Source organism: Lissotriton vulgaris, chromosome 12 (genome assembly GCF_964263255.1).
Source record: "Lissotriton vulgaris chromosome 12, aLisVul1.2, whole genome shotgun sequence".
Lineage (NCBI taxonomy): Eukaryota > Metazoa > Chordata > Amphibia > Caudata > Salamandridae > Lissotriton > Lissotriton vulgaris.
The window spans coordinates 810854130-810978097 of NC_141700.1; the positions used below are offsets into that span (position 1 = coordinate 810854130).

General features: G+C 45.4%; 2 protein-coding genes across 3 annotated transcripts; both read left to right on the forward strand.

The window, feature by feature from the left end:
• The first annotated feature begins 34235 nt into the window (after positions 1-34235).
• LOC147678848 (uncharacterized) lies at positions 34236-78127 on the forward strand. Of its 2 annotated transcripts, none has more exons than XM_086946277.1 (2): positions 34236-34395; positions 70330-78127. In XM_086946277.1, exon 2 carries the CDS (start codon positions 70982-70984, stop codon positions 72197-72199), a length of 1218 nt encoding a protein of 405 aa, XP_086802403.1. In that variant the 5' UTR covers positions 34236-34395; positions 70330-70981; the 3' UTR covers positions 72200-78127. The 2 variants fall into 2 exon arrangements, with proteins under 2 accessions (XP_086802403.1, XP_086802402.1); XM_086946276.1 differs by having other exon boundaries at positions 70333-78127.
• Positions 78128-96198: 18071 nt separating this feature from the next.
• On the forward strand, positions 96199-121595 carry LOC147678849 (uncharacterized). The gene is made up of 2 exons (XM_086946270.1): positions 96199-96354; positions 115957-121595. Exon 2 carries the CDS (start codon positions 117094-117096, stop codon positions 118798-118800), a length of 1707 nt encoding a protein of 568 aa, XP_086802396.1. The 5' UTR covers positions 96199-96354; positions 115957-117093; the 3' UTR covers positions 118801-121595.
• Positions 121596-123968: the final 2373 nt, after the last annotated feature.

The following is a 123968-nucleotide window of genomic DNA, read 5'->3' on the forward strand; positions in this document are numbered from 1 at the left end:
TAATGGATAAAGATGTCACTGGGGAGGTCGCTCTGCCCGTGATAATTCCGACCCAGCAGGGCCCAGGACTCTAAAGGAAGATGTAGATATAGCGTGTGGGGAAATGCATTGTACTGTAAACTGCGGAGCGTGGTCTACGCAGTAGGAGGATCTATGCCATCACGTGGATAAGGACTTCTTTTTTAATTTTTTTATATAGATATTCCTCCAAAAAAAAAAACGTTGAGATGAGAGAGTCTGATTGATTTAGTCAGACTCACTGTAAGCCGGACGTGGTGTAAAGAAGAGCAGGTAACTCTAGGTGCAGAGGGCGTTTGCTAATTAGGCAGAGACAGGTACGTCTAACATTTGAGAGATGGGTATTGATGTGCTGTCACGCCTTCCAGCATTCGGAGAGCACACAGACACGCGAGGCCAATCCAAGATGGCCGCGCGACACTGCGCAGTTGCGAGGGGATCGGGCAGGAAACTAAAGCCTGACCTCCCCGCTACTCTGAGCTTCGCGCTCTAGTTTCTCGTTGCCCTTGCAGCGTGTCACTTCCGCCTCGCCAATCTTCGTCTCTCTCACCTTGTTTCCTGTAGTGGACCTTGAAACAGGAATTACCTCGTAGCATTGTTCTGCTGCATTCTTTGTTGCTTAGCTATCTATTTTCGCTAAGCCTGAAGCACAGTTTTGCTTCCCAGAGTCTCGTTTACAGAGGCTTTCTCTCGGTGTTCCGCCTGTTCCTCTTTGCGGAAAAGTCCGAGTTTTGCCCTTTTGTTTGGTTTCCCTAAATAGGCCCCCCCAGTGCCGGCTGTCTTCTCTCCGATTTCTTGGGGGGCATCTAATCTAGACTCTTGCGGATCCGCCTTTTGGCCAGGCTACGGTCCCGTCAAACGGCCGGCCTTGCGGGGTTTGGATTTTGGTGCCTACTGGTGGATTGTGGGAGTTGTGGTCCACCTGGCGGCGCATTTCCCCTTTTTTGTTCCTTTACCATATTGTGTTTTCTGAATTTTCCTGGATGCTGGCATACGTCACAGTGCAGGGGAAAGAAGACCTGGTAAAGCGCTTGTAGGGCACTATTATCATTTAGCATTTCCTCTGTAAGGATTCTGTCGGTTCTCATGCATGTGTTCACCTTTCTTTCAGACACACTCTATCTGTGACCTTATACGTTCTCCTATTCTGCCACGCAGTTCAGCCCGTTACTTTTTCAGGGGTAAGACAGGTGTAGATCTCTATTATTATGCAGTGGTGATTACAATACCCCGTAGATACATGCTTTATGTCACAACAGGCATTCCGTGGTACCTAGACACATCGAATGTTTAGAAAAGTGTGGTATCGTGTTATGTGTTGTGCGCGTGTGTGTCTCGTGTGTATGGCGCGTGTATGTGTATGCATGCGCGTGTGTGTATGTTCTCGTGTGGAATGCGTGGAATGTATGTCAGGGAGAATGCTGTGGGAGGGAGTCGGTTACTGGAAGGGAAGGTGGAGGTTGTGCCTTCATGTCGCTGTATTGCCTTCTACCTACTTATTAATAAAGAAGACTTGAAGAACCCTATCTGCCTACAAGACTACTTACTTACAATAAAAAGCAGATTGACCCATTACATTCCAGGTCACACCTTGTATGAACCAGGTAATAGACATTCTAGGTAGACAAAATAATGAATGCTTGTTGATTGTTGTTGTACTAATTAACCATTCCTTTTAGCGCCAGCTTCCACCGGAGAGGGAGATCCGTCCAAGAAGTCCAGTGTCTCTTCCCTTCTTTCCTTGTTTTGTTCCCTCCTTTCCCTCCATATCACCATATCACCATTGTGTTCTAGTGTTTGATAGACGCAATAGGTGTAGGGGGGACGGGTTGGGCTAGACTTCGGTTCCTGACACTCCTGCGGAAACTGCTCTTGGATCCTCACATTTGCCGAGAGTACTGCCATTCTGTGTTCATTCGGAACACAGAACCACGATCTGATGAGGACGCACCCGTCTCTCTCGAATAAGGGGCATGTTCTATGGCCAGATAGTAGAATTGGGGCCTCCCACCGAAGTACTTCCATAGACCAGATGAGTGCCACAGACAATCACATATAGCAACAAACAGATGTGCCACAGAACAGACACTGCCCCAATCACCTATAGCAGCATACAGATGTGGTATAGACCAGAAGACTGCCACAGACAATCACATATAGAAGCAAACAGATGTGGTATAAACCAGAGGACTGCCACAATTACCTACAGCAGCAAACAGATGTGCTCAAGGGGGTTTGCAGCCAAGTTATAATGACCACAACAGCAATTCATCTCAACCAATTTGCCCCCTTGATGAAAACAAATGACTTCCACACTTTGGCACTACAACTAATGATAATATACATTTCAGTTCAATTTGCCCAGAAAAAGTGGATGACAAAATAATGCCAAAAAAGACTGCTGGCAGCTCTGGTCCATTATGGATGACATGGGACGGGGAAACACGGGTATCCCTGTTAGGATAGATGCATCAGGACACCACAGCAAAGGTCCAGTAAGGGCCCAAAGCTGAAGGTACAGAGCAATTCAAATCGGAGAGAGGGATGGGCCAGGGGTGCACAGGGATGTACAGAGGTGCACAGTGATGTACAGAGGTGCACAGTGATGTACCAGGGATGTACAGGGGTGCACAGGGATATACCAGGGATGCACCAGGGATGTACCAGGGATGTACAGGGGTGCACCAGGGATGTACCAGGGATGCACCAGGGGTGCACAGGGGTGTACAGGGGTGCACAGGGATATACCAGGGATGCACCAGGGATGTACCAGGGATGTACAGGGGTGCACCGTGATGTACCAGGAATGTACAGGGGTGCACAGGGATGTACCAGGGATGCACAAAGGATGCACCAGGGGTGCCTAGGGATGTTCCAGGGATGTACAGGGGTGCACAGTGATGAAACAGGGATATACAGGAGTGCACAGGGATGTACCAGGGATGCACCAGGTGTCATGATTCACTCCCTGTGCTCTCGTACCCACCTCCAAGGGGCCGTATAGTGGGACTTTCCAGTCTTCTAATATGCTTCCAGACCCTCCCCTGCATGAATATCCTGACTTCCAGCCATCCATTCCCAATCCATGCCGGGTTTTGTGAAAGCCAGCCTGCTTATACTTGAAGCCAGCCTACTCATGCCTGAAACTCCAATACCCAGAATTCCCTGCTCACTGCTTTGTCTCCACCCCTGCAGGCCAAGGATGGGTGGAGGAATTCAGCTCACCTATGGCTGCTAGCCTGCTCACACCTCATGCATATGAATACTGTGAGCTCTTTAACCCCTTGCATGCTTGTGACGGAACCGTTCCGTCACAAGCCTCGGGTGAGCTGTGCTTGTGACGGAACGGTTCCGTTAGGGCCCGCTCGCCGCGCCTGCACGGCGTGAATTCCGCGCCTGCGCTGATGAAATAATGAGCGGGCGGGTTCGTGACGGAATCGTTCCGTCACAAGCACAGCTCACCCGCGAGCCGTGACGGAGCGGTTCCGTCACAAGCACGGATCCACCGCGCGGCCGCCTCGCCCCCTTAGCGCTGTGGCGGAATAGCCGCCGCAGCGAAGGGGTTAAAGCCCCAGCTCCCCTCAGGCCTGGGTTGGTCATTGTAGCTGTTTATCGGTGAGACTGATCCTTGTTTCAAGTTCTCCTGAGCTTTTGCTATTCTTGTTTCCTGAGATTTAGTTATGCCTTGCTCCTGACCTGCTGCTGTTTTCCTTGTTCCTTGTTCCTGAATTAGCACTGCCTGCAGTGCTACCTTGTTTCCTGAGTTCCTGAGCTATAGTTATTCTTTGTTCCTGGGCTTAGCTATTTCTTGTTCCTGATTTGCACTGCTTGCAGTGCTCTCTTGACTCCTTGTTTCCTGAGCTGTAGCTATGTCCTGTTTCCTTGAACCAGTATTGCCTGCAGTGCTACCTTGTCTCCTAAGCTCTAGTAATTTTCCTTTTCCTGAACTATCACTGCCTGCAGTGCTACCTTGTTTCCTGAGCTATAGGTATTCTTTGTTCCTGTTCCTGGGCTTCAGCTGTTTTCTTGTTCCTGATTTGCACTGCTTGCAGTGCTCTCATGACTCTTGAGCTGTAGCTATGTCCTGTTTCCTTGAACCAGTACTGCCTGCAGTGCTACCTTGACTCCGTGAAGCTTTAGTAACTCCCTGTTCCTGAACCAGCACTCTCTGCAGTGCTACCTAGACTCCTGAGGGTTAGCTCACTTCTTGTTCCTGCCCCAGCACTGCCTTCTATGCTGCTTTATTTTCTTGATTCCTTAACCTGCACTATTCTAGTATACCCGTGTAGCCTCCCCTTCTGTATATTCCTTTCCAGTCCCTGCCTTTCTTCCTAATTCCTTGGTTCCAGTTCCTAGTTTGCTGTCTTTCTATTCTGCTGTCTTACTTCTGTTACCTTGAATCTTTGTTACTTGCTTTCTGCCAAGTGTGCCCTGTCATTTGCTTCCTTTCCTGTTAAGCACTCCTCCTTGTCTATTGTGCTTGTGTTTCGTTCTACCCCCTTGCTGTTACTGCCTTGCGTGTTCCTGTTTGATCGCCAGGATCAGTGGGCGCAGCTTACTACCTAGGTGGTGTTTCTTGTTCACTGTGAGTATTGTCTTTGAGTTACACTTATAACATCACCATCGGTGTAAGCTCCACAGACCCTGCCTTTGCATGCATATCCTACATGTGGGTATTTGCAGTCAGTGTCTGTAACAGCAATTGCGGGTAAGAAACTTGCTGAGCTTCAGTCTTCCCGCGTGGAGCTCCTGAGTGCTTTACCCCACACCCCCCTTTATTGTTAATGTTGTTTCATATATATGTCTTGCACATTCGTCCTGGGTGTAGTTATTCTGAATGCTACATTGCTTTGCTAGTGCCCTTCCTTTCTAAGTCTTACCCATCTTGTTCACTTGTACAGGATTCCCCTTTGGATCCTTCTTTCTCCTCTGACTCCCTGTATGATCCTGGGCAGCGCTGTAGTCCTCTTCCTGTGTAAGTTCTCTACCCAGTGCCCAGTCCTTGCCCAAGTCCCTGGCTGTGTTCATCACATAGTCCCGGACAGTCCCTGACACCAGGGATGCACCCGGGGTGCACGGGGATGTACCAGGGATGGACAGGGGTGCACAGGGATATACCAGGGATGGACAGGGGTGCACAGGGATGTACCAGGGATGTACAGGGGTGCACAGGGATGCACCAGGGATGCATCAGGGGTGAACAGGGATGTACCAGGGATGTACATGGGTGCATAGGGATGCATCAGGGATGCACCAGGGGTGCACAGGGATGTACCAGGGGTGCACAGGGATGTAACAGGAATGTACAGGGGTGTACAGAGATGCACCAAGGATGCACCTGCCGTCCCTGGGATGCACCAGGGATGCACCAGGGATGCACCAGGGATGTACAGGTGTGCACAGTGATCAATCCATCAATCAGGTGTTTATTAACCATGACTACTCACCCGTAAGGGTTTCAAGGTGCTGGGGTGTGGGGGGTACCAGGGATGCACCAGGGATGCCCCAGGGGTGCACAGGGATGCACCAGAGAGGCACCAGGGATGTACAGGAATGCCCCCGGATGTACCAAGGATGTACAGGGGTGCAGATGGATGTACAGGGGTGAACAGGGATGTACAGGGGTGCACCAGGGGTGCATCAGGGTTGCACAGGGATGTACCAGGGATGTACGGGGGTACACAGGGATCTACAGGGGTACACAGGGATCTACAGGGTTACACAGGGATGTACCAGGGAGCCACCAGGGATGTCCCAGGGTTGCACAGGGATGTACCAGGGATGCACAGGAATGCACCGGGATGTACCAAGGATGCACCAGGGATGCACAGGGGTGCACATGGATGTTCCAGGGGTGCACAGGGATGTACAGGGGTGCACATGGATGTACCAGGGATGCACCAGGGGTGCACAGGGATGTACCAGGCATGCACCAGGAATGCACCAGGGGTTCCCCCGGGGTGCACAGGGATGCACAGGGGTTCACAGGGAGGTACCAGGGGGGGCAAAGGGCTGTACCAGGGGTGCACAGGGATGTGCCAGGGGTGCACAGGAATGTACCAGGGATATGCACCAGGGGTGCACATGGCTACACCAGGGATGTACCAGGGATGCACCAGGGATGCACAGGGATATACCAGGGATGTACAGGGGTGCACAGTGATGTACCAGGGATGCACCAGGGATGTACCAGGGATGTACAGGGGTGCACAGAGATGTACCAGGGATGCACCAGGGATGTCCCAGGGGTGCAGCGGAACGTACCAGGGGTGTACTGGGATGCACAGGGATGTACCAGGGATATGCACAGGGATGTATCAGGGATGTACCAGGGATGCACGGGGGTGTAGCAGGGGTGAACAGGGATGGTCCAGGGATATGCACAGGAATGCACCAGGGATATACACAAGGTAGCCACCAGGGATGCCCATGTATACACCAGGGATGTACCAGAGAGGCACAGGGATACACCAGGGCTGTCACAGGGATGCACCAGGGATGTACTAGGGATGCACATGATGCACCATGGGTGCACAGGGGTGCACCAGGAAGGGACCAGTAATGCAGCAGGGAGGCACAGGGACACACAGGGATACACCAGAGAGGCATATGGGTGCACCACGATGCACAGAGATGCATACTTGCAGTCTTTCTCGTTATTCTGTACACAAATGATTTAGAGAAACATCTAGAGACAAATGAAAGGATGCACCACAGCTGGCCAAACGCCCAACTTCCATCCTGTTATATGTGGATAACGAGATCCTATTATCCAGAGGCAGTATTACACAGTGCGTCTGTTTTGCTCTCCCCGGGGCACTTTGGTAAGACAGCAGTTGCCACAGACAGTTGTGCAGCCCCTTCTGGAATGGCGAGAATGCTGGTGCACATGTAGCACCAGCACTATCTTTAGAGAATCCCTTTGCCTGTGCACCAGCGCCGTATTATGGATGTGGGTGCAGAGGTAAAGAAGCTGTTAGGAGGCACACTGAAAGCGCGCCACAAAAAGGTGATGCACTGTCAGTGTACCCCCCCCTGGTGGCAGCCCTCCGGATGGCGTCAGGTGAGTCCTATCGGCCACCCCAGACATCCCCCTGCAGGCGGGTGGATCCACTGACTGCACCCGCCTGCAAGGGGATTTCTCTCCCCTCTTTAAAATTCAGGGAGGTGCCGTCTGCAGGCGGGTGGCGTCTGCAGGCAGGTGCCGTCTGCACTGTGAAACACCGAGCAGCTGCTTCAAAGACGCTCCGTATTTCGCTTGAATGAGCTGCCATAAGGCAGCACAAGTTCACGGCTGCCCTGGGGGCCGCGCATTCAATCTAAAAGGGCACACGTTGCCTGTTTGTGCATTACGCAACTGTTTGAAGGTGAATCATGGCGCAAACAGGGAAAGTGCACCGCATATCTAACACAGCTCTAGGAATGCAAACAGGCTTCAATCTACCACAATCATTCACCATGATATGTGGTCCCAAATATGCAAAAAACTACCCAACTTCACTGGCGAACCTATAGTGGGGCGGGGGGAGTTGGGTTGAAGACCTTCACTATTTTGGGGCAACATATGCCTCATCTCACGTGGGGGCATTTAAACAGGGTAAGGCAACAGCAATCCTCAGATCCACCCAGGCCATGAAGAGGTTTGCACCAAACTTGTATCACCAACTAATGAAGGAAATGTTAACAACTTATAAGAGTAAATGTATATCTGAGGCTCTCTATGCAGGGGCCTCTCAGACAACCTATCCCTGCGGAAGGTTGAGAATCTGGCAGTCCCGCATGGTTCCTCTAGGTATGTCCTTATATGGAGGATCTATTTAAAACACATCCACTATTATTGTGGATTTCAATATGGACCCAACAAGAGGCCGGTAATACAGGAATGTATTTCCTTGGACAATATATGATCTATTCCCTGGCTTTTAGCACATTAGTAATCTCAGAATTATTTACTGATCCTGGCTGCATTGACGTTTCGCTAAGAAGAAAGTGAAGCACTTGTTTTTGACAGATTCTGCGAATGTTAGACGCATGCAAGAGTCCTAACCCCTGGCTTATCACCCACATGGCATTGTTGGCATCGCCAGGAGTGCAGTCTTACCTTCTCAACACATAGCAATAGGGAGCACTAAATGCCCCCACCCAAGAGTAGTCAACCCCTGCTGCCAGCCATGACTTACCTCTTCCTCCTCCATCCTCGCAGAGTTACCTCTAAAATCAAAGACCCACTTGAAGACTTGGCATCACGTCATCCTGAACACAAGGTCTCCAAAGGACCCAGCCAGGCTTCTCTTTTCATTCTTTAGTCTTACAGCCTGCTGAGAAGGCTTCTAGAACCCACAGACATAACAAAGGACAACAGGTCATGCTGGCATCTTATTGGTTGTTAGGGGTACTATGTTTTGTTTCCCATTGGCTAGCTGTCTCAAAGCCTCATGGGATTTGTAGTTCATTTATTGTCTTGACTGCTGTTATTGAAATTGATGCAATATTAAAGAAGCATAATAGGAGCCTCCAGTCTTGCAATAAAATCAGGGTTTAGAACAAACAAACCTAATAAAGCAGGGTTGCCATGCATCAGGGTTCTAGAATGGACAACCACAAAGCAGGGCTGGGTTAGAACAGCATAATAGAACCGACCGACATAAAGCAGGGCTGTGATGCATCACTGTTCTAGAACAGGCAAACTACATGCATCAGGGTTCTAGAACTGTCAATCCCAAAACAGCGCTGGGATGAAATATGTTTCCAGGACTGTCAGGCTGCACAGAGCAGAACTGTGGTGCATCCGCACTCTAGAACTGACAGGCAAACAAAGCAGGACTACAAGGCATCAGACTACACAGACAAGGGTGCTGCATGGGTTAGAAGGGATCAGCACAGGCAACCACAGAGGACAGATATCAAATTAAATTACTGTCTTTTAATTCTGTTTTATGACCCAGGATACTGTACGTTGGTCTGAAAACAATAGTCTCCCTTATTTTATTCCTTCTTCTAAAGTGATATAAATAAAAGCGACCTGCTCTTCTAAATATAACATGAGAACACCCTTTTATTCGATATGGCAATCTAATGACACACATGAAGACAGTCCAGTAGATGCTGAGAAAGCTTTTTGTTGGAGCAATATCATTAACCAGGATTACAGAATTGATAAAAATATAAGACAAGTTAGCACTTAAACACAATTATCATCTTGTACTGTAAATAAAGGGATAAGAATGTAAGCATATAAGAAGCAGTAGAACAATTAACCAATTAGAAATATATAATATACATTTTGGAAAAGGATCTACTTAAAGCATAAAGATAGGAAATAAAAGAGGAAGAGGAAAAGCAATGACTACAAAACACATAAAATGCATGAATTAAACATGCAGTAAAAAGTGGATCTTATAAAATATACCATAATAAAGACAAGATGACATTAATAATAGATAAATTGAACTATGCAGAATAAATACCTTATGAACGATTGTAGGAATACATTTGATTAACTTATTCACAGTGGTTTCATAAATTCTTCAATAATTATGACTAATGGTTTGCTATGAAAACAATAACTTTTTTAAATGTTCTTAAAGTTAACCACATCTTTTCTCTTTTGAGAGCTAAAGTAGCAGGAGTTATATATGCTCTATCAAATCGATGATTAAAACAAACTGCATACCACCAAGCTTTATAGGTAACACCCATAGCATTTTTCCAATGTGAGGTAATTTGATTAAATGCCATTGCAAGGAAAAGACCTATCAACTTAGGTGGGTGAGGAAGATAATGTGAATTAGGTAAAATGTTACCTAAAATACATTAGATATAGAGTAAGGGATATTCACATTGAAAATCAAAGAAATGTGTTTCCAAACGAGCAACTACATTATGTGTATAGGTGGAATGTAAATAACAAGCACTGGCGTTGCCAATAGGTCTCGCAGTAGGAAAGTTGGAGCTATTGGTTTTGTAAATGACAAAGCCCTTTATGTTTTTAAAATGAAAACAAAAATAAAAGGCATTGTTATTTGCAATTGTAATAGCTCCAACTTTCCTACTGCGAGACCTATTGGCAACGCCAGTGCTTGTTTTATTTATGTGTTGGTTTTGAAAATAGCGAAATTAATAGCTTTGTCATTTACAATGCCAATAGTTTTAACTTTTGCAAACGTGACACCTATATCATTTGTAATGCAATATGCGTTGTATTTACATGACTTAGATGTATTAATATTACAAATAACAATGGGTTTTATTTTTTATAATACTTAATACTTAAATAAAATGTATTGTAATTTATAATAGCAATAGCTTAAACTTTTGTAAATAACTTTTGGGAAGATTATGTTCAGTGTATTTTATTGTGATGAAAATCCAAGAACAGAAGTGAAATATTAACATCTTTTTGTGACATTTGTAATAAAGTTTGAAACATTGAGAGAACATATTAGAACCAGTTGTTGAATGGTTGCACAGAGTGATGCTGTGGCCTTCAGTGGTGCTGAGTGATGCTGTGGGCTTCAGTGGTGCTGAGTGATGCTGTGGCAATCAGTGGTGAGTGCTGAGGTGTTGAGTGGTGCTGTGGTGTTGAGTGGTGCTGTGGTGTTGAGTGGTGCTGTGGCGTTAAGTGGTGCTGAGGCGTTGAGGGGTGCTGTGGAATTCAGTGGTGCTGAGTGGTGCTGTGGTGTTGAGGGGTGCTGTGGTGTTGAGGGGTGCTGTGGTGTTGAGGGGTGTTGTAGTGTTGAGGGGTGTTGTAGTATTGAGGGGTGCTGTGGTGTCGAGTGGTGCTGTCGCGTCGAGTGGTGCTGTTGCATTGAGTGGTGCTGTGCCGTTGAGTGGTGCTGTGCCGTTGAGTGGTGCTGTGCCGTTGAGTGGTGCTGTGGCATTGAGTGGTGCTGTGGCATTGAGTGGTGCTGTGGCATTGAGTGGTGCTGTGGCATTGAGTGGTGCTGTGGCATTGTGGGGTGCTGTGACATTCAGTGGCGCTGTGACATTCAGTGGCGCTGAGTGATTCTGTGGCACTGAGTGGTGCTGTGGCGTTGAGTGTTGCTGTGGTGTTGAATGGTGCTGTGGTGTTGAGTGGTGCTGTGGTGTTGAGTGGTGCTGTGGTGTTGAGTGGTGCTGTGGTGTTGAGTGGTGCTGTGGTGTTGAGTGGTGCTGTGGTGTTGAGTGGTGCTGTGGTGTTGAGTGGTGCTGTTTTGTTGAGCGGTGCTGTTTTGTTGAGGGGTGCTGTGGTGTTGAGTGGTGCTGTGGTGTTGAGTGGTGCTGTGGTGTTGAGTGGTGCTGTGGTGTTGAGTGGTGCTGTGGTGTTGAGGGGTGCTGTTGTGTTGAGGGGTGCTGTGGTGTTGAGGGGTGCTGTTGTGTTGAGGGGTGCTGTGGTGTTGAGTGGTGCTGTGGTGTTGAGTGGTGCTGTGGTGTTGAGTGGTGCTGTGGTGTTGAGTGGTGCTGTGGTGTTGAGTGGCGCTGTGGTGTTGAGTGGCGCTCTGGTGTTGAGTGGTGCTGTTGTGTTGAGGGGTGCTGTGGTATTGAGTGGTGCTGTGGTGTGAGGAGAGGTAATACGGGGGCAAAATGGAAGGCTTTGGGAGTAAATGGAAAGGGAGAGTGGCGAGTAGAGGAGATGTTTCAATAAAAGACACATATCCTTGCAATACACTCGAAAACGTGTTAGTCAGAAAAAAGCAGCACCACTGCATGCCCTTGAAGAGTGTAGGTGATACTTGTTGCTAGATTTTCACATTTAGTTGGAGAAATCATAAGATCCTTGAGTCAATGTTGATAAGAAATGCATGCCATATTAATGTGTGTGCAATGTGCTCAACCACAAAGCCTCTCCGGTATCATAGCAATAATTGATTCCCCATTATGTGAAATGCCAAAGTAATAAATAATGTAATATCTGTGCAAAGAAATCACAAACTGTTCATTGTTTGACGGGATTCACTCTTGCAGTGGTAATGATGGTGCATTGGAAATGCCGTTGCAGTTTCATGTTAAACTGGTATTTATGTCAAAGTAAAACAGCATAAAACAAGAACAGAGGTGAAATATTAACATCTTTTTGTGACATTTTTAAATAAAGCTGTGGCAGTAATTGCTTGTGCATATTACTAAAGCATTCGCCAGGCCCCTACAGTATGAGAGGAGAGATGGTGGATACATTTTGCTTCTGTTTAGCTCTTGGTTTTCTCGTTACTGGGTATTAGTGTGAAGTTTACGTGCTCAGATTATGCTGAAAAATGCTTGAACTGAATAACGCGGCGATTTAATTAACACTGAATCCCGGCGCGCACGAATCAACCAAACAGTGTGATCCTCTGCAAAACGCAGTAACTCTCTGTAGGCCCCCTTGTTTGCCAAAATATTGATTGCTTAGAAACGAGCTACCCATATTGCAGCTGTGAGACACACTGGACGCTTACGTTTTTTTAAGAGAAGTCCCAGTTTTAATGTAAACCACTTTTTAAAACAAACCGATATCAATTCAATATTTACCATGTAAAACCTTCTCTTTAAAAAATAAATGGATCTGTAACCTAACGTGAAAAGCAGCAGGTATCATCCGAGTGATGACATCCAAGGGGACAAAGAAGGGAAATCTGCAGGCGACGGGCCGGCCCCAATGTAAGAGAAGGAGGGGGAAGCCTGCTGCCGGCAGCTCCTTTGCCTGAAGGTGGGAAGTGCAGGGCTGGTCGAGGTCGCACAAGCATGGGAGGCCCCCGGGTGACCAGTGATGAAAGAGAGTCTGCCCCCGGGGCAGAGCAGGACTTCGGCAGCGGCCCAGCTGGGAGGAGGCTATGTGTTTTACACAACAGGTTGCAAGCAGGCTACATCTCAAATGGGGGCGGGAGAGCCTTGGGCGGGAATGCGAGTGAGGGGAGGCGGATTCGGAGGAAAGCCGGATGGGGGCGGGAGACTGGTGGGGGGGGGGGCGCCATTTAACTTTGAATTACTGTCCCAGTCGAGATAAGCCCCACTGCAGAGGATGTTTCCTGTAAGCCTTCCTCTCTTTTAGCGATGGACGTGATGGAAATAAGAAGATAATACCATGCTCTCAGGGCGGAACTGAAGTGCTGGCGGGCAGAAAGGACGGCCATGCGAGGTGGGAGGAGATTGAGGCGTCCGCAGCTCTAAATTAAATTAAATAAAAAAAGCCCAGGCTCGGCAGTGCAGCATGGCTGTGATTGCGTGGAGAGAGAGGGGAGGTGCTGGTGTGGGAGGGGGAGGCTGTGATTGCGTGGAGAGAGAGGGGAGGTGCTGGTGTGGGAGGGGGGAGGTGCTGGTGTGGGAGGGGGAGGCTGTGATTGCGTGGAAAGAGAGGGGAGGTGCTGGTGTGGGAGGGGGGAGTTGCTGGTGTGGGAGGAGTGCGCGTGCATGTACACGGGCACTGCATGAAAACCGCGGGGCTGAAAGCCCTTTGGTTTGAAGATGTTTTCGCCGACATGAATTCTCGCTACGCTCGATGCGCTTGCGCGCATCGATAGGTCGCGAGACCTAAAAAAGGCATTAAATCTCTGTGTTGAGCCCCACACGACCATCACTTATCGTGAGATAGAGGAGTTATTAACAGTCTATTATACCAAGTTGAGTTCTTGTGAGGTGTTAGCATCTTTAGAAGCTTCATGTATTTCATTCTGTATCCTTTTCCAACATACTATAGACCTATCAAACTGTAAGTCCTCTAATTTCAATAGTAGATTTTAGTCTACCCGCAGAGGGGCAAAGGAGAAGTTGGAATATCAAGGCTGCTTTGGAATGAGTTTTTTACAACAAAATGGTCTTGTTATCTAAAGGACATATTATATTCCCATTTTTTAATTGTGAAATAAAGTCCAAGTTCACTTGGACTAATAAATTATATTTATGCGTGTAGGAATTCAAAGCATTAAAAAGAGATTAGGTCGCAGAAAAGTGTTTAATTTCATTATTAATGAATAACTGTGTGATTAAATTAACACGTTTGTCTTGTTAAGACTTCCAATAAGTTACTTTCTTTTTTTAATTTAGTAGGTTTATTATACTAGAAAGAAGATTTCATGAAATTTGTTTTGCATACATGTTTGAGGAATATAGGCGTTTTTAAAAGTTTGTAGGTGTGTGAACTAGTAAGAATAGTAAGGTGCATTCTTTTGGATGCAAATTATAGAAATTCTTCAAAAGAAAAAGGTGAAATGAATCAATCTTCAATAGTAGGCCATAATGATTTAGGGGAGTCATCATCAAAAGTGATCAATTGATCATTTTGTTTAAGACAAGAAGCTTCATGAAATTTCTGAAAATTGGGAAAGTTTACACCACCTTGTTGTTTACTTAATTTTGTATGGGAGAGAGCTAATGTAGAGGGTCTTTTATGCCATAACAATGTAGCAAGACAGATGCTATAGGTATAAAAAAGGTAGTTGGAATTTGCATAGGTATCATGGAAATCGAGTACATTGCTTTAGGTGAAAGCATCTTTTTAATAGAACTTAGCCTACCTTACCAGGATAAAAATAAAGTATTCCATTTGAAACATAAAGTCTCAAATGTCTTCACTATGTCCATACATTTTATGTTAATGGTATCCTCAATTAAATTTGCGAACCATAGCCCCAAAAAGTTAATCTTAATAAAATTCCAAGTAAATTCCAAACTTTTGAAATCTTCCTTTGTAAAGAATTTCTTACGTGGTAATATTTTCAGATTTATCTGAATTTACTTTATAACCCAAAATGTTGAAAACACTTGACCATCTGCTTGGAAAGCAGGAATAGATTTACTTAACATTGAGAGGAAAAGGACACCGTCATCTTAGTATACTGATAGCTTTAATTCGGATTTATTTTTACAAAATCATGAAAATCAGTATTTTGTCTAACTTTGGGAATAGAGGGTTCTATAGTGAGAATAAATAAGAGCGGGAAAAACTCTGTCTCACTCCTTTTTGTAACAAAAAATAATCTGATAAAACACCATTTGGGAAAATTGCTGCTTTGGGGATGAATATAATAATGTAATGAAGTTTAATTAATACTTTAGGTCCAAGTCCAAACCATTTCAAGGGTTCAAATGTAAATTGCCAGCCAATGCAATCAAACGCTTTCTCAGCATCTACACAATGGCTGCTAATCCATGAGATAACTGTGATGCTTAACTCGTGATATTTAAAAAGCATCTAGAATTATCAGGAGACAATCCTCCTGTGATAAGTTCAGCTTGTCCTAAACCAATCAGTTCATGAAGGATCATTTTTGCACTGAGTGCTAAAATCTTGGCAAATATCTTATGGTCCACATTATCCAAAGAAACAGGTAGATCATTTTTAGATAATCTCAAATCCAGATACTCTTTAGGGATTAAGCAAATGATTGCCTCTCGGGAAGTAACAAATGCAGATTTAGATTCAGCAAAAGTGTTTAAGTTCAAGGAGCCAAGGAAAGAGAAGTGCAGAAAAATGCAAGTAGATTCAGAAGTAAATCCATCTGGTGTAGGTGTTTTGCCAGTTTTTAACTGCTTTTATAATCTCTTTATGAGAATTATAATCTCCCAGTTGGGAAAAATGTACAGTATCTAAATTAGGTTTCAGAACAGAATCTATGCTAATCGTTAATTTGTGATGGTAGTGGAGTACGCTTAGAAGTATACACAAAGGTATAAAATTTGACACATTTTTGGTAAATATCTTTGTTTCTGGAAACAATTTGGTTATCCGCTTTTTGAATGGAGTCAATTTATTCCATTACTTTCTGACTTATTAATAGCTAGCCAACAGCTTCCCTGTTTAATTTTGTCCACCATAATAGCTAGCATTTCGTTGTAATAAAAAAGATGGAGCTTGCTCAGAAGATAACTTTTTCTTAATGAGACCCAAAACAGCAATATAAATATCAAATCATAATGGTTATCCATCGTAATATAAATGTAAATCGCATTTCACACAGTATAAATCCTTCATTTTTACCAACCATTCACCTACTGAGGGGATCAGCTGTTCGCCACCTTTGTAGGAATAAAGATCTGGCACTGCTATTGCCACATATAATAATTATATACATTTGGGAGCTAATCGAATAGCAAGAGCATATCCCAGAACCACCAGCCATACACTAGGAGCTAAACTTATTTGGCAAATCCTCTCACGATACTCAAATATCTTTCCAGAATTTTTGAATCGGGATACATGAGCTGATCACATGTGACCAATATGCAACAACTCAGTGAATAACATTGAAAACAGTGCCCAGACCAGCCAACGTTCACCTCTGCTCAAAATTGTGGGGTTCGATGTAGAAGCCACGTATTGTAGAATAACATTCTATGCCAAATGGCACCTCTCAAAACCTTAAAATTCAATACACTAACTTCATCCCACATCTTCTTCATTACTTCTAACCCTTCGTACTGTCCACACTTTTCCATAGCTTTTTGGCAGAGATCAGAAATCTTCATGGAGGCAAGCATTATTTTCCATTCTCCCGGCCATTTACAGTCAGGGGCTTCCAATAATGCTGTTAAAACTCTTTGACTTCCCCAAACCTGCTCACAATCCAGATTATTAAATATGCTAGCCAAAATTTTAAAGGAGCCCAGGAGCAAAAAGTAACCTTGAACTAATTCACTGACCTCCATCAAATCTTTCCACCTTCCACCAGTCCAGACGCTCACTCCCATTTTCTAACTATATCAAGGTCCAATCCTATGCCAGAGACCCCAACTGATTCTGATAAGGGTGTAACAGCATTAATATAGGGGATAGCATAGCCCCTATACAGGTCCTTACGTTTCTGAAGAAACAACCATAAACTTTTGTGGTGGAATTTTTTAGGTGGGTTTGTTAACCTTATAGTTAGGGGGAGCAAGTTCCACTGTGTAAACATAGCTTGTACTTTTGCGTATAAAGGAGTGCAGTTAAGATCATACAAATCTTCAATCTTTGAAGAATATCAAACACCCAGATACCTCTTCAGCCGGTCATTTGCGCAGGAAACTATATCTGAGAGTAATCCATCCGAGTTACAGCTATAATCACAGTTTTCTATTAATTTTATAACCGCCTAACTTCTTGTATATTGAAAAAATCTCAAACACTTTCTCCGGGAAGCATTTATTGGAGTCGCGATTTAACATATCATCAGCGTATAATTTTATATTCCCCATCTGCACAATGGGGGGCAAATATCGCCCCTCTCCCAGATCACAATTGCCAATGGCTCTATAAAAAAAGCAAACAAAATCAAAACATAAGTTTTGAAGTTTAGCTTTGCTTTAATTCATTCATTGAGTGATACAGGGGATTTGGAATAAAGAATAGTATTTATATTCCAGTTTATTAAACTCCTTCAATAGGAAGATGGATTGTTTATCAAATTTCTTCTATTTATGCTTAACATATTCTATATTAAAACCTCTCACCTATGTATTAAACATATCCCATATCAATGGAAAGAATTCAGTAACAAAATCCTTGAATTGGGTATTAAAGGAACAATCTAAAAGGAGGGTGTTATTAAACCTCCATGTTCTTGCGTGTGATTGAAATGGAATTAAATATAAATCAGTGTTAATGGGTGCATTGTCAGAGATAAGAACATAACCTATTTCTGCATACACAAGGTTCGGTCTGAGACAAAGGTTTGCTTGTAAAGATATAAGAACGCATTACAAGTTTTGCAGTGCGGCAGTCCGGCCACTGCCACACTGTGGCACCGCCTGCCAGATTCAGAGTGTGACAGTCAGACCGCCACAGGACTGTTGCAACCACCAAGGATCTGTGATCCGGCAGCGGTGGCGCACCGGTCAGAGGCAGCAATATGCTGGTGGTGCAGCTGCGGTACCTCCAATTATAGTAGAAGTTGCCTCACTTCCATCCTTTCCATGGCGGTGAGCCCGCCATGGACAGTGGTGGTGAGGCAACTCAGGGGGTCCTTAATGGGCCCTCTGCTGCCTCTGGGCCTGTGGGTGCATGCAAGGAGTACATGGTGTGCCCCTTGGTATTACACCCCCAAGTTCCTGCACAGGCAGAAATGCACGACATGGTGCATTCCTGCCTGTTCAGAAACGTGCTGCGGCAGTCCCTTTCTAAGGCTCTCCTTTGAGCCTTAGATAGGCCCCGCTGTGCGACCACCGAAGCACCATCTGCCCGACCTGGATTCCAGTCGGAATCTGGCAAGTGGTCTTACTACGGTTTGGGCGGTCCTCCACGGGAGGACCGCTAAACTCAAAATGAGGCATATAGACAATTCTGGATTGTATGCGGTGTGTTGGTGAATAGCAAATGCATTCTCTAGTGGATTGTCAGGGGGTCCCTTGCTCGGCTCAGACTGAGATGCCTGATTCTACGTCTTACCTACAGGCGGATTACTACGGGCCCTTTAAGGACAGCCCGTGCTATCTGGATGATCACCTCGCCTTTGGACCACCTGACTTTGTGGGCCTATCCGGTGCGACCTCGCACCATTTGAGGGTGGATCCGGAAGACGCCGGGTCTCGGTTGGCAGACTCGTGGGAAGCAGAGGTTCAACGCCAGGAGAAGAAGAACGCGAGCCGGAACAGAGAAGCCGAGACCAAGACGACCGAAACGGAAGACGGGACCAAGGCGGCGGAGCTCTTCACGCGAACCGACACAGCGGGCGGAGAAGGCACCAGGACGGAACCGGACGCGAGGCAGAGACTGTCAAAGGAAACGCCAGGAGGCCAACGATACCGCGTATCGCCCAGCCACGCAAAGGAGGACGCGTGGCTTACCCAGGTGCGTGCTCGTTTGGGTTCGATATTTCGGGTTAAGAAGGGCGGGACCGAGTAGGGAGACGGGAAGGGAGGTCTGTCACCGCAGCTCTTGAGTACCATTCACGGGAGACCTGACACCGTAACTCTCGAGCACTGTTCACGGGTATCCACAATTGCTGGTGGTGGTTCTGACTATCCCCCTCACTCCCCTTCCCCTGTCTAGTGAAAAGCGTGACCAGTACCTAAAAGCCACATTGTTTTCTTTTGTGTTTCCCTACATGACCTGGTACGCTCGGACCTCCGCCCCAAGACCTGACGCTGAAGACACCAAGGAAGGATCCTGGACCCTCATTGTGTTTATTGATAACCCGAACATTTGTGTTGTAACTCAATAGAAAGGAGTTAAAACGTCCCCCTTCAGTGTTGGCTCCTTCCATTCTTGTGACCCAAAGGTGACATGGATGGATTACAGGATCTCCTTCTATCAGTTAAAGACCTTTGAAAAATAGCAGACCAGAAAGTCATTTGCATTTTGATACAATATCTACCCCTAATTAAGTACTCCCCACTAAGGATCCGCATTTGGGTGGTTGTGAGAAAAAGGACGCCCGTCTTACCTTTAGGGATCCCTCCTGGAACGAACCTTCCGTGATTCCGCGACAACCCAATGCATCCTGGGACTTGAAGGAATCACGCGCACATCAATCATTGTTCCCATATACCGTTTCTCCACAGCGAGGCAACCCGGAAGTAGAGGGAGAGGAACCAGGAAGTGGTGGTGAGAGACCAATGAAAACTGGAGGAAACAGGAAGGAGTCGTCTTTTTTGACCAACGAGGGAGAGGAAGGACAAGTAAAGAAATGGGACGCTGGAAAACCGAAGAAAACCTGAGGAGGCAACGCGGGATTGCAGAAGAATGCGGGACCTGAAGCCGGTCAGGAAGACGACGAGGAGTCGGAGGAACGGTGGACCGAGGATTGGTGGTGTCCGCCGGAGGAGGCTGGAGAGCGGCCGCAACTCAGGAGAGTTGCGGCGGAGCCGGTGAGTGGTGCCGCCTCCGGGGACTTGGAAGGTGTTAGTGGGAGGTGGGAGGTGCGTTAAGGGGAGGCGGGTGGAATGCAAAAGGGTAGGATAGGAATATCTTGCTCCGTTACGCATTTTAAATACCTAGCCTGTTGCACGTTTAAATGCTGGCCCAGCTGCGATTGAAGTGCCATTGAAGTACATTGTCTTGCTGCATTTTGATATGCCTGCACGTTGATATTGAAGCGTTAACTGAGATACACAACTTATTATTTTTTATATTCCACCCCCCTCCTTTTTGGTCACATTTTCGGCAATATCCAATCACCGCATATTAATAGAGACGGTGGTTTCTTTCTTTATCGTTTCCACCTATTTCCCGAGCACATTCTTTCCAATTGTCTTTACCCTCACCTCCGGTGCTGTGACTGGTAGAGGTTTAAGCGCAATACTTAAAACAGAGTGATTGACGGCTCCCTTTCTATCTCTCCTTCTATGAGCCTCCGGGGAGACCCCACCAAGACCGAAGAGGAGCCGGGACCATCTTCTACTTTCAGCTCTCCAACAAGTAGTTCTGAAGAAGAACAAGAAGAGAGGCACTCTGTACCAGTGAATACCCCAATTACTGCCTATAAACCACATTCTTTTGGACCCTATTTACAGCCTCCTCGCCAGTTTATCAAGCCTGCGCTCCCACAGTGATAAAATAATTCCAAAAGGAAGTATTGACCATTGTAGGACCATGCACATTAAAAATGGTAAGTGGGATCTGGTTGCTTAGTAGCCCAACTGCAATCCACCCTACCTCTGTATCTGTAGATTTTGATAAAACCTTAACATTCAATTTATTGTCGATAAGGATTATGGCATCATTTTCCCTTTGTAAAGCTGGGGATACAAATGCATGACTTACCCAACATCTTTAGCGTTAACGCTTCTAACTCAGATACATGGGTCTTTTGCAAGAGAGCAATGTCAACATGTAATCTAGCCAAATGTGAAAGAACTCTTCGACTCTTTATCAGGTTTTCTAAACCCTTAACAGGATATTGCTCAGAGTTAGGTAAATAAATGGGAAAATAAGATGAACCTATGCTTTCTCTAACATGAGAAATGTAATATGGAATATATATGATAATCCCAAACTAAGAAATAAATATATGCCTACAGAATTTGTGAATTAAAATAGAAATACAACAGAGGATAGAAAAGAGAAAACAGGGAGAGGACAAAAAAGACAAATAACATTCAGAAAAAGATAGTACAAGTCATAGAAATGACGACTGAAAGACATACCTATCCAGGAATCTCTGCGGGGTCAAGGGGAATAGGGGAAACATAGGACAGAGACGAACACAAAGCCACTCCAGATGGCCGCAACACCTTGAATACATGATAATGTGAAGAGAGTAGCTACAAAGAAAATAAAAAAGACCATCAAGTCACAACAAATGTGAAAAAAATCATAAGTACAAATTTAACAAAAGTAAAACATATTATAACAATGCTGTTTCCATTAATTCTTCTCTACAGTTATGTAGAAATTTCTTGGGTTTGAGGGATCATCATACGTTACTGTTTTATTCTTCTAAGGTAACTTAAATCAACACCGATGAATCGGACCAAATCTAGCATTTGTAGCTCTTATTTGTGCTCGAAGACCCAGAAATAGTTTCCTTCTGCTCCAACTAGTCACATTCTGAGAAAAATAAAGTTTATGAGTTGACCATGTAATCTGTTTCTTTATTTTAACTGCATTAAGCACTTTGATATGGTCAGACTGTTCCACAAACAGGTTGATGACAATTCTAGGTTTAGAAACAGACGTTGGGTCTAGTGTATGAGCCCTTAGTACGTTCAAGGTCTTAGAAGGAAGCAAATTCAGAACATTTGGAATAAATATTTTAAAAATTGTGATGGGATCAGAACCTTTCACATTTGTTGGTGATCCATAAACTCTCAGATTGTGCATGTGATTTCTATTTTTGAGACCTTCAGTTTGCCTTTTAAAGTCATTGACTTCCATTTGCAATGTGTCTATTTAAATAGCAGTATCCTGAATGCAAATAATTCTCTGTTTAACTCTTAAACTCTTTTGTTCATAAAAGATCATTTGTCTTCAAAACTTTGTAAATGTTAGTATCTTCCCTAAATGTTTTGAAAGCTTGTATTTCTTCCAGTATTAATTCCATTGAGATCGATGAAGATTTCACCGGTGGATCCTTTGAAGGTCTTTCATTTGTAGAGAAAGACACATTTTTATTTGACTTTGAGTTCTAGGGACGACCACAAGAGGCGATTTAGGGTTTTGAGATGGCATTATTAGATCTGTATTTTTAATTAAAGATATTTGTAAGGCACTGGGACACTTAAATGCAAAAGAGGCTGCTGTGTGAGCAGGTTTCCAACAATGTACCCTACCCATGCAGTCTTAAAAAAAAGGTCTTAAAAAATGGGAGTTTCATAAGTTACAGTAGTAGTACTTTGTGTGAAGATTCTCAGGTAAACAATTGTCAGAAACAATTCTAAGAAGTTAAAAGGCATTACTGAGCAGAATAAGGTCTGTGTTAGCCTTCTGTGTAAATTATAGATTAGAAGAGACAATATATAACAGCAACAGTATCTTAGTTGGGAAACAGAATCTAGTGCTGAAAGGAAATGTTGTTTCTCCCATAGTTGTATTTGAAGCAGAGAAGAAAATGGCAGTCTAAAACAAAGAGTAAAAGGCACTCAAACAAATTCTAAATAGCCTCAGAAATTGCTAGATATTAGGTGATAGGGCTGCCTAGTAAAAATATGAGAGAAAAAAAGTGTTTCTTCTATGATAGAGAAATGAAATGGGATAGCCAAAAACTAATGCCACACCAAAATATAAAATTGTGGTTGTGGGTTGTGAATGAATTGTGGCTGACGGAAATATACAATGGCATGCTGACGTGGGTGAAAAACGAGAAGACAGTTCACGAGATGAAGCTAGAGTATTAGTGAGTTCCTTCAGTTCCAAAATTTCACTCTGTTGCATGGAGAGATTCGTCAGTGGGCTAACGACACAGAGCATTAGAAATCTGCACCCATCACACTCAGTGTCTGACCCACGCCCCCCTGAGACAAGGTTGATTGGCCACATCTTTTTTTTCATCCTCCCTCGAGGTCAGCTTCAAAGACAGACTCATACAAAAACCTCTAATGGTTTTCCAAGTTCACCTGTGCCAGACACACGCAATGGATGGAGTTCCGAGTAATTCAGTACTCATGGGGGCACCCAACAAGCTTGCCCCGTCTCCCCTTCTTTTTCTTATCCAAAACTTCTCTTCCAGGAATACTGTTTGATTATCTTGTCTATTAGCAAGGTGACCTGGAATATTCAAAAATGTGGCTGTTTCTCAGGATGTTTAGTAAGTATCTCTAACACTGAACTTATATCCATACCAGGATTTCAGCAAACCCCTCCAAGTGGGCCCATCTGATGATAATGTATCCACGAGTCCAGAGTAGCAAGGACATGGAAGCAGTGGTGTTGAGAAACATCTGGCAGCTGATAGACCAGACCATAAGCGAGTTTGCATGCTTGACAGGGCTGCATCTGTCCATCGGGGGGACGAGCATACAATAAAAATGATGCTTAGCAACGAAATTTACCCACGGCTTCGAAAGCTCACATGCCAACCCTTCGTGAAATCCTTTTTGCAGTGAACAGAGCAGACGACGAAAGGATATATATATCCGAGGTTCTCAACGCCCTGCTTAAAGACTTCCATGCTACAGGTGGCTACGACCTCAGAGGGTCTTTGGCACCCGGCATGGAGTTATACTACAAAGCGCCACAGAACAAACATCCCAACTGGAAGAGAAAGTGAAACCAGGAGGCCCGAGCAGACAGAACCATCAAAGGGGCTTATTTACAAGCCCCTTGCGCCACTTTCGCGTCATTTTTCCCTGTTAAAAATGACGCAAAAGTGGCGCAAGGGGCTTGTAAATAAGCCCCAAAATGAGAGTGCTGTGGGCGGCCATCAGTGGTAAGTAATGGGCGGGGTCCAAGCTTCAAGCGCAGCGCCAGTGCCTTGCAGGTGAAGCCGACAAACGTGTAGAATGCATCATGTTTGCAATTTGTACCCAAACTGTCTTGGGGGAGAACCTCCCCAAACCCCGATTGAATTCATCAGGCTTGCACCCTCGTTCACTCACTGCCCACCGGAGGGACCTGCTCTGACAACATCTGCCAGGGCTGCTTTGGGCTCCCAAACCGGCCCTCTGAAGCCCCTCGGTGCTTCTGGTTGGTTCAGTATGGAGAGACCGCATCAGGTTTAGACACCCAGCATGGGGTAAGAATATGCAGGAGCAGTTCATTCAGTCATATATTGGCACATTTTATGAAACCAAAAATTCACAGGAAAATCTACATAAATAAAACAAATGTAAGCCTGTCCCAAATCTTCAAGGGACACAAATGGCAATCTAACTAGCTAAGAAGGCACCCCCCCTCCTCCTGCAAGGACATGAATGAAAGGGGTTGGAACTGCAGCGTCACGAGCGCATCATTTATGAGGAGAAGGACCAACCTCGCAGCTTCGATGCTGTTTGGAGCCCTGTGTGGCATCATTGACTCCATAACTTGTGTTATGGACTCTTTTATTCAATGAACAGACGCCAAGTGGTATTAACCGTGAACTCCTTTCACGGTCATCGCCTTTTCTCTTTTCTTGCTTCCCATAAAAAGCGAAGAGGGGTCATATTTAAGGTTGTCGAACGTACCACGGAAGCAGGTAGCTGAATGTTTGCTGTTGCTCTCACTTAAATTACTTTCTCCCATGAGTTTTCCCCTTTTATCCGTTCTCTTCTCCCTCTCTTTCAATGTTCTCTTTTGTTACTGTATTCGAAATATAGTAAAAACATGGTGCTTGAATTATTCTCAGAAAACCCAATAAACAATTATTAAACCAAATCGCCCACCCATTCGTCATGACCCACCAGAGGCAACGTTTTTTATTATACAGAAAAAACCACTGTGTTGAGATGTGTTTTAAGAATCGAGGAGCTGCCCATGATGGGGGAGTGATTCTAATCCACTGTTCCCCATTTTGGAATTTCTTAAGATTATTTTGGGCTTTTGTTTACGTACAGGTATTGGCACAGCAAACAGCTTACCTCTCACATTTAAATGGAGAGACCTCTTTCTTTTTGCCAATGCTTGTTGTACTTTGGCTTCGATTTTCCAGTTAGAACCAGCTACATTCAGTCACACTCTCTCATTGAGGATCTTAGGAAGGGTGCATGGTTCACAGATTCAGATGCAGCGGACAGGTCCGCGCGGACCAGGAAGCAGGAATCCGCCTGGTCTCGATGCGGAGAACATAACCAGCTACACTAAGGCCTCATTTATGGGGGTTTGGCGCAGGGCAGCAAATGCCTTTTCTGTGCTGCCCTACACAAAAGTGACAGGGCAGGAATGCACCGTATTTATCCAATACGGTGCATTCCTATCCTTTACCCCCAGTGCGGGCACCGTTTCAGCAGCCTAGCATCAATGCAGGCACCCGTGCACCATGGAGCAAGGGTGCCTGCGTTGAAAGAATGGTTCTTTTTTGTGCAGGAGGGGGCGCCTTCCTCCATAAACAATCCTGGGAGGCTTTTACCTCTTTCCATGTGTCCTGCAACATGCAGTGCACATGGAAATAGGAATGAATGGGGAGTAATAAAGGTATTTCTCCTTGTTACGCCTCATCGCAGAAGGCAGAAGGGTTGGGCGCATCCCCAGATTTTTATGTTTTTCTAAATCTGGGGAAAGATCAAAATCCATGGGTGTTAGGAACAACCACTGCCCATGGAACGCCTCCCGAGCACACAGTTATGCAAAGCAGCGATACGCGCGGCCTTGCCTTACTCCATATCTAGGAGGCCATGGAAAGCCTTGAGAGTGGCTTTGTGCCGCATCATAGATAGGATTTTAAAGTTTGTGCCGCCGGCGCATTACAAACAGTGGGGCTCCGGCAGTTCAAGGGGCCCTTTATAGTCAATGCTGCATCCAGGTCGAAAGCCTGCCTGTATCTCATCAAATGCATCATTGTACTCGTAACTGAGCTGGGAACCAAGCAACTCTCTAAGACATTGGCCAAGAAGGCAAAGTTACTACAGATCTACCACTGGATCTGTTTTTTAATCAGGGACTTTTCGTTGTGGTGGAGAGGAGTTACTCAGGTTGGACTAACAGGGAGCGACAGGCAGAGGTGCTAATTCCTTTCAGGGAGTCTTCGGGCGGCTTCCGAGAAATGAGAGAAGTCTTGGGTTTGGCACTTGTTTTAACGAGTTCTAGTGGAGAGACTGCTTCGAAGTTAGTCCAAATGGTTTTAGTTTTTAATATAGTGTTGGAAATGCCTTGTCTTTTCCTAGGGTTTGAGAGGGATACTCCAATCTTCAACACCTTCGCTAAAAAAGTAATATGGGGTAGATTTACAAGCCCCTTGCGCCTCTTTTACGCCACCGTTGCGTCACTTTTGTGACGCAACGGCGGCGCAAAAGATGCGCCTTGCTGCGGGGTATTTACGTGACGCATCTTTGAGATGCGTCATGTTGTAAAGCCCTGCGCCAGAAGTAGGCGTTCCTGCGCGGGGGGCGTTCCTGCGCAGGGGGTGGGGGTGGGCGTTCCGGCGCAGGAACGCCTCTTAAAAGTGGCTGAGTGAAATCTACGTGATTTCACTCAGTCACTTTGGGGCCCATGCTGCGTCAAAACCCTGCGCCTGCTTGAAGCAGGCATAAGGATTGATGCAGCATTGTAAGAATAGGGCCCCCCAGATCATTGCTGGAGCTGTGTCACGCTTGTACCACTAAACTCAGTACTTTTGGCAAAGCTACAAGCGTAGTCCATTTATAATACAGACGTGCACATGTTTGAGAAAACAGGACTTTGGTTCAACCATAGTACAGCATGACTACAGTAGAGCCCCCGATATATCCTAGAAAAGCCCACTACAATTGGTTTAAGGACTAACTTCTATGGGTCTGATCAAACTGGCAATGTCTTTTTATCCATCTTCCTTGCATGAATGTATGTTTCAGAAAACACAATTTTTTAAAATAAACACCGCACTTGCAATAGTAGCGCATGTCATTTCTTAATTCGGTAACTAGTGATGCTGCAACCCAATTTAGTATATCATCCACCCAGTAAGTGGTCAGTTTACCCCGCCAAACTAATCCTAGTTAATGGGTTGCAGACGAGTGGAGGGAAACGCGCTACATGGCAGAGAGTCGTTATTTTCACGCATACCTATACTAACATGCCTCCTTGCATAGCCATCCCAGCGCACCACAAAAGGCCTTTGCAGGCACCCAGACTTAATATTCCCCTCGACGGTGAGGGGGTGGGGCACTCTCGAGCGCAGAGATTACTTCAATGCGCTAATACTGACTGGCTGATTTCAGACATACAAAATGTCTTGCAAACCGTAAGCTCTAGCGGAAGCTTGAGATTTGATAGCTGGCAAGGCACGCACTAAAGTTGCATATTCGGAGTCTGTCACCACAACTTTACTGCAGGCACAGTAGGCCGCCATAACCACAACTTTATTGGCACGCACCCAGCACACCTGGATCACACCCCTGCTACAGACCTAGTTAGGGTCAGTCAGGCGGTTAAACCCTTTTTTTTTTTTACACAGGAAAGTGAGCAGCATTTATAATTCACAAAACTTAAAACAAACATGTGCAAGGGTCACTTAATGCGTGCGATGTGAATAAGCCTTATTATACCACCCAGAATATTCACACCAAGATATCCACGGTCCTTGCAAGAGGTACTATCTTTGAATCAAAGGCGCAAGCGGGTTCCTTCCAGGAGCATGGCACCACAGCTGTGAAAACGCAGGGTGAACACAATACATGCTTCCATAGCAGTAGAAAGTCTCCAGTCAAGATTTAAAGCCCCAGGGGGCACTCATAAGCCTGCTTGGGAAGCCCCCTAGCCTGCACTCGCGGTCTGAAATCCCCCAAAGAATGGACCCGTCGACGTGCTTCGCAAAAAGCCCACATAAAATAAACTGAATCCACTGAAAAGTAAACAGGCCACAGGGAAGAAAACTCAATATTTTCTATGCCGTGTTCACCCTGTGCACATAGATTTGTTTCATGTACAAAGTTTTTTAAAAGAGCGAACAAGCCCAAAACAGTGTCAGGGTACTGCACAAGATCATTTGTATCCTGTTAAGGCAGTGGCGTAACAAAACTTGGGGGGCGTGGCGGCTTGCTCCGGGCACCCAGTCCGGAGCGCTCAGGCCTGGGGTCTGAGAGTGCCAAAAGGGGTCCCCAGAGCACCGACACACTGCGGGGCTTTTGTAACGCCAATGTTAAGGAAAATAATTCTACTTCAAGAATAGCAAGATATTGTGAAAATAAACACAAGCAGAGGCTAATAAACTAGTCCCCGATATGAGAACAAGCGTAGAAGATAAAATCAAATACAAAGCGAGTGACGATATACATCAGTGGGGCGCTCTGGAGACAAGATGGCGAAACAATAGAATAAAATAAAAAAAGAAACAAGCTGCGCCAGAGAAATGAAAGGTGCGTCCGCCATTCTTGAAGATAAACGCAGTAATACAAGAAAAAAGTGCTTAGCGGCTAATTAAGAGACACTGTCTCCAGCCGCAAGTAAAAGATCCAATCCCTGGTAGGAGGGGCCAAAAGAGGACAGGGTGGCAACCAGCAGGGACAAAAAAAAACTCTGGTGCAATTATCACACTACGTTCTGCATAATCTGTGACATAAAATGGCGCGCACCATTCAAAAATGCAGGGGGAGCAGAGACACGACTTCTGGAACCGTATTGATTCCAAGAAGCCCTCGCATCGCGAGAGTAGCGCATGCACACTGCCAACGCCAGGCGAGACCTAAAAACATCTGTTCAATAAATGTAAACACTGACATAGGAATTTCAACAATGACCTGTTTAGATTTCAAATATTAGAGACAGGGAGATATCTGTAAAAGAACCCCAATGGTTATTGGGAGTGAATGAATGAATGAATGAATTACACATTTGTTACGCGCACAGCTACCCGTAGGCATCCCGGCGTCAATCAAATACTGGTTCAGCCCACAATACAGCATAGATGCAATGTGAAACAACCATCTGTCTTTAGGGGTTGGCCTGTTGTTTTTTATCTTCATACCACAGGTTAATCATTTGTTTACTGTTAGCTGCAGTGTCAGTTACGTTGATGACAGCATTTTACCTGTGTACAGTAACACTGGATGGGATTGGTTAGCTACTGTGTTTGCGTGCATCCCGCATAGTGAGCCATTTTTGTCATTTTGATGTGTGAATGTTTCACAGAAGATAGTTTAGTATTACGAATATTGTTATATCACTTATGAATTGCAACAAACTCACAAGTTCTCTTTTCACGCCACTGAACAGCGATGAGTGATTTTGTACGCAGTTGCTGCAGGAAGCATTGATCTGTTTTTGTGTGATTAAATGACACGATTATCACTAATTATTTCCATAGCGTCCGTTAGTAGCAGCATTCTTTCCTAATAGGGAAGCTCCCTGCTTCAGTTTTACATGTTACTTTACACCTTGTGGATTGCAGTCTGAGCGCATTGTCGGCAGTGGTTCCATTTCTCACTCCATGTTGTGTGTGTGTGACTTGTGCACCTCCACACTTGGTTCCGCGCACCATTGCAGGTTAAGTTTAACAAATGTGCTTCTATATCCCGGCCCACCTACTTCACTCTTCCACAAATATAAAAAGCGGGTACACTTTCACTATTTAACAACATTTATTACATGTTTTATATGTGACTTACACGCCAAACATTCCTTATTAGCTTTGAAAGTGTTGTCTTTGGAATTGAACAATTTTTTGACATGTACAAACTAGACACATGGGTAACCTAGCCGGAGTTGTGATGACAAGTTTCTTGTAACTATATATCTTTTTTTATGTCAGCCAATTCATGTTTTTTTGTAGTCTGCGACTTTAGTTCTTACCATGTTGTGCTCTAGTTCGGCTTTCGGGTACTTTCCTCTATGGTGGATCTCTGGGCTCCAATGTATGTTGCTTCATATGGACTGGTAGATGTTCTCACTGTGGTTTTAAAGTCTCACTTGAGACAGTGTATGAACTGTTGCTTGCGGGAACCTTTGCTTTCGATACAGTGGGCTTAGTGCCTGCCCAATATTTACCATTGTTTAGCTCCATTGTCACTTGCATTTCATTGCTTCTTATTGGTCAGTTGCGGTAGTCTTTCTTCCTCTTTTTGAGTTTGTACCTCCCCTGGAGCATGGAGACATTACTTGTGTCCCTACACAGTTCACTTTTTAGGTGCTTCTTTTTTCTTTCTGTTTACGCACTCTACGGGAGTGGTTTTCAGTTGGATCCCTCGTGTACTCTCCACCCTCCATGTCCCTCTGCTGGAGACACAGCCGGTGAAAGTGCCATTTGGCTGTTAAACCTCGTGCCCTCACTTACCTCTGAAGATGATAGACATACAGGGGGAAAAAAAATCATTCATCTGGCCTTTCCTTTCTTTCAGCACCCTCGCTTTTAAGGGCTATTTTACAGCAATTGTGTATTTTTTTTTTTTTTTTTTACAAAACTAAAGCAAAATTGAAGGCAAATATAAAAAAAACTGTTTCCATGCAAAAGGTTTCCTTTTTTAACATATTTTGTGCCAGTCGTCCACTTGCATGCAACCTATTAAATATATTTTTGTCATGTAAATTGGCGACTGTATAGTGCTGTCTTGACAGGTGTAGAACATGCCCTTTAGAAAAAGGCCTGTGCCGGAACTGAATGCTGAATGGCAACTAAACCATTGACCCTCCATTGAAACTCAAGCAAAATGCAACACATGCTGCCTCCTCGCGGTTCAAAGGCTGACTATATGAACAGTGTCATCCATATTGTCCATGGGAACTCTGTGCCCTGTTCCAGGGAAATACTTATGCAGATTTCGGAGGCTGCACCCAACACCTCATTAGTATACGTCCTTGTAAGAATAGCCGAAATGTATACAAACGCGATGAATACATTCTGAGTGATATTTTAGGCAACTTTGTTAACCATCACACATGTTCCCAGCTGTAGACACGTACGGCTAAGAGACCTCTGAATTCTGTTGTGCGTATTATAGATACAATGATAATGTAAATGTAAATCACAAGAAGGCAGAGTTAAAAAGTGTATTCTTAATGTTGAAGAAGTTCATATAATTCACAACGTTTCATACACCATCCACACGATTACTTGCGGGCAGCGTTCGGTGGTGTAGCACCAAATGTTAGGGCCCTCTGCAGAATGTAATGAGGGCCCTCAGAAATCTATAGCTTGTATACTGAATGGGGGCACCTGGAGGGTGGGTACCCCCAGCGCAGCAGGCCTGGTTTGGCCCCCTGGCAGTGTTATGTTGGATGGGACAAGGTGCTTAAAGCACAACCCCAGTGGCAATGGTGCCCGTGCATTAATATATTGTGTTCAATTAACTTCACGTGCGATAAGGTGTGCAGTTACAAAATTCCACGTTAGGCATTCACATGTGCATGTTCTACACGTCACCCACGTAGGGCGGTCCATCAGGCCACTGACACACGGAGGTCTCACTGGCGCACATGCAGCCCCTGGCAAAGATGCGGAGTATTTGCTTAGTAGCCTGACTTTCACTTGGATTAATGTTTTTTCATAAACACATGAAATTGTGGTTCTTCTACTCTCAAGAACAAGCCGCAGCCCTCCATTTTGACATAAACATCACTGACTGATCCAAGAGGTGCTTTTAGCCTATACAGCACTTTATACCGATGTCAGTCCAGTCACTTAGTGGGCTGTTTGTCATGAGTGCCCAAAACAGTTTCATGAGCCTCAGATCCATACCCGGCTTTCAGGACAAGCAGCGCGTGATGCTATTAATGTGAAATACCTCGAGCCCGGCTGACGATTGTAATGCTGCAAAAGAATTGTGTACAGACCACTCTAGCTGAATTATTTTGAAGTGTAACAAATTTTCATTCTAAATGTTCCTTCCTTAGACAGGGCAATGGCATTTCAGGTTCCACGTTATCAGAGCATACAAAGGACAGCATTTGGTACAATGCTGTCATTTTTTTTATAAATTTAAATAATTTCATGTTTTAGAAGGGGAAGAGGACAACACAAGGTTTCCAGGTTACGTTGCCAATATTTCTGCTAGATAACAGCTTAAAAGAACATAAGAAATGTTTTAATATAGATGAATTGACGCCATTTCTTTATTCTCATTATTTTTTTTTACTTCATAGTTACCATAAACATAAATCGTAAATCATACGTTCTTATATAGCGCCTTTCACCGTAAGGTCTCAAGGCGCTTGCCTTGGGAACCCGTCCTGGCCTTTCCCTGCGAGATTACCCCTACTGGGCATCCCCAAGGTGAAGACCAGGCATCCCTTCGCGGTGGGGCCGAAGTGGAGATTAAGCAAGCTATTGCCCAGAGTTGCAGTGTGAACCCACGTTCGAGTAGGCACCGAGGCGAGAATTATCGAGTCTGTGGATATTTTGAGCTCAAGGCCCTGTCGCTTCGGGGATTGAACCCTGGTCCCGGGTCTGACCTCTGCATCAGGAACTGCCTCCTCTAACCGGTGAGCCACACTTCTCCACGTAACACCATACCACAACATTTACATTAGTGATCTGCAGCATTGAAGAAAGACGTTAATATGGGTAAGTAATGAGGTAAGGTTTTTGGCGCAGTCAAGGTTGGCAGTATTGAAATACATGTTTGTTCTGTTCATTAAAATGCAGTTGCGTCAACAATCTGTTTTTTTAACCCAGTGGCCTCTAGGTCCTCCTCACTGCTCCTGTTTTCATGGCATGGGTGCAATCTATCAATGCCACAGGAATTAATTGTTTCCTCCCCACGTACCATGTTAAATGCTTTCAAATATAAAGGATATGGGCTTTGAATCAGGAACAATAATATTTCTCTCCCATCCATACCATTGGTGTTCAATTCACCTCCTAATGAGTACTTGAACAGCAAAGCGTGATGGACTATTTTACACCTCCTAGACACATTCCATACAGAAAGCATTTGTTTCTGTTTTTTCAGTGCTACAGTCTTTTAAGCTTTGCCTAGACAGCGCATGATCGGGCTCGTCACACCTTTTGTTTTCTAACATTGGGCTTACACACTTGCCATTCGTTGGCTTCATTGTTACTCATTTGTTGCTCCTTGCCCACTGACTATTTTTTTTAAGCTGTCAGCAGCATAGAACTTTGTAATTATTATTATTTTGTTTTTTAACTTTCAGCTGTGCTGCTGTACAATATGGCTAAAAAGATACTGACAAAGCCAATAGCTCTCTCATAGGCGACACCTATTGGCTCTCGAGAGCCTGTCACCTGCCCTGGACGGTCTTTATGAGGCAGCAACAATGGTGAACTAGTCTTGTTATGAACTGTTGCGACGTCACAACAGTCATTTACTGGAATTGTAAAGTGGTGTAAACGTCAGAGGCTTCCTGTGAACGACTTCTCTCTGCCAATGAGGGTTGATTTCAGTGGAATAGTCCAGAGAGTCGTGCAGGCAGCTTTCAATCCCACGGTGTCTGTGCTCTTTGCATCAATGGACGCGACCACCAGAGGCCTGGGAATAAGTCAATAGTTACAGGTCTGTTTTCACATTGTTGAGACTCAAAATTACAAGACGTAAAATGCTATGATGTATGAGGCGGCAAAACTAAAGGACTGCACTTAATTTTCAAACAAAAACTGCTGCGATGCACGATTGCATGGCCGTATCTTGGAGTAAAAAGCAATTTATTCACGGCGAATTATACGAGTTAATGTACACTGTGTCTCTGGTGAGATAATGGCAGGAGATCGCAGGGGCGGCTGCACTAGCGGTTGGGGGTTCAGATCCCATGGATAGGGGGTGGTCAGATCCCATGGATAGGGGGTGGGGGGGGTTCAGGTCCCATAGATAGGGGGTGGGGGGGGGGGTCAGGTCCCATGGATAGTGGGGGGGGTTCAGGCCCCATGGATAGGGGGGGGTTCAGGTCCCATGGATAGAGGGGGGGGGGGGGGTTCAGGCCCCATGGATAAGGGGCAGGGTCTCAGACCCATGTGGACGTGGCGAGGGGGGTTGGGGTCCAGGGCCTCCCATGGTCTTATCAGGTTAGTCGGGTGGGGGGGGGGGTCTCGGGCCTCCATTGACTTCAGGGCCCTCCCCCTCCTACCTGAGCGGACCCCCCCTGACTCTCACCCGCCCCCGACTCTCGCCCCCTCCCCGGGGGCTGGCTGCGCACAGCGGGCGCCTCTGTTGTCCGGAAGACAGAAGCGCGGCGTTTCCACTTCCGGGTCAGGCAGAGGCTGCAGCAGCTCTGCCTCTTGACTCCTCCCACGCCATGGCGCAGGTGACCGTTTCCAGTTCCGGGTCGCCGGCGGCAGGGTAAGCGCCAGCAGTAAATGCTGAGAAGCCTCATTCTGTTTCCTGTGCCCCGAGTTCCTCTTCCGGGTTAGTGCGGGCAGCGTCAGCGCCAGCAGCGGGTGCTGCTCAGTCTCACCCTGCGCCCCGTCCCAGCTGCACAGAAGAGAGGGTCCGGGGCTCTCTTCACCTCCTGAACCCCCCTCCAGACCCCAGTGCTGCCCCCGCCCGAGGAGGAGGAGGAGAGGCCCTGCACAGGTAGGAGACTGTCCGCAGCTTCCGCTGTGTTTGTAGCAATAGGCTGAGCAATACTGGAGGGAATCTCTGCAGGAGCCGGGCTGGGCCCTTCAATCCGGGGGCCCCTGGGGCTGAGCGTGGCCCTTCTATCCGGGGGGCCCCCGGGTATGAGCAGGGCCCTGCTATCCGAGGGTCCTGGGGCTGAGCGGGACCCTTCTATCCGGGGACCCCTGGGGATGAGCGGGGCCCTTCTATCCGGGGACCCTTGGGGATGAGCGGGGCCCTTCTATCCGAGGGCCCATGGGGCTGAGCGGGGCCTTGCTATCCGAGGGTCCTGGGGCTGAGCGGAAACCTTCTATCTGAGGGCCCCTGGGGCTGAGCGGGGCCCTTCTATCGGGGGCCCATGGGGCTGAGCTGGGCCCATCTATCCGGGGGCCCCTGGGACAGAGCGGGGCCCTTCTATCCGGGGGGCCCCTGGGACAGAGCGGGTGTAATGTTGTTATTTACTCCCACCACAGAGGACATGCAGCCTGAGTAGATTCAACTGTGCCTTTATTGTTTCCAAAAGATCGCTACACATAAAGAGCGCTGAGCGTCTAACTGTGACCTGCTCCGGTCGCTTCTCCCGTCTCTCTGCCTTCGTGCGCTTTCCCTGGGTCTTCGCGCATGCGCTAGTGTTCTGCTCTTGCTCCGGCGCACCACGTCATCACGCTGGTGCGTCGGAGACGAGAGCGCAACACTACATATCTCCTCTTTTTCCAACACTGTAAATGACAACTTAAGTCCCACTTTCAACAGTCACTCATTTCATAGTCTTTGAATCGAGAGGGCCGGTTAACTGCCCTCCCGGCACGGGTACGTCTTACCAGGGTGAGCTCTTCTCTGGTACCTTCACTAGCAAGACTTCTCGCTCCCCTCTGTTTTCCTGCTTCCTTCTCCGCAGCCAAGGTCGTGTTTTCCGCTGCTGCTTCATCTGCCCTTACTTCCTCGTTCTCCTCATTGTCCACTTGAACTGATCCTTCATTCTGTCCCTCACTTCCTACAGTCATCTCTTCTGCTCCACTGGCTTGCCTCTGACCCTCTGTCTCTTCCTCCTTGCCTGCAGGCCATTGCAAGATCCTGTTGACTTTCGCCATGCGGTCTTGGGACCACACTCTACCATCGCTGAGTAAGGCCGCTCTTCCATACACTTCTTTAACCTGCAGGGGTTTGCTGTACTTGCTTTCGCTTTTTCTTTGGAGTGTAGCAAGTTTAACTCTGACCCATTCCCCTCTTTCCAGATCAGTGTCTTTAGTATTGTGCCTCCTGTTGTAATGTGCGGTATACACCTTTTTGACCCTTTCCAGGTTGTGCTGTACCACCGCAGGCGACCACTTGCTCGTCACTGTCTTCTCTCTCCAGACGACATTGTCTCTCGTAAAGGGGAGTCTGCCTCTCAGAATTTGGAAGGGGCTGTATCCCAACGCTGTAGGAGTGATTCTGTAGGCCCACAACATGCTCTGAACTTCAGTTTCCCAATCTTTTCCTTGCATTATGGCGGCCTGTATGGACCCCATAAGCACACGGTTGAACCGTTCCACTTGTCCATTGCATGCGGAATGGTACACTGCTGTGTGTTTGGACTTTATCCCGTTTCTTTTCATGTACTTGGTCCATTTCTCCGAGGTAAATTGTGGCCCATTGTCACTTAATATCGTCCTCGGTATTCCTTCACGTAAGAACACTGAAGTGAGAAATCTCAACACCGTGTCCGAGTCCATGACTTCTTGCATGTCTACATCCGGCCATTTGGAGTATTTGTCCACTACCACGCATAGGTATTTGGCTGTACCTCTGTTGTCGAGCACGGGACCTAAAATGTCCACTGCTATGTCTTCCCATGGATTGTGGGGTTGCTCAAATGCACCTAACGCAGGTCTCAAAGGTCTCAGGATTTTATCTGCTCCTTGGCACTGAGCACATTCTCTCACTTGTTTTTCTATCTGATTGTCCATTCCCGGCCACCAGTACGTTTGTTTCAACCTCATCTTCGTTTTCACAATGCCGAGGTGCCCTTCATGGAGTTGTTTTAGCAGCAGAGGGATTAAAGTCGCTGGAGGGACTACCTTATCTCCCCTTTGCATGAAGATGCCGGAGTCACTCATCGATAGCTCCTCCCGTACTTCGTAGAATTTCCTCAGACTATCTTTGAGATGCCTTTTTTCTGGCCACCCGGAGATCAGATATTGTTTGACTTCTGTCATGGCACAGTCACTTTCATAGGCCTGGGCCCATTCTTGTCTGCTGATTGTCCTCTCCGAGTCAGCCATTTCCGCCACCATTTCATCTAAGCCAGGTGGGACTGCGGGCGCTTCTTCCATGGCTGAGGCCCTGCTCAAGTAGTCTGCTACTTTATTCCGTGTCCCTGGCAAGTACTCCACATCGTAGGTGTAGTCTAGTAACTTGAGTGTCATTTTTGCGATGCGTGACGTGGCTGTATCGTGACCGCTGGAGGTTAGCACCTTGACTAGTGGTTTATGGTCCGTCTGTAGTTTGAAACGGGTGCCCCATAGGAACTGTCTGAATTTTCCCATGGCCCATGTGACCGCCAGCATCTCCTTCTCGATGACACTAAATTTCTGTTCAGTGGGGGACAACGCTCGGGATGCGAAACTGAGTGTCTCCACTGTGCCATCATTTCTTTCCTGTGCCAGCACTGCTCCTAAGCCCTTCTCACTGGCGTCGGTTGTTAAGATGGTGTTGCCTGCCGGATCATATCCATGCAGGGGTATTGCCCCGCTTATGTCGTTCTTCAGACCCTCAAATTCACTCTGTGCTTCCTCGTCCCACTGAAACGTTGACTTGTCTCTGATTAATTGTCTGAGTTTATTCGCCTTTGTGGCGAAGTGTCTTACGAAATTTATTATAATACTACGCCATTCCGAGGAATTACCTCACTTCTTCTTTGTTGACTGTTGCTCTGGCATCACAAATGGCTTTTACATTTTGTCTTTTGGGAGTGATTCCTTGACTCCCAATCTCATGTCCCAGATAGGTGACGGCCGACATGCCCAGCTTGCACTTACTCCACTCGGCGGTGAGCCCTTTTTCCTGTAGCACCGTTAGCACCTTGGTCAGTTTCCTGTCATGGTCTTCTTGGTTTGTTCCCATTATCAGGATGTCGTCCTGAAAGTACTGAACGCCTTGTTGGTCCTTGAATAGGCAGTGCATTAACTTCTAGAACACTGCGGCTGCAGAGGCCAGCCCAAACGGGATGCGGCGGAACTGATAACACCCAAAGGGTGTGATGAAGGAGGTTAACTTTCTGCTCGCTGGGTGCAAGTCAATCTGATGATACGCTGAGGTGAGATCAATGGTGGAAAACCAGGTCACTCCCCTCGTTCTTGCCAACATTTCCTCAATTCTCGGTAAGGGAAACTTTTCCACTATCAGGCATTTGTTGAGCTCGCGTAGGTCCACGCATAAGCGTACCTTGCCATTGGGCTTCCTGGCCACGACCAAGGGGGCCAGCCATTCCGAACTGTCAATGGGTTCTATTATTCCCTGCTCCTCTAATCTTTGGAGTTCCTGCTGGACGGCATCTTTAATGGCAATGGGAATGTTCCTGACCTTGTGGGATTCCGGACGAGCATCCTCTCTAAGGAGTATTTTGTGCACAAATTTGTCCAATTTTCCTACCGTACCTCCAAACACCTTGGGGAAGGCTTGCTTCAACTTATCTAGCTCTGGCCAGCGGCTATCTTCCGTCAGAAGAATTTGTTTCTTGCCTCCTGGGTCCAATTTTATCCCTAGGTCACCCTGGTCCCTCCAGCCTAGCACTGAGGGCCCACGTTCCACCACATATAGCTTGCATATCACTGATCGTCCTCTGAATTCGAATTTCAGGGCGCGGAACCCTACCATGGGAATTGCGTTGCTGGTGTACGAAATCGGTCATATGTCTGGTGGGTTCTTCCCATACAGATCTTTGCACAATGGAGTATGGTGACCCCGAGTCAATTGCTATGTGAACCTTCACCCCTCCTATCAGCATGTCTGTGCGCGGTTTGTCCGAGCGTTTGCCAGTTACCTCCAGCACCTGTTCTTCGACGCATAAGACCATGTCGTCTTCTTCCTGGTCTTCCTCGGTCTGGTCTTCTGACTGGAGCTGCCCGATGCATTTCACCATGGACTTCTTCCCTTTCTTGCGGCACACTTTCTCATAATGGCCTACCAGGCCACAGAAAGAGCATCTGGCACGAAAAGCTGGGCACTGTTTGTCCTGTGCTGAGTGAGCCGTACTCCCACACCTGTAGCACGAGAACCTGCTGTCCGTGGACTGCTTTTCTGGTGTGGCCTGTTTCCCTGTCCACCTGGGTTCACGTCTCCCTTCTCCAGTGGATCTCCTTTGCCTGGTTGATGACTGAGCCTCGTCTATTTTGTTGACCATTTGTCTTTGGGGATTCTCCTTTTTGGCTGCTTCTGCGCAGCGTTTTGAAAGTTCAGCTTTCTTTACCATTGCGATCACGTCTTTGAGCGACGATTCACCTTGCGCCCACAGCTTGTCCTGGACTGACTTGTTTGTGGTGTGCATGACTATTTGGTCCTTAATGTACTCGTCCTGCAGTTGTCCATATTTACACGTGATGGCTAGTCGTCTCAATGCTGCTACATAATCATCTATCGATTCTCCTTCTTCCTGCTTCCTTTGTTAGAAGTTGTACTGGTCAATAGATACACATACCGCCGGGCGGTAGTGATTATCTAGATCTTCTAGGGCGTGTTTGAAGACGTCGTCGTCTGCAGCTTGTCTTGCTGCTGGCACGATGTTCGCAAATACTCGTATACCTTCCGGGCCCAGGTTATGCAGCAATAACCGTTTCTTCCTAGCACTGGGAAATGGTTCACTTCCGTTGGATCCCCTCCGAGACTGTAAAGACTGTCACCCACACACTGGTCACCAGCCGACTGGACTATGGAAACACCCTCTACGCCGGAATCGCAACCAAATTACAGAAAAAACTGCAACGCATACAAAACGCATCAGCCAGACTCATTTTGGACATCCCCAGCCAAGATCACATTACCGGTCACCTGAAAGGCCTCCACTGGCTCCCTGTCAACAAGAGAATAAAGTTCCGTCTCCTCACCCACGCACACAAGGCCCTCTACAAACTAGGACCCGAATGCCTCAACGCACGACTGTCCTTCTACATACCCAACCGCCAACTTAGATCCTCCAATCAAGCCCTCGCCGCAGTTCCACGCATCTATAGATCCACCATGGGAGGAAGATCTTTTTCCTACCTGGCGGCCAAAACCTGGAATTCTCTCCCCACCCACCTCCGCCTTACACAGAACCACACCTCCGTCAGAAAGGAACTTAAAACATGGCTTTTCGATAAATAATGCACCCCCTCCCACAAGCGCCTTGAGACCCTCTGGGTGAGTAGTGCGCCATACAAATTCCCGAACTTGAGTGATTCCTGGCTCTCTTGTGTGGTTCCTGGCTCTCTTTTGTGGTTCCCGGCTCTCTTGTGTGGCTCCCGGCTCTCTTGTGTGGCTCCCGGCTCTCTTGTGTGGCTCCCGGCTCTCTTGTGTGGCTCCCGGCTCTCTTGTGTGGCTCCCGGCTCTCTTGTGTGGCTCCCGGCTCTCTTGTGTGGCTCCCGGCTCTCTTGTGTGGCTCCCGGCTCTCTTGTGTGGCTCCTGGCTCTGTTGTGTGGCTCCTGGCTCTGTTGTGTGGCTCCTGGATCTCTTGTGTGGCTCCTGGATCTCTTGTGTGGCTCCTGGCTCTCTTGTGTGCTTCCTGCTCTCACCTGTGCTCCTGGCTCTCTAGTGTGCTCATGGCTCTCTAGTGTGCTTCTCCCCCGTTCCCTGTCCTGCTGTCACTTGTTTGTGCTCCATGCTCTATTGTGTGTTCCATGCACTATTGTGTGTTCCATGCACTATTGTGTGTTCCATGCACTATTGTGTGTTCCATGCTCTATTGTGTGCTCCATGCACTATTGTGTGCTCCATGCACTATTGTGTGCTTCTGGCTCTGTGGTGTGCTCCTTGCCCTCTGGTGTGCTCCTGGCTCTCTTGTGTGCTTCCTCCTCTCTCTAACCTGCGATTCGTGTTCTTTTCTCCAGCCCCCAGTGCTCTATGTTCATTTCTCCATGTCTGCTTCTTTCACTCATGTGATACTTCTAACCCTGGGCGTAGGACTACACTAAGCTCGCGGAGCGTGCGTAGTTTGCGCTACCATGCTTGCAGAGTCTGTGAGGGACAGAACGCAGCATACAGCGATACAAGAGACTGCTGCCCTCCCTCCATGCTTGCAGAGTCTCTGAGGGACAGTTTCCACTGTGTAAAGAAAAGCTGCGGCCAGAGTGCAGCATATGGCCATACAAAAGACTTCTGCCCCCCATTCTTGCAGAGTCCGTGAGAGACAGAGTGCGGCATATGGCCAAACAAGAGACTGCTGCCCCCCCTCCCTGCTTGCAGAGTCTGTGAGGGACAGAGCGCAGCGTACAGCGATGCAAGAGACTGCTGCACCCCCTCTCTGCTTGCGGAGTCTGAGCGTGACAGAGTGCAACGTATGGCCATACAAGAGACTGCTGCCCTCCCCCCTCCATGCTTGCATAGTCTGTGAGGGACAGAGCTCAGCGTACAGCGATACAAGGGAAGGCCCCCTCCATGCTTGCAGAGTCTGTGAGGGACAGAGCGCAGCGCACAGCGATACAAGAGACTGCTGCTGCCCCCCCCTTCCATGCTTGCAGAGTCTGTAAGGGACAGAGCACAGCGTACAGCGATACAAGGGACTTCTTCCCCCCTCCATGCTTGCAGAGTCTAAGAGTGACAGAGCACAGAATACAGCCATACAAGGGACTGCTGCCCCCTCTCCGTGTTTGCAGAGTCTGTGAGGGACAGAGCGCAGCGTACAGCAATACAAGAGACTGCTGCCCCCCCTCCCCCTCCATGCTTGCAGAGTCTGTGAGAGACAGAGCGAAGCGTACAGCGGTACAAGAGACTGCTGCCCCCCCATGCTTGCAGAGTCTGTGAGGGACAGAGCGAAGCGTACAGCGATACAAGAGACTGCTGCCCCCCCCCCCTCCATACTTGCAGAGTCTCTGAGGGACAGAGCGCAGCGTACAGCGATACAAGGGACTTCTTCCCCCCTCCATGCTTGCAGAGTCTATGAGGGACAGAGCGCAGCATACAGCCATACAAGGGACTGCTGCCCCCTCTCCATGCTTGCAGAGTCTGTGAGGGACAGAGCGCAGCGTACAAGAATACAAGAGACTGCTGCCCCCACCCCCCCTCCATGCTTGCAGAGTCTGTGAGGGACAGAGCACATCGTACAGCAATACAAGAGACTGCTGCTCCCTCGCCCTCCATGCTTGCAGCGTCTGTGAGGGACAGAGTGCAGCTTACAGCCATACAAGAGACTGCTGCCCCACCTCATGCTTGCAGAGTCTGAGAGGGACAGAATACAGCGATACAAGGGACTGCTGCCCCCCCCCCCTCCATGCTTGCAGAGTCTGTGAAGGACAGACCGCAGAGTACAGCGATACAAGGGACTGCTACCCCCCCCCCCCCCCACCTCCATGCTTGCAGAGTCTGTGAGGGACACTGCGCAGCGTACATCGATACAAGAGACTGCTGCCCTCCCCTCCATGCTTGCAGAGTCTGTGAGGGGCCGAGCACAGCGATACAAGAGATTGCTGCCCCTCTCAATGCTTGCAGAGTCTGTGAGGGACAGAGTTCAGCGTCCAGCGATACAAGAGACTGCTGCTCCCCCCCCTCCCATCCATGCAGGCGGTCCCTGAGGCATTCAATTTGCTGCTGGTTGTGCCATTTTACATTGCGCTGTGCTTTTAACTTAAAAATTACTTTTATCATTCTGATTTTGTTTTGATTGCCTACCTTAATCTGTGCTTTCGCCAGGTGCTTTTGCCAGCGCCCCGTTCCACCACGGGTTTTCCCGCCTGTTGTGGAGGGCCCCGGCACAGATTGCAGCTCACTCCCTGATTGGGGAGCGTAGGTCACGCGCTGGGTTAGCGTCTCGGCGCTTCCCTATTTAAATCACATGACTTACTCCGCGTGTAGCGGGCGCGCGCCAAAGGCAAGCCCGTCTGCGCCCGTCCACGCCACGATCGCGCCAGGGAGTCTGCTCTACCGGCCGCGTGCATACAAGTAAGGCTTTGTTATGAAAGAAAGCTTCTGTTAGAACTTAGGCCCATAATCAAGTCCTGCCATCATACCTTTGACCCTGAGGCTGTTTTAGATAGAATGTTTGAGGGGTGCCAAAGCTGTGATTTTATAAAGCGGCCTGTATTGAAGCCATTGCCGGCTCTTACTGTGTTCAAGCCCTCCTTTAGTTTGACGGTGGAAAAGGGGTTTCTCATCAATGCCAGGTCACTAGTAAAAAACAATATCGCGTTTAGAGACTTTGTTTCAGCCAGGATTCTGACTTGGGTGTTTATTACAGAGACCTGGGCAATGGATGCCTCTGGACCTGATCTGGTAGATGCCATCCCTACCGGTTATGCGCTGTCTAGGATAGACAGAGTAGGTCGCCGAGGAGGAGGAGTGGGAATCTTATATAGGGATTCTCTTGTTTGTCGCACAGAGTCTCTCTCTATTCCCTCTGATCCTTTCCAGGCCTTTTATTTTTCTATTAATTCCTGCCCTTCCGTTTCATTTTCCAGCCTCTTGCTTTATAGACAACCTGGGCCTAGATCTTCTTTTAGTCAGGATATTATTGAATTGTTAGAGCCTTTTATTAAGAGGCCTAATATTACCCTTCTGGGTGATTTTAATTTCCATTTGGAGAATACAGGATGTAGAGACACTCAGGTTCTCTTGGAAACCCTGGACTCTTGTGGTCTGGCCCAGTTGGTGGTGGGCCCTACCCATTTGGCAGGACATACTCTTGATGGAATCTTTTCTAATGACTCTAGGCTGAGGGTGGGACCCCCGGTCCCTTTAGCATGGTCTGACCACTTTGCTGTACCGCTAGACCTGTCTTTTCAGGAAGCAGTACCTCCCTTGCCAGACTCTAAGAAGCAGGAATTCAGAAGGAATTTTAAATCTATTAACAATGATGTACTCTCTCCCTATCTCAATAAGTTGGCGTCTGCCAACACGCAGGATGTTAATTTGGCCGCTCTTGAACTTTCGCATGCTCTCTCAGGAGCAATGGCTATCCTGGCCCCTCTTAAACAGCACTATTCGGCAAGGAAGAGTCCCTCGGCTCCTTGGTATTCAGTTAGACTTAGACAACTGAGACAAGGCTGTCGAAAACAGGAGAGGCTCTGGCGGGCCCATCTTGATCCCTTGGAGAAGGAAAAACACAAACTTTCCTAAAGGAATATAAGTTAGCTATCGTGGAGGAAAAGAGAGCTTACTTTTCTAAAGTCACTGCCTCCCTTAACTCTCCTAGAGATCTCTTTAAGGTCATAGACTCTTTAATTTCTCCTCAGGTAGTAGATTCAATAGTGGAATCTCAGGATCTGTGCGATAACATCTCTGCCTTTTTTCATACAAAGATCCTGGATATTTATGGCACGCTTGAATCTCTAAATTCCTGTATGGGATCTCTTAATCCTCTGGCCTCTTTTGAGGTCGGGAGACTGCCTGGTGAGCAGCCCCGAGTCTCCTGTCTTTTCCCTCTTTATCATCTGAGACTATGGCCCAGCTTCTAGATAATATTAAGTCTGGCTCTCCCTTAGACTCCTGTCTGCTTAAAGTACTGAAAGCCAGCCGGGAAGTGGTTATTCCACCCCTTATGAAGGTTATGAACCGTGCCATCTTGGAGGGAGTTTTTCCCTCCCCATGGAAGACGGCGGTTGTAAAACCTCTTTTGAAGAAACCTGGCCTGGATCCAGGGGTCTTGAAACATTTTCGTCCAATTTTTCTACTTCCCGCCCCCGCAAGGATGTTGGAGTCCTATCTAAATCTCCATTTTAGTACCTTCCTCAGGGATTTTACCCTCTTGGATGTCTCCGAAATATGGTTTCAGGAGACATCATAGTACTGAAACTGCCCTCACTGCAGTTGTTAATAATATTCGCTCTCAGGTCGACAAGGGCCATACCACTCTTTTGGTCCTGTTAGACCTTACAGCGGCCTTCGAGACTCTGTCTCCATCTATATTGGTATCACGTCTTAGGGAGATAGGGGTCGGGGGCCCTGCCCTGAGTCTTCTTGCCTCCTTTCTTAACGAAAGGGAACAGAGAGTGAAACTGGGCCAGTTTCTTTCTGCCTCTAAACCTGTGCACTGTGGGGTACCTCAGGGCTCTTCATTGAGCCCTACTTTGTTTAACATCTATGTGGCCCCCCTTGCCAGGGTGGTTAGATCATTTGGGTTGAGGTGCTGTCTTATTCAGACGACACCCAAATAATGGTCTCTCTCACTCATTCAGTGAAGGATTCCGCTCAGAATTTCAGGAGCTGCATGGAGGCTGTCTCTCAGTGGATGGTTCAGAACTTCCTGAAACTGAATGGGGAGAAAACAGAGGTTTTAATCTTTGGGGGCAATCAGGCTATCTGGTCAAGTGCCCTCTCTTGGGGAATGCCCCCTCCCACCCCAGTATGGCAAGAACTTAGGGGTGATAATGGACACTAACCTTTCCTTTGACCGTCAGGTCAATAGGACTGTTTCCACCTGTTGTGGCATTATCAGGATTCTTAGAAAGATCTCCCATTATCTTTCCCCTGGTGCTCGGAAACAGGCTACGGTGGCTTTAGGCTCCCCCAGACTGGACTATTGTAATGCCCTTTATTTGGGCATCAACAAGAGTCTTATCCATCGTCTTCAAATGGTCCAGAATGCTGCGGCGAAGATGGTTCTGAACCTCCCTAGACTTGCCTCGACTTCGGCAGCTCGGGAGAATTTACAAGCTCGCAGAGTCTGTGAGGGACAGAGTGCAGCGTAAAACGATACAAGGGACTGCTGCCCCCTCTCATGCTTGCAGAGTCTGGGAGGGACAGCGTACAGCGATACAAGGGACTACTGCCCCCCTTCAGGCTTGCAGAGTCGATGAGGGACAGAGTGCAGCGTACAGCGATGCAAGGGACTGCTGCCTCTCTCAATGCTTGCAGAGTCTGTACGGGACAGAGCGCAGCGTACAGCCATATAAGAGACTGCTGCCCCACTCAATGCTTGCAGAGTCTGTGAGAGACAGAGTGCAGCGTACAGCGATGCAAGAGACTGCTGCCCCCCTCCCTGCTTGCAGTTCCTGTAAGGGACAGTTGCCGTCTCCCTCTCCACGAGCTGCTTCCCTCTCCCTTCCGCTTTAAATTCTGGGGTATCGCCTGGCGACCTCTTCCAGTAGGTAATCCTAACATTAATGGATTCGGTGCTCCTTGGTCAGCCTCTTACTACAGGTGGGAGGGAGTCTGGTACACTGCCGCTGTTTGTAGCTGCGAGGGATTGCTCGCAGGAATCTGGGGTTATGATATACTGGACGCTATAAAGGACATTAAAAACAGGCCTCATTGAGGACTGTTTGATGTGTTGCAAATAATGTAACACAAGTCCGCATTTTCTCCATTAAATCATTCTTCATTCCTTACATTTTGTAAGATTGCGCTATAGGTAGTTGGGGGTTTTGCCACTTTAATGGCCGCCTTGTAGTATACTCAGAATCCAGTAAAAGGACTTCTGCACACCCATGAACCTGATTGGTCAGTGGGGCAGGTCTATAGAGCCAAACTCGTAGCTAACTTGGCACGGTTTCCTCTGAGCTCGAATAATCGGTGGTCACATCCAGTGTAATGGTGTAGCTTCATCCACTCTGGCTAGCCTGGGCTATAGATGGCTGTCAGCGCTTAGCAGCAAGTTAAGTAGTTATCGATCACGTGAATTTGCCATTATGCTGGCCTCTGTCTCTTTGTAAGGGACTCTGTCTGCTGCTCTCCTTGTCCCTGGTCTAAGTTATGCCTCTGCCTTCCACTATTCATCTCTCTCCTCCTCTCCCCTTTCATATGTCTGCCTCTTTTCATGCGGTCTTCGTCTCTTCCTGTCTATCGTCTCCCTTTCATGTCCATTTCTCTCCCTCCCTGTCTGTCGCTCTCCCATTATTTCTTTCCATAACTTGATTGCCTGGCATGGATTTCTCATTAACTTGCTCTCCTCACAATGTTTGTTTTCTTTCTGTAGTATTTGCTTATTTGTCCTGTTGCTCATTGCTTGCACCTGCCCGCCCACCTCCTGTCATTATTTGAACTCCTGCCCCGTTGTTGCTTATCCTCCCATCTTTGTTGTTTGCCCTGCGAATCCCCTCATGAAAGAGCACCATACCGTCCCCACCACTAGCCGTGTTATAGCACTTATTTCTGGCATACTGTGCTTAGTCACACAAGACATTGTTTCTAGACATAGGATTTCCGCAAATGTTACCCACATATGTAACACAATATGTAACTTATAGGTAAAAGACATTGTCATCTACATTGCCAATAGTTCTAACTCTCGTAAATGCGATGCCTACTCCATTGCAAATGCTGCTTTTATTTATTGCAGGCCTGGAAAATCATAAAAGTTTTATCACACCTGCAGGTCTAGTGACTTGATAATTTATGCGGCCTAACTGTAATATGCTCAACCAATAAACTGTTCTGAAATCATGTGATCCTAGGTAAATATTTTATTTCATATAGTCAGTTTTCTTCATTATCACATATAAGAGCATCTTGAAATAAGTGAGTTCAGCATGCCTACTGTACAAAAATTCTTATGTTTGATTTAATTGACCAAACCTTTGATCCATGTATAATAGGAATCTAGCCACATATATAGGGTACATATGACCCCTAACTTGCCTCAGTTCATGTTTAAAAACTCTCGCTTTTAATAAATTTAATACTAAAGCTTGAAGTGGTAGCACACTGTCATTTACAGACAGCACATTTTCCATTGAAATAGCCACTAAAGTTGCACGGACATACAAGTTTAATGATATAACTATATTGCACACAAATGATAATGTGTGGTTTCAGTGAATATTTATCATTTATGCATCTCCATGTTGGATTGATTTTAGGTGGTGTTCGGTTGTTGCATCGAGCGGTTTGAAGTGTGGGGCAGAGTCACTGCTTCTTCAATCACCTCCATTCTCTCCATGTTGTATTGATATTAGGTGGTGTTCGGTTGTTGCAACGAGCGGTTTACAGTATGGGGCAGAGTCTCTTCGCTGCTTCAATCACCTCCATTCTCTCCAAGTTGGATTCATTTTAGGTGATGTTCGGTTGTTGCATCGATCGGTTTGCAGTGTGAAGCAGAGTCTCTTCGCTGCTTCAATCACCTCCATTCTCTCCATGTTGGATTCATTTTAGGTGGTATTCGGTTGTTGCTTTGAGAGATTTGCTGTGTGAGGCAGTCACTGCTTCTTCTATCACCTCCATTCTCTCTATGTTGTATTAATTTTAGGTGGTGTTCGGTTGTTGCATCGAGCGGTTTACAGGTGGGGCAGAATCACTGCTCCTTCGATCACCCCCATTCTCTCCATGTTGGATTGATTTTAGGTGGTGTTTGGTTGTTGCATCGAGCGGTTTGAAGTGTGGGGCAGAGTCTCTTCGCTGCTTCAATCACCTCCATTCTCTCCATGTTGGATTCATTTTAGGTGGTATTCAGTTGCATTGAGAGGTTTTGCAGTGTGGGGCAGTGTCTTAGATTGATTTTAGATGATGTTCGGTTGTTGCTTTGAGAGATTTGCTATGTGAGGCAGAGTCACTGCTCCTTCAATCACCTCCATTTCCTCCATGTTGGATTGATTTTAGGTGGTGTTCAGTTGCTTAGAGGTTTTGCAGTGTGGGGCAGCGTCTTAGATTGATTTTAGATGGTGTTCGGTTGTTGCTTTGAGAGATTTGCTGTGTTGGACATTCACTGCTTCTTCCATCACCTCCATTATCTCTATGTTGTATTGATTTTAGGTGGTGTTCGGGTGCATCGAGCAGTTTACAGTGTGGAGCAGCGTCACTTCGCTGCTTCAATCACCTCCATTCTCTCTATGTTGGATTGATTTTAGGTGGTGTTCGGTTGTTGCATCGAGCGGTTTGCTTTGTGTAGCAGAGTCTCTTCGCTTCTTCAATCACCTCCATTCTCTCCATGTTGTATTGATTTTAGGTGGTGTTCGGTTGTTACATTGGGAGGTTTTGCAGTGTGGGGCAGAGTCTCTTCGCTGCGTCAATCACCTCCATTCTCTCCTTGTTGGATTTATTTCAGGTGGTGTTAGGTTGTTTTGAGACGTTTTGCAGTGTGGAGCAGCATCTTAGATAGATTTTAGATGGTGTTCGGTTGTTGCTTTGAGAGATTTGCTGTTTGAGGCAGAGTCACTGCTTCTTCAATCACCTCCATTCTCTCTATGTTGTATTGATTATAGGTGGTGTTCGGTTGTTGCATCGAGCAGTTTGCAGTTTGTGTCAGAGTCTCTTCGCTTCTTCAATCACCTCCATTCTCTCCATGTTGTATTGATTTTAGGTGGTGTTCGGTTGTTACATCAAGAGGTTTTGTAGTGTTTGGCAATGTCTCTTCGCTTCTTAAATCCCCTCCATTCTCTCCATGTTAGATTCATTTTAGGTGGTATTCGGTTGCATTGAGAGGTTTTGCAGTGTGGGGCAGTGTCTTAGATTGATTTTAGATGGTTTTCGGTTGTTGCTTTGAGAGATTTGATGTGTGAGGCAGAGTCACTGCTTCTTCAATCACCTCCATTCTCTCTATGTTGTATTTATTTTAGGTGGTGTTCGGTTGTTGCATCAAGTGGTTTGCAGTGTGGGGGCAGAGTAATCGCAGCTTCAATCACCTCCATTCCCTCCATGTTGTATTGATTTTAGATGGTGTTCGGTTGTTGCTTTGAGAGTTTTGCTGTGTGAGACAGAATTGCTGCTTCTTCAATCACCTCCATTCTCCATGTTGGATTTAGTTCAGGCGGTGTTCGGTTGTTACATGGAGACGTTTTGTAATGTGGGACAGTGTCTCTGCTCTGATTCAATCACCTCAATTCTCTCTATGTTGTATTGATTTTAGGTGGTGTTCAGTTGTTGCATCGAACGGTTTGCAGTGTGGGGCAGCGTCTCTTCGCTGCTTCAATCACCTATATTCTCTCTGTTGGATTGATTTTAGGTGGTGTTCGGTTGTTGCATCGAGCGGTTTGCAATGTGGGGCAGCACCTTGAATTTATTTTAGATGGTGTTCGGTTGTTGCTTTGAGAGATTTGCTGTGTAAGGCAGAGTCACTGCTTCTTCAATTACCTCCATTCTCTCCATGTTGTATTGATTTTAGGTGGTGTTCGGTTTTTGTATAGAGCTGTTTACAGTGTGGGGCAGAGTCAATGCTCCTTCAATCACCTCCATTCTCTCCATGATGGATTGATTTTAGGTCGTGTTCGATTGTTGCATCGCGCGGTTTACAGTGTGGGGCAGCGTCTCTTCGCTGCTTTAATCACCTCCATTCTCTCTATGTTGGATTGATTTTAGGTGGTGTTCGGTTGTTGCATCGAGCAGTTTGCAGTGTGGGGCAGCACCTTAAATTGATTTTAGATGGTGTTCGGTTGTTGCTTTGAGAGATTTGCTGTGTGAGGCAGAGTCACTGCTTCTTCAATCACCTCCATTCTCTCCATGTTAGATTCATTTCAGGTGGTGTTCGGTTGTTACATTGAGAGGTTTTGTAGTGTGTGGCAGTGTCTCTTCGCTTCTTCAGGCACCTCCATGTTGGATTGATTTTAGGTGGTGTTCGGTTGTTGCATCAAGCGGTTTGCAGTGTGGGGCAGAGTCACTGCTTCTTCAATCACCTCCATTCTCTTCATGTTGTATTGATTTTAGGTGGTGTTTATTTTACCTAAGTCAAAGAACTCTATCTCTCTGTGGTCCGTAGTTAAGAGAATGAGTAATTACCTAGTTGATGAACTGAATGAGTGTGAGGTCCGAAGGTTGGTGAATGAGTTGTGGTTAAGAGTAATTGACCTAGGAGGCAAGATGGCGGCCGCCGGCTCAGACGTGTGAGCTGGTAGCTCCTGTCCTCGTACACCTGTGCGGAGATATCTGGCGATTAGCGAGACGATCAGAGTGGAAATAATGCTCACCACAGCGCCCTGAAGTCAGCGCTCGGAGGAACGAAACGTGTAACTTTTTCTCGACTGCATTGTATCAACTTAGTAAAACACGCACTGGATACATTGTAGCCGGATTCGGGGTTGCGGCGAGAGGCCGGGCCTGGACGCCGAGTCAAGGGGTAGTGATGGCAGAGACTGCGGCAGGCAAAACTACAGGCGAAACTGTTGGAGGCTCGAGCACTCTGAACTCTGTGGGCTGATGCAGAACGCTGAGAATGCCGCCCAAGGGAGGCAGAGGGAAAGCCAGGATCCCGCTGATTCTGCTGCTGCTTCTGCAAGTGTGGCATCCATTGGTGACACTACCGGGAATGAAGATAAAATTTCGGAGCCGCCGAGTGTTGAGAGAGTCCCTAAAGCTAACGTTAAATCAAACAAGGGCAAGAGCGGCATCACTGTCAATTCTGCGGGCTTGACTAGCCCCGCAAAAGGTATGATTCCGCAGCTGTTTGCATTGGGGAAAGGCAGGAAGAAAGTCCAGGATCCCCCTATAGATTAGGCACGAGGAGCACTGTTCATGGAAGATGCTGTGCGACCCCCTAGACATTTGGATGACATAAGGGAGGAAATTGAGGCTCAGCAGGCTAATAGTGAGCTTCAGGGGATAAAGAGGATGGATGTAATCCCTTAGGAATGAGTAACAGAGATGGAGAACCTCCGGAACTAGTTTTAGAACCAAGTAGTCAAGATATTGAAGACACAAGGTGTATATTGACAATAATTTGGTGGCTGGAAGTCTGAATGAATTGGCAGGTGCAAGTGGGGGCCTCATTGTTCAGCGTAGAGTCACTAGAGAAGGAGGCGGAGTTGGTCGACCTCGTAGAGATCTTCTTCTTATCAGACCACTCTGATATACCCAGTGATGAGAGAAGGAAAAAAAGCGGATCATGTTTGGAGCAAAATGATGATGAGCTGACTGACCATAGTACTATACCTTCTGAGGCTATGGGGGGGACTCATTGGAGGGGAGCCCACAGACTAGTCGAAAGAAAAGGACCTTGACAGAGGAGTCTCATCTTTATGCGAACTCCCTGATGCCGGTACACAAGTCAATGGCCCACCCCCCAGATGAAACTGACTCCCCTGTGATCCATAGAACATTAGATTCATCAGAAGAGGCATCAGAAGAGGTATCCCTGAGCCTGATATATAGAACAAATATGACTTACTGGGAGGAAACGCGTTCTGAAAGTCTGAGGACACAGAATGTCTGTCGCAAATTGCAAAATTTCGTACGGTGGGATTCCAAAACATGCTCGGAGTTCACTGCAAGAATTACTGAGGCAGAGGCACTTATTTCGCAGTTTGAGGATGAATTAGTCTCGCAGAAGACAGTGAATGAGACTTTACGTCCAGGAAAAGATGATGTATTATGGAAACTTGCTGATTTGGAGAATAGAGCTTGGCGGAACAATTTGAGAGTTCTTCAAATCCCCGAGGGGATTGAAGGCGAGGACCCTTGTAAATTTATTATTGATTTGTTTACTGAGGCATTCCCAGAACGAACCCAATGGGACTGGCAGAGAGAGGTGCTGAGGGCTCACCGTTTGCCCTTTTCTGTCAGGGCTCGGCCAGGTCAGGTGGCAGAGGCGGCTAAACCCAGGGCTATTCTTATCTCATTTAACAACTTTTTGGCACGGGAAGCAGTCTTTGATCTGGTCCGCCCCGACAGGAAAAAAGCTGATGAGGGGGTAGAATTTTTTGTTAGGCCTGACTACTGCCATCAGACGGAAGAGAAACTGTGGCAACTACGCCAACTTATTGCACCATTTCAGTTCAAGGGGGTCCAAGCTTTCTTATTACAACCAGCTAAACTTAAAATCATCTATAAAGGGAGTACTAGGTATTTTACCTCCGAAATCCTGGCGAAAGAGTTTCTGCAAACCTTCAAAGGAGGATTGAAAAAAGGGATGTAGTTGTTTGTAGTATGATGTTATATATAACTTTGTTAGCTTTATTTATGTATTTGTTTAAGTATTGTATTACTCTGGTCATCAAAGTTGAAGGCCCCCAGTAGGGTGTGCCATGGGTAAAGGGAATTATATTTATTGATCTGTTTTGTTTATTGATTTATCAGCTATAAATTCCCTTTTCATTCCTGGTATGTTAGGATTAACTAATGGGGGGAGCTCACAGGTGTGGGATTCACTATGGGTGTAGGGAGCATGCCATCGCAAGGACTCTTTGTCCTAAAGCCTCATGGTGTGGGTTTTGCTGATGGAGTGGTAGGGGGCGGAGGGGGTGGACGAATGGGGCAGGGGGTTGCAGGGGTCAAAGCAAAAGAAAAAAGAAGTTTCATAGCAGCAAAGAAACGCTCAGAAAAATACAAAGATTTCTGTTTAGAATTTTTGGGACAGGCAATTTTGAAAATATGGCAAATGTAGGCCTCTGATTATGCACACTGAATGTGTGCGGTTTAAAGAACTACAATAAAAGGCAGAGGTTCTCCAGAGAGCTGCAGATGATTCAGCCCAATGTGGTGTGTCTGCATGAGACAAATATTCCATAGGTAAAACACAAGGTTTTAGAAGAATTAGGGTATACAGTATTAGTAGCCTCAAGGCAAGTATGATGAGGGGTGGCAATATTGGCAAGATCTTCTATCCAAGCCACCGGGCGCACTCTGGCTGATAATCTGGGATGCTGGGCTATTGTGGAATGTAGGGGGTGTCATTCACTCTTTGTACAGTTTACGGGTCTAATCTGGATGAAGCCCTAATATTGGAATATCTGAATGGGGAGCTCGCCAAATGGCCTACTCCTTTATTTTTATGTGGGAACTTTAATATAAATTTGACCCGGAATAAAATGTCATAATGGGAGGCGAAACTATAAAGGTAGGAAATCCTGGGTTAATAAGGCCCTATTTTCATTTATTAATTGATCATGGGTTATTGGATGTGTGGAGCAGCTTGCATAGACAAAACCCAGGTTTCACATTTTATTTGCACCCTCACAATCTGCTTGTTAGGCTTGACTATTGTTTTGTACCGCCAGCAGTGTTTACTGGACTGAAAATTAGTATATATCCAAGGGTGACCTCGGACCATGCACCTCTGTTAGTTGAAATCCCGATGATCGCTAGGTGCATGACCCCTAGAATATTTACATTTGACAGGAAGCACTTGATGGATGAAAAATTTACAGAGCCTATGAGGGTGTGGATAAAGGAATTTTTTCAAATTAATAGATATTCGGCGTCCTGGGGGTTGTATGGGATACATTTAAACTGGGATTCAGAGGGTAAACGCAGAGATTTGGGTTTTTAAAATGTAAAATAGCGAAACGGGCATTGCAGGCTCTTTATGATGACCTCAAGACTGCCGGGGAGTAATTAGTTACTGATTTAGCTGCAGGAGATAATACCACTATACCTCTGAATATTTTAGCGAGATGTAAGGCCAAAATTACCCTTGAATGGAGTAAGGAGATCGCCATAAAATACCAAACATACAGAAAAGAACGTTATGAGTCCGGCGAATCCACGGGGCGGTGTTAGCTCAGAAATTGCGAATCAAAGAGTCCAAACAAAGAATTAGGGGATTCAAAACACGGCGGGGGCTATTGTATCTGACTCCCCTTTTTTTTTTTTTTTTTTCTTTATTGAGATGGATCAGAATATCAAAAAGAAAACATTCACATTTACAGATATCAGCTGGATAAGAACATGGTAAAATCAGACATAAAAATTAAAACAGATATGCAGATATAGATAATTCTTGTACGTCTTCCAACAGTTAGCGAAAATCCAAAGAGCTTAACAAGAGAATAACATTGTCAGAAGACATTACCTTGCAATGCAGTAGAGGTAAGGCAGGGTCTATTTAAATTCATCATCTTATTTTTCTCCAATTACTAAGAGGAGCGCATATCTTTTTACCGTACTCTTTCCTCTTTTTACCTTTAAAGCTATATAGACATTCCTCAATATGATGGGTCCCAAGCAATCTCGTAAGCCACATCTGAAATGTGGGAGCTATCGGATCTTTCCAGGCCGCCGCAATTAAAATTCTAAAAACAGCCACACACAGAAAGATAAAAGCTTCAGCTTCCTGTTCAACTCTAAGGTTTTCATCCCTGCCAATCAAAACAGTAGTTGGGGATAGAGGAATTTGACACTCTAGCAGCCCCGATAAAAACTTCTCCATTTCTGTTAAAACTGGTTTAAGACTCTGGCAGGAACAAAACATATGCATTAGATCTGCCGGGCCTTGGTTACATCTTGGACATCTATCGGTATCCCTTTTGCCCCATTGAAACAGCTTAGCGGGGGTATAATAAAGATTAAAAACCATCTTATAATGTTGTGCTTTTAAATTGGTTGCTCTTAGTACTTTCCTATTTAATGCCAGAGCATAGTCCACATCTACGTCTGGGTCCCCTATTCTTAGAGCCCAGGCATTTTCTACTTGTCCGATATCCTCTCCCAAGCCCTGTAGAAGATGACTATATCCTATTTTAATCTTCTTGCCCCCATTCATTATATATTGCACAATCGGATTTAACTCCTGGATAGAAACCCTAGGTCTTAATGACTTCACTGTTTGTTCTAGCTGTTTATATAACAGCCAGTGATTCGTGGGGATACCATATTTTTGTTGCAAGACCTCAAACCCTAAAAGATCATCCTTACACATAACATCCCCCAGACATCTGATGCCCAGACTCTTCCAAAAGCCGCTATTCCTATTCTGTCCAAGATGTAGGAATGGGCTTGAGTTCCAGAGATCTATTATACCATTAATTTTAGGGATCTTGAGAAATTTCAGCATCGCCTTCCATGTACCCCACGCACTTAACATCACTTTACTTTGGCTCCTCTTAAAATACAAAACATAAATTTCACGTGTCAAAATCCCCATAGCTTTTTCACCAATTACTAATTCATATATTGTGGGGATTCTGTGGGTACCGGACGGCAGCTCGGGAGCATCATAATACAATAGATGGTTCATGTGCAACATTAAACAAACCCAGTGGTAAAGCCTTAAGTTAGGTGCAGATAATCCTCCTCCCTCCAATGGTGTAGAGAGTCGGACTAGCGATCTTCTAATTTTACCATATTGCCATAAAAATTGGGAAAACACTGCTTCCATTTTTTTTCATCAAGCCTTCCTCAATTAATAACGGTATAGCACGGAATAAATACAGTAGTTTTGGGAACATTGACATTTTCAGAACATTCACCCTTCCGATCAAAGACAAATGTAATACATCAATTCTTCTCAATTCTTTGTCAATTGATGCGAGTAAGGGCCCATAATTTTCCTGAATGATTTTACCTACATTTGCATTGATTTTTACTCCTAGATAGACCGCGGAGTCCACATACCGTTGATCCCTTTTATGAATGTTCTTTGTACAAATTATTATTGTTTTTTCTGTATTGAGCTTATACCCTGAATAGTTCCCAAACTCCTGAGCCAGATGGTTTAGTTCCTGTATTGCAGTTTGCGGATTAGTGGTCACAATTGCCAGGTCATCCGCGTACGCCAATAGCTTGGTGGTATGCCCGTGAGATATAACAGGAGATATTTTATCAGAAGCGAGAATCTTCCTAATTAACGGGTCTATGTACAGTGAAAAGAGTATGGGTGAGCAGGGGCATCCCTGGCGGGTGCCTCTTCTAATCATTACCTCATCCGATTGCAATCCCATTGTAGTGATTCTGGCTACTGGGTCCGTATACATCGCTTTAATAGCTTTCCTGCATTTATCTCCGAAACCCCTTCTGACCAATACCTCCCACATAAAGTCCCAGACCACACGGTCAAAGGCCTTCTCGGCATCCAAAAGGATCATGGCCATATCTCCACCTGTAGCAGCCATAGCATCAAATAATGAGATTGCCCGTGCTGTCTGTTCAGTGGTACCTCTCCCTGGGACAAACCCATGCTGCCAGGGTGAGACAAGTTGGCCAATAATCCTTCCTAGCCTTTTCGCCCATACTTTAGAGTATAATTTAGCGTCTGTATTTATTAATGAAATCGGCCGATATGATCCAGGGTTCTCCCCTGGTTTTCCCTTCTTATGAAATATTACGATATTGGTCTGTTTCCATGTATCCGGGATATTACCTGAGCAGATTATTCCATTAAAAAGATCTTCGAGCAAGGGAAGAATTTCGTCCCCCAAAGCCCTGTAAACCTCTATTGGTAGACCGTCTGGGCCCGCCGCTTTACCCACTGCCAGTTCATTCAACGCGATTTTTATCTCCTCTGCTGTTATATCCAATTCCAATCGGGCCCTGTCTTCCTCCTCCACCCTTGGGATTAGGGGAGACTCATCTTGCATGAATGGTACCACCCCTGGCTCTTGATCGTAAAGTTTTTGATAAAATTTCTGAAACACATCCATTATAGATTTAGGGTCTGTATATTCTCTCCCGTTATAATTAATCTTCCCAATTTTATTACGGTTTGTTTCTTGCCTAATGCGGAGCGCTAATGCTCTACCAGCTTGTTCTCCAGTCTCATACCTCCTAGCTCTTTGTGTTTGGTATTCACATATCTCCTTCTGCGTGATTATTTTTAAAATTTCACCCTTGACCTGAGCCATATTTCTAACGATCTCCCCACTATCTTTACCTGAAGCTATTTCCTCGATATGACATCTCTCTATTTCTGCTAAATCTAATATGAGTTTTTCCACCTTACTTTTATCTTCTTTCCTTAATTTTGCTGCACAGCTAATCGTCTCACCCCTTAATGCAGCCTTAAAGGATTCCCAAAATCCATTTCTGGAAACACTATATCTATTACACTCGAAAAATTCCTTTGCCCACTTTTTAATATGTTTTACAAACCTATCGTCATTTAATAACTTCCTTTCGAAGGTCCATCTAGATATTTTCCTCTGTATATTAAGGACCTTATACGTCAAAATCAAGGGATTATGATCGGAAATTATTCTCGGTAATTTAGCTATATTCACCTTACCGATTTCCCCCACTGTGACAAAAAAATAATCCAATTTGGAATATTTCTGTGCCGGGTGGGAGAAATATGTATACCCTCGGTCTCCGGGCACTTTTTCTCCCCATACCTCCACCAAGCCATGAGACTGGATCAAGGATCTTAGAGCTCTATTAACTTTACGTTTACGACCTATATAGTCACTTCCCTGTTGCCAGTCTGCAGAAATATTCATATCACCACATACTATCATCGGAGTAGACCAATTAGCCAACTCTTCTTCTAATTTATCATATACCATTGGGTCATCCTCATTCGGACCATATATCGCGCACCCCAGGTTCAGTTCCACTAATACCCATCTACCAGAACCATCTGTTTTACTGCGTTTCACTCCACCCAAATTACTTTTTGCTAAAATAGCCACCCCTCTGATCATTGATGATTGCGATGAACACCCGATCAAGGTATACCCATACATCTCCAACAGCTTCCTTTTATTCCAGGGAATATGGGTTTCCTGAATGCAGACTATATCTATATTATTTGATTTAACCAGGTGACTCAATCTTTGCCGTTTCTTCCAGTCGTTTAAACCCCCTGCATTAATAGTACAGATCCTAATGTCTGACATTATTAAAGTATTTGCATTTCCTACATTGACTATTCACCATGTATCTGATACCAGCCCAAATCCAATTCCTTTCCATCTCATAATTTTCCAATTTTTTCACCCCCCCCTTCCCCGCCCTCCCCCACCCCTCCCTCCCTCTGCTCTCTCTCCCTCCCCTTGCCCGGCTCCAGAGCGGAGCTCCCCCTCACCCACCCCCTTTGTTCAGAGGCGCTCAGACCGATGGTCTGTGCACGTGATGGTTTGCAGCTCAGATTGAGGAGATTCAAACCTTTAACCATTGGTTCTCCATCTGTAAAAAAAACGGTACAGCATCAGGGGGGCAGCAAAATGAATCCAGACTCCCAGGGCATTACCCCGATTTCTGACATATTTCAAAAACTGAGTAAAAATAAAGACTCCAAAGACCTTAATGCTGATGTTACTCAGACCATACTAAGGACTGATGAGGTGACCCCCGATATTACAGAAGAGGGACCCATGGAACAGCCTAATACTGTCAGAAACATTGAGGGGGAGGAACAGCAGGGGGTGGTTCCTGCAGTTGATCCCGTGGTCAACATCTTGGCAATACCCCGAGTATTAGAAGAGATCCTGGAGGACGATACCGGGGGGAGCTGTAGTGGTAAAAAAGAAGCCCCAAGTGAGGCATTCTTTTCAGTATCAGAGGGCGGTGAATGGTCGGAGGAAGAGGAGGACAGCCTGGATCAAGAAGCCAGTGATTTAGATACTGGCAGTGATTTGGAACAGGATGAAGGTAGCCCCCCGAGTACAGCGGTGAAAACTATGGTGAGAACAAAAATACATGGCCAGAAGAGAGAACAGCCGCTGACTAATACAACCCCAGAGAGTCCAGGTGGGGAATCAGCACAAATGTCCCTTTTGGAGGTTATTCATCAGGAGATATTAGCGCATAGGGAGGAAGCAAGACAGGAGAGGCGTAAATCTCAGGCAGCAGTAAGAAAAATGCAAGGGGTGGTCAGGAAGCTAACTAAGGTCTGTGTGAACCTGGGAGAACGGGTTACCAATTTGGAAGACAGAGTTGTCTCTACTGAAGCCAAATCAGCGGCCGCGTCCAATAAGGTTGATATGCAAACAAAGCAGTTAACTGATATACAGTGGAAACTTGAGTCGTTGGAAAACAGATCGCGTCAGAATAACCTACGCATTCTGGGAATCCCTGAAGGGTCAGAGGGTACAGACATGAAAACATTTGTTGTTAAACTTTTTGAACATGCCTTTACGGACTTGAAAGATTGGGATTTTGACAGGGAGGTTCAGAGAGCGCATCGCACTCCCGCCAACATCTATAAGAATGCGAAAGAGGGAGACAAGCCCAGAGCGATTTTAATTTTTTTGGGCAACTTTAATCTGAGGCAAGCAATTTCTGAGAGGGCGAGACCAGATAAAAAAAAGACGGTTGATGGCTACACTTTTTTTGTTCGCCCTGACTTCTGCCATATTACGGTGGAGAGACGCTGGAGATTACGGCAGATGATCAAACCGTTTCAGGACAAGGGTATGCAGGCCTACCTGATAAACCCCGCTCAGCTGAAGATAATCAAAGACGGAAAAACTTTATATTTTTCCTCTGAGATTAAGGCTAAAGACTTCCTGATGTCGCAGGTGGCTTAGAAGAATGTGTAAAACTGTTAAAATCCGATGGAAATAGTGGTTTGTAATTATATGTGGGACCATCATATTGGTAGTATTGATAAATGATATCCTGTCAAACTTTTTGCAAATGTATAAGCAGGAATATAGAATGTAGGGTGGAGTGAATTCTATAAGGTGGGGGGTCACAGAATTAAAAAAAATATATATTGGATCTGACTCCCAGTAAATTCTTAAAGTATTTCATGACTTTTATTCAGAATTATATACCGAGAGCCAGATTGGAGACCTGTCTCTAATTGATATGGGACTGCCAGCTGCTTTATTTGGCCAGCTTGGTCAAACGGATGTTAAAAGACTTGAGGAGCCAATCTCAATGTGGGAATTAGAGCAGGCCATTAGTTCATTGGCAGCAGGGAAAGCTGCAGGACCAGATAGGCTCCCCTTGGAAGTATTCAAGACTTTCTTTCATGAAATTAAAAACGATATGCTCACAGTGTATCAAACCGCGCAGAAAGGGGGGATTCCACAAACCTGGTCTGAGGCTAATATTTGTGTGTTTAAGTAAAAGGGGAAACCATCGGAACTACCTGGGTCTTACCGCCCAATCTCTCTCCTCAATGCTGGCGGTTGGCAAAAATTATACCATTGTGGCGCGGTGGAGAAGCAGACCAGGACAAAGGGATAGCATCAGTTACTTGGGTTTTATTGAACAGTATATGTCAAACAAAGAATTCTGGGAGTTTTAGTCCTGTCCTTAGTTCCTTTTTTGGTCGAGTCAGGAATCCTGGGTGTAATCCAGTGCAAGGGTTGGCTTGGCTTCAGCAACTTGTAAAGCTAAAGCCACGACTCTCCGGGGCCGTGGCGGAAGTCTTAACGTTGCCAGGTAGGGTCTGGCTGCCCTTCTGTTCTTCGCTCGGTTGTGACAGGACTCAGTTGTTCTCCTGCCCGTCCGGTGTCTTCCTCCCGGTCCCATCGGTGTTCAGGTTCCTTCCAAGGCTTCACAACGAAGGTCTCGACGAGCTTCTCCTCCTGCCTCATGTTCTCGCCGAATCCGAAACAACGAATGCCTCCTCTGGCGCCTTCCATCTTCAAGGACTCGAAGTCATGATCTGAAAAGCTGAGGGATCTAAAGGGATAGTAGTCCTCTGCGGCTGGCTGCACACACAGAAGGGAAGAGGAAGAGAAATAATGGGGGAAATGTTCTATTGGGGCTTCCAAGGACTGCGCATCCTCACACACCCCTACACCAGTCTGTTCACGTTGGTGGAACAAGGAAAGACTGGAAAGGAAATCAGCGTTCCCTTTGTCCGTACCTTTCCGATGGACTACCTCAAAGGAGAAAGGTTGGAGAGAAAGGAACCATCAAAGTATTCTTGGATTGTTCCCCTTGTTGCGGCTCATCCAAAGTAATGGGGAGTGGTCAGTATAGAGGAGAAAGTGGGTGCCCTCCAAATAGTATCTCAGTTTGTCTATCGCCCACTTAATGGCCAGGCACTCCTTCTCAATTATGGGATACCTCTGCTCCCGAGGAAAAAGCTTACGGCTAATGAAAAGGATTGGGTGTTCAGTGCCTTCAGGTGAGGTTTGTGACAACACCGCCCCTAAACCGTGTTCGGAAGCATCTGTATGTAACAGGAATGGCTTTGTGAAGTCGGGAGAGCGGAGGACAGGAGCAGAAGTTATAGCAGTTTTTAAATCCGTTAAGGCTTTTCTGGCTTGTGCAGTGGGTTGTTGGAGATCCTTGGTTTTAATATTCTTCTGCAGTAAATTAGTAAGTGGTGTAGCCAGCTCCGAATACTGGGGTATGAATCTTCTATAGTAACCAAGGAGCCCCAAGAACGCCCTGACTTCTGTTTTTTGTTGATGGGAACAGGGCTACTACTACAGCCTTTTCTTTTTCGGACTGGGGTTCGATGATCCCATTACCCAGAAGATACCCCAGGTATTTCACTTTTCTAAATCCTGCCCTAGATTTTTTTGCGTTAATATGTAACCCTGCTTCTTTAATGGATGTAAGAACCTGGGTACAGTGCTGGAGATGGGTTTCCCAGTCAGGGCTAAATATGACTATATCATCAAGGTATGCTGAGGAATAGTCCTGATGTTGTCGCAATACCTTGTTCATGAGGCGCTGGAACGTGGCAGGTGCCCCATGCCACCCAAAAGGTAAGACAGTAAATTCATATAACCCAGTGGGTGTAGCAAAGGTGGTCTTCTTCTGGTTTGAGGGGCACCTGCCAATAGCCCTTTGTCAAATCCAGGGTAGTGATGTACTGTGCCTTCCCTAACTTCAATTCAATTCAATTAAAAAAACTTTATTCGATCATTGATTAATAATCATAAAAGTACATACATACATAAGTAATAAAACATGAGGGTACAGCAGATTTTAGTTAATCACATATCAAAAAAGGGTGCTTTTCCTCAAGCATATCGATTTTAAAATATATACAGCAGTAAAAAAACAGATGTCCTGTGAATCAAGTCCAAATAAAAGCCCCATGGCCGATACAATAGTGGATACATTATATTTTTTGAAAAGCGGTTTCAGATATATTTTTAGAAGGTGGAGATAAAGAGGGCATAACAATAAAAAATGCTCCGTACTTTGCTTTGTGGTCCCATCACACGGACAGGGGGCAGTAGTATAGGTCTTCATTACAGGATACGCAACAAGCAAATGAACAATCCCCATTAGTAATCTTGTCAATACATATTGGTGGGATCGGATAGTAACCGTTAAAGTATCCTGAAAGCCCCATTTCTTCCTTAGTGTATCTGTCGTAAAAAACATGTGAGGAGAACTGAGCAGTAGCTGCGTTACGCTTCACCATGCTAACCCTCAAAAATTCATGTTTAATCTCACTCTTCGGGATATCTAAAACACAAGAAGGGTTATCACGCACAGTGAGATTAAAAACATCATTAAATGTTCGGATAATATAGTTAAGCCAAGGGATGCGGGAACATTTGTCCATGTGAAGACAATCTAAGATAATCTTTCTTGTAAAACCAGTCTGTTCCTTAACCCATATAGATCTCCATACTAACAGGGGTCTTAATCTGATCAAGTCAGATAGGTGTTCTAGACCAACCTCCTGATGGATCAGCTTTGTTGAGGCAGAAGATGGTAAACACAGGAGTTTTTTGACAAATTTGTTTTCCTCAACCTGGAGCATGTTGTTATTACAATGGCCCCACACTCCTGAGCCATATAGGGCCAGAGCAACACATTTATGGCGGTATAGGTACAACATGTCTGGTATCCGTCTTGAGCCTAACTTGGATGCAAACCTAAATATGCCAAAAGAACACTTGGCCATTTTGGCTCTTACATTAATCATTTCAGGTGTCCACATCCCCCCACTGTTAAAAGTGATACCCAAATAACAGAATTTGTCCACCACTTTTATAGTTTGGTCCATAACTGTGAAGGGCCTTAAGTTTTTAATTTTCTTCCCACAGGGCATTATAAAAGTTTTTGAATTATTAATTTTTAATTTTCTCCCATTAATAAAATCTGCAAATTTATTCATAAGTTTTTGCAACCCTAACGGGGTTTGTGAGAGCAGAACCGCGTCATCCGCGTAAAGCAATATTGGGATGGAAAGGCCGCCAGCAGTCGGTGCATCTGCACTGATGGTCCGTAGTTCCGACTCGATTGCATTAATAAAAAGGGAGAAAAGAAGAGGTGCAAGGACACATCCCTGCCTAATTCCAGAACCTACTTTAATACTGGGTGTACACTCCCCCGATTGCCCGTATCGTATCTTAGCCGTCAGATTCCTATAAAGTTGGGCCAAGAAATAGATAATATCCTGTGGAGCACCCATGTCCAACAAGGTTGACCACAGAAGGCCATGGTCAACCAGGTCAAAGGCACTGGTCAGGTCGGCAAAGCAAAGAAACAAAGAGCCTTGTTTAGCCCGTGTATATTTGCATATAATAAGGTCTAAATTAATGCACTGTTCTATGGTGCCTAACCCCTTGCGGAATCCGTACTGAGAATCCGCAAGGATCCCTTTATCTTCTACCCATTCCTCCAGGCGACTCAGTAATACCCTACTCATAATTTTTAGGGAAGCAGTGAGGAGAGAAATCGGGCGGTAGTTTTTTGCCTCACCCCTCTCCCCTTTTTTATACACCGGGATAATGATTGATTCCCCCCAAGTCTGTGGGGCCGCAATCATTGCAGCTGCATTAAAAACCTTTGTTAACAATGGGCTCCAGATGGAAACCTCAGCTTTATAAAGGTCAACGGGTACCCCATCAGGGCCCGGCGCCTTTCCCCCCTTACTGACCCGGATGGCAGCATCCACCTCAGAGACTGTGATATTAAGAGGTAGGGGGATAAAAGCCACGGTTTCCCTATCACCCCCTACAACTAGTCCTTCGGGGTTAAAAATACTAGTAAAATGAGCCACCCATTGTTCCTCAGACACCTGGGCAGACATTACCGGGACTTCTTCATTTTGGAGGAAGGGACTATTGACAGTGGACCAGAAAAGCTTGGTATCCTTAAGATCCACTGCCTTAGTCAGGTTGTTCCAGGCCTCTTCCCTTAGTTCCTGTTTCCTATCCCTCAGATGAATTGAGTATTCCCTTCTGAGGGTTTTAACTGCTTCCTTATCCCTGGGTTTACCCTTGAGAGCAACTTTGAGTCTTTGTAAGGATTTAGTACATTCCCTGTTAAACCATCCCCCGTTAATCCTAGGGCCCTTTGGTTTTCTTCCTGTTAAGATTTGTGCAATGTTTTTATTAATGATGTCGAAACTAGCTAGAATATCAGCATTATCCTTTTCGGGTTCGAGACATCATTCCACCTCATCTATACAGGCAGACACAATAGTACATAGTAAATGTTCCTCATTTTGCCTACCCCATTTAATTCTAGGGCCATTGGGTCTATGTGGAACTACATCTGTCACTGCACCATGTAACGCCTTTACTTTATCCCCCCACAAGGAGAGCTACATTGTTAGACAGTTATGATCGCTTAGGGCTGGGTCTACTATTACGGGTAAGGAACACAAAGCTGTGATACTGGAGGAGACAATGAGGTAGTCTATATCCGTGGCACAATTCCTACCAATAAAGGTCGGTACCGAATTGCCCTCACTGTCTACGCCAGGTGACATAATGCATAAATCCATTTTAAGCATAAGAGTGTTTAGAGATTCCCCATAAACCGAATGTAAGAAATGGGTCTGATCTTCCCCCACCTCACCCCCATACCCACACACCCTTTTGCCAACAAATGGGCACATGTGAATGTTGAAATCTCCGCCCCACAAAATATCAAGACACATCACTGCACCCATATAACCTTTCCACCTCCGCTTCAAGTTCATCAACCATATCTGTTTTTGAGTGGTTAAAGACATTGTTGTAGTGGTTTATAACTAAAACATTTTGCCCATTCCTGTGTTGTAACCACAACAACTGAGAGTGCAGACCGACGGTCCGGTGGATTTTTACTCGAACCGGTAGCCTCACAGAGAGCAATATCACCATCCCACCACTGGCTCTCCCCATGTTGGATGGCTGAGCATGGCAATTATAGGCGACATACCCATCAAGATAGACATCTTCGGCCGCCCAAGTCTCCTGGAGACACAAGATGTCAAATTGGGATATAAATTCTAACCATCCTAGACGATCTATCTTGTTATTCCACCCAGCAATATTCCAACTCGCCATCTTATATCCCCGTTCTGTTAAACTAACAGCCTCAATAGATGGTGGGGGTAGGGTGTGGACGTGGGTTACTTCCCCTGGCACGGGGTCTTCAGATAGTTGGGTCGGACTTGTACTTCCATTGGCCGGGGTAGGAGTATCTGAGTTACAGTGAAGCTGCCCAGAATTACGTGTATTACCCCCAGAGCTACAAGTAGCATTGTACCCATTGGGTGGGTTAATATCAGTTGAGCCTTTTTCCCCCGTGCCTACACCCGTGTCTCCCCCTGTGTCTCCACAGAATTCCTTATCCCCCTCCCCTGTGGCTCGATGGCATCAGTCACAGTCTTCCAGGCCACATCCCTTCCCTAACTTTTCTATTAGCTCATCAACCCTAGGGATCGGGTAAGAGTCACACTTTGAGATGGAATCAACTGCGCAGAAATCGATACAAAAGCGGCCTGACCCATCCGGTTTTGGCACAAGAACGATAGGGGAGGACCAGTCGCTTTTGGATGGCTTTATGACGCCGAGGTCGAACATACTTTTCACCTCTTGCTCTGTTGCCTGCCTTCTGGCTACTGGTATGCGGTAGGGTTTTTGTTTCACTACTTTCCCTGCTTGTGTTTCGATGGCATGTTCTGCCAGGGTGGTTCTCCCCGGTATGTTTGAAAAGAGATCTGAAAAGGGGATCAGAGTACCTTGAAGTGTTCTCTTTTGGTCTTTGGTTAAGTTTGGGTTAATGTCTAGTTCTTCCAGGGTGGTTTTGTTCAGGGACAAACGTTCCACGTTATTTACATCTTGGGGAGGTGGGCCCAACCACTTTTTAAGGATATTTATGTGGCAGAGTTGGATCTTCCTTGGGTTGATCTGTATTCGGTAGGAGGTTAGCCCGACCTTTTCTGTAATTCTGTATGGTCCCTGCCAACCTGCATTTGTTTTGCCAATGGCGGAAGGTAGAAGAACCAACGACCAATCACCTACACTGAGTTGACGCCACTTCTTCCCCTTGATATATACCAATTGTTGCTTTACTTGTGCTTTCTCTAAATTGGAGTCAGCAAAGTCCCGTAACTTTCGTAACCGGGAGCAAAGGCCCTGGGTATACTCAAGGAAGGATTTCTTTTCTTTCTCTTTTTCTGTTCCCACACTTCTTTAGTGATCTCTAAAAGACTCTGTGGTTCTCTACCATACAAAAGCTGGAACGGGAAACATTCCAGGCTGGTTTGAACCTAGCTTCTTACTACATACAATACTAGAGGCAGCAACATGTCCCACTCTTTACCTTCTGAAAACTAATTGGTGAGTTGTGTGTCACACTTGTTTAATCCTGGTTTAACTGTCTTTAACTGTGTTATCCAATTATTGAAGATGTTTTTGTTTATTTGGATGCTGTAGGGTAGCTCCCTCTGACCCTAGGGAGTTAGAAGCTTGAAATGAACAAAAATTCAGTGTCACCTAAATAGCACTGTGCCCAGTCAGGCACTCCGTAAAAGAGACACCGTCTCACTGGTTGAAATTTTTTAATGAGTGAAACAAAGTTAATCGTTAATCCATGTAGTAGTTTGAATATTAGTCAGTAGGTTATTGAGCTATTAATCATTCCATTGTTGCTTCACAATGTTGGGTACTTGTTCATAAGTACACACTTCGTAACTCCTGTACATTGATCTGTTCACAAAATCATACCCTATCCCTATGCATTTCGGGACAAACGCCCTTCATCGGGGGAATTGTGTTTAGATCTGAAACAAATAAAATGAGTACTGTATAATATCCAGGACAGTATAGTCTGCCACAACATAGTACGTGATTCAAATGATCACATGCTGGTGGGTCAAAAGAAAAAGGAGGTGAGGTTAAACGTGAAGGAGAAACATATGCTGTTACTTCAAGCCGACTTCAGTACTGTTCGCCTCCGGAGTGTTCAATAAAGTATTGTGATAATGATCTAAAAATCAGGTAATCAAAGTGTGTCATGTGTAAAATGACTATTCAGAGCGTGATTCGTTAAAACAGCGGTTGTGCCTTAACGTTGTGCGGCGGAAAAAGCATGTTGGATTAAGTGGTGCGTGACAGTGAAAAAGAAAAATAAGGTTAAGCCGGAGTTAATAAACTCAGTCTAATTCACAGACGGCAGGTTCCGGATAATTCAACATACCGTGGTATGTTGACTGACTGTTTACTGGGTGTGATACGTGATACGTTAAGAGGGCTGTGCCATGCAGTGTATAAGTCAGAAAAACGTATGTTTGTACCAGATTTAATAAAATATATGCTGGTTTCCTGGATGGTAAAAATCGAAGATGGACAAACCCGCGTCGGCCATCTTGGAGGGGAGTGTTCAAGTGTCTGTATTATAAACGAGTAAATGTGTGTCCTAATTTGTGAGGTGAAACATTATGTAACAATGACAAATGATCAAAGTGAAAAATGAAAAATATAACAATGCGTGACCAATAAGGTGCATTTGAAATTACAAATGGTTGAATACTGTTCAAATGGTCGTAATTGGGGTGAGATAAATAAGCATAGTTCTTAGAGAGTAAAAACACACAGTTCATAAGAAACAACTAAATTCCATACGATCGTTAAGTCCCTTCGGATGGCAAGCATCTAGTCTCTTTATCCAGAACATTTCCCTCTGTAATAGTCTTTTTCTGTTGTCACAACCCTGTCTGACGGGTACAACCTCCAAAATCAGGAATCTTAATTGGCTGATAATGTGCTAGTGTGTTGTGAAGTGTGCAGCCACCGGTGATTTCATGACTTTGTTCCTGATAGTACTTTTATATTCAGTTAAACAGACTTTCATTTTTCTCTACGTCTTCCCCACATATGGGAGGCCACAGGGACATTTTAGCAAGTGGACCAGATTTTTTGTGTGGCATGTAGCATTCTTGAATAGTCTGATTGGTTTTCCAGATGTTGGGTGGTTAATTGTGTTACCTTGAATAATGTTGTTGCAGTGACTGCAATTTAAACATGGTTTAGTTCCGGTGTATGTGACATCCTCCTCCCTAGGTGTTATTTCCAGTAAATCCTTGATGTTTTTGGATCTTTGGTATGCAAATAATGGCCATTTCTACCGCTTGTTCTGGGCTCAGATGATGATGTTGCTTAAGCCACCTCTGGATAGGGTATGGAAGAGCCTCAAGGAACTGTTCTAAATAGATCATTGCCATGATTTCGTCTTTTGAGCGGGACTGTGGTTTTAGCCACTTGTCGGCTGCAGCCTTTAACTTGCAGTACAGGGTTTTAGGATTGTCCGATGTGTTTCCCCACTCTTTTCTAAATTTCACCCTATATGCCTCCGCAACCATTCCCATGTGGTCCAAGATTAGTTCTTTTATCCCGGAGTAGGGAGTGTTGCCGGTAAGGTTGGCCACTTGGTAAGCGGCTTGAGCTTCCCCAGTGAGGAGGGGGCTAAGAAAAAAGGCCACTTGGCTTCGGGCCACGCGGAGGCCCTTGCTGGCCTTTTGCGTCGTTAGTGCCCGACGGTCATCTGCCACTTTCAACATTTGGTCGGCATAGTTTGCTAAACTGTCCTTCAGAATTTCCCTGTCTGCCTGGGCAGAGGCCATTTGTTTTTCAACCGCCCAATCTAATTTCTCCTGCCCTCTTATCAACTGCTGGATCAGGTTTTCCATGGTGAGGCGAATTGATCCCACTTCTGACACCACGTGTGGCACGGTGGAGAGGCAGACCAGGACAAAGGGATAGTATCAGTTACTTGGGTTTTATTTAACAGTATATGTTAAACAAAGAATTCTGGGAGTTGTAGTCCTGTCCTTAGTTCCTTTCTTGGTCCAGTCAGGAATCCTGGGTGTAATCCAGTGCAAGGGTTGGCTTGGCTTGGCTTCAGCAACTTGTAAAGCCACGACCCTCCGGGGCCGTGGCAGGAGTCTTTGCGTTGCCAGGTAAGGTCTGGCTGCCTTTCTGTTCTTTGCTCAGTTGTGTCGGGACTCGGTTGTTCTCCTGCGCGTCCGGTGTCTTCCTCCTGGTCCCGTCGGTGTTCGGGTTCCTTCCAAGGCTTCACAACGAAGGTCTCGATGAGCTTCTCCTCCTGCCTCGTTTTCTCACCGAATCCGAAAGAATGAATGCCTTCTCTGGCGTCTTCCGTCTTCAAGGACTTGAAGTCAGGGGACACTGTCACATGATCTGAAAAGCAGAGGGATTTCCTCTGGCGGGGACTGCAACAAATGGGCTTTGGACAAGGCTATATACGGGCTCTAAAGGCCCTCTATCATCTTCCATCAGCAAAAATCTGCTCAATGGGACATTATTCTCAGGCTATCATGATCTCCAGAGGTACACGACAAGGATGTCCCTGCTCACCACTTTTATTTGCGTTGTATATTAATCCCTTTATTCTTATGTTAGAGCAAAGTAGAAAGATCTTGCCCTGTATAGTACAACAAGAACGCTATTCTGTATTGGCCTACGCCCATGATATAGCAATTGTCACTTCTAACCCTAGGCTTGCTATATGTGAAATAGAATCTTTGGCGCAGACTTTTGGGGCGGCCTCTGGGTATAAACTTAATACTGCAAAAACCCAAATATTATGTACAAGTCATGTAATGAATGGGGATGTTAGGTGCGTTAAGGAAGCCACCTACTTGGTTATTAAGATCCGCACCTCTGTTCAAGAGATCATTGAGGTTAACTGGGGTGATATCATCTCTGGAACGAAAAGCTAATTTGAAAGGTGGGAGAATCTCCACTTGCTATCCGAGGCGAAATGATGGAATCATAACAATTGCAGAGCTTGCCAGAATACTAAAAATGTAAGCAGGATGTCGTGTGTTAATGTGCGATGTTCACCCAGGCAGATAGCTGCATGCAATACCAACTATTACAGGTTAGTAACCTGTTCTTTCAGAACAGAGAACATTGCATCTGCCCTGTTTCATGCTGGTTACTTGCTTCTAGTTTTGCTTTTATTAAATGTCATCTTTTGTGAAGTTCTCGCCTTTGTTGTTCTACTGCAGACAATACTTTTAAAAATGCTTTTAATGATCTCAGTTATATTTCCATCCAGCAGACCTGGCCTGTAAACGCCTGTGAAGATCATATATAACGACGGATGCTGACAACTGGATGTATATTGGGCATCTGCAAGAAGAGGCCGAACTAAAGGTCACCAATGTCAAGAGACAAAATGATACAACTATGTGAAATGTTACTTGACCAGTCCAGCAGAAGTTGAATGCTTTAGGGCCAGGGTACACACAAAAACGTTTTTAAACAAAAGAAAGGCACTGGCATAACAAATGAACACCCTAGATAGATTATGTTGTGACGTGGTTATGAAGGAGCTCCTCTTTTTAAAAGAATGCTGTTCACGCTGTGGTGTTAATCCGTAGTAAACACCTCTTGGCCACTACACAGCAGCAGAGAACATCCTGAAAGGTACAGCGCATGATTGAAGGTGAAAAGAAAGGAGTCCTGGTTTGTTCCAGGCAGATAAATATCCACGCAAGGCCTGGATGAGCAAAGTGTCCCATTCATCTCTCAGCCAAAACCAACTTCAACTTGAGAATTTAAAATCCAACTGTGACGCCATGTGTGGCAGGAGTGTGTGGAGCATTATAATTACCATTCAACTTTAATTGTTAATTGGCAGTTGCACATTGGAAGCAGCATGGACCTGTGCTGAATGGGCAAGGAATAGCTTTAATGATTCATTGGACATGATGGCCGATCAGCAAACATCACCTTTGAATGTTTGCGTTAACATCCCCAACCCTGATAAGCCAATCAATAGAGCAAAGCCATACAAGTGCAGTGACTGTGAGAAGAGCTACAGCTCCCCGGCACAGCTCAAGACCCATTATAGAACGCACACACGAGAAAGGCCATTTGCATGCAGCGACTGTGAGAAGAGCTACAGTTTCCCGTCACAGCTCAAGAACCATCAGAGAACACACACTGGAGAGAAACCATTTATGTGCATCGAATGTGGGGCGAGCTTTAGTCAGTCATCACACTTAACGGCACATCATCAAATGCACACAGGTCAAAAGCCGTACAAGTGCAGCGATTGTGGAAAGAGTTTTAATCGATTATCAAACCTAACGAGGCATCAGCAAATAAAAACAGGAGAAAAACCACACAAGTGCAGCGAATGTGGAAAGGGCTTTCGTGAATTATCAAAACTAAAGATACATCAGCGAATACACACTGAAGAAAAAATATATGTATGCAATGAATGTGATATGAGTTTCAGCAACTCTTTGGCCTTAAAGCACCATGTGCAAAGACATGCAGGAGATAAACCATACATTTGCAAAGAGTGTGGGCAGGGATTTACAGAATCATTAACCCTAAAAACGCATCAGCAAATCCACATAGTCGAAAAACCTTATAAATGCAAGGAATGTGGAAAGCGGTTTAATCGAGCATCAAACCTAACATGTCACCTGAGACTACACACAGGTGAAAAACCATACAACTGCAGTGACTGTGGAAAAAACTTTACTGATTCATCAAAACTAAGATCCCACCAGCGAATACATACAGGAGAAAAACCATACAAATGCAGTGAATGTGGGAAGAGATTTTATCAGTCTTCTCATCTGAAGTGTCATCAACGAACACACACAGGGGAAAAACCCTACATGTGTGTTACATGTGGAAAGGGCTTTTCTGAATCAGCAAAACTAAGGAATCATCGGCGAACACATACAGGAGAAAAGCCATACAGCTGCACTGAATGTGGGAAGAGCTTTACTGAATCATCTAACCTGAGGGCACATAGACGAACACACACAGCAGAATGGAGAGAGGATGTGAATAACGCCGCCACTGTTAAGACTGACGTGAGTAACGGCGTGCAGTTGGACCCGGTGTATCAAATGTATATAAAAACTGAGCAAGATGATAACAGTGACTCTTCTCCCACAAAATGAAATGTTGCCCACCCCTAACTCTAGCTGTAGTGCAATGATTGATTGACGTTGTGACATCCGTGGCAAAACTGCAAAATCAATAACATATACTGCTGTGGTGTTATTCAACTATGGTTTTCTCTTTACCCCCAACAATAGTCTGAGGTTACAGTCCAAAGATACAAAATACATTATTCTAGAAAATACGTATTAAATATACAAATCATAAGGGGCAATAATCGATTATGTTGAATATAATCCTAGTGTGCCATGCCTAGAAAAGTGATTCATTCTTGTTATTGTATGTATGCAAAATCCAAACCCACCATGGAGGCACTTAATTCCATCCTGCTCCCAAAAAACCTGTACATGTGCTGCAAGTGTCGTAAGGGCTTCAGTGTGTCATCAGTGCAAAAATACCAGCAGTGAATGCAGCTGAACAAAGACAATACTAGAGCAGTGACTGCGTGAAAAACTTTGATATCTCAATTGCAAATAAATGACCATCAGCAAAAAAAAGAGAAAAACACCCATATGCAGATACAGGGGGACAACATTGATCCATCATAAAACGCGAATCATCCTCATCAGTTTCACACAGACAGTGTTACTAAGATGGTTTATGACAAATTAAACTTTTGAAAAGAGAGGGCCATAACACAACCTGAACCTGAAACCCAAGAATGACTTGGGGATCCTAACTGATAAAAACCTGACCTCTCTTTCAAGGAGAAGTCATATATAATAATATGTTTGAGGTTTTCTCTCCTAAGAACAGAAATATGCACAGTGTAGAAACATAGAGGAGAAGACACAGTGAAAAGTGATGACACACATTCACAACGTACAGTGATGATTCACAGGGAAGACACACAGTGATGACATAGTAAAGAGTGAAGTCACACATTGAAGAGTGATTACACACAATAAGAACACACACTGATGATATACAGTGAAGAGTGATGACGCATATGGAGATGTAATGAAATGTGGAACAAGGTAACAGGAATAGTCCCAGTATTCGTAGGTGCAACAGGATTAATCCAGAGACCTGGCAGGAAATCCAGACAGGATGATCATCGAGGTGACCAGGTTTGAATTCAGAAATAAGCTGCTTTTGAGATAATGCAAGGATTACAAACACCATGTGCAGTAAATGTAAGAGATTAATGCAGAATTATCTAAGAATTTAGTGTCACTGGAAGGGGCTCATTCCTGTCATGATAAGAACACAAACAAACTCCTGCCTGTGAAAGAAAGAAACGTGTGAAGAGTTGTGATCCGTCATCAGCCCTAAAGAGCCATCAGGAGGAATCGGATCAGCAGAAAAAGAAAGCGAACTGGAACAGGCGCACAAATAAAAGACAATATAAGGACCTGGTGAGACACCCTGAGCTTACCAGGAGTGGACACACAAGCATGCACACAGGTGAACCGACACCTACACCAGTGGCTGTTAAGGGCAGTGCACGACTGTTCTTGGTTAAGACTTTAAAGAAATAGTAGCATATCTCAACTGTTTCGTCTCATGAAGCCATTATTTGTTGTTTCTTCTCCTTTGGTCTTCTCCACTCTTTCACACCCTTTGTCCATCTTATTTTATTTTTCTATACACTGTTATACTTCTTTTTTGATTCCCATGCTTCTACCACGATCTGCCTCCTCTCTCCTTTTCCTCCCCTCATCCTCTGTTTCCTTCAGTCAGCTCTTGTCTCAGTTTTCTGTCTTCGCTTTCCTTTCTCCTTCCCCAGTCCCATGTGTCGCTGTCCATCAGTCACTTAACCAAGCTCTCGTCAGGACCCTTTCATGATGCAGGTTGGCTTTTCCCTTGGCAGGCCTGACTGAATGCCACGGTTGCCCTGATACATTAATGCAGTTTAGGAGTTTCAGAGGGGTTTCACGGAACAACCTACAGGAATATAATCCTTGTATTTCTAGCGTTGTCATTCTGGAGACAACAGTTTAACATTATGACTCAAAACAATGGGATTATTTAAAAAAAAAGCTTTGAAATACCATTGGGAATATCCAGTCTTGACACACACAGCTTCTTTCAGGCAAAATAATTGGAATAAGATTATGCATGAATTCACTTACAGCCGGTAGTAAGAGAACAAGCATTTGCAATGCTCTAGGTGATGCATTACTGAAAGTTTGATCTATTGGCGTTGCATTAATATTTGCAACACCAGTAGCTCAAACTTTCAGTAATGCGAGACCTATTGCATCGCACATGCTTATTCTTCTTCAGGTTTAGGCTGAAAGATCACGAGCTGACCCGCCAGTCGTTATATCCGCTCTGTGAGGAGGCTGGCTAAATCAAGTACCAACACAGTAAAAGGACTCTGACGCCCTCGCCCTGGTGACATAACTACACCCTCTCGCATAGATTCTGTGATAGGAAACAGCCGATAAACATTTATTTAAAATGAATAGAATTACATTAATAAATACAAATTATAAATGTATGTTTTTCATATGTAATCTACTCACTAAAATTACAAGTATTCCTATTTTATCATTTGTGTCACTGTAAAACATTGACTCACCATTTTACTTCAAAGCGATTCCATCGTTATAACATGAGTATACCCTGGCACTCGATGGCCCCTGCTTTTACACAAAGCTCTGGCCCTGAAACCTCATTTTGATGCATTTCTTTAGTTTCTATAACCAAGCACTCAGTGCAGCCTACCATCACTAAATACGAGTGGTACCTTGGCATTTAACTCCGCCAAATCAGCAGAGTGCGCTATATAATAAACTGTATTCAGTCTTGAGTCGGTAGCAAGTTAGGTTGACAATGCCGCGGTGGTGACGTTGGAAACGTCTCCTTGGGTGCTGCGGGGTAGTTTGTCCTGAGGTGAACCTATAATGGTCACAAGTCCTGACGCAGCCCTTGTTAGTCTGACTCTCCGTCAGAGGGTAATTCAACAGTTTAGACAGCAATTCAGGAAGAGCAATTAAAAACCGCTCAATGCAGAGGGCATAATGGAACCGCTCAGTCACAGGTCAAAACAAACACCAGTCTACTGAAGAGGGTCAATATTTGCTTTACTAACTAGTACATTGAGGGAATGTGTTGCTTCCCTCATGCTAAATAATGAAAAATACGGCGAGTCTGGCATAGAGAAAGGTGCAAGACGTGCCATGCTGGTTAAAAAAAAAAAGTTTAGTTCAACAAGGCGTATAGCCGCCATAGTAAAAGTTAAAGTACTTCATGGCGCTGGGAGGTCGTGAGTCGCATAATGTTTTTGTAGCACGGCTGTCCTGCCCGTCGTACATGTGTGCTCTGCTGCAGAGGGGGTGCAGTTGAAGTGAGGAGAGGCACCTAGAGTGGCCATAACGAGCGTGCATGTCACAAATGCAAACAAGCGTAAATCCTAAATATAAGCGTATTGTTAGCCCTGCTGTTAAAAAAAAAAAAAGGAAGGAGGCAACTGCAGCCGAAGAGAGTGCATGAACGGGGAGGAGTAGTCCGCTGCAATCTGGGAGAATGAGCAAGCGTGGCTGTGTGCAGTTCCTGAGCGTAAAGAAGCAAAAAAGGAGAAAAGAGTGTGCTGAAACTAATAAATAGCATAACAAGTAACAGGAAATGTAATGGGGCAGTCCTTATGGGATGCTACAATAACAGAAAAGGTGGTACTAACGAGGGACTGCTACGCCTATTATCCAATGAAAACCACCATTTACAAAAGACAGTAACAGGAGCCAACTAAAAAAAAAGGCAAGAAAGTGGACGGAGCGTAATGCCCATATCCTGACTACAAAATGAACAATTGATGGACAGAATGCAGAACAATGTCGTACATTCACCCCAGTACAAAGATCTGCACCTAAATCCATAGTTCTTTTGCTCACCATGCCATTCCAGTTTGGACCCAGCCATATTCAAATCAGTCTTGACCCTGCGCCCAGTGGGAACAGTCCATAAATTGTTTACATGGCACTTTTTACCCTATGTGGGATGGGTATGTCTAGACGTGGGTCCCTTGCTCACTGTGCCACTGTATTCAAGCTAGCCTAGCTGATGAAGGGTAATACCCAGAAACTGGTCCTAGGATGCTTGTTTCCGGTCCGGGGAGGACCTGGCTTGGCAGTTCGGTCTGGAGTATTCCGGTGAGGCACAGGGTCAAGACTGATTTGCATATGGCTGGGTTTAAACTGGGGTGGCATGGTGAGCAAATGAACAATGGATTCAACCCAGATCTGTTGACTGGGGGGTGGATGTATGATTTATTCAGCATTCCGTCCATCAGTTGTTTGCGTAGCACATATCCTGAATACAGCATGTCTCGTAAAGACAGCACAAGCGCTGCCTAGGTGAGACCTAAAAAGCGTACGATAAGACTAAAGTTCTAGAAGTCTCACTGCCCATTCATTACTCTGCTTTGTGCGTAGAAAGCGTCAAGGTGTTGCACACGCTGGAAAAGAAATCTCACATGACCATTGTATGCAAAGCCATTTGTGGATACCTACAAAACACAACGAATGAGTGGGCGAAGATGTGGCCACGTCCAGGTCCCAGAGAAATGCTGCCTTTGGCACAGTGCAGCACCGTGAAGAACACGCAATATGAGAAGTTAATGACGCTCTTGCCAAGACATTTATGCCTGTGTTTGTTAAGGTTAAGAAGATGGATTTGAGTAGAATGTGCCGAAATAATCCAACAAAACAAGATATGATGAACAACAATAAACTGCAGTGTCCTGCATATTTAAAATGAGTGTGTTGGGATTGGATAAAGCACTAGGACAGAAGGTTCCCCCACAAACTGGGGCCACTCAGGAACAGCTAAATCCACCTCTGTTCTTAGAGGAACTTTTACCTCTTTTCTCTGTTTAGCCAAAATGGTTGCTTTATTTGCAAGAAAAGAAAAAAAGAAAACCAAAGTAGTACATCATTGAAAAAGAATATGACATAAAAGTTGCTAAACCTTGAGTAGTATTACTGTGATAAATATTAAATAAAATTGTTGTGGAGCTATAAGAGAAGCGTACAAACTCCTTTCGGTGGATTGGACCCTGCAAAGGATTGTACTGCATCAATTGGCTTAATGCAAAAAAAAAAGAAAAGTTTCCTCTCTTCCCCATATGGGCTCGATCCTCCAAGGGGGATATCACCAAGTTCATATTTGTTAGCAATAATGCCATAACAGTCTTGATCATACCTATATTTCCCATTGCCAATGGCAACTTTCCAGTAAATAAATCAGAGGTGTGATACATATTTGAGAAGGTACGTATTGCACCCAGTCTGGAAATATACTAGCAGTAGTAAGTTAAAGTGATAATGACCTCTCATAAGAATAGCCTGCCACGGATTGAAAAGTTTCGAAATAAGGAAATCCTAGCAATGAATAACATAAGAAGAGGTCCCTAGGAAGCAAGAATTACTAACATTTTATTTCTTTGTAGAGGGTAATAAACAAAATATGCCTGTGAGAGTGATTAGCGTTCATGCACCGGTTGCCACTGAGAGTAACCAGATGAGAGAGCCTGCTTTCTTATTTATATTCCTCACTAATCCATCCCCGATGAAAGGAGTGCTTGCATCTCAAGGTAGGAAACATTCGGTCAGCTGTGACAGTTATCGAATCCTTGGATCATATATTGCTTTAATGCCCTAAGCAAAGGGATTGTGGGAAACACACGTTGGACCTTTGTAAAGAGCAGCAGTCTTTTGTCAATAAGATCATTTGAAACAATTACTAAATCTAAAATCTGTAACTTCTTGTATTTCTCTCATGAATATTATTGATATGTTTAAGAATTTGATGCACTATATGTAGTTAGCTGTTTGTGCTGTGGATAAATGTGTTACTGAATCTGTTTGTGGCATTTATGGTAATACCCAAATAAACCTATTAGAAATAAATAACATACAGATACTGTAATGTTGGCAGAATTTCATAAGTCATCAAATTTTACTGGCCGACCAGTGAGCACATCTAGGGAGGAATTGTAACTGTGCATGTCTCTTTGTGAATACATTGCGTTCATTTCACTTAAATAACGTTTCATTGTATGAATGACATTTTATGGTGTACATTAGATTGCATGCAGATTCACCTAAAAATGCCTCAATGTTACTTGGCAAAGATGGTCTTTTCCTGTTCATCCAATCTCAAACTCATCTAGGAACATCTAGGTGACGGTAGAGCTGCCGGAGCTAGTGAGCCACTCGTTGAGGAAGCCTCGTCTAAAATGAGCCGCGTCACACCAGTATCCTTCATTTACATCATGGAAAGCTAGAAGGCCCGTTTAAGGGTGCAATCACTTTCTCAATTACTTCTTTGATTTTGCATGTATGTTTTCTTGCAGTTTCTTTCATTGTACGTAGCTCGGAGGTAGCCAAAATAGCCCCTTGTAGGAACTGCTGGTACCCTCCCAACCACTCTGCGGAACTGGTGGAGTGATGGTAGGTCGATCGGCTAATTAGCCACAACACAACCAATGTTAGATCATTCTTAACGCTCCCTCAGCCAGCATTCGATGCTGCAGGTGATCCTCCCCCCCCCCCCCCCCCCCCCCCAAAGTTGGGCGGTCTATATTAACCTCACTGTTGAGTTATTTGTGTGTTTGGTCTACCCTGGATACTAATTAAGGAAACCAACCACTGTGTAGATATTTTATTTCACATCTTTGGTTCTGAAGAATTGCCATTTGATCCTGGGACAACCTAGGCAAGAAACAGGTTGATCTCTAGACTTTATGTGAGAAGGGACTACATAGCCCCAAGAACCCTTTGCACAGCTTCATGCCGTCTCTGACGTGCATGTTTTTCACGATCATTTTTATCAATTTTTTCATTTTTTTCTTTCCTTTAACCATATTTGTAATGCTTCTTTTAACCATCTTTTATCATTTTTCTCCAAGGCAGTATAAGTCGGTTGTGGACCCTTGGAGAAAAATGATAAAAGATGGTTAAAAGAAGCATTACAAATACGGTTAAAGGAAGAAAAAAAATGAAAAAATTGATAAAAATGATCGTGAAAAACATGCACGTCAGAGACGGCTTGAAGCTGTGCAAAGGGTTCTTGGGGCTATGTAGTCCCTTCTCACATAGAGTTTTCATAACTTATGGCAGTTGGGCATGCCTATACCATTCTGCACGCAATTTGATGAAAGCGGGATAAAATAATGACGAATATAATATGTGAATAAAGAAGGTGTGCATCCCTATCTCATAAGAAACGATCTCTAGACTTTAGCCACTTCTGAACATAACATCAGCAGTGCACCACTAACATTTTTAACTGAGATTAGTGGACTCGCTGATTAAAATACATTTTGAATACCACCACATCCCATTTTATTATTTCTACCCACACTTTCAACACTCATCTACACCACAAGGCCCCATACCCGCACCGCACCTAATGGCATTGGGAATAAAAGATCTCAGACAAAGAGCTCCTCATAGGAATCCCGTCCGGCATTGCAGTGCAGGCCTGACAAGGAGCAAGCCTTATGATGAAGTATGAGACCCAGCAAGGTGTGTGAGGTCCCAAGTTACTAAAGTGGGAGACACCTCCTCCCTCCTTTCGGACATTAACCTACACCGACCTGTCCTCTTCTTTTCTGGTTTACTCTCTCTCTAGGAACTGCTGACCTTTGTCAGCATTTAACCAACCAAAACAGTAAAAGTTCAAAATCCCTACCTCTGCCCATTCCCCTTTCCATCCCTACAAAAAGTTCCCTCAAGGGTCAAATAGCAAGTAGAGACCTGACGGTGGTCTTGGACAAGACGAGGAGCATCAACGGCTTGCAAGTAGTTTCAGATTTACTCCTTTCATCTAGTAGATCCTATGTAAGTATCCCTGTAGCTATCAATGTCCCAAATAGGTGCCCCAGCCGGTCAGTCTGGAGAGTCCACCTGGTTCCAATGGGCTGTGATTCCTTGCTTGTCGTCAAGCAGCTTGCGTTGTGATAATCTCTTCATTGCTCATCTTATCCGGAGTTCTTACGTCCAGGGGAATCCCTGGTGCATCAGCAACTATCCGACAGCCGAGCGTGTTCCTTCTATTGCTCGGCATTCCTTACAGAATCTTTCTTTTAGGGCACTCACACCCCATATGCGCTTCATTCCTTTCCAAGAGTTTGAGTTTGAGTTTAAATCACTTATAAAGCGCACGTACACCTGACGGTTTCATGGCGCTGTGGTTCACTGAGCCTCAATTAGCAGGGGGGACCAGGGGACAGAAAGGGAATCATTGGGGGAAGGCCTGTGAAAAAAGAAAGGTTTTTAATGCTTTTCGAAACAGAATTTGGAACCTCCCCATTTTTTTCGGCGAAACTGGGGGACAGTCAACAGGTGTTGGGAGGATGATCGCGATTCCCTTGCAGGGGTATAGATTTTTATCTCAGAAGAGATAAAGGCGGGGGCGGATCCTGACTGAGCCTGAAATATAATGCAACCCATTTTGAACAATGAACGTTCACGGATGGGGAGCCAGTGCAAGGATTTTAGAAGCGGGTGACGTGATGTGACTTGGCCAACTTATAGACTAGCCGAGCGGCCTGGTTCTGCACCAGCTGAAGCAGTCGAACATTGTAAGCAGGCATACCACAGTATAAAGCGTTGCCGTAGTCTAATCTAGAGACGACCATAGCCAATATAATAAGTTTTTGGGCAGGGAAAGAGAAGAAGCGAGATACCTTGCGAATGGTGCGGAGAGAGAGGAAGGAAGAAGAGACCACAGAACTCACCTGGGAGTGCAAAGTGAGTTGATCATTGATCTTGAAACCGAGCGCTTTGACGGAAGGAGAAGGAGAGGGGGGGGGGAACCCAAAGAAGGGGGCCAAAAGAGAGACGACCAGGGACTGGCACAACCACCTGTCAAAACCAGTTCGGTTTTATCTGGGTTTAGTTTCAGGTGGTTGTGGCTCATCCAGTCCCGGATGAAGATCATAGTGGTTTGAAAATTAGATATGGAATCGGGGGATGAAGAGAGAGTGAAGATGAGCTGGAGGTCATCCGCATAATTAAATACGGAGACCTCCATTTGTTGAAGGGCAAAGATAAGAGGGGCAATGTAGAGATTGAAAAGTAGTGGGGAGAGGGAGGAACCATGGGGGACCCCACATGGCACCTTACAGGGCTCAGCCGAGAAGTCTCCCAGCCGCACTGCTTGGGTGCGGTCCCTTAGGAAGGAGGACAACCAGACCAGGGCTACCCCGCCGACCCCAGCCGCTCCGACACGGGAGAGTAAGATGGAATGGTCCACCGTGTCGAAGGCAGCAGAAAGGTCGAGGAGGACCAGGGCCTGGGGATGGTTGGTGTCCATACCTTCTCTAAGGTTGTCAAGGACGGCTAGCGCCACAGACTCGGTGGAATGAGCGGGGCGGAATCCGGCCTGACGGGGGGCTAAAACCTGGTTTTCCTCCACAAAGGTGGTAAGGGCTCTGGTCACATGTCGTTCCAGTACTTTCCCTAAGAAGGGTAGTAAGGAGATGGGTCGAAAATTGACAGGAGCAGAGGGATCAGCCCCAGTTTTTTTAAGGATGGGAAGAATAATGGCTGTTTTTAGAGTTGGAGGAACAACGCCCTGAGATAAGGAGCAGTTTAGAAAGGAAAGTGGAGGTAACACACAAGTTGTGAAAATGAGCCTGAGGATGTGAGCAGGGCAGAGGTCAAGAGGGGAACCTGATTTGACCAAGGATAGAAGGGAAAGGAGAGATTCTTCCGTTAAGGGGGGGAATGAGTCAAAGTGAGCCTTTGCAGGAGGGCTACGGGGATTATAGAAGGAAGAAGAAGGGGGAGGAATATTGGCTTTGATAGTTTCGATTTTATCCAAGAAATAAGTATTCAAGGAGTCACATAGAGACTGTGACGGAGGGGGTTTGAGGGTGGTTCTGTCAGCATAGGCGAGATTGTGGACTATAGAAAAGATTTCTTTAGGCTGGTTCTCGGCGGCTAAGATTTTAGAAGAGAAATATTCCGTTTTAGTAGTTAAGATGGTTTTTTTTGTATTGCGATAGAAGGGAAGTATACTGGGCTTTAAGGTTGGGGCAATAGTGACGTCTCCAGGCTCCAAGCCACATAAACACCAACATTTCTCATCCAGTGAAGGATGCGATCATTTCAATACATTCAGCCTGCTGTACTAAGTACACACCCGTTTGTATATGGTCTCTTTGTTCTGTACAGTATGCATCCATCCTCTATGTCACTCCATAGCCTTTGTTATTGTTCTTGTGTTTTTTTAATTTTGTTATTGGTTTATCAATATAGTATATTTCACAACCATCATTTTTTCCATAGGAGATTTACAGAAACACAGGTTGATTTCCTTGCAGATTAAAACATATATTCCCCAATGCCCCCCCCCCCCAATAGCTGCTCATGTGGTGATGATGTAGATAAACCCTCGACATCTATTGATATAAAGCATGTGGCCGATGTTGCAGTTATCTTCAGTGCTGTGGAAACATGTTACTAAATCTTTTACTTTCGTGCCCGTAGTCTTGATGCCTCTTTGGGGCATAGTATCCCAGTATTTATTTTACTAATAGTGACTCATTACCTGTGACAATTGTTACGGATTCTTTATACCTCATTATTGTGTCCTCCCATCTGCTGCGCTCCATCATTCCTCAGGATTAATAGCATTTGCCTCCACGCTGCCAAAGCGTCTTCCAGTCGTTCATCCTGTCTCGCCTGTTTCATTCTAACCTCTTCGGCCACCGCCCATTCAGACTCATCCCGCAACCATTCGGCACATCTGGGTGGTGGGTGTTCATCCATTTAATGCTGATCCGCCTTGTAGCCAGTAACAACTCTAACACCAAGAATTTGTGGCTAACTTTTTTCATTTAGCTCCTCTTCTCATTTAATGTGTGCCTTTGGTGCACTTTCCAGTAGGTCATCTTGTAGGGTCCTATACATATGTGCTACGAGTCTTCATCCTCCAGTCAGATCTAGCAACCTCTGCAGCGTTTGTGAGGGCAGTGGTTCCTCAGGAAAACAGGGCCGAATCTCGTGCGCACTGGTCAATATCTTGGCGTATTGTAGGCATTGTCCAGAACCCAAAGCAAATGAGTCAATTGCATTGTCCTGCGTGATGAACTGGTCCCCAAATACTGGTCGTACAGGACGTCACAACCCCCTTCTGCCCTTTCTGTATTGACATGACTTTCATTATGTCCGCAAATGGTTTTAATACCCAGATCAGCAAACATGTGCATAAGGCGTGCGATGAAGTGCGTTGGTACACCTCCAGCAGCCTATCAAGCATCACAAACGAATATTTATGGTAAACTTTGGCCAGAAGGCCCTCTCCCCTGGCCTTTTTGTCCTATTCGGACGTCTCAATGATGCTAGGATCTCCTCTTTGGTTATGTCCGTGTCGAGGGATTGCCTCTCTTCGTCCCCAACCTAAGGACTTTCAAACCTGCCATAAAGTCCACGCCCATGTCATTGGATCTGGTCCCTCTTTTCGCATGCTCCCTTTCAATATGAACCTTGAACACCTCATTTATACGCACCTGGGAGTTAACTACTTTACCTCTACTATTTCATAAAGCCAAAATAGGCTCGTGTTTCCTCTGCAGTCATGCCAACCTGGCTCCTGTCCAGTCCCCGCTCGTCATGTAATCTCAGACGATATGCAGTGAACGTATACTTTTTCAACCTTTGCCAGTCATTTAATAGAGCAATACGGTGTGCCCCCATTCTTCAAGCTTCTGGGGTTGTGTCGAGACCACCCCCTCCATGTCAGAGAGTCTTGCCTCATTATCTTTCTAAGTCACGGACCAACTGTTGTTTCAACCCAAATGGTGTGTGCAAGCAGACCCCCTGAGTACAATCTTTATTGCACACAGGTCATGCCCTGCTACTTGAACTTCTCCAGATCTGCCAGAAATATTGTGTAAGCTCCTCCCGCACCACAGCTGCAAATAGTGGGTCTGTCAGCACCTCTGCTCGCAAGCGCCATAGCGGAACCTCTGGGTCTACACGTCCACTCAGCAGGCGCACTAGAAGTGGGGAATGATCAGGTATACATTGCGCCAGATAGGCTGCCTCTCTGACTTGACTAACAAAAGAATAGTCTGTAGCATGGGTGTCCCTCCCTCCACACATCCACCAGGCCAAGGCCCTGCATCAATCCCTTAGTTGGCCAGTCATTTGGGGTTTTGTGTTTTCCCGCGGGGACTCACGCTCTAACGACCAGTCAAGTACACAATTACAATCGCCCGCCAGTATCATGTCAGTGGTCAGAAATACAGCAGTGGCCATTGCCACATCAGTGAAAAATGATGGACAGTCAACAACAGGAGCATAGACATTCACAAAGCAGACCTCCCGCCTATCCAGGACCCCAGTCAAAACAACAAATCTACCCTCCGGGTCCTGCACATGTCCCCTATACTGGAACAGTACCCTCGGATCCAGCCATATCATGATGCCATGTGCATAACCTGACTATGACGTATCGAACAATTGTTCCCTCCTGCGTCTACGGAAACTGGGAGCTCAATCCCCCCCAAACATGCATTTCCTGCAAATAGACCATAGAGATATGATATAGTTTGAGATATGCATACACTCTTCGCCGTTCTCAAGTTGCATCGGTCCCCTGATGTTCCAAGCCAGGAGTTTAAATGTTGCATCAGCCATCTTTTGTATCATTTAGGCTCAGCACAAGATCCGGATTCACCAATAAACAAAACTACGCCACACATACCAACATCCAATCACACAAGCAGCCACATCCCCCTTAAAACTGTAATATAGACATAACTCCCCTATTCCCCCCACCCCCTAGGCAGTACTGCAAACCCGCCCGCCTAAGAGCAAGTGGCACACGAATCTGCAGTTCCCACCATAAACCCTGCTTCGTATCTATGATCAAACCAGGGTCACAGATAAGTAACAACTAATACACTATGCTAGAGATCCGTACTCTGTAGCAGTCGCAGGGAGTTCATACCCACAGCACCAACACAGCTTCTAGACCCCTGGTCCCTACATCTTTAGGATGTCCACCTTATCCCATCTAGATTAGTAAGGAACTAGTATGTACTGTGTTGATACCATCTGTCCCCCCACCTGACACTGAAAAATACACATATTCCTCATATTTGTATCATGTGAGAAACAGTCCGCACAGGCTGTAAAGCAATTATACAAAATACAGCTCCCTAACATCATCAAAAGTGGTCTCAAAACGCGCAAGTCCCAGGTAGGGGACGGACCCATTGTGTCTCCCACTGAGCACCTCATCATATCATTACTCACTGCCCACCGCACAAAACCAGTCCATGGCGGGCCCCCATCTGTACTGTCTGTGCCATTCTCAGGGCCACTTCATCTGTCCAACTGGGACTCAATTGTTGCTGGCAGGACCTCCGTGTCTCGCAGTGTACCATCTGAGTGCACAACAGTATGTCCCATCTAGGAAAGAGAACCATCACATCCGCTTCTTCCAGCTTGCCTCGCTGTTGCGTTGACTTTTGTTTTTCCATTGGGGTCAACGTCCCTGTCCGCTTGGATCCCTGAGAAGGGGACCCCCCCTAAGGTATCAACCCATTCATTGGCCTCAGATGCTGTAAAGAAAATATGTACCTTTCCCAGGTGGACTACTCAAAGCTTCGCTGGGAACATCAGGCTGTATCATAGATTAAGATCACATAGAATTTTTTTGACTACCAGATAATTTTTCCTTTAAAGTATAATCTGGGAAGATAGAGATCGGGTGACCTTCGAATTTCTGTGGGCCCTTCACTCGCATTTGTTGCAGGATTGCATCTCAGTTCCTGTAATTAAACCGGTCGGCCATTACAGTGGTCTTTAAATACATTTTCTTAGCAGGGGAGTTTTTGTGTTGTGCCTGCCTGCAAGTATGGCACTGTACATCAATTGCTTTGCTGAGGAGGATGTTTTGAAGTGTGCTAGACCTATCAGACTTAGGGTGGTCTAACCTCAAACATTTTGGCTTACTCCTCTATTGTTTTGCTGATCGCATTTCTGTTGGCTTCTAGGTCTCTGCCCCCGTTACCATTGCTAACCACTGCTAAAGTGCTTGTGCTCTCTCTGTAAACATGGTAGGATTGGGTTATACCCAATTTCCATATTAAATTTACTTGTAAGCCCCTAGTAAAGTGGTACTACCTGTGCCAAGGGCCTGTAAATTACATGCTACTAGTGGGCCTACAGCACTTATTGGGCCATCCACTTAAGTATCCTTTTAAACATCTCAGCCTGCCATTGCAGACTGTGTATGTAGTTTTAAACTGTCATTTCAACATGGCACAGTAAACCTTTTGCTAGGCCTAAGCCTTCCTTTTTAATACAAATTAATACTAATTTGTATTAAAAGGGAAGGCTTAGGCCTAGCAAAAGGTTTACTTTGCCATGTTGAAATGAGTTTAAAACTACATACACATGGGGTAAGCCCTAAACAGCCCATAGGGCAGGGTGCAGTGTATTTAAAAAGTTGGATGTGTACTTTTAACTTTTGCATATCCTGGTAGTGAAAAACTCTCAAATTCGTTTTTCACTACTACAGGCACTGCCTTTCCCATGGGATAACATTGGGCTAACTTATTACATTTAATAAGTAATAACTTTAAATTGGGAGCTTGTAGGAATATCGAGTTTGCTGTCTAAACAATTGTAATTTAAAACCCTCTTTATTGGTAAAGTCAGATTTTAATTTTGGAAATGCCACTTTTAGAAAGTTGGAATTTTCTTGTCCCAACCATTTTGTGCCTGCAGCCTGTATCCTGGGTCACATGACTAGTTGTAGCTTGCAGTTGGTCTTTTTATATTGCTCCCAAACAGTGAGACAGCGGGTTAATATGTGATGGCAGGTGTTAGACCTGGTACCATTGGGGTGAGTCTCCCTTCCATTTTTCACTGATTGTCTGCTCTGTTTTTGATATGTTTTGCTGGTTAAATACTTTGCGAAAGGGGGTGGTGATGGACGGAGCATCTGAACCAATCAAACACTCACACCCAGTCAACAGATCTGGGATTAATCCATCACCATTCTTTAGCCCACTCTGCCACCCCAGTTCAGACATGGTCATATGCAAATCAGTCTGACCCTATGCCTCATGGGAACAGTACAGGCCAAACTGCCAAGCCATGCCTTCCCTGGACCGGAAACAAGCTTCCTAGGACCGGTTTCTGTCATTACAGCCGTCTTCAGCCAGGCCTGGTTGAATCCAGTGGGAAAGTGAGCAAGGGACTCACTTCTGGGCATACCCTGCCAACTTATGGCGAACAAAGCAGTACAAAAGGGGGTGGTGATGGACGGAGCATCTGAACCACTCTAACACTCACACCCAGTCAACAGATCTGGGTTTAATCCATCACCGTTCTTTAGCCCACTCTGCCACCCCAGTTCAGACCTGGCCATATGCAAATCAGTCTGACCCTGTGCCTCATGGGAACAGTACAGTCCGAACTGCCAAGCCAAGCCTTCCCTGGACCGGGAACAAGCTTCCTAGGACCAGTTACTGGCATTATAGCCGTCTTCAGCTAGGCTTGCTTGAATCCAGTGGCAAAGTGAGCAAGGGACTCACGTCTGAGCATACCCTGCCAACTTATGGCGAACAAAGCGGTACAAAAGGGGGTGGTGATGGACGGAGCATCTGAACCAATCAAACACTCACACCCAGTCAGCAGATCTGGGTTTAATCCATCACCGTTCTTTAGCCCACTCTGCAGAACCATCCAGCCTGCCTCTGCTAGGCTGTGTATTGTATGTCTGGTTTTGTGAATGACTGGAGCTGGGGTGGCTCCAGGAGACAGGGTGAGTCAGCACAGGGCTGAATAGACCTATCTGCATGTAGAGTGGTGGGAGGAAAAGCACCTGGGCCTGAAAAGGACTGTGCCTGCCTTCACATTGTTGGCTCCACCTCCTGTGGTTTGTCTGATGACCCTGGCCCACCCTGCCAAAGGAAAGAAGGAGGCATGTAAACAAAGTGCTCCAGGACTGCACAGAACTGGTTTGGAATCGGTACAGGACCCTTTGCCTTCAGAGGACAAAGGATTTTGCAGGATAAATATTGGGGCCCAGACCCCAGGGCTTTAGATCGCTTCTGGGAACACAAGACAAACCTCTGCCGAGAAGAAGAACCAAAGGAAGCTGCAGGAGTTTGGACTGCCCCTCTGCCAGTGTGCTGTTGTTGAGTTGGACTGTAGTGGTGTCTTCATTGCCAAGGAAAGGAGAAGGAACTTTTACAGAAACTTCCATCATCTTGCAGACTATTTCTCCAAGGGCTTAAACTGAGCTTGGCTCCCGTCTGAAGTCTCAGGGATACAAAAGACTCCCCCCCCCCCCCCCTTTTGTTTGCGTGCTTCTGGAACTTGCTGTTTCAGTTGGTACACAAGGGATCTGCAACACGAACCCCAGCGAACGTTGCCGCTATCTGCATCCAAATCGTGAGCGCTGCGTTGACTTGTACCCGTAGACCAGTGGTTCCCAAACTTTTTCAACCCACGGCTCCCTTGACCTATTAGACGTCGGCTGCAGCTCCCCATTAGGTTACTTTTTTTTTTGTTAGGGTGGGGGATGTAAGCCGGCCTCAGGAGTACTTCATTTGCATCTTTTGTAACCAGAGGTGCACTGCTACAAGCAACTGAGTTCTCTTATCAGGCTACAAGAGCAACCCATAAACCTATGGAAACCTGGTTAAGATACAATATTAAGGCAATAGTGGTTCTCAATTGGTATCTTTTAGTAAGATAATTTTTCAATAGAAAGACTAAATAGCCTATATGCTTCATAGTATATAAAAATAAAATCACACTAAACCATTTTAATTGAGATTAATAGCTACTTATATATTCACTTTTTTTTAAAAGTCCATGAGAAGTCACATTGCAAATTGCAACACAATGCAGTGTGTTCCATTGCTGAAGCCAAACCGGTACAACTATCAGAAAGTAAAAAAAAGGTTCATGTATGAGTAACAAACAACTCCAAAAGTTCTCTAAACATTCCAATTTGCAGTTAAAAAAGTTCTTTGTTTGTTACCAATGGGTATCTGCAACACTAGGGTCTCCTCAGAACTAAGAAGTGACATCCTGTAAGTACGGATAGAAAGAATTGGAGACACACAGGGGCTGGAGAATAATGATGGAGACACAGTGGGGCTGGAGAATAAACATGGAGACCTTCCGGTGGATAATAATGATGGAGACACAAGGGGACTGAAGAATAATGATGGAGACACAAAGGGGGGGATAAGGAATAAAGATGGAGACACCCAGGGTGGATAATAAAGAGGGAGCCAGACGGGCTGGAGAGCAATGATGGATACACACAGGTGCTGTAGAACAATGACGGAGAAACACGGGGGTTGGAGAATAATGATAAAGACACAAGGGGGGGCTGGGAATAATGATGGAGACACATGGAGGCTGGAGAATAATGATGGAGACACAAGGGGGGCTGGTGAATAATGATGGAGACACACGTGGGATTAAGAATAATGATGGAGACACCTGTGGGGCTGAAGAATAATGATGGAGGCACACAAGGGGCTAGAAAAAAATAATGGAGACATATGGGGGCTGGAGACTAATGATGGAGACACATGGGGGCTGGAGAATAAGGATGAAGACACACGGGGGCTGGAGAATAAACATGGAGACACAAAGGGGCTGGAGACTAATGATGGAGACACACTGGGGACGGAGACTAATGATGGAGACACAAGGGGGGCTGAAGAATACTGATGAAGACACGCGGGGCTGGAGACTAATGATGGAGACACACGGGGCTGGAGACTAATGATGGAGACACACGGGGGCTGGAGAATAATGATGGAGACACCTGTGGCACTGGAGAATAAGATGGAGACACGGGGGCTGGAGAATAATGATGGAGACACCTGTGGCACTGGAGAATAATGATGGAGGCCACAGGGGATTAAGAATAATGATGGAGGCACACAAGGGGCTAGAAAAAAAGAATGGAGACATATGGGGGCTGGAGACTAATGATGGAGACACACGTGGGCTGGAGAATCATTATAGAAACACACTGGGGCTGGAGAATAAACATGGAGACCTTCCGGTGGAGAATAATGATGGAGACACACAGGGCGTGAGAATAAAGATGGAGACACACATGGCACTGGACAATAAGAATGGAGACACAAGAGGGATTGGAGAATAATGATGAAGACACACAGGGGCTGGAGAATAATGATGGAGACACACAGGACGTGAGAATAAAGATGGAGACACACAGGGTGGCAAATGATGAGGGAGACACACAGGACTTGAGAATAATGATGGAGACACAAGGAGGGCTGAAGAATAATGGTGGAGACACACGGGGCTGGAGAGTAATGTCGGGAGACACAGGGTGGCTGGAAAATAATAATGGAGACACAGGGGGGCTGGAGAGTAAAAATGGAGACACATGGGGCTGGAGAATAATGATGGAGAACCAATACAAAAGGGGCCCCCTGAGAAGGTTTAGGGCAGACGTCAGGGGAAAATTACACTACTGCAAAGGAAAAAGTCCACCCAAGCGGATCAAGCAATGGCCCATAAAGAGTCCACTAATTTCAATGCACAACATGGAGCTCACCAATGGGCGACAAAAAGGTCACAGGGTGGAAAAGACTTCAAATACAAGTGTACAAAATCTTTATTTTCTTTCTCATATTTTCTTTGCACACATTTTATCCAAGATATTTGATAACATAACACATCAATTCATTAGGTCATAAAACATACATCAATAAATACGCATAATATAATGACTCCACATCAACCTCTCAACATACATCCACTATCTTCTCATTCAATCACGCACAAGTATCCCCTTATACACCAAACACTATGTACAAGTTCCTCAACGTAATCCCCAGAGTGACACATGAATAGGATCTTGCGGAGTCTTCGTAGCAAGCTGCCAGAGAGTCCAGATCGATGTGGCAGGACCCCAGAAACACGTAACGCCAACGCCCGTTTCGGTGCAGGGCCCGGATCGACGGGCGCACCTTCATCAGGGCTCTCACGCCGAGAGAGTGGGGAAAACACAGCACATTTGTAATACACCCGTGGCCAATCTGTTATAGACAAAAACTAAATTTAGAATCAACAACCTCATAGACCGTTCAATAATTTCCAATTTTACACTCGATATACAAATGGTCCAATTTAAAACCTAGTACTTTTCATAAGGTCCACAGAATCAGGTACCGTTTATGCAAATTTCATTCAATTGGATAGACATGTACAGTTCCAAGTTATAAGAACTCCATAAATAGCATTTTATTTTGAAACATCGCCCCACAAATGGGGAGCTCCACTGTTGCTAAGAAAGTGATTTAATAATAAACTGGAACAATAGACGCAACCAAGGCACACATAGGAATCCCTAGATACAAGAAATATCAGGCATTACATTCATAACAATTCATAAAAACACCATACTCTTCATTGATATTCGAGTGATCAAGTGGCAATCCCCTAAAGAGATTCTATCAAACTTCACCGTGAGATAAAGAGTTTCAATTTCTCTAAAAAAGGTTCGACCCATTCTTCTAACGGACACACTGTTTGCTCAACATTTAATGCAATTCTTTTACCTCTGCCACTGATTCCTGGGTCCAAGTGTCGCAGCTGGATTATCAGAGTTCGAGATCACTTGCCCCACAGAGATGACGTAGGAAACGCACTAATCAAATTAAAATCTGTTTTGGATTTAACAAGAATAGAATCGTTTCAACTAGGTTCGATAGGGGAGAGAATACACAACTCAACCAAGAAGCCGCCCACAAACAGTCTTTCGTGACGAACCTACCCGTTATGGATATTTCTTCCACAAAGCGTCCTTCGTTGGTCTCACAGAGATCACAACTTCCTGCTTCAAACGGCACGATATTGATATGCCTAAACAAAATATACATAAGCATGTCATTCATTATTGCCAGCAGTTCGCCAGATGGAGAAATCGTTCAACGCGGTGGCAGATGAACGGGCTTAATTTCAAAAAGCTGCGTAATAACCTGATTCTTTATTTTTTTTTAAACGGTTAGGTAGGTCGGGATTATGTGACTAGCAGCTGCCTTTTTGGATGACTTCTCAACAAGAAACTGGGTAAATGTACCGGATTTAACATACGGTAAAATAAACGACACAGGGAATAATCACAATTTCAGGTACTAGGTCGGGGGGAGTCAACTATGAATTCCGCATACAGCTACAGATCCCACGTATTCTGCGAAGGATAGAGAAAACACAAAAACCGATAAGGGCAGTAGAATAGGATAAGATTTCCTAAAGATATGCTACGGATACGCTAAGAATACAGCTACAGATCCCACGTATTCTGCGAAGGATAGAGAAAACACAAAAACCGATAAGGGCAGTAGAACAGGATAAGATTTCCTAAAGATACGCTACGGAAATAGGTATTTTAATCTAACACCATCCGTCACAGTATAGCCTATGGACCGATTCGCTGGGGTATAATGATGGAGTCACATGAGTGGCTGGGGTATATTGATGGAGACACACGAGTGGCTGGGGTATATTGATTGAGACACATGAGTAGCTGGGGTATATTGATGGAGACACATGAGTTGTTGGAGTATATTGATGGAGACACACGTGCTGGAGAATATTGATGGAGACAGGGAGGGAGGCTGAAGTATAATGATGGAGACACACAGGGAATTGAAAATAATGATGGAGACACCTGTGGCGCTGGAGAATAATGATGGAGGCACACGAGGGGCTAGAAAAAAAGAATGGAGACACACAGGGTTGGAGAATAAAGAGGAAGACACACGGGGGCTGGAGAATAATGATGGAGACACCTGGGGGGGCTGGAGTATATTTATGGAGACACACGGGGCAGCGCAATAATGATGGAGATACTCGGGCTGAAGAATAATGATGGAGACACCTGGGGGCCTGAAGAATAATGATGGAGACACACAAATGGCTGGAGAATAATGATGGAGACACACGGGGGCTGGGGTATATTGATGGAGACACACGGTGGCTGAGGTATATTGATGCAGACACATGAGTGGCTGGAGTATATTGATGGAGACACACGAGTGGCTGGAGTATATTGATGGAGACACATGAGTGGCTGGAGTATATTGATGGAGACACATGAGGGGCTGGAGTATATTGATGGAGATGCAGGAGTGGCTGGGGTATATTGATGGAGACACATGAGTGGCAGGAGTATATTGATGGAGGCACATGAGTGGCTGGGGTAAATTGATGGAGACACACAGGGGGCTGGAGTATATTAATGGAGACGCAGGAGTGGCTGGGGTATATTGATGGAGTCACATGAGTGGCTGGGGTATATTGATGGAGACAAATGACTGGCTGGGGTATACTGATGGAGACACATGAGTGGCTGGGGTATATTAATGGAGACAAATGACTGGCTGGGGTATAATGATGGAGTCACATGAGTAGCTGGGGTATATTGATGGAGATGCATGAGTGGCTGGGGTATATTGATGGAGAATAACTTGTGAATATCAAAGGCCCCCTGAATTTTAAGTCACAAAATTCCTAGGACAGGGAAAACAACAATGTGAGAAAATATATTTCCTAGGCAATTATTAGATAATAATAACAGTACTGCATGGAGGGCTCAACAAAAACCAGAGAAACCAATGTCTAAAAAGTACAGCATATTTTATTGTATATTATGTACCAACTCCAGTATATTGGAGAAGTGTAACATAACAGATCAAATCTATTTATTTTAAACAGTACATAAAATCCACAATACAGTAGTAATTATCTAATTGATGGAGATGCAGGAGTGGCTGGGGTATATTGATGGAGACACACAGGGCTGGAGTATATTGATGGAGACACATGAGTGGCTGGAGTATATTGATGGAGGCACATGAGTGGCTGGGGTATATTGACGGAGACACACAGGGGGCTGGAGTATATTGATGGAGACACAGGAGTGGCTGGGGTATATTAATGGAGTCACATGAGTGGCTGGGGTATATTGATGGAGACAAATGACTGGCTGGGGTATATTGATGGAGTCACATGAGTGGCTGGGGTATATTGATGGAGATGCATGAGTTGCTGGGGTATATTGATGGAGACAAATGACTGGCTGGGGTATATTGATGGAGACACATGAGTGGCTGGGGTATATTGATGGAGACAAATGACTGGCTGGGGTATATTGATGGAGTCACATGAGTGGCTGGGGTATATTGATGGAGATGCATGAGTGGCTGGAGTATATTGATGGAGACACACAGGGCTGGAGTATATTGATGAAGACACACGTGGCAGGATTATATTGATGGAGACACACAGGGGCTGGAGTATATTGATGGAGACACATTAGTGGTTGGGGTATATTGATGGAGACACACAGGGCTACAGTATATTAATGGAGACACATGAGTGGCTGGGGTATATTGATGGAGACACATCAGTGGTTGGGGTATATTGATGGAGACACACAGGGCTAGAGTATATTGATGGAGACACATGAGTGGTTGTGGTATATTGATGGAGACACATGAGTGGCTGGAGTATATTGATGGAGTCACACGGGGCAGGATTATATTGATGGAGACACACAGGGGCTGGAGTATATTGATGGAGACACACAGGGCTGGAGTATATTGATGGATACACAAGAGTGGCTGGAGTATATTGATGGAGACACATGAGTGGCTGAAGTATATTGATGGAGACACACAGGGCTGGAGTATATTGATGGAGACACACAGGGCTGGAGTATATTGATGGAGACAATCGAGGCTGGAGAATATTGATGGAGACACATGAGTGGCTGGAGTATATTGATGGAGACACATGAATGGCTGGAGTATATTGATGGAGACACATGAGTGGCTGGAGTATATTGATGGAGACACATGAGTGGCTGGAGTACATTGATGGAGACACATGAGTGGCTGGGGTATATTGATGGAGACACATGAATGGCTGGAGTATATTGATGGAGACACATGAGTGGCTGGAGTATATTGATGGAGACACATGAGTGGCTGGAGTATATTGATGGAGACACATGAGTGGCTGGAGTACATTGATGGAGACACATGAGTGGCTGGGGTATATTGATGGAGACACATGAATGGCTGGAGTATATTGATGGAGACACATGAGTGGCTGGAGTATATTGATGGAGACACATGAGTGGCTGGGGTATATTGATGGAGACATATGAATGGCTGGAGTATATTGATGGAGACACATGAGTGGCTGGAGTACATTGATGGAGACACATGAGTGGCTGGGGTATATTGATGGAGACACATGAATGGCTGGAGTATATTGATGGAGACACATGAGTGGCTGGAGTATATTGATGGAGACACATGAATGGCTGGAGTATATTGATGGAGACACATGAGTGGCTGGAGTACATTGATGGAGACACATGAGTGGCTGGGGTATATTGATGGAGACACATGAATGGCTGGAGTATATTGATGGAGACACATGAGTGGCTGGAGTATATTGATGGAGACACATGAGTGGTTGTGGTATTTTGATGGAGACACATGAGTGGCTGGAGTATATTGATGGAGACACATGAGTCGTTGTGGTATATTGATGGAGACACATGTGTGGCTGGAGTATATTGATTGAGACACACAGGGCTGGGGTCGGGTGGGGGCTGATGTTCGTCTCAGGCTCTTGAAAGGTCAGCTCTGGGACGTTTTACAATGTAATGACCTTTTCTTGATGAAGCGGCGTCTGGCTTTAGTGGCTTCGTTTTAGGTCATTCTTAGTCCTTTTCACTTTCTCGTTTTTTTCCCTTCCCTGTTTTTATGTTTATTGTTTGTATTTCGCCTTCGGTGGCATTAGAAAATATCAGGTCACAAAAATAGGAGCGCAATTGATGTAACATGCACTTCCGGGTTAACGTCAGCAGAGTCAGCATCAGTCGGAGATACCCACAAGCACCAGCCCCCATCTCGCAGTCCAAGTATCCACTTCCGGGTCAGCAGCTGCGGAGACGGCTGACAAGTCCCAGAGACCTCCTTCCTTCGGCCTGGTCCAATTGCAGCGCCAGCGGGGGTATGACGTAACATCCGGCCGCTGCCTCTGCTGCCGGTGGGTGGCAGAGCAGGAAGGGGCCTCGTGTGTGTGTGCAGTGCCCCCATCTCCACCCTCAGCCCCCTCAACCCCGGAGCAGGAGAGCCCGGAGATGTCTGCAGAGGGTAAGGAGCTCACTCCGTCTGCACCGAGACCAGGGCACAGAGCAGGGGGTCATCCCTCCTCCTCACCCCATTATTATAATACCCAAGCCCTCACCCCATTATTATATTACCCTAGCACTCCTCACCCCATTATTGTACCCCAGCCCTCCTCACCCCATTATAATACCCCAGCCCTCCTCACCCCATTATAATACCCCAGCCCTCCTCACCCCTTTATTATAATACCCCAGCCCTCCTCACCCCAATATAATATCCCAGCCCTCCTCACCCCATTATAATACCCCAGCCCTCCTCACCCCATTATAATACCCAGCCCTCCTCACCCCTTTATTATAATACCCCAGCCCTCCTCACCCATTATTATAATACCCTAGCCCTCCTCACCCCATTATAATACCCCAGCCTTCTTCACCCCATTATTATAATACCCCAGCCCTCTTCTCCCCTTTATTATAATACCCCAGCCCTCCTCACCCCTTTATTATAATACCCCAGCCCTCCTCACCCCATTATTATAATACCCCATCCCTCTTCACCCCAGTATTGTACCCCATCCCTCCTCACCCCATTATTATAATACCCCAGCCCTCCTCACCCCATTTGTATCCCAGCCCTCCTCACCCCATTATAATACCCCATCCCTCCTCACCCCATTATTATAATACCCTAGCCCTCCTCACCCCATTATAATACCCCAGCCCTCCTCACCCCATCATTATAATACCCCAGCCCTCCTCACCCCTTTATTACAATACCCCAGCCCTCCTCACCCCTTTATTATAATACCCCAGCCCTCCTCACCCCAATATAATACCCCAGCCCTCCTCACCCCATTATAATACCCAGCCCTCCTCACCCCATTATAATACCCAGCCCTCCTCATCCCTTTATTATAATACCCCAGCCCTCCTCACCCCATTATTATAATACCCCAGCCCTCCTCACCCCATTATTATAATACCCCAGCCCTCCTTACCCCATCCCTCTTCACCCCAGTATTGTACCCCATCCCTCCTCACCCCATTATTATAATACCCCAGCCCTCCTCACCCCATTTGTATCCCAGCCCTCCTCACCCCATTATTATAATACCCCATCCCTCCTCACCCCATTATTATAATACCCTAGCCCTCCTCACCCCATTATAATACCCCAGCCCTCCTCACCCCATCATTATAATACCCCAGCCCTCCTCACCCCTTTATTATAATACCCCAGCCCTCCTCACCCCTTTATTATAATACCCCAGCCCTCCTCACCCCTTTATTATAATAACCCAGCCCTCCTCACCCCAATATAATACCCCAGCCCTCCTCACCCCATTATAATAACCCAGCCCTCCTCACCCCTTTATTATAATACCCAGCCCTCCTCACCCCTTTATTATAATACCCCAGCCCTCCTCACCCATTATTATAATACCCTAGCCCTCCTCACCCCATTATAATACCCCAGCCTTCTTCACCCCATTATTATAATACCCCAGCCCTCTTCTCCCCTTTATTATAATACCCCAGCCCTCTTCTCCCCTTTATTATAATACCCCAGCCCTCCTCACCCCTTTATTATAATACCCCGGCCCTCCTCACCCCATTATTATAATACCCCAGCCCTCCTTCCCCCATCCCTCCTCACCCCAGTATTGTACCCCATCCCTCCTCGCCCCATTATTATAATACCCCAGCCCTCCTCACCCCATTTGTATCCCAGCCCTCCTCACCCCATTATTATAATACCCCATCCCTCCTCACCCCATTATTATAATACCCTAGCCCGCCTCACCCCATTATAATACCCCAGCCCTCCTCACCCCATTATTTTAATACCCTCGCCCTCCTCACCCCATTATTACAATACCCCAGCCCTCCTCACCCCATTATTATAATACCCTAGCCCTCCTCGCCCCATTATAATACCCCAGCCCTCCTTACCCCATTATTGTACCCCAGCCCTCCTCACCCCATTATTATAATGCCCCAGCCCTCCTTACCCCATCCCTCCTCACCCCATCATTATGATACTCCAGCCCTCCTCCCCCCATTATTATAATACCCTAGCCCTCCTCACCCCATTATAATACCCCAGCCCTCCTCACCCCATTATTATAATACCCCAGCCCTCCTCACCCCTTTATTATAATACCCCATCCCTCCTCACCCCATTATTATAATACCCCAGCCCTCCTCACCCATTATAATACCCCAGCCCACCTCACCCCATCATTTTACTACCCCAGCCCTCCTCACCCCATTATTATAATACCCCAGCCCTCCTCACCCCATTATAATACCCCAGCCCTCCTCACCCCATTATTATAATACCCCAGCCCTCCTCACCCCATTATTATAATACCCCAGCCCTCCCCACCCCATTATTATAATGCCCTAGCCCTCCTCACCCCATTATAATACCCCAGCCCTCCTCACCCCTTTATTATAATACCCCAGCCCTTCTCACCCCATTATTATAATACCCCAGCCCTCCTCACCCCATTATAATACCCCTGCCCTCCTCACCCCATTATTAGAATACCCCAGCCCTCCTCACCCCATTATTAGAATACCCCAGCCCTCCTCACCCCATTATTAGAATACCCGAGCCCTCCTCACCCCATTATTGTACCCCAACCCTCCTCACCCCATTATTATAATACCGCAGCCCTCCTCATCCCATTATTATAATACCCTAGCCCTCCTCACCCCATTATAATACCCCAGCCCTCCTCACCCCCTTATTATAATACCCCAGCCCTCCTCCCCCCATTATTAGAATACCCGAGCCCTCCTCACCCCAATATTAGAATACCCCAGCCCTCCTCACCCCATTATTAGAATACCCCAGCCTTCCTTACCCCATCCCTCCTCACCCCATTATTATACCCCATCCCTCCTCACCCCATTATTATAATACCACAGCCCTCCTCACCCCATTATTATAATACACCAGCCCTCCTCACCCCTTTGTAATACCCCAGTCCTCACCCCATTTTTATAATACCCCAGCCCTCCTCACCCCATTATTATAATACCCCAGCCCTCCTTACCCCATCCTTCCACACCCCTTTATTAAACCCCAGCCCTCCTCACCCCATTATTATACCCCAGCTTTCCACACCCCATTATTATACCCCATTCCTCCTCACCCCATTATTATAATACCCCAGCCCTCCTTACCCCAATATTATAATACCCCAGCCCTCCTCACCCCGTTATTATAATACCCCAACCCTTCTCAACCCATTATTGTACCCCAGCCCTCCTCACCCCATTATTATAATACCCCAGCCCTCCTCACCCAATTATTGTACCCTAGCCCGCCTCACCCCATTATTATTTAAATACCCCAGCCCTCCTCACCCCATTATTATAATACCCCAGCCCTACTCACCCCATCCCTCCTCACCCCATTATTGTACCCCATCCCTCCTCACCCCATTATAATCCCCCAGCCCTCCTCACCCCATTATTATAATACCCCAGCCCCCTCGCCCCATTATTATAATACCCCAGCCCTCCTCACCCTATTATTATAATACCCAAGCCCTCCTCTCCCCATTATTGTACCCCAGCCCTCACCCCATTATTATAATACCCCATCCCTCCTCACCCAATTATATTACCCCATCCCTCCTCACCCAATTATAATACCCCAGCCCTCCTCACCCCATTATTATAATACCCCAGCCCTCCTCACCCCATTAGTGTACCCCAGCCATCCTCTGCCCAATATTATAATACCCCAGCCCTCCTCACCCCATTATTGTACCCTAGCCCTCCTCACCCCATTATAATACCCAAGCCCTCCTCGCCCCATTATTATAATACCCAAGCCCTCTCCCCATTATTGTACCCCAGCCCTCACCCCATTATTATAATACCCCATACCTCCTCACCCCATTATTATAATACCCCACCCCTCCTACCCCATTATTATAATACCCCAGCCCTCCCTACCTCATAATTATAATACCCCAGCCCTCCTCACCCCATTATTGGACCCTAGCCCTCCATTACCCCATTATATAATACCCCGGCCCTCTATCACCCCATTATTATAATACCCCATCCCTCCTCACCCCATTATTATATTACCCCATCCTTCCTCACCCTGTTATTATACCCCATCCCTCCACACCACATTATTATACCCCTGTCCTCCTCACCCCAATATTATACCCCAGCCCTCCACACCCAATTATTATACCCCATTCCCCCTCACCCCATTATTATAATACCCCAGCCCTCCTCACCCCATTATTATAATACCCCAGCCCTCCTCACCCCATTATTATAATACCCCAGCCCTCCTTACCCCATTATTGTACCCTAGCCCTCTGAACCCCATTATTATTTAAATACCCCAGCCCTCCTCACCCCATTATTATAATACGCCAGCCCTCCTCACCCCATTATTATAATACCCCAGCCCTCCTTACCCCATCCCCCCTCATCCCAATATTGTACCCCATCCCTCCTCACCCCATTATTTTAATACTCCAGCCCTCCTCACCCCATTATTATAATACCCTAGCCCCCACCCCATTATTATAACACCCCAGCCCTCCTCACCCCATTATTATATTACCCCATCCCTCCTCACCCAATTATGATACCCCACCCCTCCTCGCTCCATTATTATAACACCCCAGCCCTCCTCACCCCATTATTATATTACCCCATCCCTCCCCACCCAATTATAATACCCCAGCCCTCCTCACCCCATTATTATAATACCCCAGCCCTCCTCACCCCATTATTGTACCCCAGCCCTCCTCACCCCATTATTATAATACCCCAGCCCTCCTCACCCCATTATTGTTCCCTAGCCCTCCATCACCCCATTATTATAATACCCCTGCTCTCCATCCCCCCATTATTATAATACCCCATCCCTCCTAACCCCATTATTGTAACCCTTCCCGCCCCACCCCATTAAAATACCCCAGCCCTCCTCACCCCATTATTATAATACCCCAGCCCTCCTCACCCCATTATTATAATACCCCAGCCCTCCTCACCCCATTATATTACCCCATCCCTCCTCACCCAATTATAATACCCCAGCCCTCCTCACCCCATTATTATAATACCCCAGCCCTCCTCACCCCATTAGTGTACCCCAGCCCTCCTCTCCCCATTATTATAATACCCCAGCCCTCACCCCATCATTGTACCCTAGCCCTCCATCACCCCATTATTATAATACCCCATCCCTCCTCACCCCATTATTATAATACCCCATCCCTCCTCACCCTATAATTATACCCTATCCCTCCACACCCCATTATATACCCCAGCCCTCCTCACCTCATTATTATACCCCAGCCCTCCACACCCCATTATTATAGTACCCCAGCCCTCCTCACCCCATTATTGTACCCTAGCCCTCCTCACCCCATTATTATTTAAATACCTCAGCCCTCCATCACCTCATTATAATACCCCATCCCTCCTCACCCCATTATTATAATACCCCATCCCTCCTCACCCCATTATTAGAATACCCCATCCCTCCTCACCCCATTATTATAATACCCTATCCCTCCTCACCCCATTATTATAATACCCCATCCCTCCTCACCCCATTATTAGAATACCCCATCCCTCCTCACCCCATTATTATAATACCCTATCCCTCCTCACCCCATTATTATAATACCCCATCCCTCCTCACCCCATTTTTATATCACCCCAGCCCTACTCACCTCATTATTATACCCCAGCCCTCCACACCCCATTATTATACCCCAGCCCTCCTCACCCCATTATTATACCCCAGCCCTCCACCCCCCATCATTATACCCCATCCCTCCACCCCCCATCATTATACCCATCCCTCCTCACCCCATTATTGCACCTCAGCCATCCTCACCCCATTATTATAATTCCCCAGCCCTCCATCACCCCATTATCATAATACCCCATTCCTCTCACCCCATTATTGTAATACCCCAGCCCTCCTCACCCCATTATCATAATACCCTATCCTCTTCACCTCACTTTTATATTCCGGCAAATCCCCACACTGCATCAGGTCAGGAATGATATCCAGACCTGGCTCTTCAGATGACCCCCAGCACTCAACGGAGCCAGCCTCCTCCTTAGCGCCCTGAGACCCTTGCGGGTGATGAGCTGCACTTTACCAACCCCAATTAATTGATTGATATGTGTTTGCCTCGACGTCTAGCAGTGCAATTAGGCAATAATTTGTTGGGTCTGTGGTGTTGACTTTTTTTTACATCGAGTGTAGAATACAGTCTATAAGATTGCGACACTTGGATAGTTTGAACGCATTCCTGGTACAGAGGTGTAAGAAGATCCACCCCAAATTCTGTATTGGTGTTGAAAAGGGAGCCTGGTAATCCGTTGGGGCCATGTTCCCATTTTCTCTCATTGATTTGAAGACTTTATGAACATCACCTTTATCAAACAAGCTAGTTCTTCTTTTATGGCCTTCAGTCCTCTGGTTCAACCCATATTTTTGTAGTTCTGGGTGCCCTGTAAGCCTGTGTCAGTGTAGAACCAACTGACCTGTTCAATCCACTTTGCCATATGGACGCTTTTCCCTCTGATATAAGATTTATTATTTAGAGAGTTGAGGTATTGCCAACATTTAGCTTGATTGTTACAGCCTAGCAATTTATAAACATCTAACCATTCGGATTCCACATGTTTCTTCTCTGCTGACCAGGGAGGGAGCTGTAAGCTTTTTTTGTACTTCTTAAGTGCGGTTACGCTTCACTTTGTGTACCTTCTGGTACCTGATTTTTGGACCAAAGTAATTCGTTTTTAGATCAGACGTATACCATGGGGGTTTGTAAGTCCCTGGGTTCTTGATGGCTGCTAAGTTATGGTTCCTTTTCCCTCTTAAGTCACGGTTTAATGATCTAATATTAAATCACAGTTTGTTTGGAGATGTTTACCTGTTGGGGACTCACTCAAGATGTTCAGTTGGCTGAATAATTCTTTGCATATGTTGAGCCAGACCGTGCTCCACTTTAGCCTCCTAAGTAAAGAGTTGTTTTCTTCCTTTAGAGCGCCCTCTAACAGTGCAGGCCATGAGTGACTCAAGTAGGAGATTACTAACAAAGGCATAGTTCAAACTGGAAATGCCCAATATATGTGAGTATGGGTTTATGAGACAGCCTTTTTGATGTCTTAAAAACCTGTAATGAAATAAGATTATATGTGTGTAAACAATCATTCATTTTCTTTGCAAGATGATCCACAGCAGTTGGCTGAATGTCAGCTGATTACCCAAATTGAGCAAGTTAAAGTCTCCAATTTATAATACCTCATATGTTTAAAACCATCAAATGAGGTTGTTGAGTGCCTTACAAAAGCCTTCTGCTGTTGGTTTCCTGTCAAACCTCCGGAGATTTTTAGTAAACGTTAACTAATATAAGTGGTTTAGCACAGCTATCTAAGTGGCACCCATGGATTATAGCTTGTGCACCCCCTCCTTCTTTTATGAAATACCCTCATGCCCTCAGGACCTGGCCCACTGGGGGGCTACAGTGAAAACAAGCACGGAATACCGCACATGTTTATTCTCCTCCCAATTTTGCTGCAAATTTGCATGTCAACCAGCGATTCGATGCAAAATTGAAAAGGCTCAGGGTATTCCTACCCTTCCCCTTCTCTTTTTTGTAACATTATTATTTGCCAGCACTTCTTGGTTAAAGTGCCAGTCAATCAGATCTCTGCACGAGATCAGCAAGATTTGCGGAGAGTCTCGTACCTAGATATGCAAATTTGGTTTTCCTTTAATATCTCAAAATCTCCGGAACAGCTTTTCACAAAAGCACGCTTTCTGGACCAATATCTAACTTTGGACCAATATCTAACTTTCTGCCAAATTTGGTGTAATTTCATGCAGCGGTTCGTGCTGTAGACCTGTTCAAAATCCCTATGGGTAAAAAACTTTTTCGCACCCTTCTTTTTTCTCAATCCCTACTTGATAAATCACCCAAAACGTTCAGCGCTGCAGCTGAAGTGATTAGCAAACAAATTTGGTTAATGTTGTGAAGTTTCGTCAAACTGCACCAGAGTTATTGGCAGAACAAAAAACACTTTTCTTATTGAAACTAGATCCTATCCATAACTACCTACTGGTGACCGCCTGTGGGTAATAGATATATACATCTAGATCTGTTTATGTACCAGTCTCCCTGATATCCTTAATTTATATCAAGGGAGAGTAGATTGTGCTCACCAAAGCCACCGCCAGAGACTGGTGTCGCACCTCTCGGATCCAAAAACATCAGTCAAGATGAATGAGCTCTTTTACTCTGTCTGCGAGAATATAAATCTAGCCCAATGTGCCCTCCTCTGTATGGTCACCACTTACTTCTCACTGTTTCCTGTTAGTTGAGTGGAAAGAGCTGCTCCCTGTAAATGGTTTCACCTTAACCCTTGTGAGAGAAGATGATCGCCCAAGTCAGTGGGCGACTTAATATATGGCTGCAGCACCTATACACCAAGGCACTGACAGACTTCACAGAAACCTTGCACCCTGATGCTTCTACATCTCTGGTGGTGGTGCTGCTCTTGCACTACCCCTCTCCCCCATCCTTCTACATAGTCCCATGTGCATTACATCACCTCTGGGCCACCCAACTCCGGTGCCTGCAGTAACTCATTTGTGTATATCACTCCCCTGCATCCAGGGTGGGCTCTAAAGCTTTAAATATGCATTGGCTACCTGTTGTTAAAAACTAAATTTGAGGAACACAGTTGAGCCTGCAAACTTCAGGCCAGTCGCCTATAGTGATTATAATGCCAATCTGTTATGAGGCAAAATATTTACTGGGTGATTAAGTGCACCATCGTAAAATGAGCAACTAGCCTCAGAAATATGCTGTTATGTTATTCTTTGCATACCAGACCATGCCGGATGTGAGTTATGATGTATTTACCCCCATAGTGCTATCCGCGTTATTTCCTTAGGCCTCCTTCTGACCCCATGGTTTTTACGGTTTCACATATGCCCTGATGATACACAGTTATTGTCAGTGTAATGTCCTGTCACTTTTACTTGAGGAGATTCCGTAATAGAGACAGTAGAACGTAGAGAGAGGGCAGTGAGGTTGTACCGAGAAAAGAGGACAGTGAGCTTCTGTCTAGATGAAGCAAGACAGATAATGGATGGGAAAGTGCATGAGTCACAGGTACAAGGTACCCATGAATGTAGGAAAGGACTGAGGCATAAGACTGGTGGGGGAGAAAACTGAGGAACAGACAAGTGGGGAAACGTTAGCACAGCAAAAAGCAGATAAGTGTGGAGACCAAGACTTGCAAAATAGGTGTGCACAAGACATGGTTGTGGAAGAAGGAATGAGATTTGTTGAGGTGTAATAAGTGCGTGGGGTCTGTGAATTTGAAGGATTCTAGACAGTGACATGCTAGATCATAAAGGTGTTTAATATTTTCATTGTTAAAGTAGATCATTTAAAATGTTAAATGACACGTGACACTATGAAGCGCGAGGATACCCTTGCAGGTGATTGTGAGCTTTACAAATTAAACTTCTGAAGGGCCAAATACCTATTTTTTCAAACTAAAACAGATAACTTTAGTTTCTGTCCAGTCCTGTTTCCTGGTTAGTTTGGGCGCACTGCACTATGTAAACAATCAGCAATAGAACATTTGTGGTGTAATATTCCTATAGGCTCGCTACTCTGGTGCTTATACAACATGGTATTTACTTACTCAGAAAGCAGCAGAAATTCACTGCCATTTAAGGACTAAATAAGATGAATACTAATAAACTCTGCTTTGAGTTAAACTTAATTGCAAACTATTAGATTTGGCCCTCTAGGCAAGGTCACCCTCAGATGTTTGCCTTTGGTTTCTGACCTCTTTTTGTGTTGGAATTAAGAATCTGTGCACTTTACCACTCTTTAAGTGCTTGTGCTCTCATCTAAAACATGGTAAAATTGACCCACACCTTATCGGCACATTCAATTTATGTCCACGTCCCTAGTATTTGTAGTACTATATGTGCCCAGGACCTGTAAATTAAAAGCTACTAGTGGGCCTACAGCACTCATTGTGTTACCCAATAAAGGAGCCCCTTAAAACATGTGTCAGACCCTCTACTGTAACCTGTAGTTCAGTTTTAAACTGCCATTTCGATGTGCCTAAATAAACCCCTTACCAGGCCTAAACCTTCCTTTTTTTAATACTTATCAGTCACTCCCAAGGTGAGCCTAACAGCTCTTGGGCAGGGTGCATGGTATTTTTAAAAGGACATGTGGGTTTAAGTTTTACATGTTTTACATGTTCTGTTAAATTTTTTTCACTATTATAGGGCCTATCTCTCCCATAGACTAATATCGGGTTGCCTTATTACACCTAATACAGGATGGCTGGGGCAGAACTGCGCACCAATCCCCCGTACACTTCAAAGGGTGGTCCCTCCTGCATACACAAAAGACTTGACACTAGACTTTTTGTCACCCCAGATATTTGTAAGCCACACCCAGAAAGAGCAGGAAAGTGGGCCAGGTGTTGCCTCCCACACAAAGGCTGGCATTGGGGATAAAAGGTTGCACTCTCCTACCCCAAATAGGATCACTTCTGAAGCTGTGTAAAACTCGGAAGGACTGCTCTGCTACCCTTTTGCCGGAAGGGATGCCTTGCTCCCTGAATGATGCCCTACTGCCAGAGTAAGGAAGACAGGACCTGGTTCTCGAACCTAGGGCCACCAAAGTGACTTCAAGGGCAAGTTGGCTGACATCCTGTGTGAGCTTCAGGGACACAACAAGCTCAAATGGCTTTGCACCTGGCTGCTGGCCTCAGCTGGTGTGATTCCTAACCCCCCCAAGTGGTGCCCTTTATGCCCAGGACCCTTGGAAGTGGTGTTGGTGGTTGTGCTCCAGCCAAACCCTAAAACCTGGGACTTGAAAACATGTTTCAAAAAAAACTGCTCTGAGAACCGACAGGAAACTGGGACCCACCTGCATGCTGATCTGATGTAAGTGCATCATTAGTGGGATTGACTTCCCAGCGGCTCGTACTATGTTCTCTGTAGCAACAAATCCTTTTTGGTGGAACCTCTTGAATGTATCCGGCCTCATGGAACCATCTTAGACTAAAGGCTGTTGCCTCTTCCCACTGGAAGAATCAGACTTTAAAAAACCCATCTACGTCCGAATGTAAAAGTGTTCACTGTTACCATGTCAAACAGTTCCCCGAAAACCTCTCGTTGGACACAGCCTGCTATCTTTCCCCACTAAAGACTTTACCTTCTCCAGGAAATCTTCAAGAGTTTTAATAGTTCCAAAGGGAAGCTGAGACCAGGCCCAATTCCCCTTTGTATCTGACCTGCGCTCCATTGTCGGCCTTTACTTTTGACCTCCTACCCCATTATTATAATACCCCAGCCCTCCTCACCCCATTATTGGACCTTAGCCCTCCATTACCCCATTATATAATACCCCGGCCCTCTATCACCCCATTATTATAATACCCCATCCCTCCTCACCCCATTATTATATTACCCCATCCTTCCTCACCCTGTTATTATACCCCATCCCTCCACACCACATTATTATACCCCTGTCCTCCTCACCCCAATATTATACCCTAGCCCTCCACACCCCATTATTATACCCCATTCCCCCTCACCCCATTATTGTTCCCTAGCCCTCCATCACCCCATTATTATAATACCCCAGCTCTCCATCGCCCCATTATTATAATACCCCAGCCCTCCTCACCCCATTATTATAATACCCCAGCCCTCCTTACCCCATTATTGTACCCTAGCCCTCCGAACCCCATTATTATTTAAATACCCCAGCCCTCCTCACCCCATTATTATAATACGCCAGCCCTCCTCACCCCATTAGTATAATACCCCAGCCCTCCTTACCCCAAACCCCCCTCATCCCAATATTGTACCCCATCCCTCCTCACCCCATTATTTTAATACTCCAGCCCTCCTCACCCCATTATTATAATACCCTAGCCCCCACCCCATTATTATAACACCCCAGCCCTCCTCACCCCATTATTATAATACCCCAGCCCTCCTCACCCCATTATTGTACCCCAGCCCTCCTCACCCCATTATTATAATACCCCAGCCCTCCTCACCCCATTATTGTTCCCTAGCCCTCCATCACCCCATTATTATAATACCCCAGCTCTCCATCGCCCCATTATTATAATACCCCAGCCCTCCTCACCCCATTATTGTTCCCTAGCCCTCCATCACCCCATTATTATAATACCCCAGCCCTCCTCACCCCATTATTATAATACCCCAGCCCTCCTCACCCCATTATATTACCCCATCCCTCGTCACCCAATTATAATACCCCAGCCCTCCTCACCCCATTATTATAATACCCCAGCCCTCCTCACCCCATTAGTGTACCCCAGCCCTCCTCTCCCCATTATTATAATACCCCAGCCCTCCTCACCCCATTATTGTACCCTAGCCCTCCATCACCCCATTATTATAATACCCCATCCCTCCTCACCCCATTATTATAATACCCCATCCCTCCTCACCCTATAATTATACCCTATCCCTCCACACCCCATTATATACCCCAGCCCTCCTCACCTCATTATTATACCCCAGCCCTCCACACCCCATTATTATAGTACCCCAGCCCTCCTCACCCCATTATTGTACCCTAGCCCTCCTCACCCCATTATTATTTAAATACCTCAGCCCTCCATCACCTCATTATAATACCCCATCCCTCCTCACCCCATTATTAGAATACCCCATCCCTCCTCACCCCATTATTATAATACCCTATCCCTCCTCACCCCATTATTATAATACCCCATCCCTCCTCACCCCATTATTATAATACCCCATCCCTCCTCACCCCATTATTAGAATACCCCATCCCTCCTCACCCCATTATTATAATACCCTATCCCTCCTCACCCCATTATTATAATACCCCATCCCTCCTCACCCCATTTTTATATCACCCCATTTTTATATCACCCCAGCCCTACTCACCTCATTATTATACCCCAGCCCTCCACACCCCATTATTATACCCCAGCCCTCCTCACCCCATTATTATACCCCAGCCCTCCACCCCCCATCATTATACCCCATCCCTCCACCCCCCATCATTATACCCATCCCTCCTCACCCCATTATTATAATACCCCATCTCTCCTCACCCCATTATTGCACCTCAGCCATCCTCACCCCATTATTATAATTCCCCAGCCCTCCATCACCCCATTATCATAATACCCCATTCCTCTCACCCCGTTATTGTAATACCCCAGCCCTCCTCACCCCATTATCATAATACCCTATCCTCTTCACCCCACTTTTATATTCCGGCAAGTCCCCACACTGCATCAGTTCAGGAATGATATCCAGACCTTGCTCTTCAGATGACCCCCAGCACTCAACGGAGCCAGCCTCCTCCTTAGCGCCCTGAGACCCTTGCGGGTGATGAGCTGCACTTTACCAACCCCAATTAATTGATTGATATGTGTTTGCCTCGACGTCTAGCAGTGCAATTAGGCAATAATTTGTTGGGTCTGTGGTGTTGACTTTTTTTTTACATCGAGTGTAGAATACAGTCTATAAGATTGCGACACTTGGATAGTTTGAACGCATTCCTGGTACAGAGGTGTAAGAAGATCCACCCCAAATTCTGTATTGGTGTTGAAAAGGGAGCCTGGTAATCCGTTGGGGCCATGTTCCCATTTTCTCTCATTGATTTGAAGACTTTATGAACATCACCTTTATCAAACAAGCTAGTTCTTCTTTTATGGCCTTCAGTCCTCTGGTTCAACCCATATTTTTGTAGTTCTGGGTGCCCTGTAAGCCTGTGTCAGTGTAGAACCAACTGACCTGTTCAATCCACTTTGCCATATGGACGCTTTTCCCTCTGATATAAGATTTATTATTTAGAGAGTTGAGGTATTGCCAAAATTTAGCTTGATTGTTACAGCCTAGCAATTTATAAACATCTAACCATTCGGATTCCACATGTTTCTTCTCTGCTGACCAGGGAGGGAGCTGTAAGCTTTTTTTGTACTTCTTAAGTGCGGTTACGCTTCACTTTGTGTACCTTCTGGTACCTGATTTTTGGACCAAAGTAATTCGTTTTTAGATCAGACGTATACCATTGGGGTTTGTAAGTCCCTGGGTTCTTGATGGCTGCTAAGTTATGGTTCCTTTTCCCTCTTAAGTCACGGTTTAATGATCTAATATTAAATCACAGTTTGTTTGGAGATGTTTACCTGTTGGGGACTCACTCAAGATGTTCAGTTGGCTGAATAATTCTTTGCATATGTTGAGCCAGACCGTGCTCCACTTTAGCCTCCTTAGTAAAGAGTTGTTTTCTTCCTTTAGAGCGCCCTCTAACAGTGCAGGCCATGGGTGACTCAAGTAGGAGATTACTAACAAAGGCATAGTTCAAACTGGAAATGCCCAATATATGTGAGTATGGGTTTATGAGACAGCCTTTTTGATGTCTTAAAAACCTGTAATGAAATAAGATTATATGTGTGTAAACAATCATTCATTTTCTTTGCAAGATGATCCACAGCAGTTGGCTGAATGTCAGCTGATTACCCAAATTGGGCAAGTTAAAGTCTCCAATTTATAATACCTCATATGTTTAAAACCATCAAATGAGGTTGTTGAGTGCCTTACAAAAGCCTTCTGCTGTTGGTTTCCTGTCAAACCTCCGGAGATTTTTAGTAAACGTTAACTAATATAAGTGGTTTAGCACAGCTATCTAAGTGGCACCCATGGATTATAGCCTGTGCACCCCCTCCTTCTTTTATGAAATACCCTCATGCCCTCAGGACCTGGCCCACTGGGGGGCTACAGTGAAAACAAGCACGGAATACCGCACATGTTTATTCTCCTCCCAATTTTGCTGCAAATTTGCATGTCAACCAGCGATTCGATGCAAAATTGAAAAGGCTCAGGGTATTCCTACCCTTCCCCCTTCTCTTTTTTGTAACATTATTATTTGCCAGCACTTCTTGGTTAAAGTGCCAGTCAATCAGATCTCTGCACGAGATCAGCAAGATTTGCGGAGAGTCTCGTACCTAGATATGCAAATTTGGTTTTCCTTTAATATCTCAAAATCTCCGGAACAGCTTTTCACAAAAGCACGCTTTCTGGACCAATATCTAACTTTGGACCAATATCTAACTTTCTGCCAAATTTGGTGTAATTTCATGCAGCGGTTCGTGCTGTAGACCTGTTCAAAATCCCTATGGGTAAAAAACTTTTTCGCACCCTTCTTTTTTCTCAATCCCTACTTGATAAATCACCCAAAACGTTCAGCGCTGCAGCTGAAGTGATTAGCAAACAAATTTGGAAAATGTTGTGAAGTTTCGTCAAACTGCACCAGAGTTATTGGCAGTACAAAAAACACTTTTCTTATTGAAACTAGATCCTATCCATAACTACCTACTGGTGACCGCCTGTGGGTAATAGATATATACATCTAGATCTGTTTATGTACCAGTCTCCCTGATATCCTTAATTTATATCAAGGGAGAGTAGATTGTGCTCACCAAAGCCACCGCCAGAGACTGGTGTCGCACCTCTCGGATCCAAAAACATCAGTCAAGATGAATGAGCTCTTTTACTCTGTCTGCGAGAATATAAATCTAGCCCAATGTGCCCTCCTCTGTATGGTCACCACTTACTTCTCACTGTTTCCTGTTAGTTGAGTGGAAAGAGCTGCTCCCTGTAAATGGTTTCACCTTAACCCTTGTGAGAGAAGATGATCGCCCAAGTCAGTGGGCGACTTAATATATGGCTGCAGCACCTATACACCAAGGCACTGACAGACTTCACAGAAACCTTACACCCTGATGCTTCTACATCTCTGGTGGTGGTGCTGCTCTTGCACTACCCCTCTCCCCCATCCTTCTACATAGTCCCATGTGCATTACATCACCTCTGGGCCACCCAACTCCGGTGCCTGCAGTAACTCATTTGTGTATATCACTCCCCTGCATCCAGGGTGGGCTCTAAAGCTTTAAATATGCATTGGCTACCTGTTGTTAAAAACTAAATTTGAGGAACACAGTTGAGCCTGCAAACTTCAGGCCAGTCGCCTATAGTGATTATAATGCCAATCTGTTATGAGGCAAAATATTTACTGGGTGATTAAGTGCACCATCGTAAAATGAGCAACTAGCCTCAGAAATATGCTGTTATGTTATTCTTTGCATACCAGACCATGCCGGATGTGAGTTATGATGTATTTACCCCCATAGTGCTATCCGCGTTATTTCCTTAGGCCTCCTTCTGACCCCATGGTTTTCACGGCTACGGTTTCACATATGCCCCGATGATACAAGTTATTGTCAGTGTAATGTCCTGTCACTTTTACTTGAGGAGATTCCGTAATAGAGACAGTAGAACGTAGAGAGAGGGCAGTGAGGTTGTACCGAGAAAAGAGGACAGTGAGCTTCTGTCTAGATGAAGCAAGACAGATAATGGATGGGAAAGTGCATGAGTCACAGGTACAAGGTACCCATGAATGTAGGAAAGGACTGAGGCATAAGACTGGTGGGGGAGAAAACTGAGGAACAGACAAGTGGGGAAACGTTAGCACAGCAAAAAGCAGATAAGTGTGGAGACCAAGACTTGCAAAATAGGTGTGCACAAGACATGGTTGTGGAAGAAGGAATGAGATTTGTTGAGGTGTAATAAGTGCGTGGGGTCTGTGAATTTGAAGGATTCTAGACAGTGACATGCTAGATTATAAAGGTGTTTAATATTTTCATTGTTAAAGTAGATCATTTAAAATGTTAAATGACACGTGACACTATGAAGCACGAGGATACCCTTGCAGGTGATTGTGAGCTTTATAAATTAAACTTCTGAAGAGCCAAAGACCTATTTTTTCAAACTAAAACAGATAACTTTGGTTTCTGTTCAGTCCTGTTTCCTGGTTAGTTTAGGCGCACTGCACTATGTAAACAATCAGCAATAGAACATTTGTGGTGTAATATTCCTATAGGCTCGCTACTCTGGTGCTTATACAACATGGTATTTACTTACTCAGAAAGCAGCAGAAATTCACTGCCATTTAAGGACTAAATAAGATGAATACTAATAAACTCTGCTTTGAGTTAAACTTAATTGCAAACTATTAGATTTGGCCCTCTAGGCAAGGTCACCCTCAGATGTTTGCCTTTGGTTTCTGACCTCTTTTTGTGTTGGAATTAAGAATCTGTGCACTTTACCACTCTTTAAGTGCTTGTGCTCTCATCTAAAACATGGTAAAATTGACCCACACCTTATCAGCACATTCAATTTACGTCCACGTCCCTAGTATTTGTAGTACTATATGTGCCCAGGGCCTGTAAATTAAAAGCTACCGGTGGGCCTACAGCACTCATTGTGTTACCCAATAAAGGAGCCCCTTAAAACATGTCTCAGACCCTCTACTGTAACCTGTAGTTCAGTTTTAAACTGCCATTTCGATGAGCCTAAATAAACCCCTTACCAGGCCTAAACCTTCCTTTTTTTAATACTTATCAGTCACTCCCAAGGTGAGCCTAACAGCTCTTGGGCAGGGTGCATGGTATTTTTAAAAGGACATGTGGGTTTAAGTTTTACATGTTTTACATGTTCTGTTTAATTGTTTTTCACTATTATAAGGCCTATCTCTCCCATAGACTAATATCGGGTTGCCTTATTACACCTAATACAGGATGGCTGGGGCAGAACTGCGCACCAATCCCCCGTACACTTCAAAGGGTGGTCCCTCCTGCATACACAAAAGACTTGACACTAGACTTTTTGTCACCCCAGATATTTGGAAGCCACACCCAGAAAGAGCAGGCAAGTGGGCCAGGTGTTGCCTCCCACACAAAGGCTGGCATTGGGGATAAAAGGTTGCACTCTCCGACCCCAAATAGGATCACTTCTGAAGCTGTGTAAAACTCGGAAGGACTGCTCTGCTACCCTTTTGCCGGAAGGGATGCCTTGCTCCCTGAATGATGCCCTACTGCCAGAGTAAGGAAGACACGACCTGGTTCTCAAACCTAGGGCCACCAAAGTGACTTCAAGGGCAAGTTGGCTGACATCCTGTGTGAGCTTCAGGGACACAACAAGCTCAAATGGCTTTGCACCTGGCTGCTGGCCTCAGCTGGTGTGATTCCTAACCCCCCAAGTGGTGCCCTTTATGCCCAGGACCCTTGGAAGTGGTGTTGGTGGTTGTGCTCCAGCCAAACCCTAAAACCTGGGACTTGAAAACATGTTTCAAGAAAAACTGCTCTGAGAACCGACAGGAAACTGGGACCCACCTGCATGCTGATCTGATGAAAGTGCATCAATAGTGGGATTGACTTCCCAGTGGCTCGTACTATGTTCTCTGCAGCAACAAATCCTTTTTGGTAGAACCTCTTGAATGTATCCGGCCTCATGGAACCATCTTAGACTAAAGGCTGTTGCCTCATCCTACTGGAAGAATCAGACTTTAAAAAAAAACATCTACGTCAGAATGTAAAAGTGTTCACTTTTACCATGTCCAACAGTTCCCCGAAAACCTCTCGTTGGACACAGCCTGCTATCTTTCCCCACTAAAGACTTTACCTTCTCCAGGAAATCTTCAAGAGTTTTAATAGTTCCAAAGGGAAGCCGAGACCAGGCCCAGTCCCCCTTTGTATCTGACCTGCGCTCCATTGTCGGCCTTTACTTTGGACTTTGGCCCACTCTTGTACATCAAGATGCCTGCGATTGGTGCTTTGTTGTTCTTTTTGGTGCTATTTTTCACTAAAAATTGTACAAATTCACTACTCTGGTTCTACTGATTGGATGTAATTCATTTTGGTGTCCTTTTGTTAATTAAAATGTACTGTATTTTTCTAAATTGGTTTGGAACTTCTATTGTGTTGGGTTTGCTGCATAAATACTTCACACATTGCCTCTAAGTTAACCCTGACTGCTTTTGTGCCCATCTGTCAGAGGGTTAATCACAAGTGAATTGAGTGACTTTCTGTGGTTCACCCTGACATGAATTGTGGTTGTTGCCTGAGTGGTACTTCCACCACCTCAACCAATGACCTGATATCTAACACAAACCAATATTTAAATTCAGGTGGAGGTGGTTATTTTTTCCCAGTTTCAAGTAAGATCTTGTAGTCTCAGTTTAGTTACATTGAAAGAAGGGGGTGGGGATCTCTGGTATTCAGGAATATGTCCTCAAAAGGTTATATTTACTTCTTCATATACTTTGGGTTTTGTGCTGCTGGTGTGTACATGCCTGGCCTATGTACTCCTAACTTAAGGTGATCAGGTAATTTACAAATAATACGATAACAGAAATGTTGTAAATTAATCCAGGCTTTATCACTGAGGTTTGCTTCATGTGTTTAGGTTAATTTCTTTTTAAATAATATTTTTTACTGTAGTTGTATTTGTTTTGCACACATGGAAATGGGTACAAAGTTTCTGAATTACAATGTTCCCTGCTACATCATTTTATAATAGTTTACATGCCATGTCCTAATCAGTTCTCTTATTGTATGTGTTTTATAAGAAGGTAGGTTGTTAGAAGTGTTTTTCTGTGGTTATCTACATACAGACTATTTAACTGATTTTAGATACCTTTTCATTCAACAGATAGAAGACGCATGCTGAATTACTGGATTATATCAAATATGTGGAAGAAGAGTTGAAAGTGAATGCAACCAGTTTTCTAAAACAAACGCTTCCAACAAGATAAAGAGGAACCTAAGCATGAACAACCCCTGCCTGGGAAAAAAAGGAAGCGCTACCCTGTGGATGCAGGTCTCTGAGCTATGTACTTACATACCCTGAGGCTCTCAACATCAAAATCCAAGCAAGTCCACAACACTGGCTCTCTTCATCAATATAATATACCAACATTGCTCCTGAGATTGACAGTATCTGGAGGCAACAGTGTCCATCTTTATAAAACAATACCATCCATTATCTTTTTTAGTCCTTTTTCTTTGTTTGTCCCTTATATCACATCAAAGAGAGGTAGAAATCTCGACTGAGAAGCATTTTGTAAGCCCTTTTGACACAATTCAGCAATTTGAGGAAAACCTATAAACCTGCATTGGAAACTCCAGGGATGCACTCAGGGTGATCATATGTATAACGTTTCGTTATGCACAATGGATGATCAGCAAACTCCAGCATTTCCTGTCTGCAAACATAACTAACGCAGAGACGCTAAGCCATAGAGAAAGTCAGGCAGAAGACACCTTGCTAAGAGCTATAGACTCTCTTCTCTTCTGGAAAATCAAAAAGGTGAAAAACCTAATGTATGCAGTGACTGAGGAAAAGCTTCACTGAGACTTTAAAACTAACTTCCGACCAGCAGGTATAGGCAGATGTAGGAAGATCCAGGTGATGTGAGTTTGGGCAGAGCTTTATTCAATTGTTCAATCTAACCTCTCATCAGTGAACAAATGCAGGAGAAAGGCAAACAGGTGCACTGAGTGAGGCAAGAGTTTTAATGGACCATCAAAATTAGCATCTCATTAGCGAATACACAGATGAAAAAACATACAGGTGCAATGATTGTGGGAAGATTATCAACTCTAACGTCACATCAACGAATACACACAGGAGAAAAATAATACACACAGGAGAATAAACATACAGGTTCAGTGACTAGGTCAAATGCTTTGTTGAAGCATCAAAACTAAGGGCGCATAAGCAAACACCCTCAAGTGAAAAAACATATAAGTACAGTGTATGTAGGAAGAGCTTTAGTCAGCATAACTCATGGCCCATTGCCAACTCCACACAGGAGAAAAACCATACTGGTGCAGTGAATGTGGCAAGAGTTATAATGAGTCCTCAAAACTGACATCTCATCAGCGAATACACACTGGAGAAAAACCATACAAGTGCATTGAATGTGGAAATGGCTTTACTGATTCATCACAACTAAAAAGACATCAACAAACACACACAAGAGAAAAACCATACAGGTGCAGTGAATGTGGCAGTGCCTTTTCTGATGCATCAAAACTAAAGAGACATGAGCGAATACACACAAGAGAAAAACCATATAGGTGCAATGAATGTGGCAGTGGCTTTATTGATTCATCAAAACTGAAGAGACATCAGCGAATACATACCGGAGAAAAACCATACAAGTGCAATGAATGTGGGAATTGCTTTACTGAATCATCAAAACTAAAGATACATCAGAGAACACACACAGGAGAAAAACCATACAGATGCAGTGAATGTGGGAAGAGTTTTACTCAGTCAACCACACTATTAAATCATCAAAAAACACACACCGGAGAAAAACCTTACCGATGCAGTGAGTGTGGGAAGAGCTTTAATCAATCTTCAAATCTTAAATCTCATCAGCGAATACACACCGGAGAAAAACCATACATCTGCAATGAATGTGGAAAGAGCTTTAAGGACTTATCAAAACTAAGGATACATCAGCGAACACACACAGGTGAAAAACCATATTCCTGTATTGAATGTGGCAAGAGCTTTAGTGACCCATCAGCCTTAGTATCTCATCAGCGAAGACACACCGGAAAAACACCATATAGATGCAGTGACCATGGGAAGAACTTTAATCGATCATCTAATCTGAAATCTCATCTACAAATACACACAGCAGAAAAACCATACAGGTGCAATGAATGTGGGAAGAGCTTTACTCAGTCAAGGACACTATTGAATCATCAACGAACACACACTGGAGAAAAACCATATATATGCAATGAGTGTGGGAAGAGGTTTAATCAGTCATCAAATCTGAGATCTCATCAGCAAATACACACAGGAGAAAAACGATACATATGCAATGAATGTGGGAAGAACTTTACTCGGTCACTGACACTATTGAATCATCAACGAACACACACTGGTGAAAAACCATATAGATGTGATGAGTGTGGGAAAAGCTTTAGCCTATCATCAAATCTGAAATATCATCAGCGAATACACACCGGAGAAAAACCATACTCCTGCAGTGAATGCGAGAAGAGCTTTGCTCAGTCAGTGACACTATTGGCTCATCAGAGAATACACACAGGAGAAAAACCATACAAGTGCAATGAATGTGGGAATTGCTTTACTAAATCATCAAAACTAAAGATACATCAAAGAACACACACAGGAGAAAAACCATACAGATGCAGTGAATGTGGGAAGAGTTTCACTGAGTCAACACCACTATTAAATCATCAAAAAACACACACTGGAGAAAAACCTTACCGATGCAGTGAGTGTGGGAAGAGCTTTAATCAATCATCAAATCTGAAATCTCATCAGCGAATACACACAGGAGAAAAACCATACAGCTGTAATGAATGTGGAAAGAGCTTTAAGGACTCATCAAAACTAAGGATACATCAGCGAACACACACGGGTGAAAAACCTTATACTTGCAGTGAATGTGGCAAGAGCTTTAGTGACCCATCAGACTTAGGAAATCATCAGAGAAACCACACCTGAAAAACACCATATAGATGCAGTGACTGTGGGAAGAACTTTAATCGATCATCAAATCTGAAATCTCATCAGCGGAAACACACAGGAGAAAAACCATACATATGCAAGGTATGTGGAAAGAGCTTTGCTCCGTCAACAACACTATTGAATCATTACCGAACACACAGTAGAGAAAAAACATATATATGCAATGAGTGTGAGAAGAGCTTTACTGAGTCAATGACAATATTGAATCCTCAACGAACACACTGGAGAAAAACCATATAGATGCGGTGAGTGTGAAAAGAGTTTTAATCGACCTTCAGTTCTAAAATATCATCAACGAATACACACAGGAGTAAAACATAGGTGCAATGAGTGCAAAAAGTTCTTAACTCAGTCAAAGTCACTGTTGAAGCATCAGTAAATACACAGAGGAGGCAAAATTATACAGGGGTAATGAATGTTGGAAGTACTTCACGCAGTCAAGCACTTTTTTGACTCATCAGCGAGGCGCACAGGTAAAAAGCTATGTAAATGCAATGAATGTGAAAGAAGTTCAGTTATTTGTCATTAGCTAATCTACAAACTTTCATGCTGTCATGTCCCACATCCTCCTCTGGATGAGTCAAAATCAGCTCAAACTAAATCCTGGGAAGACGGAGCTCCTTCTTCCTGGCAAGAGCTCCATCCATTGGGGTCCCCACTTTTGGCCCTCAGAGCTTGGCCCCCCTCCCGCCCCTGTGGCGTCCGTAAAGAGTTTGGGAGTTATTATTGACTTCGAACTCTCACTTAAAGCCCAGGTGGGGGCGGTGGTCTCCTCCTGTATGTATCAGCTTCGCAGGATTAGGAAGGTTGCTTATCTCCTGTCCCCCGAAGTTCTGCTTCAAGTCACCATGGCCCTGGTCCTTTCCCGCTTGGACTTTTCCAACTCTTTATATCATGGTCTGCCAAAAACTCTGCTTCACAGGCTGCAGATCACTCAGAACCAAGCGGCACGGCTGGTCTTCAGGATCCCCAAATGGCAGTCGGCCAAGCCTCTTCTTGCCAAACTGCACTGGCTCCCGGTCAATCTTAGGGCAGCCTTCAAGATCGGCTGCATAGTATTTAAATCTCTGACCGGCCCCTCTCCTAGGTTCCTGAAATCCCTCATCACCCCATACTGCCCCATTCGCAATCTCAGATCTTCCCATCTTCATCTTCTTGCCACTCCTTCTTTCAAACTTGCGAGGATGGGAGGTCGGAGTTTTTCACATCTTGCCCCCACACTCTGGAATTCCTTTCCCCTGTCTCTCAAATCTGCTAACTCTCTTATTCTCTTTCGTAAATCTCTTAAAACTTGGCTTTTTCCCCAATCCGGTTAATTTCTATCTGCTATCTCACTGATCTCCCAATCAGCGCCAGGAAACTCACGGTGTCAGTGCGCTCTAGAAATATCCCCCTAACATAACATAACATAACAAAGGTGAAAAGGCATGTTTATAAATTAAATGTGAGAAGAACTTCAGTGACGCATCCACTTTAAGACACCATTAGATAACCACTGCAAAGCAGAAAAATACAAAAATGGAGATGTCAGAAAAGCGTAAAACTGTTAAGATTTTTTTCATTACCAGTTAAACACTGGAAACACATGCAGATCTTATGAGTTTCAGGAACAGCTGCAATGACACAACAACCCTCATGGCCCAGCAGCAAACATAAAAAGGAATACCCGGATCCTTGCAAAAGAAGTTCAGAGTGGAACCATGCAGTGAAAGTAATATTAATCCTCGGAGAAACCCCATGTTAACAATTATGGAGAACTGAACCCCATCGTCGAGAGAGTAGTAAATATAGCCCAAAATACTTTCTTCTTCACTGCACAGAGTGGTGTATGGCATTCACAGAAGAATAAGCAAATGCATAAATGCAGTTGGAGACTGTCTCCTGGTTTATAAATGTCATGTTTTTATGACTGAAGGCTATGCGACACATACTAAACAACAAAATAGTTGGTCTCATGCATTAGAAACTGTAAACATTTCAGTGCAAAGCATAACATGGGGTCAAGAACCACCAAAAACTAGTGAAAAAAAGATGGTGGAGTGACATCTCAAGTGATTATGTATTCTTGTACTCAAGTGGTCAGGGGAGATCTGGTAACATGCCCTGTGCCCAATACCTTCTTCAGCTGCATTGGTAACAATTCCAGGAGCCTAAGTGAACCTCAATTATAGGATATAAATCAGATCTCATGTTTTGTACTGACTTCTTTCACTTGATAAATCTTGGACATATGTTTGTCCCTTTGTATTTATCCTGTACTAGCACTCTGTCTTCCAGAATACACTAAGCTATGAGCATTTTTGCAGACTAGTCAACTGGAAGAAGAAAAAATAATTTGGTCTTATCCAACTCTGTAAACCGAGATGATATTTTTTCTGAATGCATAGTAAATATATATGCAAGGCTGACAGATGAGTACAGAGCAGAAACTTTGTAACATATCTACAAATGCATAGTCCTAATTTTTCTCATTTCTGCAATCCTATGTCCTTTTCAACTTGATTACATCATGTAAAGGTATGTGAAATCAAGCATTGCGCTGTATAGTATTATATTATTTATTGAGAGCATTGAAGTTGTGTGTGTCATAACGCTAGTGTAAAACACTACTTGGTTTTATTATTATATGTTGTTACCTACATTACTGTTTGCATTTAATCATTTTTCTGTAATATGTGTCACTTAAAAATTGTAGCTCCTGGAACAACAGCATCATGTGTATTAGTTATGTAAAAGTTATACATGTCAATAAAACTGATTGTATTACTTGACTGGAGGCTCAGTTGTTAACAAATCATCTTCTTTACTGGAAACTCAAGCAGCCACTAAAAGTAATTTATAAATAGAAGCAAACTAACCATGGATGAAAAAAATCCATCATAGTGAAAAGGTACATGGGTTACCAGTCTAGTAATCCAAGGACATCTCAAAAGGACCACTGATCCCTCAGTGAACTTTGGTATAATGGTCTCTGTGAAGCAGTAAACTTTCTCTTCTTTGCTGCTGTAGCATAGATAGCTACCTGTGTTGCATTGTTTTCCTTATTCTTTGCAGGTATTCTACAGAAAATACTTTATATAGCATTTGATAACTGTTAGACCTGACATCCTTGGCGTGGTTATTCCCCCATCTTTTTGCCTCTGACTCATGTATTTTTGATGCTGTGCTGGATTTCGTTTTTGCTGGTTTAGATGCTTTGGACCCTCTGCCACTGCTGAACAGTGTCAGAGGGTAAGTGCTCCCTCTGTAAATTGTCATATTGATTGAATATACCTGATTGGCATATCTGTATCACCATGAAGTCCCTAGTAAAGTGCACTGTGTGTGCCAGGGCTGGTGATGACAGATGCTACTAGTGGGCCTGCGGCGCAGATTGCGCCACCCACATGAGTAGCTCTAAAAGGGTGTCTCAGGCCTGCCAGCGCAGGGCCTGTGTGCAGTCAGTGGACTGCCATGTCCGCCTAGCCAGTGTCCCCACTGGCTGGGCTTAACCCTCCCCTGTCTGTGCACATCAGCCACCCCTATGGAAGGCTCCAGGTACCCCCCTGGGCAGGGTGCAGTGTATGGATAGGGGAGAGCAAGTACTAGTGCAGGTAACATGCACTGGTGGAGAGCAGCAGCCACTTTGTGTGCTCACTGCTGTAGGGCTGTAAGGCTCCCTAGGGTAACATGGGGAGTCTGGTCCCATTGGACCCCAGCCTATCTCCCTATAGGAACAAGATGGAACATCAATGAAAGATATCCCTGAACTCAGAATTAAATGACACATCTTTTAGTGAAGGTTGTTTTTGGATCCTGGGGTTGAGAATAGCACTTTTAGAAAGTGGCTGTTCTTTTGTTTAAACCTTTCTGTGTGCTTGGGCCTGTGTGTGTGGAATGCCTGCGTGACAGGAGCTGCAGGGCCCCGGAGGGGGTTGGAGTCAGCCCAGGGGTGAAAGGCGACATCTGTTGCCCGGGAAAGGGGAGAGAGGAGCGCCTGATAGTGCTGGGCTGTGCCTGCCTGACCACCGTACTGGCTAACTCCCCTGCCGGCCTGCTGTCACCTCTGGCCCTGAAGCTGTCAGGAAGAAGAACGCCAGAAACATTCCAGAGCCAAGGACCCCCTTGCACCAAGGACTTCAAAGGCGTTTAGGGGTATAAGGGAAGGACCCTTTACTACAGAAGATTAGATTCTAAAATTCTACAAGCAAGAAGGAACCTCTGCTGGAGGAAGGACAGCTGAAGAACTAAAGGAAGATTGCCTTGCTGTGTGCTCTAAGGGCTGACCTGTTCTGCTGTGGCAACCGAAAGCTGAAGAGGAGAAAGGGACTTTGCTGAGTGCTGTGACCCTGCCTGCTTGAACCTACAAAGACTTTGCTGTGTGCTGTGTCTTTACTGAATCTCCAAGGGCCTGAGAAGAGCTGGCCTCCTGCTGGGAACCCAGGGCTAAAGGTTCCTAAAGCTATCCCAGGAAACAGCTGCAAAATCGTGCTGTTGGGACCCGAGAAGCGTGGTGCTGGACTGCGGAGCGTGAGGAGGAGATCGGTGTGCTCATCGGCACATTAATCGTGAGGGTGGGAGGCTTGTGGAGCCTCCCCTCGTGAAATCCGCTCCCAGGTGGTGGCAAGGTCGAGAGGGGGGGTCTAGTTCTGACCAGCGCCCTTTAAAACCCTTTGCCGCCAAATCACCGTCGCAGCCCGGGGCCAGGATCACCCCTGGAAGTTGCTGTTCGTGACCAGGAGCTGCGGGGCCGAAGATCGAAGCCGCCGCGCTCCCACTGGTCGAAGGAGCCGAGCCCCCTCACCAACGCCGCGACGGGATTGGCCCGTGCGGCGTAGCATCATCAGCGCCCTTGTGCCGTGATTGGCCGAGCTTGCGGAGCGTCATCGGCGAGGCCGCGCTGCCATTGGTTGGCGGCCTCGCGCTCAGGGGGGCTCGACTGAGGGCCGCGACCGGATTGGCTGCCTCCGCTGAAGCTGCGGGAGGTGCCGAAGAATTGCCCAAAATCACCGCCGGGACCGGGGAAGAGCTCTGACCCCGCCGAGGGACCTGGAAGCGTCCCGCACCCCTGGCCAGCCGTCCCTCCATCAGGTGAGCTTCACCGCCTCCCCCGCCGCTCGTTGGATTGTCGAGAGCGGGCGGGAGAGGAAAGGGGACCGGCCGGG

Bases quoted from the DNA above. Each gene is read 5' to 3' on its own strand.
- LOC147678849 (XM_086946270.1), top strand. From the start codon at position 117,094: ATGGCCCATTGCCAACTCCACACAGGAGAAAAACCATACTGGTGCAGT.
- LOC147678848 (XM_086946277.1), top strand. From the start codon at position 70,982: ATGATGGCCGATCAGCAAACATCACCTTTGAATGTTTGCGTTAACATC.